Genomic DNA, 116,358 nt, shown 5'->3' on the forward strand with positions numbered 1-116,358 from the left:
TTGCCCACCACTGATGTAAACTTGTGTGAGCTCGTTGACCCCGGAGGCTGGAGGCTCAGCCTCACGTGACTGAGCTGGCAAGGAGCCGGGGAGCTCCAAGGCTCCCTTAGGGGACCAATGTCCGCAGAATTCTGCTGGAGGCTCAATGAAAATTCATTATCAGGACTGAGAGGCTGCTGCAGAACGTTTCCAGGTGTTGGATCTGAGATGTCCAATAAAACAGTACATTTCAGAAGTCCTAGCCCTGCTTCTTTTCTTACACTTAGCCATTTCTGTGGAGAATCACCATGGCTTCTATTCTTTCTTCCATCACGGTCAGCTCCTGAGGGAATGTGAATATTCCTCCAGACTGCAGTATAACTGAACAGTTTTGTTATTTATTAGGTGCCCACTGTGTACTGAAAACTCCTGGTGGCTTCAAAGGATGACACAGATAGGCTTTAAATGAACAATTGCTGAAGACGTGGAATGCACACACAGGGGAAAAAAATCCTCTTAAAATATCTTAAGGTCCTAAGAATGGGCTCAGAATTACTTCTAACAACAAAGTAATAACATCTTTCTGTGGTTTTTATATATCCTCTTAGGTACGATTAAGAAGAATTCCGAATCTTTCCACAAAAATGGTATGGCCCTACGATATTAATTTACAGCTTGCTTTGAACCTGAAATAAGTAATTATTTCAGAATAAGGGAGAAGGGGATGGGTGCTAGCCAAATGTCATGATTAGTGCCCCCTGATCTTTCAGGCTGTTAGAGTTCAATACTGTTTCAAATTCAAATGAGGCAAATTGAAAGAGCCTTAAAGTCTGGTTCAGTGCAACTCTGGACCTGATCTCTGAACTTGGTCTATTTTAAAGGAAAATACTAATGGTTAAGCAATTACTGATTAATATTTTTCTGTTCTGTATTTATTCTGTATTACTTTAATAAACAGATTACAGGATTCGAACTGAGATTTATAGTGTGATTTCACATCTGAATTTTAGTCTGTAATCATTGGGGTATGTTTTCCCTGAAATGCCTGTTTTCATTGAAATGCATGTTTTCCTTCACTGTTGATTAAATAACATTGATACAGACATGCTCTCTTGTTATGAGACTGCACTTGTATCCCACAAGAAACAGTTTTCTTGAAAGAAAAAGCCTTTTGCAGCATGGCGTATGAAGTCTCATGTTACGTCTCTCATGACACATTAGGAAGATTACTGCCAAACTCAGTGAAACTTCCTGTAAGGTAGTAAGTTGCAAATACACTGTTTATCTGAGTTAAGGTAGACACTTGATAATTCATGCAGATTAATTCTGTGGGTCTAAGAGAATTTACATTTGGTCAGTCTTCATCTTAGAAGCGTTAATCTTTTAAAAAATAACTTCTCAGGTGATTTTTTTCCTGCCACTCCATTACTCCTTCAGTGAATCTCTGTGATAATGCTGAAAAAATAATCCATGAAAATATATTCTTATCAAGTGGAATTTACTCTTCAAAGTTGAGCTGCCTTTCTTTAACATGACAGCAGCAGGTCTTGCTGTGGCTGCAAGCCAGAGTGCTTTTGATGTGGACAGTGTAAACACTGTGACAATGCGGATGTAGATGCAGACATCCCAGCACTGCATCTGTATTTTGGACTATTCTTAAGACGTTATTAATGACATCATAGCTACCTTAATTTTCTATGATTAATTTCAGTCAATAGTAAAATTAGTACACACGCACATGGGCGTGAAGATGGGAGCAGAGATTGTCTCCACTCACTTCTACGCCACCCCGGTGGAAGTTGTGTGGCTGCAGCCTCGGCTCACCGCTGCAGTTTCAGCCTGAAATTTAAACTTCATGAACAGGAAAATTCCTTGACCGTGCTGAATGGGGCTGGTGATATGACCTGTGTGCTAGTACCTCACTCTCTTCTTCAAGCAGTGGCTTGCTCCATGAGCCTGGTGCACTTCGCTGGGACTGGCTGACATGGGGCACGCTACGAGCCCACACGTACTACGAGCACGGCGCTCAGCCTCCTGGCAGCACAGGAGACACTCTGCCAAGCCGAGCTTGTACAGCGTTTACTAGGTGTTGACAGAGTTCTCAGTGAGTGAGTAAAAACTCACTCAGTTCAGCTGGCTCCAAGACTTCACGAGTCAATTTTATTGCAAGTTGAGTTTGCGTGGGGAAGCATTTCTTCTACAACCACTTGTGTGATTTGTTTTCCTAGTAAATGTTGTAGAAGTTTTTTCTGAGAGAGTCTAGATTACAAAGAATCCCTGAGTAAATATATCTGTGTGTTTATTGTCCAAAATTAGTGAAAGATTAGGAAGTAAGGTCTTAATTAAGATAAACTCGGCTTTGATCTGGCTATGAAATATTCTCAGGACATTATAAACACAAATGACTGCCACAATTTTATTGTTGATAATAACCTGGTCACCAAAAGAGAGACAAAGGATGACTGAAAATTGAAGGAAGGAACAAGGAAAATGGGACTGGAGATTAGCTAAAATATATGCCTGACAATGAGAGGGCTCTGGATGAGCTCATCTAGCAGTTTGGTAAACTTTATAAAGATAAAAAGTACATAAGAATATTGACAGACAATATATACCTCCAAACTCAAAAGTATTACAAAGTCCAACCTTTACACGTAACTAACCATTAAACAGATGTAATTTTTCACATGTTTTTACATGTGGACATTTATGAAAAACAGATACCATTTTGGAGAATATAGTATTAATGTGAAGTTTTGGGCCAAGGCAGGAGAAGATTTAATAAAGAATTCTAAAAATCTCTACCAAGAAGAGAAAATGGAATTATACTCCTATGGCTTGAATGTGGAGAGCGTATAGTTAATATAAAAGAAACTTGATCAGTAATATGCCACCTGGGGGAAAAAAAAAAGAAGGTATTTCTTTTCCCACAAAGTTAAATGTGATGGAGGAATATTAAATAAATGTAAGGACTTTTAAAGTGTATTAATAAAATGGAAATAAAAATATCTTTTACTGAAAGTAAACTGTTAAAGTTATTAGTAACTATGACATGAAAAACTAAGATTAAGTCTAGGAATGATCAGTTTAGAATAATTATACCATGGAGAAATTTCATGTAGTGACATTGATCAGTTAAAACTTCCTACATATTTTTGACAAACTATCTTTATTCAATTTTGTGTTTCGGCAGAATAAATTTATTACTATTCTTTGCAATGATTTATCCTCTGTGGCTTCCAAGGAAGTGGAAGTTGAACTTTGTTCTGAGTATAAATCAAACATAATAGTTAATGGTTTTGGCTGATTAACATCTTTCCTCAACAATAACACAAGTGATCAAACATCTTAGACAAAAGCCAGCATGGTTGATGACATTAGCATGTCATCAACACACAGACAACATCAATTGCAAAAAGTACAATTATACCACTTCCAATTAGCTGTCATCACCTGAAATAATTAAACAACAAAAACCTCTTAAGGTAGCAAACAATTGATGAAATGATTTAAATATTTTTCCTTCTCATGTTGCTTCTCAACAGACATCATTATGGTATGGTATTGACTCAAATTTTAGCTGATAAAAGACCGTGTAAAATAGATTTTGCTGTCATGAAGGGAAGCCCCCCTGCAAACAAAGTCACATTTTATAGTGCCATTCTAGGCAGACTTTTTTTCTTGTTGCTTTTGCATTGTGTATGAGGCTAAACATAGAATGGTTTGTGTTGGAAAGGACCTTTAGAGATCAACTAGTCCCCCACCCTGCTGTGGTCAGGAACATCTTTCACTAGACCAGGTTCCTCAACCCAACCTTGAATATGTAGTTTTCCAAAAATGAAAACCCCGATCTGGGAGTCAAATTGTGTAATTCATTTAAAAGCAAAATTCCTCCTCCAAAATGACAAAATTCAAAAGCATAGTATGATGCTTAATCAGGTGGTATCTGCTTTTTTGTAGCTCAGATTGTTTGCTGAAAATTTTGCACTATTTTCAGAAATTTTTTTTTTAATTCACTGCCAAGCTTGTGTTTTGTAAGTTTGAGGAACATTATTAGTGCTTCATGAAATGAAGAGGCTTACAAATCTATGTTTATTCTAGCACAGTCTCTATCACCTTGTTATATAAGGAATGTACACATGCCAGTGGGAAGAAGTCTGAAAAGTCTGTGCTAAAAACTCCAGGACAGTATTAGACCATGGTGCATGGCAAAATGATCTGCCCATATAGCCACTCTGCTGCACACACAGACTCGCCCTGGCTTTGGGAGTGTCTCTTCTGGTAAGAAGACTTGTCCATGCAGGTCCACTACGGGTTAAATGCTTTAGTGCACACAGCAGTCTTGGATTCACACAGCACCAACTACATGGGCATCGTGCAACAAGAATAAACATGGAGACCATACTTTAAGGAGGCAAAAATTTGTTAAATTGTGAATTAGGCCTATAAATGATTCAAGGTCGATGTTCTGGTTTTGTGCCAGAGCCACGTGACAGCAGCCTGGAGGATGTGTCTCTTAAAGAATGGTATTATTGCCTGTTCAGTCAGTGAGCAGGATATGCAGGAAGATGGAAAGTTTTTGAAGGCTTGGGTTTTTTCATCACATACTGATAATTGACAAAGGAAGTTTGCTAGAACTTAGGAGCACAGGTATTAGTTGCCCAAAGGCAGAATGACTGTTGTCTTTAAAAGGAGCACATTGGATAACCATGTACAGGAGGCTGAGGCATTCAGTGAAGCCTTTCACTGAGGGTGGAGCAAAACATTGGACAAAGTGGAAGTATAGCATTTCTTTCATCAAGAGGACCATGCTGAGCTCAACAGAGAGGTCCTGGCCAAATAAATAACTTATGCTGTGGAAGGTGAGTGGCAGGTTCCCCAGGCAGGTTTACAGGATGGGTTCCAGTATGGGGAATTGGACTCACCTGGTCAATGTCATGCTCTATGCAGGTAACACTCTCAGCAGAACTTATTTACTATGGGCACAAAATTGCATTGATGAAGCTAAATTGCTTCCAGTTCTGAAGTTTACTTGCTTACAGCTAGTTCAGAGGTGAAAGAGAAGCGTTATCAAGGAGTTGTTTGGGAGAAGCAGACTGATGTAGAGACAGACTTAGTATAATGAGTCTCAAGTAACTGGGCCTTTTTAAGATTTCAGGGTGTGCTTCAGGTATAAGAGACCAATATCCAGGCTCTTTATTGTTTTAAAATCCCATTATTCATTTGTATTTTACATTTCTACAGGAAGTTTATATGTAGTTTACATCTTGGAAATACTACTTTGTGACACTGGCCAGTGATTCCGATGGGAAGACTCACAGAAATAGAGTACCCAGGATGGATAATGAATGTATTGGAGGAGCTCTGTGCTATCTAGTGTCATTAGAAGAGAGGATTCTGCTTCAGAAAGATGGAAGATTATATAGTAATTGCTGAAGTACTTGAACTGATTCAAAGAAAAAGGCTGTAAGTACAGGTCTTCTTCAAAAATCATGGCATTAATGTCCTTCAGGCACAGTGGGTTTCTATTCAAAACTAAAAGGAATGATATAATGTGCTTACAATGAATAGTGAACTTTTTAATCTTTAAAAATTTTGAAGTCAAATCATTGGGTTTTGTTTCTTTTCAGTTTGTTTGCTTTTACACAGTAAGGTGTCTGGAAATGTATTCAACGTGTCAGGTTCTGTCCATTCAGAAATACCACCTGTATGTAGGTATGAAATGTGTTTCTTCTTCTCTCATCCTATGCTGAAAATAGATTTCATCTGGTTTCTGTGAACTGCTTCTCCAAAAGTTGTCAATAATCTCTTCCAAACAGCACTTTTCTATCAGTTCTGTAGTCTAGAAACAGAGATGCAAGGTAAATTGGAAAGAAATAGTGGTTTGTATGGGTTTTTTAACTACCACTCTTCAGCAAATCAGGCCAGGATCATAGGAATACAACACCCAAATTATTTCAGAAGCTTCCGTCCTCAGTCTGGAGATAAAGCTCACATATTGTCCAGAGCCTTGAATCTCATGCTATTAAAATTCCAAAAGGTATTTTTTTTTCCTGCTTGCTCTGCATGTCAGTTTACCTTCTCTTCCATACAAATCTCATTGTCCCTGATAGAATTCTGCTAAGCTTAGAAGAGACTGTTCCTTAGGAGACAGTTTAAAAAAAGACCAATGGAAAATGAAAAAAACACAGTTTAAAAATGCATCAAATCTCATTTCCATAAAGATTTACTAACTTAGTTTTTAGAGCATTTAGAGTTGTTGGAGTAGTTGTCTGTCATCATGTTGGATATGTACTTAGAAATGGGTGCACTTGAGGATGGGATTTCATCCAACACCCTTAAATGCTAAATCTTAGATTTGTTATTACATTTTCCCAACATCTGTTGCTTTGATTCCCTTGTGTTTTCTAGAGAAGCAAATCTTGATCAAGGCCCAGCACTTTCATATCATCGTTTCTCTTCACCACTGCTTCAGTGGGAGACACTGTCTCTGGTGGGACACACCTGTGACTACACACCCAATTCCACCACTGATCCTCAGTCTAATTCTGACTGCTTTCACATCTGTAACAGGGAGAAAGGGAGGGAGGAGAGTTTCATTCTCTTCGAATGTGTTTTCTAGGAATGTAAATAGAATTTTCAGTCCTGAAAGCTGTTACGCTTTTGAGGAAAAATAATGAGCGGTGACAATGGGAACCAGCCAGGCAAAATTTCCTGAGCTGGTTAAAAGCCTTGCAGAATATGCCAGATCTTGGGGAATTAGTGCTTGTGATTTAATTTCCATGTTTTCCGTTTAGTAAACATTTATTCTCAATGTCATCTTTCAAAAGGTGGCAATCAATGTTGGATTCATGCTAAAGATATTTAATTTTTCTCTGGTCATAAAGAAATCCCTTGATCCTAACCACTGGTAAATTAATACACAATTAAATTAGAGATGCTTTCCACTTTTTGCAATGATGAGGAGGGAGTGAAAGCTAATTATTCAATAATAATAATGAAGTTTATAATTCCGATGCAATCTTGTTTATTGATGGGTACATGCTGTAGCCTGTTTGCTTAAGGTCTAAGACCCAAGGAATAGAGAGTTGTTTCTTTGCTCAGTGCTTCAGGTCTCTTGCAGGCATTCTTGACTTCAGATAGCTTCTTAAGATTTCTCTCCTAAACAGGTGGAAGATAGAACACATCTGTCCTAGCACGGACATCTAAAAGTTAGACATCTTGCTCCAACCCATTTGCCTAGGGTTTTTTTGTGGTCAGTGAAGAGAAACATTCATCTTTAGAATCTAATTCACCTCAGCCTGGTATAAGCACCTCCATTAAGCAGGGTGGAAGTACTTATATGTCTCTGTAGAATGCGAAAAAAGGTTAGGTGACCAGTTTAGATATGGATGTGTAAAATTAGAAATTAATCCCACCACGGTGCTTACTCGGGCTATTCTGGAGCTTTCTTGCTCCAGAAGCTTTTCTTGCATGTAGCCCACTACATGTTTTAGAACATGGTAACTTCAGAATTCAAGCTCTCAAGTACTTATATAAGAAACTTAACTTTGTTGATAATACCTCTCAATTTTGTTATCAATAAGTATAATACTGAGAATCATTAATAAAATTTTGTACGAATATAAATCCCTGAAATATCTTCAAGAAGTTGCTTTTATAACATTCCTTTGCTTTGACTGTTCTTCCACTGATGTCTTCCCTTTGGGCAGTACCTTACCCATCTTACAGTTCTTGTAGTTATATATAGGCTTTCTGTTACAGTAATTAGTCACATATTGGTATAACAAATACTTTGCTGCTCTAAAATGTTGCTTATCTTGTTCTATAAAGGTATGCTGCTAATCCCATATGATCAACCTTTGACAAGGAAATACTGATTTATTTATTTTTTTCTCCACATTTCCAAGGATCCTGCCCTGCTGAACAGCGTACTAACATTTTGCATGCTTTTGAATTTCCCAGGAAGTATCACTTAACTAAAGTGTTCCTCTTAGTTTTGTACAGTAACATTATCATTGCATCTGTGATGGTCAAAAGAGAAATGCATGGTAACGTAGAGAGTGGCAATGCAACTTACAAGGCCATTGACAAGGTGTGGTGGCTTGACCCATTTCAGCAGCTAAGCGCCACCCAGCTACTCTTCTGCTCTGTCCCCAACAAGACAGGGGAGAGAATAGGAAGAGCTGAAGTGAGAAAACCTGTGCATTGAGAGTTTAATAAGTGAAGGAAAGTGGAAGATAAAACACAAAATTGACACAAAGGCAATCATTGACCACCTCCAACAAGCAGACTGATGCCCAGCCAGCCTCCAAGCAATGCCTCCCTTCCCAAAACACCTCTTCCCCACAGTTTTTATTGCTGAGCATGATTTTATATGGCACAAAATATCCCTTTGGTCAGTTTGGGTCAGCTGCCTCTGCTGTGTCCCCTCCCAACTTCTTGCACACCCCCAACCTATTCACTGGGAGGGCAGAGTGGGAGTGTCTTGATGCTGTGGAAAGACTGCTCAGCAATAACCAGAACACTGATGTGTTATCTACACTTTAGTCAGAAATCCAAAACATCACAAGATCTAAACCAGCACCTTATGGGCTGCTATGAACAAAATCCATCCATCCCAGCCAAACCCAGTGCAATTTCCACCCCTTATTCCATATCATTTATGTCATTCTCAGGTCTTACAGTATCCAATACATCCCCATTAAGCACCAGCCTCCTTCCTGTCATGTGATATATATATACAGCTATCATTCCCTTCGTCTATGTGCCACCCCCACATTCATAAAGTGCCCGTTGAGCTCATAACTTGGGCTTGATGTGTTACGGTGATTGCTCAGGACAGGAGAGATGGCATATTGTGTAAAATTATTGGCTCAGGTTGGATCACTGCTGTACTTGCCCGGCTTCTTGTGAGGCTCAGGTAATTCTTGATGTAGTACTTCCTATTATATGCAACTGAAATCACATGTTATTTTCCTCCAATGTTTAATCTCCTTGCAGTACACACTAGATTTTGCCATTCTTCCACATTACCCATCAACTGTACCCAGGTAGGCAAAATGCCCTATACGCCTAGCTCCAAAACCCTAGAAGCTGACCTTAGGTTTCTCCAGATGCTCTCTGCAAGAGGCTCCAGTTGAGGTCATGCTCCCTGGCAGTAGCATAGACAACATTTCTCACATCTGGTCCTGTTTGGACTGGCCCATGGGCTACTGCAGGAACTATCTACTGTTTGACCTGTTCAACAACTTGTTGCTCAGGGCCTTAGTCAAAATAATTCTTTTGGGTCCCTCAAAAAGATGACTCGCAAGCTGAATGTAACTTGGAATATGCATTCTCTAGAATCCCATAATGCCTAGAAAAGTTTGAATTTCTTTTTTTGCTAACTTGTGGGGGCATGACTGTTACCTTATTGATCATATCTATTGGGATGTGACGATGCCTATCTTGCCATTTCATTCCCCATAACTGGATGTCTCATGCAAGTCCTTTGATCTTGTTTTGTTTTATGGCAAAATCAGCTTTTGGAAGAATCTGAATTTTACAGCACTTCCCCTGCTGTGTTGCCCCGCACAATGGTGAGTGTCTGAGCACACAAGCCCTTCTTCAAATATGAAAGAGAAATAGTAGTCCTCAACCAAGTTGCAAATACAGCTATCTGGATAAAGCTTCAGCATAAAAGGATCATCCCCACAGGCTTTCCTGAGGCCTGGAAGGATGAACCACAAAATTCTATTCAGCTACTGAGAAAACACACAAGAGTTGTCCACAGTTAACTCAAGACATAACAAAAATAAACAAAGCATTCCAAGTAGGCTAGGGAGTGAGGGATCAATACTGACCCAGGTCAGCTAACACTGGCTGGCATAACGAGAAATATTCTTTCTCCCTACAAACTTCACTTCTTTTCTACTTTTTTTCATTGTTGCAAACACATCCATATTTTTCAAACTGAATTTACCAGTTTTTCCCTAATCATTCAGTAATATGTCAAATCACATTAGAACCCCTTTCCTCTTCACACTCAGAGCTGTATCTTTAAGGTCCTTGTAAGCAGCTTTCCATACCCTTGCTTGTTCCTGGTCCATACCTATAAGGAAAGTTTCGTGCCAAATTCCATGGTCTCTCAGAAAGCCTCCCTCCGCTAAACTTAACTCCACTATAAATTACAGTTGGACTTGATGATCTTAAAGGTCTTTTCCAACCAAAACAATTCTGTGATTCTATGACTTGTTATCTAGCTGAGCATCTATCTGTTGATCCATTCTCAAGTTATCTGTAAAAGCTTGACTTCTCCAGAAACATCTCAGCACAAGTTTGGAAGGAAACCTTTTCCTTGTAGCTTCTAGTTTTGCCCTGGCCATCTCTGGTGGCTGACTACAGATCTGAGACCAGACCCCTGCAGACAGGCTTGAGAATTTCAGTGCTAATTCTGCAGGCTAATTTCTACTGCCTCATCAGAAATAATTTGCTTGCATTAATACTGGAAGTCTCTTTCCCTTTTCTCTTTTGTTCTGAAATGTGTACGCCTATCTCCACACAAGCATTTTGCTATAGCAATGATGGTCTGAGAATGCTGAAAAAATAGCCTTTATGGTCTAATATCAGCTAGAAGGTATTACTATCTTTGTCCTGTCCATTGCTAGTTCATGATTCAAACCACTAATGAAAACATGGGCTAGAAAGTTAATCAGAATAGACCCCTTCAGGACCTCATTTGAAATGTCATCTAAGTATGAATGTGAAACATTTGTAACTGCTCTTCAAGAACAGCTATTTTTACCAGTTGTGCACCTAAACATAATTTCCCCTAGAGCATTTCTTCTGTGCTTACTTCTGAATTGCTCTTAGTTCATCTAAAAAGTGTATTAAAATAAAATAAAATGCATATATTTTATATCTTCGATCACTAAGCTAGTTGCCCCATAAAAGAAGAAAATTAGATTGTGTTCACATGACATATCAGCCATATTTCATTTCCATGTATGCCTGACCAATTCTCTAGGAGCTTGTAATCCTCCACAGTTTTTCAAATATATGGCATATCAGAATATATTCAAATATATTCTAAAATAGTTCTCAGATTACTGCATAAATTCTCACCCATGAATTATGGGTGAATTTCATCTGGAACTGTTGACTTGAATACATATATTAAATCTAAATATTCAGCACTCCCACCAGCACCATGCCCATAGTGCATTCCCCTTTTCCATGTTAAAATTAATTTAGAGAATTGACTGCCATTTACCTTTGAAAAGACTCAAGCAAAGACAGAGTTGAATACTCCAGCACTGTCTGCAGTTTGTCTTCCCTTCTGTTTACTAAATCTCTCTACTCTCCTCTGTTTTCTTCTTACTTCTGACATTTTAACAGAAATTTTCTGACTTCTCCAACTGAAATATATTTCGCATGACAATCTTCCTGAATTTATTCATCTATATTTTTCATGTTCCTTTATAGCAGTCCTCAGGCACATGCCAATTTTTCTAGATCTCAATTCCTTTTTCATTTTGGATGTTTGAAGATTTCCTGATGCAGGCACCATAATGTCCCTCTCTGCTCACTGTCTTTGAACTCTTTAAACCGTGTTTGTCATTATATATTTAGAATAGCCTCTTTCAAAAGCTACCAGTTCACTCGAACTTCTTTATCCCTTACATTATCTTCTCAGGAGGTCTCAGTCTCAGCTCCCTAGGTTGTGTCAAAACTGTTTTCCCAATTCTTTCTGTGCAGTAGCAAAGACTGTTATTTCATTATTACTTTCATCCCCAAAATATTTCCCACCTTTGGGTTTTCAATCAATTCGTTCCTGTCAGTTAGATTTGAAATACTGCTTTCCTACTAAAACCAAAGTCCTACCTTCCTGAAACCAAAAGTTTGTCCAAAACACTGGCAATCTGATCACTTCGTTTGTCTGTACTCTGATACATGGGATCCTTATAATCAAAAAGTTGTATGGATAGTAAAAATCTGCCTTATTACCTGGCCTTTGGATGGTTCTGATGGTAGCTCAAAGATGCCTTCATCTGTCTCCTCTTCCAATTCTCTGCTTCATGTAAGATCCTGAGCATGAAACAGTGTGTTCTTTCTCCTTTTGATCTTCACCCACAGACAGTGTACAAGCCTCTTTCCTACCTTTTCCTCTTCTTTATTTGATGCTATTCTGTTGTATTACAAAGTCTGTACCAAGTTTTCTTTTATTGAAAACAGGAAAATTCAGGCAAAAAGATTTATTTACTTTTCACTTTTGTCTCAAAAACTCTCCTACTCTTAGCCTTCCTCAAAGCTTTATATGATGTACATAGAACACCTTACCCTGTGCCTGCATGAGAAGAGAAAACGAACTATCATACACTCCCTGCCAAGCAAGACAGAAAAAACCCTCTGTTTTTGTCATGTATTTCAAATTCTAGACAGATAGAATCAATAGAAAGACTAAGACTGGAAGGGAACTCTGCGGGTCATCTAGTCCAACCTTTTGCTCAATGCAGAGTAAGGTTCAGAGCTAGGTCAGGTTGCACAGGACCTTGTTCTATCAAGTATTGAATATCTCCACAGATGAAGATGAAAAATTTTCAATTCTGTTCAGTAAAATGATTTTGCATAAGTTTTCACATAATGTCATAATTGGTTTTGAATATATATTCTATGTATATTAGATGTTTTGATTTCCTACTGAAGCCAACAGTGACTGGGAGAGGACTTGAAATTTTGGGTTATCTGGTTGTCTAAAACCTGCTCTAATTACATAAACTTGTTATGAGGAAGGGCATGGAGAGAAAGTCATGAGGAGGCTGACATCTAGCCTTGGTTTATGATGAACACTTATCTTATCAACCTACTGTTAATAAACTCACTAAAACAATAAAGAGCAAGATTTAATTTTAACTTGGTTTACTGGCCTGCTTTAGCAATGGCTAAAGGTGATAGCTTGGAAAAATATTAATCAGAGTCAGCTATTTAAAGTCAGACCTATTTTTTGGCAGTTTCTACAGGAAAGTTCATCTACCAGCCATCAACCATGAAGATTCTTAGCTACCTCCTGGCTTACCGAAGGTTCCTGCTCATTGTTCTCACCCCACTGCTTTTACTTCCACTTCCACTTATCATCAAAACCAAAGTAAGTGACCTGCTTTGAGAGGTAATTATTTTGCACCTGTATGTCAAGCCTGAGATTCCCAGATCTTTTCAGAATCATTGAACCATAGAACAGTTTGGGTTGCAAGGGCCCTTGAATGACTTCATGATGTTTGCATTATCGATTTTCTTTCTTTTTTTTTCTTTCTTTTTTCTTTTTTTTTTCCTTTTTTTTTTTTTTGGTCAACTTAGAGTATTTGCATAGAAATGTAGAGAAGACAACAGCTTTTATGTAAGATTCTGTGCTGGTTGCATGAAGTTCTGAATTATATATTTGGTTTCTTGTTCAGGAAATATTTTTCTCATACAGCATGATCTAGACTGCCTTGAAAATCCTATCTTTACTATTACATTTTGGCCACTTTTAAACAGCTCTGTATGATTGACGATGGAGATTAATTGTCAGGAAGACAGCTGCAATTACCTTTTTATTTAATAATGGATTTTGTTAAGTTCATCATACATTGTGTTGCCTGATAGCAAATGACTGGAATCAAAGATCTGAGAAATTGCCCCTGGTTCCTAAATACAGCAAAGGTTATAGCAGGACACCTTAGTTTTATTTTGAAATAAATTCTTCTGCCATTCAATAATTCTTTTGACAACTCCAGGCTGATGAAACAGCTGTCTAAAAATTTTAGTAGTGATTCTATTTGGTACAGCTCTGATATCAGCAGAATGAAATGGAATTCTCCTGTGATTATCACACATGCATTATACGTATCATGTGTAACAATACATGAAAGTCCAGTTCAGAAGTCCTTGCATCACAGGTAGATAGTGGTGACAGGGCAACATGCTTCACACTGTCTCACATCACAGTTTCAATATTTCAGTTTCCTCTCTGAGAAGAAATTTTTGAGAAATTCTTAATGCAGTAGGACTTAAGTGAGATGAACATTTGCTGGGTGATAGATGAATTGACACTATCAAATTATTTCATACATAACACAAGCTTCCCCACAAAAAAATAAATGCTAACCATAACTGACTGACTTGGATTTAACATTGTTGTTTTCCAGTCAGAGGTTCCCAGGGCCATGTAATTAAGTTATTCCTTTCCCAATACAAACCATCTCTGCTGTTGAGTAGTTTCATGCCCTAACCAGTGGCATTGAAAGATTTAAACCATTTTCCTCAAGAGCATAAATATAAATCAAAACTACACAAAAAAGGTTTCTAGGATTCTAGAAGAAACTAGTTTCACTTAATCTCTTTTTATTTGGCTGTGACTGCATTTTATGGGCAGCACTGAAGTAAATTCTCCTGAAAAAACTCCTGCTTTGCATGAGTTTAAATAAAAGACACTCACTAAAATTACAAGTCTTAGAAACAACAACTATGTTTCTTGCCAGTCTTGCACAACACTTTTTATATTGGATGATATCCTTGCCTTATTGATGCTGACTACAAAGCTTCATTGATTACAGAAGAGACAAAATTTGACCTATTATCAACTGTGAGTACTCCTAGAGGTTTAAAGGTTGCTTGCAGCTGCAGAATGTTTGTGATTTATGTTAATTCATGGTCTGAGAATGCTCCAGAATGATGTTTATGATTAATTGTGCTTGAAAGAAAGGGCAGTTGTCTTTTTTTCTACCTTTCATAAGTGGTAGAATTTAAGTAATTTTACTATCTCTGGGAAAAACAACAACAACAACAACAACAACAACAACAAAAAACCCCCAAACCTGAAACAAAAAATATTTTACAGACTATGTTTCATATCTTAGCAAGGTTATCAATAGCAGACAATAAGTACCCTAAATTGAGGTCCCTTGACTCCTACGTGTTCCAGCTGGGGGGAATCTCTCTACTGACATAGCTGGACTTTTTGCAAATGTGATTTTTTTCCCGGATGATCCACGCATATTTTTGTTGGTGTCTTTTGTATTCTAGGAAGCAGAATGTGCATACACATTGTTTGTAGTTGCCATCTTTTGGCTCACAGAAGCTTTGCCACTGGCTGTTTCAGCTTTGCTCCCTGCCTTTATGTTCCCGTTATTTGGTATAATGGAATCCAAGGAGGTAACCCTTTTTTTCCTCTCTATCTTAGTATGGGTTTAAATGATAAAAACTCCAAAGACAGAACCACATAATGTTGAAAACTGATAGGCTAATCCATGGATTTGCTGAGTGCCAATCACAGTAGGTCTGCCTCAAGACTTCCTTACATGTTTTGTCCTCAGGACTTGCTCATATCTATTTATATTTTTTTTTCTCAATTGTGATGTAGTGCTTGGATGCCAGTCAGTTGGAAAATGTTAGGTAGATATAAAATATCCTTAATGTTACAGAAGCGAGATGGCACACTGTGTTGGGTTTGCGTGGTAAGGTTTTGGTGGCGGGGGGGCTACAGAGGTGGCTTCTGTGAGAAGCTGCTAGAAGCTCCCCCTGCGTCTGATAGAGCCAATGCCAGCCGGCTCTAAGACGGGCCCGCCACTGGCCAAGGCCAAGCCAATCAGTGCCTCTGTGATAACATATTTAAGAAGTAGAAAAACACTTAGAGAGAGAGAGCTTTTGCAGCCGGAGAGAGGAGTGAGAAGATGTAAGAAACTCTGCAGACACCAAGGTCAGTGCAGAAGGAGGGGCAGGAGGTGCTCCAGGCGCCGGAGCAGAGATCCCCCTGCAGCTGGTGGTGAAGACCATGGTGAAGCAGGCTGTCCCCCTGCAGCCCATGGAGGAAGGATGAGGGGGTGTAGAGATTCCACCTGCAGCCCGTGGAGGACCCCACGCCGGAGCAGGTGGAGGCACCTGAAGGAGGCTGTGGCCCATGGGAAGCCCACGCTGGAGCAAGTTCCAGGCCGGACCGGTGGACCCGTGCAGAGGGGAGCCCACGCCAGGGCAGGTTTGCTGGCAGGACTTGTGACCCCGTGGGGGACCCCACGCTGGAGCAGTTTGCTCCTGAAGGTCTGCACCCCGTGAGAGGGACTCCATGCTGGAGCAGGGGAACGATGAGAGGAGTCCTCCCCCTGAGGATGAAGAAGCGGCAGAAACACCGTGAGATGAACTGACCGTAACCCCCATTCCCCGTCCCCCTGTGCCGCTGAGCGGGGGGAAGGTTGAAGCCGGGAGTGAAGTTGAGCCCGGGAAGATGGGAGGGGTGGGGGGAGGTGTTTTAAGAGTTGATTTTATTTTCTCATTCCTCTACTCTGTTTTGCCTAGTAATAAATTAGATGAATTCCCTCTCTAATTTTGGTCTGTTTTGCTCATGACGATAATTAGTGAGTGATCTGTCCCTGTCCTTATCTCGACCCACAAGCATTTCGTTATACCTTTTCTCCCCTGTTTAGTGAATGAGGGGAGTGAGAGAGCGGCTCTGGTGGGCACCTGGCCTTTAGCCAGGGTCAACCCACCACACACACTAAAGACCTCATGTGCAAAATGTCGAGTATACAAGTTCATGTCAAAGAGAGGACACTACAGATGATCATGCTCTATGCTTAAAGTTGTTCTTTTCTCTGTCAGATAGATAGGTGACTAAATTAATAAAAGCAGCATTTCATTGGTGATTTAGTTCATATATGAGATGTGACTGATGATCTTAGGTTGTTCATATCATAAGTCTTATTTTTCATTTTGTTTTAACATTATGCACTTTAGTGCAGTTATGTTTGCATCATTTGATTAAATGAAATTAACAGTTTCAATGAAATCAACAGTCTAAACTTAAGCCAAAAATATTTCTCAATATTTATTTCAATATATGCCCTTACTGATTTTTTTTTTTCATTAAACTGATAATACCAAATACTGTTAGAAAGTTACCATTTAGTTAACAAAATAATTTTTGTTTTCATTTCAGGTAGCATCTGCTTATTTTAAAGACTTTCATCTGCTGCTGATTGGAGTAATTTGTTTGGCAACATCAATAGAAAAATGGAATTTCCATAAAAGAGTGGCTTTAAGAATGGTGATGCTGGTGGGTGTCAACCCTGCATGGTATGTGCTAAACACTATCTTGAAGGACAATAATACTTGTGGAACATTATGTATTACAGAAATAATTGCCTACTGCTTTTTCTGCAGTAGAAATCCAGCCTTTCTTTTCGACTGAAACAAAGTAGATATTTGAAATAATATGATTGATTTGTAGGTGACACTTTATTATTTTGCTGAGATCCTAACTGAAAGTTTCCTGCAGTGATTCTGTTCATAATAAGGATCCTTCTGAACAAAAAACTGATTAATTTGTGAATAATGTAGGGGTCCTGTTTCTTAATGGTGGTTAGTACATTACATGTCTGATGTCTACAACTGAAAACCTGTGCTATGCTTATTATTAATTTGTATTTCAATACTGTTTGCAAAATTCTGGACACTTCCCGAAAACACAAGAAGAATTCAAATACACAGTGAGGAAAAAAAGTCACAAAACTAAAGATGCAGTGGGGCAGGAAAAACACATCAAGCACAATGTCTTTATTTATGTTATTTTCTTTGTCTACCTATGAAGAAAATATCAAAGGAATAGGTACTTCCCCAGCTGGATGAGGTGATGAGGGAAATGAAATCACACACTCCCTACTTACTCACTATCAGCATATATCTTATGAAGTGAAAACTCTTTTCTTCGCTTGCTTTACAAGCTTGCAGAAAAGCTTTAGGCCCACAGATTCATTTGTCAGCACACCAGTAAGGCTGCAGATAAGATCTGTAGAGCAAGTCTGGCTTCCCAGAATACGTGATGCTTATGACTCCTTGTCAGGAAGCAGACAGTGACAGGAAGTAAAAAGTCAGAAAAATAGAAACTCCAGGTGTAAAAAATGAGATGCCTCTTAGGTCATCTAACTAATAACAACTCATGGAATGCTGGATTATTTCTATTTCTCAGTGATTTGTCTGTCCTAATTTCAAATATCACATGTATTTTGATTTTTCCTGCATCTGTTGATAGCTGGTAGCTATCTTTTTTTGACAGCTGATAACTTTCGTTTTTTGACCAAATGGTTCTTATATTCTTGTTCTACTGCATCCCATTATCTTTAGCTATATTCATGAGCTATGTGGGTTTGGTTATTTCAACTTCTCTTTTTTTTCGATCAATCCTAAATCCTCACCTTTTGGCTGAAATTTGGAAAGGGAGACCACAAGTGGATGGCATGCTGTGCTAAGATGAACACTGCTGGGGAATCCACAGCCAGCTGCTGAGGATACCTAGAGCAACTCCACAGACAGCTTTGTAACCCTGAGGAAGCATTATCTTATAACTATCTCAGCTCTATCACATTTCCTGATCATGACAAAAGGATGATAAGTTTATCATAAGATGATCTGTGAAGTAGGGGATCCTCCCACCTACCACCATCTACTGCTCGTTCGCTGTGCCCACTGCAGAGTGATGCATGCTGTTCTCTGTGCATAGCTCTCCTCTGTGCATAGCCCTCCTCCTCCTCCTCTTCCTGGAGTCCCCAGCCAGCCTGTGCACATTGGAGCCTTATATAGCCCAAAGTAGACATATCATTGTAGGAAGTTTCTGCATTAGAGGACATGTGTGATGCTTCAGTGGAAGTAGAATAGCAGGAATCTTCTGGATTCTAGATTCTACAGTCTTCTGGAGAAATTGGGTGGTATCAGAAATAGTGTGGCCAGCAGGACTAGGGAAATAATCGTCCCCCTGTACTCGGCACTGTTGAAGCCACACCTCAAGTACTGTGTTCAGTTTAGGGCCCCTTGCTACAAGAAAGACATTGAGGTGCTGGAGCATGTCCAAAGAAGACCAATGAAGGTGGTGAAGGGTCTAGAGCACAAGTCTTATGAGGAGCGGCTGAGGGAACTGGGGTTGCTTAGCCTGGAGAAAAGGAGGCTGAAGAGAGACTCTGTTGCTCTCTACAACTACCTGAAAGGAGGTTGTAGCCGGGTGGGTGTTGGTCTCTTCTCCCAAGTAACAAGTGATAGGACAAGAGGAAATGGTCTCAAGTTGTGCCAGGGAAGGTTTAGATTGGATATTAGAAAAAAATTTCTTTACCAAAAGGGTTGTGAATCATTGGAACAGGCTGCCCAGGGAAGTAGTTGAGTCACCATTCCTGGAGGTATTTAAAAGATGTGTAGATGTGGCACTTAGGGACATGGTTTAGTGGTGGACTAGGCAGTGCTAGGTTAATGGTTGAACTTGATGATCTTAAAGGTCTTTTCCAACCTAAATGATTCTATGATTCTATGAGTCCCTAAAGGCCTCCCATCATTCAAGCTATGCGGTCTGGTCTGCAGACTAGCAGGGAAAGGTGAATATATCTACGGAACTTACAAGGATTAGAATGAGTAATAAAATATTTATGGTGCATTATGTAGCAAAGAATGACTTTATAGTTGATGAAGTTATCATCCAAGGTTCCATTCAGAATTTTTTTTAACACCACCACAGAGAGAATAATGCAGAAAAACTGGTGCTGAACAGGTTAGGATCTATTTCATTATTTTTAAAATCAGTTTTAGAGTCACTAATTAGAGTACATCACAACATACTAAACGGTCCCTTGACCATCAGTATATCAAATGCTGGAAATTTATGATGAAGAGTTTTGAAACGCATTCATGAATGTCTTGATTTGCTTTGGTTTTAAATCCTCTTGCAAGTTGTACTAAAAATATATTTCTCTACAATGTGAACATTCACAGCTTATGGGTTGGGATTAAAGGGAGGGCAGGGACAGGTGACATTATAGTGGGTGTCTGCTACAGGCCACCCAATCAGGAAGAATGAGCAGATGAGGACCTCTATAGACAGATAGGAGCAGCCTCACATTCGCAAGCCGTGGTCCTCATGGGGGACTTCAACCACCTTGATATCTGTTGGAGGGACAACACAGCAAGGCATAAGCAATCCAGGAGGTTCCTCAAATGCGTTGATGGTGACTTCGTTCTCCACGATAGAAGAGCCAACAAAGAGAAGTGCCATGCTGGACCTTGTTCTCACCAACAAGGAGGGGCTGGTGGGAAATGTGAAGCTCAAGGGCAGCCTCGGCTGCACTGACCATGAAATGGTGGAGTTCAAGATCCTTAGGGCAGCAAGAAGGGCGCACAGCAAGCTCACTACCCTGAAACTCAGGAGAGCAGACTTTGGCGTCTTCAGGGATCTGCTTGGTAGAGTACCATGGGACAAAGCCCTGGAGGGAAGAGGGGCCCAAGAAAGCTGGTTAGTATTCAAGCTCCAAGCTCAGGAGTGATGCATACCAGCAAAGAGGAAGTTGAGAAGTTCTGGAAGTCCAGTGAAGTTCCCACTGGCTGGAAAAGGGAAATATAACCCTCATTTTTAAAAAGGAAAAAAAAAGAAGACTCGGGGAACTACAGGCTGGTCAGTCTCACCTCTGTGCCTGGCAAGAGCATGGAGCATATCCTCCTCAAAACCATGCTGAGGTACATGGAAAATAAGGAGGCGACTGGTGACAGCCAACACGGCTTCACTAAGGGCAAATTGTGCCTGACAAATCTGGTGGCCTTCTACAACAGGGTTACAGCATTGGTGGATAAGGGAAAAGCAACTGACGTCATCTACCTGGACTTGTGCAAAGCATTGGACACTGTCCTGCACAACATCCTTGTCTCTAAATTGGAGAGACATGGATTCGATGGATGGACGACTCGGTGGATAAGGAATTGGCTGGATGGTCAACTCAAAGAGTTGCGGTCAATGGCTCGATATCCAAGTGGAGACCAGTGTCGAGTGACGTTTCTCAGGGGTCGATATTGGGACTGGCACTGTTTAACATCTTTGTTGGCAACATGGACAGTGGGATCGAGTGCACCCTCAGCAAGTTTTCCAATGACACCAAGCTGTGTGATGCAGTTGACATGCTGGAGGGAAGGGATGCCATCCAGAGGGACCTTGACAGGCTTGAGACGTGGGCCCATGTGAACCTCATGAAGTTCCACAAGGCCAAGTGCAAGATCCTGCACATGGGTTGGGACAATGCCAAGCAAAAATACAGGCTGGGCAGAGAAATGATTGAGAGCAACCCTGAGGTGAAGGACTTGGGGGTGTTGGTCAATGAAAAGCTCAGCGTGAGCCGGCAGTGTGCGCTTGCAGCCCGGAAAGCCAACTGTGTCCTGGTCTGCATCAGAAGAAGTGTCACCAGCAGGTCAAGGGAGGTGATTCTCCCCCTCTACTCCACTCTCGTGAGACCCCACCTGGAGTACTGCATCCAGCTCTGGGATCCCCAACATAAGAAGGACATGGAGCTGTTGGAGCGAGTCCAGAGGAGGGCCACGAAGCTGATCAGAGGGCTGGAGCACCTCTCCTATGAAGACAGGCTGAGAGAGTTGAGGTTGTTCAGCCTGGAGAAGAGGAGGCTCCAGGGAGGCCTTACAGCAGCCTTCCAGTACCTAAAGGGGGCCTACAGGAAAGCTGGAGAGGGACTGTTTACAACAGCATGGAGTGATAGGACAAGGGGTAATGGCTTTAAACTGAAAGAGGGTAGATTTGGATTGGATATTAGGAAGAAATTCTTTCCTGTGAGGGTGCTGAGGCACTGGAACAGATTTCCCAGAGAAGCTGTGGATGCCCCCTCCCTGGCAGTGTTCAAGGCCAGGTTGGATGGGGCTTTGGGCAACCTGGTCTAGTGGACGGTGTCCCTGCCCATGGAAGGGGGGTTGGAACTAGATGATCTTTAAGGTCCCTTCCAACCCAAACCATTCTATGATTCTATGATATTCGATGTGCTTAGCCTGACCAGTATTTTCTGCATAAAAATTTCTCCTGAAAATACAATTCTTCCCAAACTTCCATCTGAGGACCTAATCGAAAACTGCATAAAATTAGTGGGTTTTATACTACTGATGACAATTTGTGTTGAATCAGGTCCACTACTTGCAGGTCTGCAGATCATTTAATCATTATGCAATTAAAAGTGCACAGAGAAAAGAAAAGGTGCCCCTATTGAGAAAAAAATCAAGTTTGAAATGTTGTTGCTATTAGCTGAAATGAAAGGCTATGAGAGGCACTTTGAATGGTATTTTAATGTCATAAAATATTGCTTACATTAATTTTGTATAAAATCTTGTCTTGGTGTGCTAAGTAATCCTTATAATTTTTGTGAAGCTTTTGATCAAGGCTAGGCAAAGAGCTTCACAAATTGCACGAATGACTTCTCATAAAATGCTGCACTACAGTCCCTCCACTCACAGTTGTTCTCTTGCTACGGTGACGCACGGCAGGTGTTTAATGACACTGCCAACACCTTGGGAACAGGAAGTCAAGAGGACTACTCTCATTTAAAACTCCAAGAGATGCACTAAAAATGACAGTGTGACCTGTATTCTAAGTTTACTGTCCAACTTGATCAGATATGACATGGAATATTTGATTTATTTAGTGTAAAACTAGAGTTACTCCAGTCACTGATGCAATTAAGTGCATTGCATCAGTGCAATCAGGAATCGCACGGATGAAATTCCTATTTGTAGTAAACTTAGCATAAGCTGTGCCAAAACCAGACTAAGACATTGTAGTGACCTTCACTTTCCCATTTAATATCAAATATGTTTATTGAAGCACAAATAATTCCTACACCTGTCTTGGGGCTCTGATTAAGAACTTAGTTAAGTACCACTTACTGAATTGTTAATATTTCTTCCGGGACTGGTATCTAGAGGACTTACAGCCTAAGTTGTACATCCAGGGGTTTGACCTAGTTTATATAATACAAGATTAATAACATTAGCAGTATAGCCATTTTAACTCATTTGAGCTTGTGAACTTTCTTCAAAGATGATACAAATACAGTATCATTCTGTAAATAAACACTATTGTTTCTATTTCAATTTATAATAGATTGAATCCTTTAACTCTAAACTGCGATAATTTCAGTGTCTTTGAACAAGATAATTTTAATTAATAAACTTCCTCAGAGGTCAATTACAAGCTTTAAATTTTCAGTGTTTCCTACATTCAGGCTTTCTGTTGAAAATTCTTTCCATTTGTATTAAATAGAGTGGTGATAGGAGGTGTTGCTGTAGCAGCCACAGACTCTTCTCTCCTGTTCCAGGCTTACGCTGGGTTTCATGGTTAGCTGTGCTTTCTTGTCAATGTGGCTCAGCAACACCTCTGCTGCTGCCATGGTGATGCCAATTGTAGAGGCTGTAGCTCAGCAGATCATCAGAGCTGAAGGAGAAGCTGATGCGCTGGAGATGTCTTGCTCTAATGGCTCCATCAACCCGGCACTGGAGCTGGACGGTAGGCACGCAGTGCAGTTTCTGTCTTTGCCCACCCTCATTCTGCAGCAGAGTAAACACCACATAAAATAAAGATGAATGGCTAGGGAAGTACTAGCATCATTACATGCTTCATTGTGAGACTTCTCTTGGATTACTGTGTGTGAGGTCTCGCGTGTCCACAAAGACTGATTAGAAGTGAACAGGTGCAGAATACAGCAGTTATATGACAGGAGGGCAGAAGAGAAGAGAAGAGGCTGGCTTGTTGAGCCTAGTAAAACGTCTGAAAAGAAATATGACTACAGGCTATAATTTCACTGGGGGTTAAACATTAGCAAGAGAAAAGAGCTCTTTAAGCTCTAGGGTGATGTTGGGAGAACAAAGGAATCTAAACTGGTTCCATACACAGTTGGATTATAAATTAGAAAGATTCAGACTCTGGGGAATAGGAGTCATGAAGGAGTAGGGTACAACTCAGCTGGTTTTAAGATTGGCACTTGTAAATGTATTCATGGGATGATGGGATCACATGGAATGGGACATGCTGATGGAGACTTTCCAGCTTTGCTCCATTAAATACTTCTCTGTCTTTGCATCCATGTCTTACAGAAAATACAGGAGAATGTGAAAGCAGTGACTGGAAAGAAAAAGAAAAACAAGTTAATGGGTAATAGTTATTCATTTACTAAATTCTGTTCTAAGTATTCATCAAAATAGAATATCTGTTTATTACAATACATACCGTTGTTTTTCCAGATATGACAATGACGTGGGTAGTACTATGTGCACAATCGAAAAGGAAAATGAAAAAGAAAAGGAACAGGTACTTAAGGTGTCTTTTTATTATGCAGCAAATATGTGTAACTTAGTTTTCACCTGAATCTCACTTCTCTGTAATGCCTAACATGGCACAGCTAGCGCTAGCTTTTGCACAAGTTAAAGCAATCTTACCAGAGTACAAACTCTATATATCAGGTGTGTATATATATCAGTATATATAAAGGAAGTTCTTGTGTAAAGACTGGGACAGCTCAAGAAAAGGACTTCAGGATTTGACTCTCCTTCCTTTTCCTTCGCATGAACAATTGTACCATGGTAACAGCAAACCAAACCACCCTGCATGCAGCTATATTGCCAGCAAATTGTCTGACTCTTCTGGGACATCCTTGATTCCTATTTTTGTGCTTGATGATGAGCCCTTCTTATATTTTAATTGGTATATATTCTTTCTAAGCAGAACCTACCACCTGCTGAAACAGAGACAAAAAGCAGAGAGGACAAATACAGTGGGGTTTTCAAAGTGATGTGCTTATGTGTTGCTTATTCTGCCACCATTGGAGGGCTGACTACAATCACAGGAACATCAACTAATCTGATTTTTGCTGAGCACTTCAATACGTAAGAGACTATATTAAATTATTTGTATTCTTCTTAATCCAGAATTTTAACTGTTCTTTCTTGAGCTCTTACATGGCTCCCCTAAAATGCTTTAGAAACCTTACCCTTTGATCTGATGTTGTTTGATTCTATTACTTTATTTTTGTTATTTTTTATTAAAGAGATAAAATGAAATTGCATGGATGTATTTGCCTTACAGTGGGAAAGGCTGTAAGTGATCATCCAACACATGCAACAAGATGACCATTCTTTGGTTAAGTAGTACTTTACTCTTTGAATAGCTGCATGGAAAAAGATCGTATAGAATCACAGAATCGTGTAGGTTGGAAAAGACCTTTAAGATCATCAAGTCCAACCATTAACCTAGCGCTGCCAAGCCCACCACTAAACCATGTCCCTAAGCACCACATCTACACATGTTTTAAATACCTCTGGGATGGTGACTCAACCACTTCCCTGGGCAGCCTGTTCCAGTGTTTGACAACCCTTCCGGTGAAGAAATTTTTCCTAACATCCAGTTTAACCCTCCCTCGGCGCAGCTTGAAGCCTATCTGAGGAGGAAGACACTACTTAGCATGAATATGACAGACACTGTCTGGCCTTAAAGGACTGTTATTCATTTCTAAGTACAGCAGGAGCTAAGTTCAGGTCTGCTTAGCAAAGACCATCAGGAGGCTTTCAGGACACTCTGCTTAGCGCATTGTTGAAATGAGGAATTTAGGTCCTTTAATTGAAGAAAAAGCAAATAATTTCAAACCAATTGGAAACTTCGCATTCAGTGGAATGGTCATGAAAAACATTCTTTAATGTTCCTTTTCTAAGTAGAACTACTTTAAAAAGAAAATTGGCCAATTTCATTCCAAAGCTTTTGAAAAACCAATAGTTCTTGCTGAATTTTTTTTCTTCAGCAAACTACTCATTGCCAGAAATATTCCAACTCTCATTTGAAAATGAAACAAAATAAAATACAATCTTTTTAATGCCCTCTGCCCACTATTCTGCATTGCATATGGCAAAATGGTGAAAGACAAGTTAGTGGTAGATTTCCTTCCAAACTCTGTTCCATGAATGGATAAAATTTGGCTTCGGCATGCTGCTAAAGAGAACTGAAGTGGTACAGTCTGTAAGTCAGCCTGTGCTAAGAGCATAGCAACAGTGGAAACAGTATGGAAATTATGAGTGCCTGTTATTGGGGCCAAAGAACTACACAGGGCAGACTGTGGCATTATAAATCCTTCAGACTTTAACTTTTAGACATATAAGCATTTCTGGTTCAAGCAGGCTTCACACTCAGGAGCCTAGAAGAATCCAAGATTGATTACTAGGCTTAACAACTGTTCTTGATCATTTCCCTGAAGTTGTAGGAAACTTGAAGAAAACTGGCTTGCAGCTGGTTTTTCAGTTTGCCTTAGCTGTTAACAATCTCTTCAAGAATGCATAAGCAGATTGTTGTTCTCTCCCTGGGTCTTCACCCTCTGCTAGGAGCATGGGCTGTACATGGAGTACTGCATGTGTAATCCAGTTTTATACCCCACCAGGCTTTTGTTTAATCTTTACACAACCACTGAGCCTAATCCTTAACTTAAGCTGAATCTACCACCTAACTGTGCAAATATTTTTATCTTTAACTGTCTTGCTCCCCTTCTCCTTAGAGGCCTCGTTTATATTTATGCCCTGTCTCAAGTGGGAATTGACCTGTTAGCATGACTTGGACACATTTGCAGTCTACCTTCGTGTATCCTAAGCTTCTGAAGTAGAATAAATCATCGAAACAGCTGTACATACAGCATATTCTTGGTTTTCCCACTTAGTGACAAAACACTTAAAATGGCACTGCAAAATTCAATGTTCCTCATATCTTTCCAATTTCAGTATTAAATAAGTTGGAAGTAGTGTTTACTTGCTTTCTGCTTCCCTCCTTTTCACTTGTCACATGAAGAGGAAACCAGTATATCTGTGTTAGCATTGGAGCCTGCGTGTTGCTGGGAATCCTCAGCCTGCTGTTGATTTAGGACATGCAATTATGCTGTGTTCCACAGGGCAGACGCAAACAGTAGAAACGTTGATGCAATGCTAAGCGTCCCTGCCAGTGAGACCAACTTCTGTAAGGGCTCCTTTTCAAGATAGATTTATTACTGATCCTCTCAGGGTCACTCCATTCTTTAATTGTATGCAAAGAGACACTACAATATAACATCTATATATCCAACTGAAAAGGGGGAAAAAAAAAAAGGGAAGGAAAAAAAAGAAAAAAGTATTGGTTACCACACCAAGAGGTTGTATAACCAGCTAGTAGGCTAAGCATTAGTCTGCTCACCACTGCCCATAAGAAACCCAGAAGCCTTTACCGGCCAGGGAGGCATCAGTGAGGATGAGATGGTCCTCACTGCTCCCTGGATCAGATCCTCAGTGATGCTGGGTCCCTTTCTTCTGACTCCATAAGTTTTTCCATTGGTATTTTATCTGTTTCTCTTGAAATGTTTATTTTTCCCTCTTGAATCCTTCAGGCTGTTCCAGATCCCCATGTCAGTTATCTCACATCCGCAGTTTTACCTATCTAATCTTACATAGCTCTGCTGTAGAGACTTTCTCACAGATCTTCCCCGCACGAAGCAGTTTCCTCCGCAGTGCAAGCCAAGGTTCGGAGCCGGGCCGTGGATCCTAGGAGCACAGGCAGCTGCACCCCAGGGTGAGGGGAAGGCTGTGGAGAGGTTAGAGAGGGAAAGGGCTACCAGGCAACACTGTGTCAGGGAGAAAACTGAGTCCTCCTGTGCTGGGGGAAGAGTAAATCCTACGATAAAACCTCTGGCTCTCCAGTCGGGCTCACTGACAGGTTACTCAATTTTCTGAATCCTACTCTGGTTACTGACTTTGACCTTCCAACACGAAGAATCAAACTTTGCCAGCATTACATTATTTTCAACTTAAGCAATTTTATAAAAGCCATAAAAGGAATAATCTTATCTGGATTTGTTCTATGAACCAAATTTGTTGACATTTGTAGTGTTCGCCTGGAAAGAGTTTATTGTTATTGGCACAGAATCACTGTAAAATGAGGATTATTAAAATCAATCATACTTTTTCATTTTCCAGAGGAAGTAGATCTAGAAATTAAATAGTTCAGTGTGTCCTGTCCATCCTTGCCTCAGGCAAGACCCATAGTAGATAATCCAACAATAGCAGATAATCCAACCAGCACTATATAATCATTTTTTAAATCATTTAATTTGATCATCCAGTCTACCTGAGGAATATTTGCTCTGGAGATGAATAATACCTACCTTTAATATTAAGATTACTAGAAATACATATATATTCATCCCTGCACAAACTTACTGTGAAATCTGACCACAATAAATTAACATTTTTGTAACAGAATTGACTCTTTAGTACAATGTTTTCAAGAGCTTGTTTTGTTGCTCAGTAAGGAATTATCACACATAATTCAGGAAAGATTATAAACACTTCAGCAAATGATGAAATGCTAAGTCATGGCTATGCTGATGTCAGTTTTTTCCTATCTTGGAATTCGTACATTCAAAAATTGATGTGACTAATCATGTAATAAAAGCTAAATAGCCACATAATAAATTACATATAATAGCACAATGCCTTTTATTGTTCCAGTTTCACTGTCTCACCACTATGTACAGTTACAATTTAGAGCATCACCTCATGAAGTGGGTAGGGCTTTTGGTTCAGTCCCTGCTGGCACTTTAATTGCAATATATGTAAGCATCATAATAAATATATAGCAGTCCTAAAATCTGCACAGTACTTGAGAAAGCATTCATTATAAGCATTTATTGCCTCAAAGACCTATGTAACCATCAGAATTCCTTTTCTTCTAGCAAGGCCCAAAATCCAAAAGATTGGCTAATAATTGGAAATAGTCACTACAGCCTCTGTCTGGACATTGAGAGTTCCCTTCCATCTGATTTTTGCAACAAGGAGGAAGGCTGTTCAAGAAGACTAGAATTTTCTTACTTTTAGCATTAAATGCTCTCTCAGTAGAGCTGGAAATTGGAAAACAGGATTCACTTACCCAGCCTTTTTGCCTATCTGGCATCTATCTCATTCAATGGTAAATTAATTTCTGTCAGAAAACCAAAGCCCATTTCTCCTTTTCTTAAATGCACATGGCAGGGAGAGCTCTGGTTGAATGGCCCACATCTATAAACAGTAGATTAAGACAGCCTCAGAGACACAAGGTGACTGGAGAGACAATCCACCTAACAAATGGACATTCCTGCCTTTCCTGAGAGTTAGTAATAATTTTGGCTTTAATCAGTTTTGAATCCTGTATGGAAACCTTAAACAATGCAAGTCTCAATGTTTTCTCTATTATTGTCTTCTAAGTTCACTGGAGCTTGTTCATTTGAGTATATTTTCTTGTGCTAAAGTGTCCTCTCAAAGAACTGTTTTTCTTCAAGTTCTATTTCTTTGTAGTCCTAATGGTCCTTAACACTGTGAGTGGCCTTTCCTTCCCTCCTGAACTTGGGTTAGACACATGTAGATCGGTGTCACATCCCCAGATCTGTTGCTGACCCAGTGTTCAAATAACTGGCACAGCTAGTTCCCGTAGTGGTCATGATGATCAGGAACCAGATGGGTAGTGGTCATTCATGATGATCAGGAACAGGATGGGAGGGTGAGGGAAGAGGACACCAGCGGCCACCTCAAGCTGAAGTCAGCTGCCAGCCAGAGGCATTCTCTTGCACTTCTCACAAGTCTGGCACTGCTCACAAGTCTTCATTCCTTTGCGAAGCTCAAACTGAACAGTTTTTTTACTTTCATCCAGACGTTACCCAGCTTGCCAGTGCATCAATTTTGGATCCTGGTTTATCCTTTCCATACCCATCACAGTTGTTATTCTGCTGCTCTCCTGGGTCTGGCTCCAGTGGCTTTTCCTTGGGTTTGAGTAAGTAAATGTTGTAATCAATAAAACTAGATTGATGATATAAGAGATACTTTGTTAAAGAGTAAATATTGCATCGAAGTTTAACAGGCTCAACAGGAAGATAATGCAGTGCAGCAAGAGTGATTATGCGTCCTTGATTAGTATGGTTGAGCCTCTGGATGGGACAAGAATTTTCTAAAACAAGGATCCTTGACTACTCAGCCCAGTGTGAAAAGTCCATATCACAAATGATGATACCCATTCCTTTAGAATATACACAGATCATTGTTAAACAGCACATGTGTGCAAGACAGAAGAATACTGAAATTTTATACATTTTAGTCTAAGACTGGAATATTTGTAGTCAGGATGTTGCCCTTCACTGGAGTCAGGGATTGGCTTGAATACTTGAGCAATATCTGTGTTATAAACTGGATGACTATATTTGTAAATATGAAGTAAAAAACTTCCATTTTTCCTAAATTTATATGTGGTGCTATGGTGGTTTGGGTTTTTTCCCTCAGAGCTTGTGCTTTTAAGGTTTTGGAGAGGAAAATACTTCTTTCAGGCTGATTCTTCAGAGCCTTGTTCTCCATGAGTTCACTAACACATGCAGAGATAACAATGGGGACACCTGTCTTCCACAATTACATGGCTACTTTTGGTGCAAGAGATGAAGAGTGAGACTGTCTACTCTTAAACAGACTTAATCCCATGCTTACCACTCTATATGTGAATATTTATTGTTTCAGTTTTCTTGATTGTTTCAATAGCGTTCCTTTTAACATTGTGTAAGGGTCTTATCCAGGAATGAAAACCTAGCTCATAGCAAATAGTCTGCCGATCAGTATGCAGGCTACTCATTCAATACAAACTTTTTCATTACAAAACAAAGTAAAGCAAAGTCATAGATGACTTTCATTAAATAGGCAGGTTATTTATTTGATTGTTTCAATTAGTTCCCATGATTAAAGTTTCATCCTTTCTGTGGCCAAATGACCTAGTCAATAACAGGACACATTTTGTTGCTGCCTCTGTCAATCTCCCGCTGGGCTTTGTTGTCAATTAATTCCAATATGCTCAGTTTGGTGTGCAATAATTAAATGGGAGATACAGCACTGTAAAGTGAAAATTTTGTTTTTGTAAAGTGCTATTGGTAACTGGAAATATTGGAATTTTTTTTTTCTGTATACACTGTTAATTCATCATTCAATATTGCTGATTTACATTTCAGTTTTAAAAACATGTTCAAGTGTGGCAAGAAGAAAACAGCTAGAGAAGAGGCCTCAGCACAGGTGATTCAGAAGGAGTACAAGAAGCTTGGACCAATGAGGTATGTCAAACTATAAATCTGCCAACAAGAGTGAGTAAATCCAAGTGTGAATTCAGGAAAATGTATAACCCGTTCTGTTTCTGCTATAGCTACCCAGAAATTGCTACATTTGTTCTATTCATTCTAATGACCCTGCTGTGGTTCACCAGAGAGCCTGGCTTCATCCCAGGATGGTCTTCACTTTTCCCAAAGTAAGTAATCTTTTTGGTACACCAACAAGAACTGTACTGTGTCTTAACTACATACCTTCTTTTTCTTTTTTTTTTTTAAATAAATTCTTTCAATATTTCAGAAATATTCTGGCCTGAAGTTGTTGAAAACCTTTGTAGTGTATACAGAATAGGGAAACTCCAGCAATTTCATAGATGTATGTGTGCAAATGTGCTAAATCCATTACCCAGGATAAAGTGCCTCCTAAGAGGGTTTATGCCTAGTTTCTAGACTTGATCCAGTGAGGGAGAATGCATAATGATTGATGTATCCTATTTTCTCATCAAATCTGTAATTTCAAGAATAAATCTTTGGTTAGAATTTTTTGATCTACTGCCCTTAGTGACAGCCACACTTGTATGCATACAGGTCAACATCCCCTACTTTGACAGCTCTAATTAATGATATAAATTACTATCTGTTCATACATCATTCTCTCAATGTCACAGTTCAACTAACCACCAAAAAGCCAGGAACAATTCAGGAACTATTACATTTTTTTTCCTTCTGCTGCAGCTTGGTTATGCAGCCCCTTCCCCAGGATCACTTAGACTTTTTCCTCTAAGAAATCGGTCACTCTTGCAAGAATTTATAATACTGTGCTATCTCCTGTTCTCTTGCTGTAATTACTGTAATTTCAGTTCTGTTCTTCTGTGATAAAGGTCTGAGTTTTGCTCTGGGGTATTGGGAAGTAGTTGCAGGATTGGGAGGAGCAGGACTTTGTGCTGTTTAGGTCCTTCTTGATTTAACATTTATTACGGGATTGGTCAAAGGCCAGTGCTGGACTTGGATGGTAATTTTCCATTTTGTTTTCCTGTGTGTCCGTCATAAATGACATGTAAACAAGCTCCATCGTGCCTCCTCTCTTTAAATATATTCCCACCAGTCATACCCTTGCACAGCCTCTCCAGCGCTCTGCCAGAAAGTCTGGTGGGCGTGGTACAAGGAATAATTGTAGCCCTTTGAAGATTTAAAGTGCAAAGCAAAATTATTTTGTGTAAAAATATCATTAAAAAGTGTAGTAAAATCTAAGATTGTTTTAAAATTATTTATTTTTAATTATAAAAAAATGCAAAAGAACACTTTTTCCCTTATAATAACAGCAGAGGTGATCATCATTTCATATGAAACACCGCATTCTTGAAGGGGTTTTGGAGTGTTGACCTAATCAAGCAATCAGCTAGCTAAGCAATCAGACTGGCTTTACTTCTCTTTCTGTTTCACATTAACATTCAGTGCTCATCGAGCACCGTTTAAGGAGGTACATCTGAAACAGAAAAACAGACATTGTAAACAACCTTTCAAATATGGGTCTTATGGCTCAAATGAATTATTTCAGTCCAGAGATCCACATTTTCCTATTTGAAGTTGTCTGGTTACCATTGTCTGAGGATTTTGTTCACTGGCAGGGAAAAGCAGAATATTCTCATAGTAAGTGTGGTTACAGGTTCTGCACAGGGATGTTACTTTGTGGATGCCCTCCAATGTTTTCCTTGGAAGGGAATGCAAGCACGTGTCATGTCACATTAGGCTGAATCATGTTATAATTTGGGTGAGGTAATCTGAAGAGAAACAAAGCCTGTGCTACTCCCTAACAAACCTTTAGGAGGAAAGAAAGCATTTCTTACTATTCAGACCTTACCTATTTCTAGATAGCTTTCATTTATCAATCAATTGCATTAACAGGCATAAAAGCAGGCAATTAGGTTTTTACTTTTCTGAGCAAAGAAAACTTCTCAGCCAAGATACATGAGCGGGGCAAGGAACCAGCACAGGTACAGCCGGGAGTAGTAATAAGGCATCTACTTTAAAGAAAACAAAGCAGCAGGAAAAGTAACTCCAAACCCAGGAACTGTGGTTCTATCAATGGTTACGTTGCACTCATCACCGTGATGTCCTAGAGGCTTCTAGCAGTGCGTGAACTGCATCTTACAGCTCTCACGCACTTGTTCCCTAATGCCTCCGCATACAAAATTGTTCAGTGTTTTGGATTTAAGTATATCGACAGGCATGTGCACAACTGCCTGAAGTTTGTGTTACAGGAAAGAAATGTAAGGAAATATTCTCTGCTCTTAGAAATCTGATTTCTTATCAGAGATCTGATGGAACTTTCCACAGTATCTTATCCCGCAGCCTCAAGCCAGCCTTGGGGAACTTCTGTCACCCACACAGATGAGCTTTGTCCTTACAAAAAGCCCCAATGTCAGAGCTACGAGTAACCTTGAGACCCCCCTGAACCAATGAGAGGGTCCTATGAGGTGGGAATCACACCATTCCCAGGGTCTGAAGCCAGACAGGACCGTCAGTTTATTTATTCTAACATGCTGAAGATCAGAAGAGCTACATTGCTCTCTGTGTTAAGCCCAGTACAGATTTATTTTACTAGAGCGTGAATTCCCAGAAAGCAACCAGGCTTGATTTCAGGGTGGCAAAGCACAGGTTCCTCAGATTTTGGAATTTACGATTCTCCTTGATAGTCTGTCTTTGTAGATAATCATCTCTGTTGTGAAACTAAACAAGATAAACTCACACCTTGTTTTCTGTCTGAATATAGCTTTCAGCCATCTGTTTTCGTCTTTCACTGCTGGATTAAAACCTTTTCTGTGATAGGTGCTTTAAGGATATACGTATCTGGTTTAATTATATCACATTATAAGCTTTGTTTTGACAAACTAAATGGAATGCTCGAAGTTTTGCTTCAAGAAAAAAATTCCCATCAGTCTCAACACTCATGTTTATGTTCTCAGCCCCTTGTGTGCATCCTCACAAGTTACTGAATACCACTTTAAAATACATTGGGGTTTTTTTGAAATCCCAGCAGAAATATTGGTATTTAATGATACCTCCCCACTTTTTGAGGGCTACTTTTTGAAATGTCAGCCAATTTTTAATCCATATTTGTGCTATATAGGTATTGAGTAGAGCTCATTTTTAACCAGCGTTATCAGATGTCTTTCAAATATACGCTACCAGTTATTTTTTTCTTAAGAAAATTTTGCAAATCTGTTAAAGACTAATCCTTTACTGTCTTGCCCTGAGTCCCTGTTACCTCCCTCTGGAGGCAGACAGCAGGATGTTTTAATAAATGTTGTATAACCCTACAGAGAGCAGCGCAGGGTAAAAACGCCTGTTTCTTCCCCATCTGCTGACAGCACAGGATCACACATCATTGCTGCTGCAGCAGCTTCCTTCCATGTCCTGGCCTGATTCCAGGCTGTAGGGTATTAGGTTCAATTAGAGGAGTTTCAAGTTGGCCTTTGGCCAGGACTTTATGAACCTCATAAGAAACAGAAAGTTCAACACTGGGCTGCAGCTGATTACAGCTGATGTATGCAAGGGGGGCTTCCCTCACACATCCTCAGATTATTGCCTGAGTGTATTCTTTCTTTTTTCTGCATGATTTATTCCTTTCTTTATTGCCAATACAAGGACACTATGTAGTCTTGCCCACAGCCCTGTTCTCTACAATGATCTCAGTTGGAGTCATTGTGAGATTTCCTTAATCAATGACTTTTTTGCTTCCTTATAGGACAATCAGATTTGCAGTGTTACAAGCAGGTAGATGCTGTATATGCAATTGTATTGCAACTTGGATAAATGGGCTTTGAAAAATGTTTGTCTCAAAATTTGATAATTATTGTAACGCTTCTGTTTGGAATGGTGCCATCTGTGTCTTCATAATAGTATGACTAACTGTAAGATGTTACGTGTCCCCCAAGCAGGTTTTCTGAGATTAGTGTTTTGCATCAGGAATACTAAGTTTTTGTGAGCAAAAAATTGCACCTCCCTAGTTCAAAAAAGGCAAGTGCAAAGTCCTGCACCTAGGGAGGAACAACCCCAGGCACCTGTACACGCTTGGGGCTACCCAGTTGGAATGCAGCTTGGTGGAAAAGGACCTGATGAACACCAAGTTGAACATGAGCCGCCTTACTGCAAAGAAGCCAAATGGTACCCTGGGCTGTGTTAGGAGTGTTGCCAGCAGATCGAAGGAGGTGATCCTTCCCCTCTGCTCATCACTGGTGAGGCCACACCTGGAGTCTGCATCCAGTTCTGGGCTCTCCAGTACAAGACATGGATATACTGGAGAGAGTCCAACAAAGGGCCACAAAGATGATTAGGGGACTGGAGCATCTCTCTCCTGTGAGGAGGGGATGAGAGAGCTGGGACTGTTTATCCCAGAGAAGGGAAGGCTGCAGGGTCATTTTGTCAATGTTTAAAAATACCTGGGAGGGTGCAAAGAAGACAGAGCCAGGCTTTTCTCAGTGGTGCCCAGTGAGAGTATAGGAGGCAATGGGCACAAAGTGAAACACAAGGGGTTCTTCCTGAACATCAGGAAACACTTTTTACCTGTGAGGGTGACCAAGCACTGGCACAGGTTGTCCAGAGGTTGTGGTGTCTCTATCCTTGAAGATATACAAAAGCTACCTGGACATGGTCCTGGGCAACTGGCTCTGGGTGACCCTGCTTCAGCAGGGGGAGTTGGACCAGGTGACCTGCAGATGTCTCTGCCAACCTCAACCGTTCTATGAAGCAGCAGCTGCCTAGAAGAAAGTGGCAGCGTGAATGGCTTCTTATTCTAAATCTCATCTTCCTTCAAAACTCCTAGCAAGTCTTAAGAGAGTGCAGGATAGGATCCTAGAGGAAGAGCTTTTCTGCTCTTTAGACCCAGTGCATCTGGTCCTAGGCTAAAGGTGATATATAGGCAGAACCCTCTGCCTTAAGAAACCATAACAAAATAATAACTTGTTTTTTAAAGGTGTTTTCTGTGCTAGCGGACAATAGTAAGCAGGAGACAGAATATATTAGAGAACCACTTCGACTTCTGTGACAGCTTCATTTTGTGACAGTGTTAGCTAAAACTGTGCTGGTTGTGGTGACAGTGTGCTATGCATATTAAGTTTTTTTGAATCTCACCTAACACTGTTGTTAAAGCAAAGGGATCTACCAGATTATTCATTTGTAACATATAACTGGGAGATAATTTTTCCCTTTCAATGAAAAGCCCTGGCTTAGTATAAAAACTTAAGCTGCTGGGAAGATCTGCTGGGAAGTTATGCTTTGGCCTACTGTAGCTGCACATGCAGAAAAACAAATGGTATGAAGCTGAGAGGACAAATATATTGGTATATTGGTTCAGGAAAACTTACAGAAGAACTTACAGAATATAGAAAAAAATAATAAAGCTTAAGAAAATGTTGCTTTTAACTTTCTTCAGCAAAATTCTTACTCATTTGAATGGCCATCTTGACTGAAATAAGACAGACTGGGATATGTCACCATCTAACAGTATGTAACAGAATCAGCTGGCTGTGTTAAAATGGCCTTAGAGCTCAGCTTTGCACTTTATCTGATCTTGGGGCTACTCTGCACAAGTGCGAAGGATATTAGATCAGTTTAGGAAGCACTAGTGTGAGCAGTTCTCAGGCACTGGAAATGACCAAAATAAACATAGCCTTCGTGTCTATGACCCTAGTAGTAACAGCCATAGGAGGATGATAAAGCTCTGCTGCCTTCTCTTAGCTATAAAAGCATCATCCTTTGTGGGTATGCACAGTGTTCTTAAGGCCTGTTGGACCGAATCTATTACGGAGCATATTAAAGTTATTAAATTTATCACTGAACTGTGAAAATTAGTTGTTTAAACATCAGCTAGTCCGAAACATTCCCCTCCTCCAGATGATTTCTGTGTGACAAAATAACACATCTTACTCAAGATGCTTATTTATGAATTTAGAGGGCTTGCATCTAATATTTCTGCAGATGTGGTGAACTGACCTTGGTTGGCTGCCAGATGCCCACCCAGCTGCTCTCTCACTCCCCCTCCCTAACAGGACAGGGGAGTGAGGCAAGGTCAAAATCTTGTGGGTCAAGATAAATCATAGAATCACAGAATGGTTTGGGTTGGAAGGGACCTTAAAGATCATCTAGTTCCAACCCCCCTGCCATGGGCAGGGACACCGTCCACTAGACCACGTTGCCCAAAGCCCCATCCAACCTGGCCTTGAACACTTCCAGGGATGGGGCATCCAGACACAGACATCTCTTACCAGTCACCATCATGTGCAAAACAGGCTTGATTTGGGGAAAATTAATTTAATTTAATTGCCAATTAATAATAGAGCGGGATGGTGAGAAACAAAGACAAAAACTAAAACACCTTTCCACCATCCCCTTTCTTTCCAGGCTCAACTTCACTCCTCTAATTCTTTCCACTGCACCAAGTGGTGAGGGGGGTGGGGAATGCAGGGTTGTGGTCAGTCCCTAAGAGCTCCTTTCTGCCACCCCATCCTTCTCCTTGCTCTTTCCCCCTGGTCCTCCTCCCTATATATATTTATGTGGTTTTTTTCTTGTTAACTTCTCCTTAGGTATAAAGGCTATGCTACGGATTCAACAACTGCCTTAGTGATAGGCCTTCTGTTCTTTATTATTCCAGCAAAAACATTATCGAGGACTTCAAATGGAGAAAACAGTTGAGTATATTTTGATGTGGATTTTACTACAAAAAGGTATCTAAGATGCAACCGTAAATAAAACTTATTGCACTTGTTATAGCAATGTTGTTAACTGCTAATGTTACAATCTTAATACAGGATAATATCTTACTGGCATATAAAGCATCCCTGTCCTGGAAGTCAGTGCCAACAATTAAGCAAAGTGAGCAGCAGGACCTGGTGCTGTGCAGGAACCTGCTACCTGCATCCCACCACCACCAATGGAAACCACCTTTCCATTGACTGCAACGGGCGTTGAATGGGACTGCATGGGGCAGGGCTGGGTTTATTTTTTGAAAATGTTACTGCTTCTTTAAGGTACTCTGTAAAATTCAACATGGTAAATGAGTCCATTCTCATTTAATTTTTTCACTTCAAAATGGAATTTACCCTGATTAAAGTATACCTCCAGCTTGTCCTCTTTATGCATTCAATTCTGATGCTGAAATCAGTGAGATCTGGGGGTTCACAGAGAATGCAAAATCAGAACGTAAATGAGTCTAAGTGAAACAGCATTCGCTCAGCAATCCAAAGAGTGTAGTTTTACTGAGGAAATTAAACTCATTGATATCACACAGCTATCTTCCACACAGGGAAGGAGGGGAAGAGTGGCCAGTGCTCCACTGGTGGAAACTGTTGCAGCTCTATTGTCTTCAGGCTGTGGCAGTTTTCACCAGCAAAGGATCTGTCCCAGGAAGTGCAAGTTGTTCACATCACAGACTTTCTTCATGTTATAATGATGAGATTTTGCCTTTGAATATTTCCCAAGTGCTTCCTCGGATTATTTCAAGATGTTTTTCAACATGTTTTTAAATGTTGGGGTTTTAATTTTTTTTTTTTCTCTAGCTGTTTTTGGTTATACTCCACTGATTACTTGGAAGGAATTTCAGTCATGCATGCCCTGGGAAATAGCTATTCTTGTTGGTGGCGGGTTTGCACTGGCAGACGGCTGTGAGGTAATGCAATTTATAGAAGATACTGAACAATTAGCATGACCCTCATCAGGAGCAATTCAGACATGTAGTGAACTCACAGTTATTCTCTTGTTTTAGCAAGTTATTCTGTAGCAATATTGAACATGATAAATGTGACGAATATTCAAGACATTCAGAAAGCAGGGTTACAAAAAAAGGAGTTTATTTTGTCCTCAAAGAGTATGCACAATGATGACCACTGTTTGTTATTTAATTTAAACCTTGGTGGTAGGAGCTGTGCAGACACACTGCAGTCTTAGGGTTAATGTCCCATGTCACTGTGGCACGTCCCACATGGAGTCATGCTGGCTACTCCAGTAAATTGACGTTTGGGCCCAAACTCTGGTTATGAAGCCTGATATATTTTTCTGATTATGACTCCTCTGAATATCTCAGAGGTGCAAATATAAATAAACGGAATGTAGTTTGCATGGATTCCTATAGGACACCATTGAATTAGAAAAATTTGCTTAAAAACATGTGATAGGAATATGAAAAATATTGCCGATGTTTTCTCTTTTACACAAATACTTCACAATTAGCAGATGAGTAAATTCCTGTTCTATACCATTTATTAAATTTTCTTTTCAGTGATTTGTAAAACATAATCATGTTGTCATATTCCTTATGCAGGTTTCAAAACTTTCTGAGTGGGTAGCAAGTAAATTGACCCCTCTAGGATCATTACCCTTGTGGTCGGTTATCCTGATATCATGCCTTATTGTCACTTCAGTAACAGAAGTGGCCAGCAATCCAGCTACCATTACGATATTTTTGCCCATACTATCTCCTTTGGTGAGTATAACACAGGTTGTTTTTAATCAGAATCTGCTCTGTCATCCATGTAATAATACAGCTGCTCCAAGAAGCAGTTTTTTAAAGTCTCCATAAAATACTTGATGCATTTTTTTGCTGTGCTGTGTTATGCATTACATACTTGGTTATTTTGGGGCTTTCTTACAAGAGATGCTGAAAAATCAGTAAAATCAGATAAAAGTTCAACAGTCAAAAATCGATGCTGTTATACCTATTTGCAAATACTCAAAACACTTAAAAAGGACAGGTCTCTTAGTGTTTCTTCAGGACCACATCTTCAGTGAAAATGGTTAACACTGCAACTTTCAAGCTGTCACCAAAGAGAAGAGAGGGCTAGTAGATGTGTTTTATACGTAATTCTAATTTCTTCCCTGCTTAGCTCAGTTGTGTCCTTTCTTATCATCATCTTTATCAAAACACCCAGTTCGTTCTTCTTCAAAACTTACTCATGATCTTCCAGTCTGAAGATCTTCCTCTTGGCCAGCCTAGATACATACTAATGCCCTTTCCCTCTCTTCCAAAGAAACCTTAGTCCGCACTTCATTGAATCCTTCCTATGTATTATATACAAATTTAACTTCATCATCTCTCTTGCAGTGTTTTTGCTTTTAGTGCTTGTGCACTGTGCGCAAGTTTTGCAATAGTCTTATTTTATGAACTTAACTACAATTAGAAAACATCAGGCATGCATTTAAAGTTCAGTAGCTATTCTGTATTAGAATCACCTTTTTCTCCTCTAAAGCATTCCCAGATATAATCTTAAAAATGAGTTAGCAGCAAAGGTTATTTCTCGCTATTTAAACTGGCAGTTCTGTTCACAGTTTACTTGTGTTAATACAATAAGTTTGTGTTTCTGTATTTCATTTGGCAAACGTGTCCCTTGACAGCTGTTCTCTCTCTTTCATTTTACGATAGGCTGAAGCCATTCATGTGAACCCACTTTTCATTCTGATACCTGCTACCTTGTGCACTTCCTTCGCATTCCTGCTTCCTGTAGCAAACCCAGCCAATGCCATTGTATTTTCATACGGTCATTTAACTGTTATGGATATGGTGAGTTTTAAGCAAAACTCCCTAAAGGGGATTTTTAGCATTTTTAAAACTTTCTTCAGTGTCTTGATGTGAATTTCTTTTTTCTTTTTCATCTCCTTTAGGTGAAAGCTGGTTTGGGCATTAACATCATCGGAGTTGCTGTAGTTATGCTGGCAATTATGACATGGATAGTGCCTATATTCGATCTCTATACTTACCCAAGTTGGGCACCAAACATTCCTTCTACAAATAGCACTGGGCTGTAAAAAAAAAAAAAAAAAAATTCCTGGGCATTGGTTTGGATTGGTTTTATTTCTTTTTTTTCCATTAACATGTGGTGAGTCACTTAAAATGCTTTTTGTCACCACAACAGTAGGGATCCACATTGCTATAAATGCCATATTTCACAGTCCCAGAGACTGATGATCCAGTCTGAGAGTCTAATCAGGAAGAACTCTAGACTTTCTAAATATCGTAAAGTTAGATCAAGTTTCTAATCTAGTTCAGCTAGTCTGAATTTTTATATCTTCATGTTATGAAGGAAAAAGTAAATGTGCATAGCCATTATCACTGGCAGTTTGCTCCCGTTCTCAGGGTAGTGGAATAATGAGGTTTAGATTTTATTATTTCAAATACCTTTTCTTACTATTACTTTGGTGATATTTGGGGTTCCTCCAAGAACATACTGGTTTTCTGTTTTCTAGATTCAAACACTGTTTGAAGTGGTGTTGATCACAAACGAAAGATCAGGCAGGGGATTGTCTTGAATGCATAGTTTACAGAGCTGTCAGAAATGCACAGAAAATGGAGAGGAGCAGCACGACCACTTACACAGCACTTTATATGCTAAGCACCTTGTAATTTGGAAGGAGAATAAATACTTAAGCATATGTTTAGTCTACCTCCTTCCAGGACTTCACTGAAACATGACGTTGTTGTTGTCGTCATTTAGTATTTTTCTGGATAGGTCGGAGTTGATCTATATGAATAGATACTAAATTATCATCATACCTCTCTGCCAAAAGTAGAGATATATCCCCTTGATGAACAAAAGCACAAGATAGTGTGCTGAAGATGTGACGCTCAATCCATCAATCAAGACTACAGTGCATCTTGACCAGGAGGCTCGTGATCTCTACAGGACAGGTTGCAGTTTAAGGCTTTAGACTGTGTTAAAGCTGTAAACACAAAACAGTGCAATGTAGTCAGAATGGAAGTTTGGAGTTCAGAGATATCTAAATAATGATGTTTTATATGGTTGTTACATGTTTTTCACTGTAAGGACTACAGCGTTGTTCTTTTCACCTGTTGCGAAGACCTGTGACAATTTGTGAAGAGCGTTTCGTTAATAGTCTGAATCAAAGCTGCAATGTATTTAGCTTGGGCCATCCCCTGGGGCACCTCTGTGATGGCTGTAAACCTTAAGCTGTCTTTTACAGATACTGTAAATTATCCATTTTTCCTAAAAACAACAACAAAAAAGCGCTTTTGTTTTTTGATTAGATGGTTTACATCTATTTTTGATAGTGCATGTTTAGAGTAGAGATGTCAGTCACAACTTCTATAATGACAGACCACAGTGTATAGTATTGTTATATATGTAGTTTGATTCCATTAGCTACTGGTTGCAGATTCAGCTGCAATGAGTTATTAAAGAAGCACTTTTTCTTAATGATGATGTTTTCGTGTAAGTAATTGCTATCTGTACATGCCACCACACTTCTCAGCCTGACCGAGGCTGCTATCTCTTTAGGATGGCTACCTCCCTTTTCTTTTTTTTTTTTTAATTTTTTATACAGTGCTTGGCAAAACAGGGCTATGTCCGTGACTAGGTCAATCAGGAGCTGCCACCATACAAATAATGTTAACTGATCCCACGCAGTAATGATTATGATTACAGAAATACAACACCTGGATAAATGAAGCCTTTAATTCATCAGGTACTACAGGGAAATGCTTATGCAAGTAGCTAATGCAAGACATAGGCCTTGGATTATATCATACGGTGTCTTTCCAGAAGGATGTGCAACACAGAAGCAAGGAGCTCATGGTTTACATAGGTCTTTGGTCCTGCAGGCATAGAGAGGAGAACCAGCTAAGAGAGTGCTCATACTTTAAGGTTCCCAGGTATCACCTTTCCAGTTCTGTCACCAATTTCCAGATTATTCAAGAGCAGTGGAAATAGTGAATCATAGCATAATTCAAATGGAAGGGATCTCAGAAGACCATCTTGTCCAATCTCTTGCTCAAAGCAAGGTTAGTACTGAATTCAGACCAGGTTGCTGAGGGATTTGTCTAGTCACATCTTGAAAATCTCCAAGACGCAGACTGCACAACTTCCCTGAGTAATGTTCTTCAGTGCTTTACCGTCCTTGTAGTGAAATGTTTTGTCTTTAAAGAAATGAACAAATGAACAAAAATATATTGATTTTAGTGGAATAAATTAATTTTTCTTCCTTTTATTTGGGATAGATTTTTTCTATATGTAAAAGAGGTTTTTTATTTTTTAAAGAAACATGAAAAAGAGGACAGTCGTCTTTGTAGCCTTACTTTCACCACTCCCCGTGGATGTGATATTTTCAGTCATCTCCACTGTTCCGCTCCACAAAGAATCACCAGTATTACAACCATGTGGCAACTGTTATTTGGCCAGAGGAAATTTGTTAACCACTTATGAGCTGTCCCCCAGTTTTATTAATGTTCACAATACAGAATTGGCTGTTGTAACCTCAGCCTTGAATATGACATTGAGGTCAACAGAGGTCCGTGAACGCACTGCTCTATGAAATCCAGCTTTGACATCTGCATTCTCTCTTCAAGTTGCGTATCTTCACGGAAGAAAATAATTATTTTGCACCATTTAAGAGAACTCTTGAGAAGTTGTCAACTGTAGTAAGTGATACAGTCTTCAGTGTAAGCTGAAGCTCAGTTTGTGCCAAGTGATTATTCAGCTGTTCATTTCCTTTACTTTTTGGTTTATTCATAGGATCATAGACAATATGATAAGAAAGGCCCATTGTGTCTGAACCCTCACATAATGCAGACCACAAAATTTCCCTAAACTTATTTTTCAGGATAGACAGCATGATAAAGTGTCTTAGTAAAGAAGAAAGAAGATTCAAATTGTTTAATGAAGGATGCACTTTTAAAAACTATTTTCACTACAATCTGTGTATACAGCAAACAATATGCAAAGGGAGAAGGGATGGATTTGTAAAGCAAAGAAAGTTATTCATCTGTTGTATTTATGTTATCAAAATGAAATGGAGAATTATAAATAAACTAACTTTCAGTGACCAGCTTCTTAACTGTCGTAATGTGACAAATTAGTGACAAAAATGAAATGATCAAGCATGAGGTTTTTGAGAGATTGTATCCTGTAAGTAAAATAGTCATGAATAAATGAGTTGGTAGTGGCAAGAATGTAGGGTTTCACTGGGATATTTTCCCTTTGTTTTGCTAAAAGTTTAAGGAACGAGTCAGACACAATCTTTGAGCTGAGTTGTTATTATTGCTAACTTATTTTTAAAGCTTTTAAGAACCTTTTACGTCAAAATGAACAACTCTGCAGTGCAGAGATTAATATTGCCAGAACTTCCTCACCTGAGTTGAAATGGAGGAAAAAGAGAATTTCAAAATGTTGTCTCTCTGGGTACGCCATGGGTGGATTTGGCTCTGACTGCAGGCACAGAGCACCACGCTGCCTGCCAGCAGAAAAAGTGCTCTTCGTATGTGGCTTTTACATTCATTGCTTTGTCCAGAGTTTGTGAGTATTGTGACAAATGATGGAAAAGCATCTGTGATTATTTTGAGTTGATTAATACATGATGACTACCTTCACTATTTGTAAATTGCTTTGTGCATAATTTTCATATAAAATGGTATGTTTTTTCTTTGTCTCAGCTGAGTCTCATCAGCCTACTGGATTAGTACATAAGTAATACTTATTTGTGGTTCCATTCCTGCTGAATTAAATGGCGCCTTTGCCGTGTATTTCATTAGGGGATATGTGCCAAGTCTTTGTTCTCCTTTTCTATGGCCGTGCTATATTTAATATACTTTCACTTTGCTTTCGGAAGATGTGTGTTTAGATTACCAAAACCAACAAAACAAGTGAACCCTGGAAAAAGCTTCTCGACTGTTCTATTGCTACGATCAGACAGTCAGATCACTCTTGCGGTGTAAATCCCCTTATGTACTTTTAAAATGAAATATCTGTGTTTGTTTACTGCAAGAGTCTTGCTTGGTTAAAGTCAACCAGCCTATAGTCTGAGGGCTCGCTGAGGAGCAATGCAGCACAGCAGCTCAGGAAGAAAAGTAGTGAAAAAAAAATCCTTACAACTTTTTGACTAGGTGTAGACACCAAGCCAGTTTGCATATTAATTAGAACCATCAAAAGACTGTTGTATGTTATGTGCAGTTACTGGCAGGACTGGAAGGCTTCTAGTGACCCCTTAGATGCACAGAAGTCTGTTCCTGCCCCGTCTCCTGCCCTGCTGTTGGCAGCCCACGGGAGGATGCTGCCCTGACGGTGATACCCTGCCGCCCCAGAGCTCCCAAAGCTGAGGATATTCCCCAGGGATCAGATCCGCACAGATTTCAGATTGCTTTGCAGCTATTAGTGATTAACGTTAACTTCAGTTACTGGCTTAGTTCTCTGTCTCTGCAAAGTTGATTTGATGATTTCTGGTTTTTAACAATTACTGAACACTTTGTCAGTGTTCCTTAATGCTTTTGCCTTGTGTTTTCGGAAGCTGTTGTATGTCACTTTACCTGCACAATGTTCAATTTCTGTACAACTTTCCTTTACAATACTGATCTACTATCTTTAAAATAAATATTTCCCAAATGCTGTACAGTCCAACATGTATTTAGTGATAAATTAACAAGAGCTAGAATTGTGATCTGTTGTGGTGGGTTGACAATGGCTGGAGGCCAGGTGCCCCCCAAAGCTGCTCTGTCACTGCCCTCCTCAGCCGGGCAGGGGAGAGAAAATACAACGAAAGGCTCGTGGGATGAGATAAGGGCAGGGAGAGATCACTCAGGAGTTACCGTCACAGGCAAAACAGACTTGACTTGGGGAAAATTAATTTAATTTATAGTCAATCAAATCAGAGTAGGGTAATGAGAAATAAAACCAAATCTTAAAACACCTTCCTCCCCCACCCCTCCCATCTTCCCGGGCCGAACTTCACTCCCGATTTCTCTACCTCCTCCACGCCCAGCAGCACAGGGGGACAAGGAATGGAGGTTGTGGTCAGTTCATCACACGTTGTTTCTGCCGCTCCTTCCTCCTCAGGGGGAGGACTCCTCACACTCTTGCCCCACTCCAGTGTGGGGTCCCTCCCACAGGAGACAGTCGTCCACCAACTTCTCCAAAATGAGTCCTTCCCAGGCACTACAGTTCTTCATGAACTGCTCCAGCGTGGGTCTCTCCCACAGGGTGCAGACCTTCAGGAGCAGACTGCTCCAGCATGGGTCCCCCAGCTGGTCCTGCCAGCAAACCTGCTCTGGCGTGGGCTCCTCTCTCCACGGATCCACAGGTCCTGCCAGGAGCCTGCTCCAGCGCGGGCTTCCCATGGTGTCACAGCCTCCTTTGGGCATCCACTTGCTCCAGCGTGGGGTCCTCAATGGGCTGCAGGTGGATATCTGCTCCACCATCAACGTCCATGGGCTGCAGGGGGACAGCTTGCCTCACCATGGTCTCCTCCATGGGCTGCAGGGGAATCTCTGCTCCAGCGCCTGGAGCACCTCCTGCCCCTCCTTCTTCACTGACCTTGGTGTCTGCAGGGTTGTTTCTCAGACATTGTCACTCCTCTCTCTGGCTACAATTGCCCTTGTTGGGTTCCCCCCCCGCCTCTTAACTCTGTTATCCCAGAGGTGCTACCACCATCACTGATGGGCTTGGCCTTGGCCAGCAGCAGGTCTGTCTTGGAGCCGGCTGGCATTGGCTCTGTCGGACATAGGGGAAGCTTCTAGCAGCTTCTCACAGAAGCCACCCCTGTAGCCTCCCTGCTACCAAAACCTTGCCACGCAAACCCAATACATCTGTGAAGAAAGGTTATCCTTCAATAGAAGTGCCTGAGATTTCTTAAACCTTTTTTATTGTTATAATATCTCAACACTTGGTATACATGGCAGAGAAGAATACCTGCTGAGAGGAATTTAAACTTACCAGATAACAAAAAAGTCCACTTTTAAAGGAATTCAAAAAGGAGAAAGGCCTTTAAATACTTTATAAAGCTGTGAAAGTAAAAATTCTGCTCTTTGCTACGTTCATCTACAAATAGAATAAATATATCAGAGCCTCTAACTGCTTAGTGCTTCATTAGAAAATCAGGAACCAATGCATGTACCTGTGCAAAATAGTCCCTGAGTGCCTGGTACTTGATTCAGTACCCCTTGAAGTCAGGAAGAATCATTTTAGGTCAGAGTGCTAGAGCAGACCCACAAGGATGACTGGAAGAGTTGCTTCCAAGCATTTCATTTGGCCATCCTTTGATGAAGGGACTCAGGTTCTGCTGCATTCAGTTGCAGCAAATGTGGAAACTTGGGTGTCAGGCTTCAAGAGTGGGCTTCAGATTGCTGTCCTAAATTCTCAAAACTCCTGTACAAGATATGGGGAAAAAATAGTTACCGCATGAAGGCTGAAGATCCAGAAAGCTGATACACCCAAACCATCCAAAATAAAATGCTAATGAAAAGCACGTGCCTGAAACTCTGTTCTCAGGCATCGATCCAAGAATGCTGCAGGGCGTTTTTGTGCAACCTGCTTCCTTCACTTAGAGATTTCCATTTCCATCCTTCAATGCCCTCTAACAACACAGGAAGCATGAAAACTTCTTTTGTGATCCCTTCTCAAATGCTGAGCGATTTAATACACAGCTTTTACATCCCAAAAGACAGCCCAATGTTACCAGGCTAGAAAATGCATTCTCCTCCTGACCAGCTGTGTAGCCAACAGAGAAAAGTTCATGAGCCCCTAAAGGATAGCTAGAAGCCCATAGCACAGGCAATCAGCTGTGAGAGGAAGGTCTGGGTCTGGCAGGTGGGACCACACTCACACTTTTGCCCTCTCCCACTGGTACCCCTCTAAGGAGCAGGGAGAGATCTTCACCCTGGGCAGCTGAGGGTGAGAATGTCTTGCTGTAGCTGGATCGTGGTCCCACACCCCACAGAGAGGCACAGGCACAGTGACAGAGAAGTCTGATGTAGGAATCAATGTGAACGGTTTGAGAGAGTAATTTAATATTTCCAGGACTAAGCAGGCAGTCAGATTTGTGGATTTTTCTTTGGGTATAGGCCTTCGGGTAAGCAAGCATGGATAAAAAGGAAGTTTGAAGCCTATGTTAAAATACAAAAGTTGGACCTTCAGGTCTGGAGATTTTCTTTAACTAAAAATAAAACAAAATCTTTTTATTATAAGTGGATTTTAACACAAGATTCGCTAGGATTTATCAGGCTAAGGAGCTCAGCCTTTACAGTACACAGAGCATCACTGAGATAAGCTGTTTTTCACCTCGAACATTGTAATTCATGCTATATGATGTGCATCTTCATCTGTGCACATCACAGTGTAGCTAGCAAAGCAAACATAAAGTGGCAAGCATATGCACCAAAGCTACATAACATAAGCATTTCAGGCATGTGTAACTAAGCCACAAACATTTGATAAGTTTTACTACTTGGCTCAGCAGAAGTGAACAGAATAAAAGCTCCGTTGTTTATTGTAGCCCTTGCTTGAGTGCATAATGAATGGCAAAAGCATTTTCTGCTCTCCTAGATGATTTCTCTAAAGAACTGCCCTTTATCAGACTTTTATGTTGTCTTGAAAACTCTGCTTCTTATTGTAAAGAAATAAAAGGAAGAAAAGAAAAAGGAAAAGAAATGAGAAGGGCAAAGGAGGAGGGGAGAAGGAAAGGAAGAAATAGAGGCAGAGAGAGAGAAGCTAACCTACAATTCTGAGTCTCACCTTTCAAAACTGGTAATGATCCATATAAAAGACTGACAGCTTTTGCTGACATCCTTCATGGATTTGAAAAGTTCAGTTTGCATAATATAGAAACTCATGTGCTGGCTAGTTCTTTAGATGCTATTATAATGCATCAGAGGAGAAGGAAATGGATGGCATAGATAGTACCATAATTTTCCCTGTTCACACTGTGAAAGCAGATGGAGTTTTGCACCCATAAAGAACAATTCTTCAATTCCAACAAGCCATTAACCCTTTCCTGGTCACACTGCATATTTTCAGTGTAGCAAATCTAGAATTCATGGCTTAGGCAATATCTCATGAGTGATATTTTTGAACACAACTCTTGAAATTCTTAGGTGTGGAGCACCCTTCGTGTAATAGTGGATTATGACTAAAGCCTTATAATCAGAGCCAAACTTCCAGCGTCCTCCTGCAGCCACTTACTCCCTCACTCTCAAATTGTATTGCACTTCCAGGATGGTTTTATGGACCACACGGATAAAATAGATTGTGTTACACACGATGCTGACAAGGTCAATGAAGGCTAGTATACGAAGTTGCCAGGAGCATGATTTCCTTCTTCTGCTACAGCCATGATGGGACTAAATCACAGGAAATCTAAACCTCCTCCTAGCTAATGGGAGATGGAAACTCCCATCTGCTTTGGTTCCCCTTCAAAGCTAGCAAAGCATGGGAGTGGACAGCAGATCTTGGTTCAGCCAAACATGCCTTTTGTCATAATGCTCCCTCAAACCGTGTCACAACCAAAGTTAGCTAAATGTTACCTGGACCCTAGCCCAGCCTCTCGCCATGGTCTTTACCTCGCTCTGTCACCTGGGGGCACAGCTCTCAGGAGAGCTCTGGAGATGGTCTTCTGACAGTGGATGCCACTACAAGCAGCTTGCAGTCCAAAGAGGCATCCTCAACCTGATTCAGCTTCTGCAACAAGCTCCAGAATGAGTATCCCCTAAGCTCATCTTGGGTCTTCGTCATTGTCTGCATCTGAGAAATGTCAAGCTATCTCTGATTTGAAAGCACTGTGGTGTTTCCCTGACAAGTAGATAATGTTAGCAGAAAAGTAAAAAATACTAAGAAAACAATACCACTAATTACTGCTAGCTACTCTGTTGTGTAGGGCCTTAGCAAAATTGTGAGGGTGTTTTAGGTTAGCAAAGAAAATGAAAGTAAAAAATCTTCTGAGAAACTGGTGACAGACAACATCAATGGAAGTTTTGAGCTATTTAGCAATGGATCAGAGCTATAGAAAATCCCACTCATTTTACTCATAAGAGTAGTTGTAAGCCCTTTCAGTGTGATTACCCAAGGTTCTGAGCCACAACCTGCTGAAATCCATTTGTAAATAAAATTCACACACTTTTCCTACGTAAATAAAATCACATCACTTGATTATGGTTGCAAATTAAATAGAACTGTTTCCCAAAATATGTGCTCCCCTAGGATAAAATGATGAATCTCAGCAGGACCAAGCAATTCATTGCCAGCATTATATCGGCTTCTTTCTTAATTGTGAAAATTGCTAAAGATTGACTGGAATGAGGAATTTGTTTGGGCTTTTTTCATGTTTTTATCCTGTGGCTACTAAGACCTCAAAGCATAGAAATAGCAAAATGGTTTTGTAGCTACTTATTACTACAAATTCAAAGGGGAAATATTTCTTTGTAATTTTAATTATAGCCAAGACAGTAATGAAATTGTATTAACAATACCTGTAAATGCAAAAAGTGTGGTAAAATAATTAAACGGTTTGAATTTGGTTAACATATTAGCATTCACAGGTGATAATACTGCTATTAACTTCAGGAGGTACCACTCCAGCTAGAAATTAATAGCTAATGAGAAAAGAGATCTGCATTCAGGTAAATGCCATGTTCATCTACTGAATCATTCAACAAAGTAGACTTTGGATAGCACATTCCAGAAAGTTGTATAATACAGATTCTAATCCCTGATGCATAATCTAAATTTTTCTCACATAAATTAATCACATCGCAGCTAGCACCAGAGGATGTGGTGACCAACTGATCATTGTTCCCCATAAAGAAATTTTTTTTTTCCTGTTTTTAACACCCAGAGCTGCCATTCTGTCCCTTACTCAGACTTCCGCTTTCTAGCCTGAACAGCTAATATGTTTCCATGTGTTCTTGGGCATGATGCCAATGGCCAGTCATGGGTAGAGAAAACAAGCATGTGCAAAGAGACAATCTATACCTCACTCAGTGTGTGTCTGGTTAGCTATACTGCTCATGTCATTATCTGTGTATGGCAGCCACAGCTCCTTTTTGAAATTCAGTAGCCTGAGGTCTTGGGTACCCAGAAAAATAGACACAGAAGTATGGGAAAAGCCGTGTATGTTTTAAGCAAGGTCTAAGTATTTAACAGATAGAGGAAATCTTTCAGTAGGATGTCTGACTGGTGGGGTTTTCAACATTTGACCATTTTGCATTGCTAAATCACCTCAGTTCTTTTCCACTTTGTAATCATGGTTTTCTAAACATGTTATCATTTTTTTGTCCACTTCTGGACACTGTGCAGTATAGTCACATCTGTCCTGAACATGGGGGTGCCCACAGAGGTAGGGTTCCCTGTGGTTCCAATAATATAGGCAGATATACCTGATAACTCTAGATAAGGCCCTATCAGTTCTGAGTGCAATGCAATAAATATTTTAAATCTCACACCTCTGTTCATACATCCCAAAATGAAGATTTGTTTTTTATTATTATTCTTTTTGGAGAAGAGTAGGATAGGATAGGATAGGATAGGATAGGACAGGACAGGACAGAACAGAACAGAATAGACAATTTAAGTTGGATGGGACCTACAACGATCATCTAGTCCAACTGCCTGACCAATTCAGGGCTGACCAAAAGTGACAGCATGTCATTAAGGACATGGTCCAAATGCCTCTTAAACACTGACAGGCTTGGGGCATCAACCACCTCCCTAGGAAGCCTGTTCCAGTGTTTGACCACCCTCTCGGTAAAGAAATGCTTCCTAATGTCCAGTCTAAACCTCTCCTGTCCTGGCACATCTAGCCCTGTTTGTGATCCACTACAGATTTTGGACTTCTTCTGTCCTACTGCTGCCCAGTTAAGAAGCCCTTAACTTCGTGAAGGATTTAATGAAGTCTTTAACCTCATGAAGTTCCACAAGGCCAAGTGCAAGGTCCTGCACCTGGGTTGGGGCAGTCCCCAGTATCAATACAGAGTGGGGGATGAATGTATTGAGAGCAGCTCTGAGGAGAAGGACTTTGAAATACTAGTGGATGAATATTCGGACATGAGCTGGCAATGTGCACTTGCAGCCCAGAAAATGAATCATATCCCGGGCTGCATAAAAAGAAGCATGGCCAGGAGGCTGAGGCCAGTGATTCACCCTCTTTATTCTGCTTTTGTGAGACCCCACCTGGAGTACTGCATCCAACTCTGAGGTCCCCAGTATAAGAAGGACATGGAGCTGTTAGAGCGGGTTCAGAGGAGGGCCACAAAGCTGATCAGAGGGCTGGAGCACCTCTCCTATGAGGACAGGCTGAGAGAGTTGGGGTTGTTCAGCCTGGAGAAGAGAAGGCTCCAGGAAGACCTTATAGCAGCCTTTCAGTATATAAAGGGGGCTTAGAAGAAAGATGGAGAGAAACTATTTACCAAGGCCTGCAGTAATAGGACAAGGGGTAATGGCTTTAAACTGAAACAGGGTAGATTTAGATTGGATATAAAGAAGAAATTCTTTACGATGAGGGTGGTGAGGCACTGGAACAGGTTGCCCAGCGAAGTTGTTGCTTCCCCTTCCCTGGAAGTGTTCAAGGTCCAGTTAGATGCGGCTTTGAGCAACCTGACCTACTGAAAGATGTGTCTGCCCATGGCAGGGGGGTTGGACTAGGTGATCTTTAAGGTCCCTTCCAACCCAAACCATTCTATGATTCTAAGTCCCCAATTTTTATCTTTACAGGTGATGTTGCCTTGCTAAACACAGCTTTCTGCACTTAACTAAATTAATAGGTTTTTTTAATTATTTCAGTTCATTTACCCAATTTAGCAATACAATTTTGTATTCTAAACCTGTCTCCAAAGAGTTCACAACCCATAAGACATTTCTGTTACCTGCAGATTTTATTGTACAATACCCTCACACATGATCTAAATCACAGATTATACTAACATTACTGAAACCCTGGAACCACAATATTCTCCAGGGTAACCTATTGGATATATGGCTCCACTTTTTTGGCAAGTGCCCATTGTTTTTTGCATGCAGATTCCGAATAGAGATGTATGCCCACACTATACACTTTTCTTGTAGATTATATCACCCTAATTTGCTTAGGAGAATGTAATGGAACAAAAGCCTTTCTAAAACCAAGATACATTACTTTTATTGCTTCTTCATCTACTCGACCAAAGTCACTAGGTAGTCAGAGAAGGAATTGCTTTCTTTGACATGACTTGTCCTGACAAATTAGTGTTGGCTGTTTCGTATCAAGTTATTATCCTCTTAATATTTAAAACTATTTAATTACTTGTTTCAGTAGCTTTCTGGATATCAGAGTGAGTTTGACACATTTAGCTGATCTTTCTTTACTCCTGGCAGACCTCACCATCTGCTATGAGGTCTCACAAACAAGCGCTAATTATTCAGAAGTTGTTTCATGTTAATTCCTTAAGTACTCAAGAGGGCAAATTTGATCAGTTAACCCTGGTCTGAGTACATTGTACCTATGCAAATGTTCTTTCACCTGTTCTTTTCCTGTTCTGGCTTGCTTCCTACACCCCTAATAATTTCCATGTATTGAGCATCTGATCACAACTGACCTTTTGTATCAAAATTAAAACAAAAGTTCAACATCTGTTCAACATCTTTGTCGGTGACATGGACAGTGGGATCGAGTGCACCCTCAGCAAGTTTGCCGACAACACCAAGCTGTGTGGTGCAGTCGACACAGTGGAGGGAAGGGATGCCATCCAGAGGGACCTTGACAGGCTGGAGAGGTGGGCCTGTGCGAACTGCATGAAGTTCAACAAGGCCAAATGCAAGGTCCTGCATGTGGGTCGGCGCAATCCCAAGCACGACTATAGGCTGGGCGAGGAATGGATTGAAAGCAGCCCAGAGGAGAAGGACTTGGGGGTATTGATTGATGAGAAGCTCCACATGAGCCGGCAGCGTGCGCTTGCAGCCCAGAAAGCCAACCGTGTCCTGGGCTGCATCAAAAGAGGTGTGACCAGCAGGTCGAGGGAGGTGATCCTGCCCCTCTACTCTGCTCTTGTGAGACCCCACCTGGAGTACTGCATCCAGCTCTGGGGACCCCAGTACAGGAGAGACATGGAGCTGTTGGAGCGAGTCCAGAGGAGGGCCACGAAGCTGATCAGAGGGCTGGAGCACCTCTCCTATGAGGACAGGCTGAGAGAGTTGGGGTTGTTCAGCCTGGAGAAGAGAAGGCTCCAGGGAGATCTAATTGTGGCTTACCAGTACCTGAAGGGGCCTACAGGAAAGATGGTGAGGGACTGTTTATCAGGGAATGTAGTGACAGGACAAGGGGTAATGGGTTTAAGCTGAAGGAGGGTCGATTTAGATTAGATGTTAGGAAGAAATTCTTTACTGTGAGGGTGGTGAGGTACTGGAACAGATTGCCCAAAAAGGTTGTGGATGCCCCATCCCTGGCAGTGTTTAAGACCAGGTTGGATGAGGCTTTAGGCAGTGTGGTCTAGTGGAGGGTGTCCCTGCCCACAGCAGGGGGGTTGGAACTAGATGATCTTTAAGGTCCCTTCCAACCCAAACCATTCTATGATTCTATGATTCTATGAAAAGTACAAGTACGGAAGATTTTGTCTTCTCGGTGACATCATTAATTGCTCCTCTTCCCTGTAAGTTATTGCCTACACTTTATATCCCTTCTCATTAATTTGTTAAGCATTTTTTGGTCTTATCTTTTATGTCCTTTGCTATTTGTAATGCATTTTCAATATTGGCTGGGGAGTATTCTGAAAAGGCGGGACCCAGGAAGTAGCTATCAGTAAGGAGTTCTAGTTCATGGATTCTGCTCAGCTTGGTGTCTTCATGCACGTCAGACAGCAGAAATGTGGGCACTATCGGATATCTAGACTTGAGGACCCTGTCATTGCAAAAGCCATGGGAACCCAGAAAGTACCCTTGATGAGTCTGTTCCTCAAATGTACACAAAAGTGTGATTCGTCACTAATTTTTTATGGGAGACAGGAGGTACTTATTTTAATACAGTTTAATTACAAGTTCAATATTTTACATTAAGTTCTATGGTTTTGTTTTTACTTCACATATGGCCACCATGTGGTTTAAGCTATGGCTTTTCTTTACCTGATTTCTTTCTCTTTGGGCTATATATGCTAAAGGAATTTTGCTAAAATGAAAATAGAAGAAACATTCTCAGTGTGAAGAGACACATAAATGGGCTTTTTGTCACTTCATGTTTTTCTGCTTCAGGATGCACCTCGTTATTGAACTAAATATTCAGAGGCATGTTGGAAGTTCTTTAAACAGCTGAGCAGAAACTTAAAGGTGTCTACCTAGGATGTAATGGAGCAACAATTTTGTCTATTTTATTTCTGAGGAGTGTTCATATTTATCCATGCTTTGCTGGCTTCACAGAACCTTGATGAAGTGCCTCCAAGAAGCAAGCAATGGCATCTAAATTATTTAAGGAAACATTCACAGCACTATAATGACTACTAACCCATCTCAAGAATAAAGATCAGTAAATCTGTTAGGGTCCTTGAGCTTTGCCTTGCTGATATTTCCGATTCCTCTACTCATTTCCTTCTTATTTTTAAGAAAGGTAATATAACTTGACCTCAAATTTATTGATGGCCTGTGCCACTAATTGGACTGCAGGTAGCAGTTAGAAAAATATAAGATGAAACTAAATCATCAACACACTTATAGTTTCAGTTTTAATTGGCATTGCTCAGCTAATCACAGTGAAGTGAATATGCAACATTACATACTCAGCTATAAATATATTTGTATCAGAAGCTGTTTAATGGATCTGTGACCAAATAATAAATTATATTCACGTAGCAACACGGTACTCACCACTCGACTCTCATTACAAGAGTTCTTGTACAGAAGTTCAGTGTAGTGGCTAAAAGAGGACTCTGAGGTGGGAGACATGGACCTCTCTTCTATGTTTTGCTTTTGCTTCATGCTAACCAGTAGCTCAAATGTCCTGTGACTTTTTTTTTTTTTTCTGTACCAACACTATCAAAGATGATGGAAAAAAAATCCCTCCTTCTCACTTTCTTCTAGGAGATCGCTGACATTCAAAAAAAGTTGCTCAATATTATTAGAGTTAGAATTAATATTTTCATTGGAACAAGGAGAAAAGCCAGATAAAAATCAGTATTTATGAACGTCATAAGAAGGTGCATAATGTGTTGAAACTTTCACTGTATTCTTTTGTTAAATCTAGACATAAAATAAAAATTCTCCCCTGTAGAGATAATATAACTCAGTACACGTACCACTTTCCAGCTTTAGCAAAATGCAGCCAGCTTCAGGATGAAATGTGGAAGCTCTTCAGTAGTAAAGGGGGAAACACTTATTTCTTAACCTGGTCAGAAGGACTCAATACCTAGAAAAAATGCAAAACCAGGTATTATTGAGAAGTATGGCATGGTTCAAATAGACAGAAAAATTAGGAAAAAATAATGCAGCACTATCCAGCTGTAGCTCAAAATGTTACAACTTTACTCCGCATAAGCAGACCACCACAATTAATCACTCACACCTGCATAACGCATCAGCAACAAATACTAATGGTCAGTTCAGGATTTGTCTGCTATAGACAAATTGTTCAGTCATTTCAACGGGCTTTAGATGATCTGATCATAAGACTGATTTATATGAAGTTGCTTACCCAACCCCTACGTACACTGTGACATGAATGTGGCTGTAAAGAAATATAGTATACCAACTGCTGATAACGGAGTAGTGTACCAATTATCATCCTGCTCAGAAAAAAAAAAAAAAAAAAGAAATGGTGCTTGCATTGTCTTGAAGTAACTTAGATGAGACTTATGTTGAGGACGATGTAGTATTATTGTATATTATCCAGGTCTAGCAATAATGAAGTCAACTGAGGTTAACTGTTCCCCAGACTGAAAACTACCCGTAGGTGAGATGATAGCCTTCTCTTGAGACAGTAGAGCCCAACAGGACCAGGCATGACCCCTAGACCTCATGTTTTGAAGCTTATTGTGGTAGGTTGACCCTGGCTGGGGGCCAGGTGCCCACCAGAGCCACTCTGTCACTCCCCTCCTTCACTAGACAGGGGAGAAAAAGTACAACGAAATGCTTGTGGGTCGAGATAAGGACAGGGAGAGATCACTCAACTAATTATCGTCACGGGCAAAACAGACTGAGCTTAGAGAGGGAATTCATCTAATTTATTACCAAGGAAAACAGCGTAGAGCAATGAGAAATAAAATCAAATCTTAAAACACCTCCCCCCACCCCTCCCATCTTCCCAGGCTCAACTTCACTCCCGGCTTCAACCTCCTCACCCCTCAGCGGCACAGGGGGATGGGGAATGGGGGTTACGGTCAGTTCAGCACACGGTGTTTCTGCCGCTTCTTCATCCTCAGGGGGAGGACTCCTCTCATCGTTCCCCTGCTCCAGCATGGAGTCCCTCTCACGGGAGACAGTCCTTCATGAACTTCTCCAATGTGAGTCTCTCCCACGGGCTACAGTCCTTCACAAACTGATCCAGCGTGGGTCTGTCCCACGGGGTGCAGACCTTCAGGAGCAGACTGCTCCAGCATGGGGTCCCCCACGAGGTCACAAGTCCTGCCAGCAAACCTGCTCCAGTGTGGGGTTCTTCTCTCCACAGGTCCACAGGTCCTGCCAGGAGACTGCTCCAGCACGGGCTTCCCACGGGCCACAGCCTCCTTCAGGTGCCTCCACCTGCTCCGGCGTGGGGTCCTCCACGGGCTGCAGGTGGAATCTCTACACCCCCTCATCCTTCCTCCATGGGCTGCAGGGGGACAGCCTGCTTCACCATGGTCTTCACCACGGGCTGCAGGGGGATCTCTGCTCCGGCACCTGGAGTACCTCCTGCCCCTCCTTCTGCACTGACCTTGGTGTCTGCAGAGTTTCTTACATCTTCTCACTCCTCTCTCCGGCTGCAAAAGCTCTCCCTAACTGGTTTTTTCCTTCTTAAATATGTTATCACAGAGGCGCTGATTGGCTTGGCCTAGGCCAGGGGTGGGCCCGTCTTGGAGCCGGCTGGCATTGGCTCTATCAGACACAGGGGAAGCTTCTAGCAGCTTCTCACAGAAGCCACCCCTGTAGCCCCCCTGCTACCAAAACCTTGCCACGCAAACCCAACACACTTATAGGTAAAGAAAACCTCAAATCCCTTTTAGCACCTAAACCAAGGAATGTTCTAAGCTTCCCTACTGGCTGGCTGACTTTCCTAGCTAGTTCAGTTTCCAGCTACTCTTTATAAAAAAAAATTCTCTCCTCTGTATTGTCACACTCTGTTTATCCTGAAATAAATGTTCAAGCACATGGACAAAAGAGGAGGTAATTGTCTAGAGATCCCTCAGGAGACTGGATTAGGGTTTGGTTGGTCTTGTTCAAATGCCCACAAAACAGTAGGAATGCTTCGCTTTACAAAAATGCCATACAGTCAATAAATCCCAAATTTCCCTACTGTTTGTTCGGTCATTATTGTTTTTCCTTTGATGTGACCCACAACAATGCCAGCTGGTATCAGGGCAAATCTCCCACACAGGTGGGAGTGCTAGCATGTGGAGATCAAAAGAAAGAGTTATGACTTATTTAAGACACCGTCTTCTTGAAACATCTCTTCAAGACATTGTACCAAGAGAAGTTGGCAAATGTAAAAATAACCATCTGAAAGGGTCTCACAGGTGGCCAGCTAAGACTGAGTTTTGTGAATAAATACAGTTTATTCACAGAATATGGTTTAAATGAATAGTCCCATTCTGTGACAGATCAGTGTCTTTGTACTATAGGAAGAATTACTGATCTCCGAGAATTTAAGATTGTGCTGTGTGGTCAGCTATTGAATGGAAATACTATTAATGCGACTTACAGAACTTAAAGCCCAAAGGTGACTTCTGGTCAAACATTCTGTCTTGTTTTCTCTTAAAGATTCTGGAGATAGGAGTTTACCCTTTAATATATGTAGCACTAACAACCCTTATCATCCATGGGTTGGATGGTGGTTGGAAAGAGCATGGCTGTTTCATTGTTTTGTGTTCACCTAAAGGAAGATATTCTAAATTGTGAGTTTTACTGGAAATAAATTAAAATGCTGTGGCAGGGTGTATGTTTGTTGTTATTCTAGTCATTTGGGTTGAAGCTGGATGAGAAAAGTATCGTTTTACTTCAAAAAAAGTGTGTGGAGGGGAGAAAAAGCAACTGCTGGCATTTATGGTAAGCAAATGACAGATGTGAAAATCTAATAACATTCATAACAAGGTGGAAGAACTAAGCATATATTCACAGACAGAATCTCCAGGAATCCTAATCTGACAAGCTATGGCTATATTTCATCAACAGCAGCAATGAAATATTGACATAACAGAAATGCACATTAGCACTCCCTTTTATTCTGTTCTCTTTATCAAATACAGATTCAAAAGAAGTGAATTATTATTTATCTGGATGTTAGACTGCAGAGAGAGCAACGATTCTGCTAACTGTGTTTAGCACTGAAAAAAAAGGAAAAAAAGAATAATCGATGTGATTCTTCAATAAATTTCAGTAAAATAGCATTTTTGAATCAACTACATACAGGTGTCTTTAAGAAGCAGCAGGTCAGTATTTGTTACAGGGCTTGTCAAACTGCTTATCACTGGTTTGTTCCAATATGCTGCCGGGTAGTCTGGCTTGAAACCAGGGCATCGTGTCCTTAAAACTGAGCAATGTGTAAGTGCTTTACTGGATAGCAGCCAATGATACCAGGCAAGTTAAAGCCCATTGAGCTTTTAATGTTGCAGTTGTCTAGTTAAAATTTACAGATAACATAAATTGGATATACCCAAGAGTATCTTAATCTGTTCATCATATTTGGGAACCTATCCAAGTGTTTTCCTTTCTATTTATTATGAATAAATTTACTCTGAAGACTGTATTTGTTCCTTTAAATTCCACCTGTTCTGTAGAGGATCCAGCTGCCTGACAGGATGAATGCTTTAAAAAACCAAGCCTAAGTACCTGTAATAAGAGATATTCTCTTTCAGTAGCAGTGAGGACATTTTTAAGCTCCAAGACCATCTCACTCAGTTGTTTTTACTTTCCTCACAGTTACAGAGACTGTAGCTACGTAAGTAAGGTGGAAAATGAGCTAGTATTTTTTTCAAAACTTATTTAATCTAAAAACTGTAAAATGATGGCCAGAGGCAATTATTCTCCTGTTTTCCCATTTCTTTGACTCCCTGTTCCTCATGTGTGTTTTGATTTTGTTTCTGTTCTTGGCCAGCCTCTGGGCTGCTTACACACTTTGTACAAACAATGCACTAGAACAAAAATAACCTGAATTAATATTTAAATATTTAATGACCTAGGTCCAGAGGCAGATATGAGTTGCTGCTATATACCCCAGAAATAGTATGTTTCATGGTAGGGAGTTTAGGAAGCAATTTGAAATAAGCAGGAGAGTTTGTGTAATATCATGGAATATCCTTGGAAAGGGATTCTAGCAGACTGAAATTGGTGATAAGGGTGATACCAGATTTGGAAGAGGAACAAATAGTTCTTGCACGTTCACTTGAAATTTTATACATTTAAAAGTCCAAATTGCTTTTCCATTAGAAAAGTGCAAAAGAATGCTAGTGTTCGACAAGGAGTATTTTCCTTACAATTTCATGAATATTGTGAATATGCCTTAGAGAAAAAATCAATATATACAGACTGTTGGGAACTCTTCAAGCCCTGCTGGACATCCATCACCAATGATGCATTTAATCAGGCACTCTTCCTGCTCCCAGGCTCCCGCAGACTCCTAACGTCGACTTGGAGAGAGCACTCAGCTTTTGTTTCATGGACTTCCTAGCCTCCAAATTTTCTTTTCTTTCTCATCCACCTCTCTCCATCCCTGGTATCACAAGACCTGATCTCTTTTCCCTTTTCCAGCTTGTCTCCCCTATGCACGCTCTGTGTGCAGTGCAGGGGAGGAGCACTTGGGAGCTGAGAGGGGCCGGGACCTCTTCTCTGCCCCATCATGGCCTGAGAAGGCCTGGGTTTCTTCCTGCAGCCCTCAGCAGGAGGAAGCATTGTCCATGAGCTGCTATCAATTAAATGCAATAAATGACCATGTATGTGAGCATGTGTTCAGGCAATCACAGTGCAACCATGCTCTGATGCCTACAGAGGTCTACCTGAGCTTTCTATCACAAAGAAATTAATCAAGAACAGCTCATCCATATAAAAATATTATGCCTGCCATGCAGCCAGGAAACACGCTGTCTGCAATATCATGATCAGTTGAATCGGTTCTTCCATTGCAAATTAAAACTGCCTGAAGGCAGCTTTATTTCATCTAAAAAACTTTTTCATGTCTTCATATAAAATGATAGAGAGACTATAGGCTTTTAAATAAGTTTATTAAAAGCAGTTTTGTAGCCTCTTTTGGTCATTGTCCCCTTCTTTACATGTACAAGATAAATAATTCACCTTTAAAGCCTCGGCTGTTGTTCAAAGGAAATCAAAATCTGAGGTTCACCAAGCAAAAGTACAGGCTGAAGTAGGAGCTGAGATATATAAAAGTCCGGTATTGAAATGTAGTGATATTTTTCTCTGCATGAAATTCTTCTCACTATGTTTCATTTTAGCCATCTCAAGTATAGGTGTTTCAATTAATTCACTTGCCTGGAGTCCCTTTCTGGTTGAGATGGAGAGAGAGAAACCCCCAGAAGAAGATTCGTTTGACTTAGCAACTGTCCTACAGAGTACAGCTTCGGCACTCTGAAATGGCTCCTTCCGGAGGCAAGGGAGAGAGACTGGCAAGAGGATGCCACAGCTAGGATGTTTAACAGTAAAATGGCTAAAAGTTTAGCCTGCTTCAAAATAGTGCCTCAAGCTATTTATCACAAAGAGCCAAGAAATATCAGTTGGTTAAACCTGGTGGCAGATGTCATCAACTCCAAGTTCCCTGCAGGTGCCGGCAGGTTGCAGAGGATGGCCGGGCTGTGCAGACCCTGACCTGCCAATACTAACAGGCACAGCTGTGGTCTGGGAGCAAAACTTAGTAGCCCTAGAGCTACCAGTTATTGCCTTCTCCATTTTTTTTTTTTTTTTTTGGCTACAAAGACTCTCCTGGGAATACCGCAATGATACAGAACTTATTACTGGGTCTTTATTCATCCCTTCCTACAATTCCTTTAGGGCATTTTGTAGCTTAAGACTGGTAGGAGAAGCAACTGACAGTCAGTAAATGATGGCAATTTTCAGGGAGCCTGTGGCTCCTGAAGTGATCATTGTCAGTTGGTTTAAATTACAGAAATCTTCAGGCTATTCTATCAGTGTCTGGATTTCTCAGGGTTATGAGAAAAGAAAAAGTCAAGGATACTTTCTCCTCTGCTCAGTAAAAGGAAAAGAAAATTTCTCCCTGTAGGTTAGCTTAAGACAAAAAGAAAAGGAAAAAAACCCAAATCCTTTCTCATGAATTTTGTTCATATGAGCAAGACATCAAAATCTTAAGTAATGACATTAGAATCTTCTTGATATGGTCTCCGGGGCTGCAGAGAAACAGAACAGGCAGAGATGTGTACAGCCTCACACAACTCACACCGTGGTCCCAGCTTGCTCCGAACACTGTCCCATCAATCCTGATTCATAAAGGCAGTTCAACAGGAGTGAGAAAGTCATTACTGATTGTTTAGTGTTTCATCCCAAGTTACATTCTCTCAGAAATAATTTTTACCCATAATGAGCCAATTAAATGGCACTTATAAAAAACACGAAAAAAGTTTGAAAGATTTTTTGATTCTGTCCTGACTTCATTGCACTTCTCTAACATTCACCCAGCAATTTATTTAACCATAAGCTCAAATTATATACCTGCTAGCCGAAGAGCTCTTACTAAGTGAAAGTGACAGAAAGACAGAAAGACTGAGATTAGCTGACCAGTTCTTTTCTCCACAGAACCCATAGCTCTAATTTTAAGTCATATCATATTAATTTGCTTTTCCTGCACAAATTATTTTTAGTTCCAGCCCTTTCAGACTGATGTGTATAGATATAAAACAAGGCAGGTGCATGAGCTCCCTCCTCTTTATTCCTCAGTGTTACATTTGAATATTTACCAGAAGAGAAAGTAAAAGCCAACGAGATTTCAACACAGGATTTCACAGTACCTCTTTGGAAAGATATCTGTACGATTAATAATGGTTGTTGCAAGTACAGGATACGAATCAGCCTCTATGTCCTGATGATTGGCTCTGTGAGAAGAAGAAATCATCATACCAAGGGAAAAAAATGTATTTATGAAAAATTACTGGAAGTGATTTAAAGCAATGTACTTGCTGACTTACTTAGCTAGGTAATCACTACAGCTATGGTCTAAGGAAAGAAAGATTTCTGGTGTGGCTTCGGTTTAAAAATATGAATTGATAACTCAGAACATGACTCCTAAACAGGTCATTTCTGCTTCTTATGCACTGGGCAGTTTAACTGCTTGGTGAAAGGCCTAATTGCTGTGAATATAATGTCTCTAGTGTAAAAAGAAAGACAAAACCTTATTGCACAGATCTGAAAACTGGTGCAAATGCAGACCTACCTGGGGGGGGGCGGGGAAGATGCTATCTTTGAATTATCTTTGATCAATAGTGAATCTCTGACTATACACTGCAAAATAGATATTCCCGTGCATTCTGTGATCCAGCAAATTGTGCTTACTTTTCCTTTGGTAATAGGTCTTATCTAGAGAAAAGTAGGGATGAACATATTCAATTAGCTTCCTGAAATACAGTGTCATTGTTTCTTTCTCCTACCTTTTTATCCATGGACATTTTCCCAGTCATTTTTAGTTACTGCCTCCTGTGGGCTTGTGTAGCAGACATGCTGACTCCTTAATTAAAATTGCATGCCAGGAAGTAAGTAACTGCCAGCTGAATGCTTGCCTCCTACTGTTGCATTCTGTCAGCTCGGGGATGGTTTTCTTTCTCCTCCCCCTTATTATTTTTTTTTAAGGAAATGTCAGTGGCTGTTTCTGAAAGTAAATTTGGGAAACTCTGGAAAATGCACTTAATCTGGTGATTAAATCTAGAAAATGTCATAATTTTTTTTGTGTGGAAGAAAAACACAAGCACATTAAAAGTATTAAGTCAGTTTTCTGGGTCTGACTAACCCAAAGACAATGCAAATGAATACTGGGATAAAACCATTGATCAACAAACCAGAGTGGCTTATGCAGCAGGTCGTTACCCATCTGGGGACATATCTGTGGAACACTCCTGGAGGTAAGCAAGAACATCCCATGCATATGTCCCACACCCTAGATATTTCTCTGTTTTCCTGGAGGTACAGTCCTGCTCAAGGAGTAAGAAGTGTGGACGCCTGCCTGAAGCTTCGCAGGCTTTGAGAAGAGATGCAGGGCAGCAGTTGGTCTTCAAGTACACCCAGGTGAGGCGTACGCACCTCTGCAGAGCAAGCAGGCTTGCACGCTAGTGGTGCCTCTGCGGGCTCTTGCCAAAAGGGCCGTGGCTGGGAGGCAGCAGAAGGCTGGCTGCCCCATGCTAGTGCCCTTCTGCAGGCTGCTGCTGCTTGTTCACTGTGCCTGTGCACTGAGCTTCATCTAGGATTTTTCACTTTGAAAAAAAAAAAATCACACTACCTTTGCTCTGAACCAAGGTGGAGTGCAGAATTAAAAGCCATTTCTAAAGTGGGAAGGTTGAAGACACAATCATTAGGGCCCGAATTAGGCTCTTGAATGCCTCGGGTAGAGGCCAAGACATCCACTCTTGTCAGCCTACACCAACATCTGTGGATTTTCACCATTGCTTCCCATGTTGTCAGGCTCAGGCAGCTGTCCTTTCTGCTTATAGTAAATTGAGTAAGAACAGAAACCTTCTCCCAAAGAGAGAGAAATAAATGTTTGGCCAAAGATCCTCCTGTACTTCTAGTTCTACGTTTTTTATATTCCTCATCCTGTGACTATAACCTTACTGTTTCAAAGCTTTCCAGATATCTACACGGGTTTGAAACAGGCTGGTTTGTTTGCCATGGCAAGTGGAATCCACTTCTGTGTTGGCTGCCTGAGAATCTGAAATTTCACCTTCACCCTAGTTAGAAAAATATATTCCAGCACAGACCAAGACTGAGGATGTATACCAAAGTGCTCAAGAAATTGCGCTTCTTGGCTTCCAGTATTTCTTCAGGCTCGCCTCCCTGCTATGAGCAGAAATAGATGCATTACAAGCACAGCAAAAATTCCAAAATAAGCACCCATTTCACTACATCAGTACGTTTGCAGTGCCTTGTACCATACTGCATTCACAATGGTTGCTGAACACCATTGATGTTAAAAAGTACAAGCAACGAGAACTGCTGACTTCCGGGTAACTTCTGCTCTACCAGCTCCCAAGAACGGAGCTCCTGGGCAGCCAGAGGCCTTGGCAGTTTGCAGCTCATGTGCGTGCTGTGCTCCACAGCTTCCAGGGAGAAACAAGAGCTCAGCAGCTGGGATAGCTGGCTACTTTAGCATTTCATATCTTCAGGTTATGAGCTTTTTTACAATTGCCTTTGTTTTTTTCACTTACAGAGTAAAATTTTGACCCTGGGAGACTCAATAGGAAGGTTCCTATTGATTTTAGCTAAGCTAGGATGTCAACTTAATATGGTAAAATGGGAAGCAAAGCAAAGGTTTTAGAGACAAGTAACATCTTTTATTATAGTAACTGACATACTTCGAAAAAACAGGTAAGCCTTTGGGCACACAGGCTTTATAGTTCATATTGCACTAGGTTAAATATTCTTCTGAAGATAAAATATACAAAAACGTAAGCTAAATACAGCAGGACTAATATTGTAACTGATCTCCAAATTAATCACACTTTTCAGAATTAATTTTGAAAATACCACTCATTTCAGGCTTCCATTTTTAGGTTGAAACTGATAAAGTACCAAGCTCCACCACAACCAAAACACTGAAAAGGAAAACAAATAAAACAAAGACTAAAAATACCCTTGTGATTTGCTCTAGGTTATTTTCTCTGCCTAAGCCATTACAGTGCAAACTGAAAAACAGCTAAGTATAGATCCTCATGTAGATGGATGGGGGCTGGAAGTATGTGATCTTTAAGGTCCCTTCCAACCCAAACCATTCCATGATTCTATGGTTCTATGATTCTACATGAGATAGCAATGGCTCTCTTGCTCTGGTTTGTATTTTAGTTCTGATTTTCCATGTCTATTGCAAGCAGGTAGGAGCAAAGATTGTGAGTTCAGATATCTGGCTGCATTCAAACTTTCTTGAATTTGAATTCCAGTGAGAAGCAAAGGAGCAGAGAAAAACATGGATAAATACATGATAAAATTTGAAACAAAACTTTTAAAAACTAATCATGGTTGCTAAGTAACAAAAACATACTTAACCTTTGCTAATGATTAACAAACCTCAGAATTCGCATAAGCCAGGAAACAAGTAGCAAAGGAGTTTTGCAGACGTTCTTTTGTTTTGGGAGTTTTCCAGGTTGCTTACAGTTTTTGCTCTTCGAAAATTTGTAAGGAGAGAAGAGGAAGGAAATTATCCAGATTACTGAACTAAAGAAGGCGTTGTTCCCCTGTGAAAAACTGGCAAGTGATATTTGTATTCTGAAGATTTTTTTTTTTTCCCCTGAATGATCCTCACCCTGAAATGAGATCTGAGCCTGAATATACCTAGGTAGCTTTAGGGTAGAGGCCTATTTTTGCAAGGTGCAAAACCTTAACATTGACTGTTAAGAGTCAATTGATGATAAGAGTCTTCACCTAATATATTCTTTGTCAGGTCTTTATCCTTTTTCTCTCGGCATAGGTAATCACAGGTATTGCTTAAACACTATTATTTCTGCCCTTGAGAATGCCGTATTGCATCTGCTAAAGTTAAACCCAGTCTATCTCATCTACATAATCTCTAATTTCATTTATAAAGCCTTTATCACTATGTTTTGACAAATTTCTTGCAAACTTCCCAGAGAGTAGTATATAAGGGATCAACTCCATTTATCTTTAAGGTCAAGCTGTTAGATAACCTAAGGTTGTACAGTGAGGTACAAGCATCAGGCCATGAAAAATGCATTCCAGATATCCATGAGACCACGGTTCAATCCACAGCTATCAATGCCTCAAATGCATGTTACTTCCCAAGCAGTTTTGCCTATAAAAATCTCAGGAAATCAGAGACTTCATAAGACAATCTGTCTCCTTGCCTATCTAATGAAGCCTAGCTAGATTAGATTTATCCTTTATTTATGGCTCCTCTAGGTCTGTTGTGTGTATCTGCCTATTTGAGAATGGGAGAAGCAACAACCTGTGGTTATGAAAGTAAAGATTTTGTGTCTGATTGTAAGATCCTTGATCTCTGCGCATTTCTGCTGTGCCATTCCATTTCTGCATCTAGCGAGATCTGTTATTGTTATTTTCTACTCTAGTTTCCCTCTCTGCCTTTCATTAGCAGGCAGTACATCCTCACAGGGTACATTGACATCACGTAAAGAGTCACTGTCTGTTACTATCACACAGCCTTTGTTTGGACCGTCAAAGACAGGGGAGTAGGACAGAGCTTTTTTATTCTTTCCAGCTAAGAATAGGATGTCACACACCTGTGTACTGGAAAACAAGATAGTAAAAGAAGTTGGGTATTGTGGGGATGATATGCTTTGTTCTCAGAAAAATAGCATTTTATTGAAATTGAGACATTGAAAAGGAGCAGTATTGACATTTTCTGATCCAATTTCTTCTACAAAAATACAAAGTCCAGTTTCCTGGTTTGAAATTATGTTTAGCTTCATAATTTAAGCTAACAAGAGAGATGTTAAAAATGAACCAATATCTAAAAACCATTCAGAGTCAGCTGGAACGGTATGTTTTGATTGACACAAACAAACAAACAAATACAAATATGATTATCATTGTGCCAAAAAATTTCAAGATATCAACTGTTTATCCTGAGCTTGTAAAAGAAATTCTTTTGATGTCACAAAAACATTCTTGGAATTAAAAAGTTTACTTCCTGGAAAAGTTGAAAGAAAAGTTTGGCAGTATTTTTTCTCAAAAATAAGCCAAAGGACAAACAGACTAATAATAGGAATGCCAGACAGATCAGTAATACCTTTGCAATGTAAGTCTTTATCAGTTCTAAATTTAAAAACTTATACTTTAGTAGATGGTGATTTAAACACTCGTCGACCAAGATACTAAAGATGAACTCCCCCTCTGACCTTCAGAAGACCCTTTGAAGATATAGATTTGGAGGATGTATCAGAGACCCAGATGTAAAAAGCAGTTTTCATAAATCCGTTCAGTAAAGATAACATTTATTTTATTTTATTTTATTTTTATTTTATTTTATTTTATTTTATTTTATTTTTATTATTTTATTTAAAGTTTATTTGTGACATCTCTAAGTTAGACACCTAAGCCTCAGCTGGTATTGTGCTCTGTTTCTAACTGAAAGATAAAAAGAGGCACCTCCTGTTGATGGTTTATTTGGCTTATCCTAGAGATGTAGCTTTGACTGCTGCTTGCATATTTGCGTGTCTAGATGGTTAAGGCAGCCTAGGATCAATTAGCTTAGTGTGGTGGGCTGACCCTGGCTGGGGGCCAGGTGCCCATCAGAGCCACTCTCTCACTCCCCTCATTCACTAGACAGGGGAGAAAAGGCATAACGAAAAGCTTGTGGGTCGATACAAGGACAGGGAGAGATCACTCACTAATTATCGTCACGAGCAAAACAGACCGAACTTAGAGAGGAAATTCGTCTAATTTATTACGAAGGAAAACAGAGTAGAGCAATGAGAAATAAAACCAAATCTTAAAACACCTCCCCCCACCCCTCCCATCTTCCCGGGCTCAACTTCACTCCCGGCTTCAACCTCCTCCCCCCTCAGAGGCACAGGGGGACGGGGAATGGGGGTTACGGTTGCGCGTTGTTTCTGCCGCTTCTTCATCCTCAGGGGGAGGACTCCTCTCATCCTTCCCCTGCTCCAGCATGGAGTCCCTCTCACGGGAGACAGTCCTTCATGAGCTGCTCCAATGTGAGTCTCTCCCATGGGCTACAGTCCTTCACAAACTGCTCCAGCATGGGTCTGTCCCATGGGGTGCAGACCTTCAGGAGCAAACTGCTCCAGCGTGGGGTCCCCCACGGGGTCACAAGTCCTGCCAGCAAACCTGCCCTGGCGTGGGCTCCCCTCTTCACGGGTCCACCGGTCCGGCCAGGAACTTGCTCCAGCGTGGGCTTCCCACGGGCCGCAGCCTCCTTCAGGTGCCTCCACCTGCTCCGGCGTGGGGTCCTCCATGGGCTGCAGGTGGAATCTCTACACCCCCTCATCCTTCCTCCATGGGCTGCAGGGGGACAGCCTGCTTCACCATGGTCTTCACCACGGGCTGCAGGGGGATCTTTGCTCCGGCGCCTGGAGCACCTCCTGCCCCTCCTTCTGCACTGACCTTGGTGTCTGCAGAGTTTCTTACATCTTCTCACTCCTCTCTCCAGCTGCAAAAGCTCTCTCTAACTGTTTTTTTCCCCTTCTTAAATATGTTGTCACAGAGGCGCTGATGGGCTTGGCCTTGGCCAGCGGCGGGCCCGTCTTGGAGCCGGCTGGCATTGGCTCTATCAGACACAGGGGAAGCTTCTAGCAGCTTCTCACAGAAGCCACCCCTGTAGCCCCCCCGCTACCAAAACCTTGCCATGCAAACCCAACACACTTAGAATTAAAGGTCTAAGGTTTGGGTACCTAAGTAAAAAACCAGTTGATTTCTCAAGCCTGTTTATGTTATTTTGAGAATATATATGACCAAGATGATGTCTTTTTCAAATTGTCATGATGGTTCGAAATATCTCTTCCTCATGTACATGCTTTACCCATGGAACTGGTTAAACATAACTGTGTATACTACTTACTCATCTCTGGAGAAATTATTAGATCTTCATGTAGCTCCAGGTATGATAAATCACAAATGCAAGAGTTTTATTAGAACTTCCAATGTACTAAAATACTTCCAACGTAAGCAAACTGAAATTGCCCCAGGATTATGGATTTTATCATAATAGCTTTGAACTTATTGCCTTGTTTCATAATAATGCTCTTTTTAAAAGCATGAAACATCAAATTGATTTTAAATGCCAAGATTTGAAATCAAGAAGAGTTATAACATACATTGATTTTAAATAAATTTTTTTACTTTTAGAATTTTAGAGCAAAACTGAACTAGCTAAACACTCTCCTCACTGATGTTTACAGTTAAGAGCTCATATGAAACAGGAGAAAAAATTGGCTGCATCCTGATTGGATTAATAAGGTAGACAGAATTATCAAGGCTGATGAAATTAGGTAACAGACTCTGCTACAAACAATAAAAACATTTTTAATGGGTTTTCCTTTTACTGTGAAAAGTTACATGAAACTAGCTGATACACTGGAAAATGAAGGCACTGGTCGGCTGGAGGAAGCACAATGCATCAGTCGCTAGATATTCCAGACATAATACTTTGTGTATTTGCAAGCTTTAAGGAGACAGAACTGAAAAAAAATTTCAGGCAGCTAAAAATTCGTGCAAGATAAGTCACTGGGCTGAAAGGCTTCCTGCAAAAAGTTTCTGTAGAAAATTACAAGTGCCATTGCTGAGATACCTAGCTTTGTGCTATCCAAAGATTAATCCTATAAATTTCTAAATAAAGCATGGCTTCTTGTAGATGATAGTCTACAAGAAATGCATAGAAATGCTTACTGGTCTATTTTTTTTTAAAACAAAAAGTTTTGTAGTTAAAGTATAGTTACTTATGTTTCCAACAGATATATGCCAAGTAAACTGAGATGATGGGAGACTAACGTGACACTGGAAATGTACTGGAGCTCCCCTGCACTCTTTCCCTGGCACACTCAAAATTTTTGAGCTTTTATGTCTTTTATACTAGAAGTCTTAAAACTGTTATAGAGCTGGAGAAATTTTTGTGGGTTTGCAGTGGGAAAGGAGAGGGGAAAATGACAGGGGAGAGTCAGACTCATTAGTCTAATTGGTGCCCTCCAGACCTACATTTCTGAGTATGAATTATACCTCGTTGCTCCCTTTCTGCCTGCCTCCTACTCATATACACTCACACACACACGTCTTGTTGCCGATCATTTCTAAACTTATAGCAACTGCCGTAAATTAATTTACATTTTCAAGGGGCAATTACTCTTAACATTGAAAGGGACTAGAGACTTAGTTTTTCAAACAAGCTCCTTCTTTCCTCTTGCAGCATCTTCACAGGAGGGGGGATTCCCTGTTCTGGCACAATTCAAATTCCAGTGCTGCAGTTATGCTCGGAATTTAAATGGTCTCACATGGCACTCCATAGGTGAAATTCACTTGTATTCTTATGAACAGTTTAATTATCAATATTCTGTTTGAAATTTTGTATCAGCTACCTATGTTCCTCATTAAAAGATGAATTTGTTTTCAAGGACTGTTTCCAGAACTCCGTGCATTACATAAAAGCAAGGAAAGCCTCTTAGAAAGCAGTAGAAAAGGTTTACTGTCCTGACGAAATACGGCTTTTGAGCCAAAATCCTGGATCACACTGGACTGCATATCTGATGTACACTGGGAAATACATGTTCACAGACCTGACAAAGACAAGGCAGAGAGATATTTTCATGCCTGACAGAAAATAAACAACACTTTATTTACAGAAGTTTAACTCTTTTATCACAGAAGGCTTAATCAGCCTCCTACTTTGCTACATGTAGTACTCCAGAGCCAATTCTTTATTCTGTATAAAGATTCACATGTGTGTCTGCACAAAGGAAAGCTCCCCCATGATCAGATGTCTCCTCTAAAACCTGATTTCATTGCCAAAGCATCATGGCCACTGGACAGCTCAAATAGAGGCAGAAAAGGGATAGACAGGCTGATTTAATCGTTTCTCTGTCAGAATAGAAAATGAGTTCTTAGTTCTAGTGCCATTAGCATTTCAAAGAGAGTGTGACAGGCATATGTAGTTTTAAAAAGTAATAATTCTGTTTCTTCCCAGATGCAGAATCCAGCTGTTTGAAACTAGCACCAACAGAAAAGCGGAGTGCATTGCATATAATCCAAATGGGCTGACACCCCTGATCTCCACTTAAAGGCTGGATAAGACAAAAATGTTTGAAATTCTATTTGATTTTTGGAGCTATTAATTATTTCAGCAACAGTAACACTTCAAGAGAATCTGACAAAGCAGTAACAAAACCACAGAGGTTAAGTATGAGATACCAAAAACCCTACCCCTGCAGGACAGTGTTTAAAATGGCCGTAAAGCATAATCCAGTACCTAAGATCAAATGATCCCAAGTGAGCTGCTACAAAATCTGAAATTCACCAGGTGCTTTTATTTTGGCTCTGAAAGTTCTCTTGCCTTTGGCACCTGACTTTAGTCTCATGAGGCATCCTCACCACTGACAGCAGCAAGTCCTACGAAAGGGACAGCTGTTGTCTCTCAGACTCACAGCAACCGGAGACGTGGCAGCGATTTGTGCAGTTGGATCCTGCCAAGCGCTACCATCCAGGGAAGCAAGATCAGGGTTTAATTCCCTCCCTAATTTGATGGGATTCAAAGCCATATCCCCCCACAAGAATGCTTCAACCATCAGGCTACAAAATACGACCAAGTGGATGGAAACGTCCTCTGAGCAGACCCAATTCATGCTTTTGCTAAGGAGAAAGAGGAATTCAGATACTGCCTGTGCTCATTCCTCTATTGATTATCTCTGAGCAGCTGCCTTGCAAAGGGAGTTTCTGTAGACCATTCTAAGACAGACAGATGCCTCAAGTCACTCATCACTGAATCATCTTTATAAGGGAACTTAACTCTTTTCCCTGACTACATTACAAGGAATATAGTGGCCCTAGTTTGACCTTCCAAGTTACCCTAACAGGGTTAGTGCCTAATTTTATGGTGTTGCAATATTTGATTTGTCAGGGTTTAAATGGCTTCTTGTCTTCTCAACCTTACTGCACAAGGCCCTCAAGAGATTCCTGTAGAGTGGAGATAAAAATCATAGAATCATAGAATCATAGAATGGTTTGGGTTGGAAGGGACCTTAAAGATCATCGAGTTCCAACCCCCCTGCTGTGGGCAGGGACACCCTCCACTAGACCATGTTGCCCAAAGCCTCATCCAACCTGGTCTTAAACACTGCCAGGGATGGGGCATCCACAACCTTTTTCGGCAACCTGTTCCAGTGCCTCACCACTCTCACAGTAAAGAATTTCTTCCTAACATCTAATCTAAATCGACTCTCCTTCAGCTTAAACCCATTACCCCTTGTCCTGTCACTACACTCCCTGATAAACAGTCCCTCACCAGCTTTCCTGTAGGCCCCTTCAGTTACTGGAAGGCCACAATTAGATCTCCCCGGAGCCTTCTCTTCTCCAGGCTGAACAATCCCAACTCTCTCAGCCTGTCCTCATAGGAGAGGTGCTCCAGCCATCTGATCAGCTTCGTGGCCCTCCTCTGGACTCTCTCCAACATGTATTCTCTGTGGCTATATGGGAGTTTAGATTTGTTTGTTTATTTATTTATTTATTTATTTATTTTCTGTAAATATGTCCTTTGGCTTTATGAATGCCTCCACAGGACAGGATTTTGTATGAATTACCCTGCATCAAAATCAAAAGGGATTCCAAAGAAAAAATTCTCATTTCTAACCTGAATGCATGAAAAATGAGTTCCTTCATTGACTGAAAGGCTACTTACTGTGGGATCTAAGCTTGTTGTTTACTTCTGTAATTGCTATATCATTAATTACTAATTATCTTATCCTATGTCATATCTGTGGATGCTTAGTGGATACCCTTAATATTTATGCAGAGGTACAGATTCTTTCATCTTGGGAGAGTGGCTGTTTACACTCTTACATTGATGAACATTTTCTTTCACAGAAAGAATTTCTTGCACAGATTAAGTGCAATTATTACAGGTTTAGAAACCAAATGCCTCTGCACTGCTGGTATTTTCAGAACCTGGATACAGATCAAATTCCTGCCAAATAATTCCAGGCAACACATTTGTGTTCCATTTATTTTCTGCCACTGCAGCATATGATCTCCACTGCGCACTAAGGCTGACATCTATTTTTTCATGTTGATGAGACTTTTGCTGCACATCAACATGTAAGACAGCTGACAGTTAGCAAGACTGGCCAGCTTTCTACAAATCTCCCCTTCTTGCTCAGACCTGCTCACTCTGTTCCTGTTATCTTGTCAATTTTCTATTGACGAATTTTGTCCTCATTCATACCAAAATAGGTCAATGGAGTTTATTACTTTTATGGGAGAGTGTAGTATTATCCTAAATCCTCAGTGAGTATTTAGGAGTTACTACCCTAATACACTATTGGAAGTTTGCATGTTTGGATTTTACAGCATGTCCTTTGGTGTCATGGATGGAGTGAAAGATTCAAGCTCCATTTCCATGTTGTTAATGGTGTGACTGCAGCAGGGTAGGGACATCAAATTAGCCCAGGTATATCTACATATGTCAGATATCAAAACCAAAGGACTCACAGAGGGAGAAAATGAAGCCTATAGCTTAGGCAAGAAATCAAAGCAGTTGCCCAGAGTTTGGATACATCAGAGCTGCTAGTTCAGATGTGTGTAACACATCTCCCATTGTACAGAAGTAGCCAGAGAGCAAGGCTGAATGCAGCATCTGTCTGGCAGGAGAGCATGTCACATCTCATGTAACTTTTGCTGGATCGCTCAAAACAGCTGCTTGCAAGCACTTTAGTTCTTTCTGTTAATTCAAGCCCGATTAACCTGAGAAGAGTTGGGTTTTATTCCTGTTTCTGCAATGTGACTTTGGGGAAATCAGCTTTGCTTCCCCAGGTCTCTCTTTCCCTTGCTGTAAAATGGAATAATAAGAGCTGTGTAAAGTATTCCAAGACCTAAGAAGGGAAGGAAGTACAGAAAGCAAAGCACTGTTATTACTTCACCTTATCTACACTATATCTCTTCCTCCAAACAGTGTTTTATTCTAAACAAAAGAAATTCATCAGAAGTTCAGCATTATCCTTGGCCCATCATGTTTCTATGGTTACTGAGCCTGTGTTTTTCATCTGTAGAAACTAGCAAGAATTTTCCCATTTTAAAAGACTGCCGTGCCCTGTCTCTCTGACCCTCCCTTATCAGGGACTGGTTATTCTCATTTTGCCAGCCTCATCAAGCCCTGCACTGAAAGCATCTCTGAATCAGATTGCAGGACAAAGCATTTGTGTTGGGTTTGCATGGCAGGGTTTTGGTAGCGGGGGGGCTACAGGGGTGGCTTCTGTGAGAAGCTGCTAGAAGCTCCCCCTGTGTCTGATAGAGCCAATGCCAGCCGGCTCTAAGACGGGCCCGCCGCTGGCCAAGGCCAAGCCAATCAGCGCCTCTGTGATAACATATTTAAGAAGAAGAAAAACACTTAGAGAGAGAGCTTTTGCAGCCGGAGAGAGGAGTGAGAAGATGTAAGAAACTCTGCAGACACCAAGGTCAGTGCAGATGGAGGGGGAGGAGGAGCTCCAGGCGCCGGAGCAGAGATCCCCCTGCAGCCCGTGGTGAAGGCCATGGTGAAGCAGGCTGTCCCCCTGCAGCCCATGGAGGAAGGATGAGGGGGTGTAGCGATTCCACCTGCAGCCCGTGGAGGACCCCACGCCGGAGCAGGTGGAGACACCTGAAGGAGGCTGCGGCCCGTGGGAAGCCCACGCTGGAGCAAGTTCCAGGCCGGACCGGTGGACCCGTGAAGAGGGGAGCCCACGCCAGGGCAGGTTTGCTGGCAGGACTTGTGACCCCGTGGGGGACCCCACGCTGGAGCAGTTTGCTCCTGAAGGTCTGCACCCCGTGAGAGGGACTCCATGCTGGAGCAGGGGAACGATGAGAGGAGTCCTCCCCCTGAGGATGAAGAAGCGGCAGAAACACCGTGAGATGAACTGACCGTAACCCCCATTCCCCGTCCCCCTGTGCCGCTGAGGGGGGGAAGGTTGAAGCCGGGAGTGAAGTTGAGCCCGGGAAGATGGGAGGGGTGGGGGGAAGTGTTTTAAGAGTTGATTTTATTTTCTCATTCCTCTACTCTGTTTTGCCTAGTAATAAATTAGATGAATTCCCTCTCTAAGTTTGGTCTGTTTTGCTCGTGACAACAATTAGTGAGTGATCTCTCCCTGTCCTTATCTCGACCTACAAGCATTTCATTATGCCTTTTCTCCCCTGTTTAGTGAATAAGGGGAGTGAGAGAGCGGCTCTGGTGGGCACCTGGCCCCCAGCCAGGGTCAACCCACCACAGTCTTTTTTGGCGCCCAACGTGGGGCACAAGAAAATCGAGATAAGGACAGTAATTGGAAGAGGTAACGAGCAAAACATTGACTGAACGTAGATTGAGAGTGAAATAGCGGTGAAGGGACGAGAGGTGGATTCTGTGTGTATTGTCTACTCTTGTTTAGTGTTGTGATAGTGTTGCTTTGATTCTGGTGGGGGGAATTCTTTTTCCTTGTAGATGTGATTAGTGTGTGTGTAGTTTTTCTGTTGAATATGTTTTAATAATTCTTAAATATGTGATTCACAGAGGCGAGGGGTGGAATGTGTTGGGTTTGCGTGGCAGGGTTTTGGTAGCGGGGGGGCTACAGGGGTGGCTTCTGTGAGAAGCTGCTAGAAGCTCCCCCTGTGTCTGATAGAGCCAATGCCAGCCGGCTCCAAGACGGGCCCGCCGCTGGCCAAGGCCAAGCCAATCAGCACCTCTGTGATAACATATTTAAGAAGAAGAAAAACACTTAGAGAGAGAGCTTTTGCAGCCGGAGAGAGGAGTGAGAAGATGTAAGAAAGTCTGCAGACACCAAGGTCAGTGCAGATGGAGGGGGAGGAGGAGCTCCAGGCGCCGGAGCAGAGATCCCCCTGCAGCCCGTGGTGAAGGCCATGGTGAAGCAGGCTGTCCCCCTGCAGCCCATGGAGGAAGGATGAGGGGGTGTAGCGATTCCACCTGCAGCCCGTGGAGGACCCCACGCCGGAGCAGGTGGAGACACCTGAAGGAAGCTGCGGCCCGTGGGAAGCCCACGCTGGAGCAAGTTCCAGGCCGGACCGGTGGACCCATGAAGAGGGGAGCCCACGCCAGGGCAGGTTTGCTGGCAGGACTTGTGACCCCGTGGGGGACCCCACACTGGAGCAGTTTGCTCCTGAAGGTCTGCACCCCGTGAGAGGGACTCCATGCTGGAGCAGGGGAACGATGAGAGGAGTCCTCCCCCTGAGGATGAAGAAGCGGCAGAAACACCGTGAGATGAACTGACCATAACCCCCATTCCCCGTCCCCCTGTGCTGCTGAAGGGGGGAAGGTTGAAGCCGGGAGTGAAGTTGAGCCCGGGAAGATGGGAGGGGTGGGGGGAAGTGTTTTAAGAGTTGATTTTATTTTCTCATTCCTCTACTCTGTTTTGTCTAGTAATAAATTAGATGAATTCCCTCTCTAAGTTTGGTCTGTTTTGCTCGTGACGATAATTAGTGAGTGATCTCTCCCTGTCCTTATCTCGACCTACAAGCATGTCGTTATGCCTTTTCTCCCCTGTTTAGTGAATGAGGGGAGTGAGAGAGCGGCTCTGGTGGGCACCTGGCCTCCAGCCAGGCTCAACCCACCACAGTTATTAAACACTTCCCTACAGCTAGGACAGCTGACCCAAACTGACCAAAGAGATATTCCATACCATATGACGTCTGCTCAGCAATAAGAAACTGAGAATAGGGGGAGGAACAGGGCGGGGGCATTCGTTGTTTTTTTTTACAATGTTTGTCTTCCGGAGTAAGGGGTACGCATACTGAAGCCCTACTTCCCAGGAAGTGGCCGAACATCGCCTGCTGATGGGAAGTAGAGAATAATCTTTTGCTTTTTGCTTTGCTTCCGCGCGCAGCTTTTTTGCTTTAGCTACATTAAACTGCCTTTATCTCGAAAAAAAAAAAAAAAAAAAAAAAAAAAAAAAAAAAAAAAAAAAAAAGACTGTGGTGGGTTGACCCTGGCTGGGGGCCAGGTGCCCACCAGAGCCGCTCTCTCACTCCCCTTATTCACTAAACAGGGGAGAAAAGGCATAATGAAATGCTTGTAGGTCGAGATAAGGACAGGGAGAGATCACTCACTAATTGTTGTCACGAGCAAAACAGACCAAACTTAGAGAGGGAATTCATCTAATTTATTACTAGGCAAAACAGAGTAGAGGAATGAGAAAATAAAATCAACTCTTAAAACACTTCCCCCCACCCCTCCCATCTTCCCGGGCTCAACTTCACTCCCGGCTTCAACCTTCCCCCCCTCAGCGGCACAGGGGGACGGGGAATGGGGGTTACGGTCAGTTCATCTCACGGTGTTTCTGCCGCTTCTTCATCCTCAGGGGGAGGACTCCTCTCATCGTTCCCCTGCTCCAGCATGGAGTCCCTCTCACGGGGTGCAGACCTTCAGGAGCAAACTGCTCCAGCGTGGGGTCCCCCACGGGGTCACAAGTCCTGCCAGCAAACCTGCCCTGGCGTGGGCTCCCCTCTTCACGGGTCCACCGGTCCGGCCTGGAACTTGCTCCAGCGTGGGCTTCCCACGGGCCGCAGCCTCCTTCAGGTGTCTCCACCTGCTCCGGCGTGGGGTCCTCCACGGGCTGCAGGTGGAATCGCTACACCCCCTCATCCTTCCTCCATGGGCTGCAGGGGGACAGCCTGCTTCACCATGGCCTTCACCACGGGCTGCAGGGGGATCTCTGCTCCGGCGCCTGGAGCTCCTCCTCCCCCTCCATCTGCACTGACCTTGGTGTCTGCAGAGTTTCTTACATCTTCTCACTCCTCTCTCCGGCTGCAAAAGCTCTCTCTCTAAGTGTTTTTCTTCTTCTTAAATATGTTATCACAGAGGCGCTGATTGGCTTGGCCTTGGCCAGCGGCGGGCCCGTCTTAGAGCCGGCTGGCATTGGCTCTATCAGACACAGGGGGAGCTTCTAGCAGCTTCTCACAGAAGCCACCCCTGTAGCCCCCCCGCTACCAAAACCCTGCCATGCAAACCCAACACAGCATTTCAATACAAAGTAAGCAGCATTTGCAGTAATACCCAGAAATGTCATCACAAAAAATAGAAATGTAGGAAGGGATGTTAAACTTTATCCCTGAAGGCTTATCCAGTCTCTATTTTGCAGCAGACTGGGCAAGCCTTTACATGGTGGAGGGAACACAATCCTCTCCCTGCCAACGGCTGCATGCCTTGGCCTTTCTTTCAAACCTGTTGCATTGCTCATGTCAGAGACAAGTCACCAAGCTTCATCTCTAATCCAGTCCATCTTGGATATTTTCTCATACCATTTGATTTTCTATATGAAGTGCAATACAATGCATATACAAGCATCTATCTATCCAGCTATCTATCTATCTGCATATACAGTCACAGTAGATAAGCAATAAATGTAAATACACAAACACACACAAGCCCCTCTACTGCATGAACCACCATGAGGCAGTACAGATCCCTTTTCTCACCCTCGACTATTCCTTTCTATGATAAAGCATGCTGATGGATTAAACTTAAGCTTCCCTTAAGCACAAGCTTGCAATTCCCTTAACATCCTCTTAAAATACTACTTCTTTTCTCTTCTCTACCTCCCCTATGAAGAAAAGCAACTCTCCCTTCTCAGAAAAGAAGCAAAGCCCATCCCTTCTCAGGGTAATGTCAGAATCTGGCTGCTTCTGAGCCCGCTCCCTCTTTATTCCCCCTCCTGACCAGTGTATTCCTCATTTGCATTCCTCTCCTTCAGACATCTGCAGGATTTTATCTGTTGCTGTAACATTAGTGCAAATTACCACATAAAAACTCAAAGTTAGTTTGGTGCAGTGATCTACCATGACTTCTTCACAGCATGCTTAATGGAGGGGTTTGTGATGACATCGAGAATAACCTGCACCAGTACTGTTCAAGATGTTCAGTGTGCTCTTTAAAGGCTGATACTGATGCTGGAGGATGTATCCATCTCTCTCTCATTTGAGGGGAAAACATGCAACTCCCTCTAGGCCAATCATGACTACCAAGCTGCAGCTTGCAAGCTTTGCTGTACGTTCGTCCATCTGGAGTTGTCTGAATGTAAGCTTTGTCTCCATGACCACATCCCTCTAACAGAAACCTCTGCAGGTGCTTTGTCCAAGATTTTTTGGTTTAGGGGGTTTTTTAGGTGTTTGTTGCGTTGGGTTTTTTTCCCCAGAATTCTTTGGGAGCTTCCATCCTCCTTGTAAAAAAAGCCCTTTACCAAAATATTATTTTGAATATCATTCCCAGTCTTATTCCTTATTTTTTGCTAACTCTGCAGAGAATGACCAGGTCTTAAGGAACCTGCAAGAGTGCCTGAAAGCAGAAGCCTAGGAAAAAGTACAAAGCAGAATAAGCAAATATCCTCCCAAGCTTCATTAGAGTTGCCTTCACTAAAGGCAACTTCTCTACGTTTAATAACTCTTACTTTACTTTTCTTCCATGAACCAACACAGGCTCACCTTGAACCCATGTCAAGCTTCCACAATATTCCAGAGCAAGCAGTTCTGGTCTAACTAGGCATGGGGTGAAGCACCTCTTCCTTTTGCTTGGCTTTGTACAAATCTCTACCATGCAATTTCAAAGTGTATTTCTTTGGACTATATCTTCAGTGCTAGTTTGTGTAAATTCAGAGTGAAGCAAAGAGGAGTGATAAATCAATAGCCGGCATGCTGTTCCAAATGATTGGCACAAAGGTTCACCTGAACAGAGGCTGGCACAACCAAGATGTCATTAATTTAAGAGATAGATCAACTAAAACTCACAGAAGAATAAGCTGTTGTTCACTTTTTCTTCTAGAACACAGAGTTTAGAAATAGCCTAAATATTTAACTGTGAAAGAAGGTTTACCAGGGTGACATTTGCCACAAAAGGAGTAGGAGGATGAGAGTGGGGGTGCCTTGGAGAGAGACATGTCACAGCCTGTGTCTCAAAAGCTGCTGGTTCAGCACAATAACTAAGCCCAAACGTTCTACTACGGCTTTACCTTGTGCCCCCAAATCCTTAGAAATACTATCAAAGCCAGGCAGCTGCTCAGCATAGCTCAGAAAGAAGCCCGGACAGAACCTGCTGCATAGGGACTTTTGAGGGGATGGAAAAGGACTCTTCTACAGACTTTCCAAGATGGGGAAAGCTCTATTCCATGGTGCTCCAAAGTACCATTAGAATTTTTACTACACCCTTCTACATGTTTGTGAAGCAGGACAACCAATCACTTTATTTTTTTCACCAAAAATGCAGCCACATAAAATTTATAATACTACATAAAACTTTAGAAATTAGTATTTTTCAAAACTGTATCAACACTCAAATTCATTGGCATAATTATAGTCATTATCATTAATAATTAATGATTTTGTTCTAGATTGTTTTCCCCTCTTAAATGCATTTTGTTAAACAGTCTGCAGATTAGAGCTAAACTAAAGATGTCTATCAATTTTAGATTGTAAGAATTTAAATATAAATATTTCTGTAAAATTTGAATGAACTGCAGCACCAAGGCCAAAGCATATTTTAAGGGTCAATTTTTACTCCTTTGGAGTCTTTGAGGAAGGATGTAATTTTCTGGAAAGTTCTCAGAAAGATCAATGAATCCCATTTTCAGCTGATTGATGTAAATCAGCAGAGAAAGGCTACCTTCTGTTGACAGCTGTTTACACCTGCCCTAAACTGAGGGCCATAGCTTTAGGTTTGGTTATGGTTAAGAATTATTTTTATGCCTCATCAAAAGCTTAAATGCAGTTTTAATTAAAAACAAAAAATAGTTTGATGATGAAGTGGTTGCCAATTCCTCCTTAATTATCACATTCACCAAAAACTAGAGCTGGCTTGTCAGCATTTTGAATTTTCTAAGTGGAAGGAAGAAGAGGAAATAGATAAGATGTCAATTACAGCAAACTGCAATTAAGATTATTGGCAGATGAAGACCCTCAGGGAACTAGAGTCCCACATAGCAGTAAGCTTGATAATCAGATGGTCCAACCTTGCACTAAAGAAGTGAATGAGTCATGTTATACAAGATAAATTAATCATTTTAAAGAAAGGTTTAAAAGAAAAATAGGCTAGAGAAATACACACACAAAATCCTCTCAGTTTTTCTTGTCTTCTATGGGACAAACACATTTCTCATCTGATCACAGGTTTCTTGACTACATGCAGAGCAGGGAACCCAGGAGCTCCTGCCACTCACCAGCCATGTCCCAGCTCCGTACCGGATACCTGGGTCTGCTCCTGCCTGAAAAACGTCCCAGCAGGGAGCCTGCGTGTGCCGTCCCTGACGGATGAACTGCTCCCCACCTCAGTTCTTGGGGGAGGATCTGCTGGGCAGCCAGCTGACCTCCTGTGTAGATTATCATAACAAAAGAGACATTTAAGGACTGATACTGAAGACAATATCAGAAAGTAGGGAACCTTCCTGGATTACTACCTTCTGTGGCAAATTAATTCAAAAATTACTGTGGTGAGAGAGAAAAACCCCTACCCTCTGATACTGAAGACAAGTAACGGTTGTTTAAAGATGGCGACAGTCTTTCCACCAGCCAGCGACCTTGTGCAACAGCCCTTGTGTCAAGTGAGAAGCATGAAAACAAGATTATTTCAGTTCATATTTCCTTGCACCACATCTCATCTCAAACAATAATGAGGCTGGGGAGAAAGGAAGTTATAGTAGTCTTAACAGCTGTAATAAAACATTCACACCAGCAGATACCATGAGGTTAAATTAGATGAGATAACTCAATACTGCAAACCGTTTTTCTGTCCTTAACTGTGCAACCACCACCGAGGCTTTGCCATGAGAGAGATGCTGCACTGCCTGTGCATTTCTTATTCTGAAAGGGGTGCACGAAAGGGAGCTCTACCCATTTTCCTCCCTATTAGCACTGCCTAAGGGGTCGTATAACTCAGAAATACTCGTATGACAACCACATTCTCCGTCTCCTTTCAGCTTGGAGCTCCATCAAGCTGTGCTGTAATACCTTTTTATTCACTGAAGTCTCTTTTAAATCTAAGTTATACGTTCCTTTAAGTATTCAGAGTCCCATCTGCTTACTCAAGGGACAGGAGAAAATTGTGATTCCTTTAGTCAGCAATAAAGCACCAGCACATTTCAGAGAACATCAGTGGAGTTTTATCGTGACTTCTGCATTATCCTATGTTAGCTAAGTTCCCAATAGTAAAAGAAGTTCTGCCCTCAATTTTTCTACTGACAGCACTGTGGTGACAGGGACCATACAAGCAAATAGCTTTTATAGACAGCCTGATAGACCCTATAGATAAACTAGAAGACATATAGGTTCACATTGTCTCATGCATCACTAAAATTTGTCACTGAATTCAACTAGCAGAAAATATATTTTTAGTGAAACCTATGCTGGAAAGAATCGAGCTTGAGTTCCAGAACTAAGATGGACTGGGCATAGAAATTACTGTTTTGGTTCACAGAGGCAAGACATTGCCACCATGTCATCTCTTCAGTGGTTACTTGAAAGAATAGGGACCTTAGCACCCTGTGCATAGAAAGAATGAGAAAACTTGGCAATTATTCCTAAGAGTTGTCAAAGACGACAGCTGCTTTTTTGCATACCTGGCACATTGTGACTTCCAGCCTCCACAGCAGATAATGGGATTTTGCAGGTGACATCCACACCCCAGTGACTGGTCTTGAACACGTGCTTAGAGGGTAACCAGGGCCCACGGTGGCACTTATGCTGTAGTTTTATACTCGGCTGAAAAACACCGGTTCACCTGGTACAGGAGGAGACAACACCCTTCCTCATCCCAGCTACAGTGGTGGGATGCGCTCCAGTGTTAGGGCACAACGGGAGTGCAGGCTCAGCGCTCAGGCTGCTCCGGGCAACATCTACGGCTTTGAAAGAGTTTTTAATTTTGAGAGAATTGTTATAGGTCTATACAATTAATTAATATTGGCCCCAAACTCTCGAGTAACTTCTCCTTTATTTTTGTTCTTTTTACTAAAACTTAAGACACTACTCCATCTTGGGAACTGACATGTCTGCTCGCCTCATGCTGGTGATTTCTTACAATAATACAGTGTAGGAGGGACAGGTTCACTTAAATAGCATCAGAATTAAATGGACTAGCAATGGTTGGCAAATGATTTGGATTATATACTATATATGTGGAGTTTTTTAAGTAAGCCTAACTTTGGAAATACAATACTCACAATCAACTGAAAGGAAATGCAGATTTTCCCCAGTAATCATTAAATTGTACTTTCTGAGGGACAAGCCACATTCCATTTTAGAAAATAAAAAATCACTGTGGTGCTAAAGACTTTCTGTTTAACCAATGATACAGCACATGAATGGATTGTAGTGGGTTTTCCTTTATTCAAAATCTTTACATCAGAATTATCTTTCCAAAAGACACACTGTAGCTTAAATGGAAAATAATTGATTCAGTGCAAAAATTACTGGCTGAATTTGTAAATTTTTATATGCTCTACTAAGTCAAGTGGTTAGATTACTTGATCACTGTGTCTCTCTACAATACAAAATATATAAATTGCTGAATAAAGTGGACTAAGCTTAGTAGAGTTAGTGATACACATAGACAACAGACAAAAGTGTTGCAAATTATCAGGACAGCTATTTCACTAATGTCCAATCCTACTTTGTAAGTACTCTGATATTCCAGCCCAGATCTCATCTTTTCATTAAATAAAAACATAGCAATAGACTTAGGAAATAGAGAACTGTTTATTTTGGTGAAAGCAAAATGAATTAAGTGATGCGGACAACAGAAAAGGAGTTAGTGGTAATATTTAAAGATTTTACTCATTTTAGTTTTGATCAAAAGTTTTCAAGTCCTAAATTGCATTATGCTTCCAGTTATTTTTCATATAACTCCTATTGTGCACATGACATGACTAAAAACCTGCCTGTAAACTGTAAATTATGAGCATCAAAATTAATACTATAGTTGAAAGTTTGCTCCATAAGTATTCATAGAATTTTGCATTCAGCTACAAGTCAGGGAATCATCAGGGTAGAGCATTTACAGAACCAAACTTAGATTTAGGTTAACTAATTAGGTTAACCAACTAATTTACAGCCTTATTTAGAGATTTGCATTGCCCTCTGGAGTTCTCTGCTGTTTTCTCTTGGTGAGACACCTAGACTACCAACTTGTAATTTACATCCCCAAATTAAGCTTTCGTGTTGCCATCATGTTGAGAAGATGAAAAAAGAATACCCTCTGAAAGAGACTTGGGAAGGAAGGGAGGGAGAGGAAGATTAAAAAAGTCTTGAGGTAAGCTGGAAAAGAGGTTTTCTGCAGTGTTTCAGAAAAGCAGGATCCAATTTTGTACTTAACCTCAGGGAGGAAAAACAAACAAATTTTAAAGAGACAATAGGTGTGTTTGAATGGAGCTATAGAGGTTTTGATTGCAAAAGTCCTTTTAAAGGTATATATATGCAATTAATTATTTAACAATCTAACAAAATCTCAGGACTGAATGTAGAATACTGATAGCCTCTCTAAAGTTAATATTGAATATAGCATTTCTATATGCTTCTGGTATTGAATACAGCTTTCAACTTCATCCCTTTTCTTCTTCCAAATTCTATCAAAAGTGAGAAAATATTATGCAATTTACACATAATATCTCATCACAGACTAGACAAGTTTGGAAAAAATTTAAAAGAAATTATGATACAGTATTTCTGTTTATTTTTTTAGCATTTTTTTTGAACTTTGTTTTCAAATTTTCTGCAAATGGCAATGGGAAATAACATCATGGGGAAATTTATTTAAATTATTTAATTAAATGGATACAATTCATCATGAACTCCGTATCTTTCTGAAATTATATGACTGGAAATGATATTAGGAAAGTAGGTCCTAGGAAATCAAAACTAGGAGCTGGTTATTACCCTAAAAATAGCTCAAAGTAAAAGCCATCTTTTGACTTAATGGATATTGATAATTTCAACACAGTCATGAACTAGCCTCCCAGTCACTGGTTTAACTCCTTTGGTCACTCTAAAAAAGTCCAAAGCAGGTACCCGCACCTGCTTACACGTTCCTCTCCAAAACAGGATGGACATTGTCCTCCCAGTGACGCATGGCAGTCCAGATAGTGGGCAGCACAAAAGCTGCAGGCACAGCACACGAGCCTTGCTATTCCATCCCACCATTTCTCAAAAAAATGTGTCTATTTTCTTTGCCACCAGCTACCACTCCTGAAATCTCCTTCTTCAGGGAGTTCATTCTTCTCTTCAGTCCCTCAAGACACATTTCTGCAACTGAGAACTAGACAGTGTCTAAAACCTCCTTGTATCTCCTCCTTTCTGATGGAAGAAAGAGGGAGAAGATCTCACTTACTGTACTGTGCCTTTTTACTAGTCCTTGCTGAGCCACTTTGTGATATGATTGACCAGATTCTCCATGAAAAAATACCTCTCCTCTTCCTTGTATCAGTCCAATTAAGCCTTCTAACCTCTCTGAGGCAGGAAGACCATCCTTTCCCTGGCTGGAGGGTTAAAACCAGAAACCGTGTGTGGCAGCCTCCCTCCTGTGTGTTTATCCCACGTACGTGGGGCAGCCTGTGGGGCTGGCAGCCTCCCCCAGTGCTCTGTCTGCAATAACTGCAGTGTCCAAACGGCTCCCGAGATTTATGCTGAGGGTGTCTGCTGCCCTGAGATTTGACCGATATATTCTGCAGGGCTATCACGGCTTCAGAGCAGGCATGACTCACAGCTGTGATGGTAGAAAGCCAGTTATGCTAATAAATGCAATATGGAGGAAGCTTGTAGTGCTGCTGTTGAAACGCTGTACTCTATGAAGTGTACTCCATCCACATCCTTATCTTAATGGATCTCAGATAAAATTGAATGCCTCTCAAACTAACTCTTTCCATCCCTCTCTCTTCATACTCATGCTTTCTTCTTTAGTCATGCTTGTCAGATCCATGTTAAGTGGATAGTCACAGTTTACTGATAACAACCTTGCCTTTTTTTACCTTTTTTTCCCCAGAATACGATGACACCCAAGTTGGCCTGTCTTATGTATATAAGTGTACAATACAGTTTTACAGTTTTATGCATAGTTGAACTTTGTTGTCCTGCGCCTGCCATTAAACAGTGTTTGTACAATTCTGCTACTTCAAACAAAAATATAAAAGAACATATTTAAAAGAGTAGTTATGCAAAATTTAATAAAATATGCTAGAAAATGTTTATTTATATCTGAGCTGTAATGAAAACACATAGCAGAGGTTATCTTGAAAAAATGGATAAACATGTATTTATATTATACTATTTTTAAGATAGTTGTAAATAACATTGAAAACTGATAATAATAAACACTTTAGGAGTACTTTAATAATAGTCACTAATAACCATTATATAATTAAAAGATTTTGTTGTCTGTGCATATATTTACACATTCATCAATGATTAGTGGTTTAAATCACTGTACTTGTACATTCACCCTTCACGCAACCTTGTCTTTTTTTTCAAACCATTTATATATGCAACACATACTTTATATAATTTATGACAAACTTTTCCCCTACACTTTTCAGCTACTTCTCTGGACCATTCAAATCTTTTTAATTCGGTTTTCTCTAGGTCAGACATTGAAAGACCTGATTCAGAGAAACCAAAATCAAGTCGAATATAATCAATGGACCCCAAGGAGGCCAGCAGCATCCCACTCCCATGAAAAGCATTCCCTTCTGGCTCCTGTTTGAATCTTGGTACTTCTGAAAACCATTCACCAGTCTGGAAAGGGAAGAGACAGAGAGGAACAATACAGAGAACTGAGAGTTTTGCAAAAGCCCGGGGCAGTGGGCAACCCGCTGGCAGAAATGTGGGTGCAGCTCCTGGAGGAAAGCAACCTTCATGCCTGGCAGGGCTGGTGTGACCTGATGCTGCTGCTGGGGGGCACGCATCGAGCACTCCCACAAGCCACATCAGCTTAAGGCACCCTCACCACCACTGGAGAAGCAAGGCTTAATTCAATCTCTTATCTACCCTCAGTGAATACAACTGGAAGTGCTGGTTTTCTTCATGTTTTCCCTTTGACATGTAGCACTAAGGATTTCTGTTTGGCCTTCAGTTTGTGTCATCCCTTTTCAGCAAACCCATCCTCTTCTTCCCTTTCTCTCCCTTTTTTTTTTTTTTTAACTAATTTTTCATTTTGTGTTTTAGTAGCGAAGCAGAAGCCACCCTCAGCAATTCCTCCATGGGTTCTTCTTTCAAGCAGGATTTGCAAAGCCTTTTCCTCCCGCTCCAACAAAACCTCTACTGAACAGCACTGCTTCCCTGTGTCACAGCACTGTCCTTACAGGAACCAGGGACATGTGGAAAGATAAAGAGTTTAGCACTGGGACTTGTATGAATATTCAACTTAACTATCTATCCCAAGCTCTCACTGCCATAATTAGAAAAGGCTTCCAAATATCATAATGAAAAAGAAATGTATATGGCTTTCTGGGAAATGTCTAGCAATCTCACTTCTAGTATTATAATTTCTTTCTTACACTTTTCAGTGTTGTTGTTGCTTGTAGCAGATGGCTAGTTTATATCTTTTGCCCTTTCGCAGGAATTTTTGTTGTTATTGTTGTTTGATGAAATAACTGGCTTTCAACAGGTTTTTTTTAATTTAACTGACGTACTTTTTGGGACATGAGTGAAACTTAAAAATGTTTGTTGAAGCAAAGCGTCTGGTCACAGACACACATATTTAGAATGAGGAACATGTACAAGGCAATTTGGGTAGGATGTTCAGAACAACGGATTGAAAAAAGCTGCTGTTTATAAATGGCTATTTACATAATCTGCCATTTCTGTTATCTGCAACATTCTACACAACAAAATTACTGCGAGCAAATGAAATTTAAATGTCACTATATGAACTAATCTTAGCCAAAGCATAAGAAATTTAAATTAGCTCATAGTTAAAGCAGCTTGCATGACACACTTAGAAGATGAAGTAATCTTTTCAGCAGGACAAGGATGGTGGCTTAGCCCTGATCTTTGCTCAGTTGGTAATTTGGCCATCCCCCAGTATTTTGAAGGTGAGAGGTGTCATTCTTCGAAGGAGGCACACCAGCCTGCCAAAATAACACACTTCTCACATGGGGCACCCACCGGCAGGTCACCTTATGCTTCAGTTTGTACTATTGAACAAAGAGGATGTTCTCCTTTAACTGCACAATAATTGATATTGTCACATCTGGGGCAACTAACCAACAGTGAAAAAACCCTGAGCATTATGGGTTCAGCAAGTGTCTTCTGGCCCTGATTCAGCAAAGCAATTACAGCTATGCTAAATGGGAAGCATGTGAGTAGTCCCACCGAAATTCAAAAGTACCTTGTGCTCTTTCTTTAAAATAAGCACATGCTTACAGTTTCTGATGGAGACTCGAGAATGAGCACAAGTTTGTGGGAGCGAGCCTGCGTTTTGCCCTGTTGATAACAAGGTGCTTGTTCAGCACTGTGGGTCCCATCATGCTTTCTGAATGAACTCACACAGTATCTATACCACTAACAACAGTATTCGGGGAGCTGACATACATAGACAAAGGAACACAAAGTAAGGTATGTGCTCTGACCAGCCATCAGCAGTCTTTGCAGCAGAAGTGATTTTTAATGAAAAATGGTGGGGAGCCCTCTTATGAATAAATCATAACCTCCCACCTATGGGGGTTGTCTGGGGCAGAGAGAAATAAGATGTTGCTGGATAGTTCTCCCCATCTTATAAATGCATGTCTTCTGGCTGTCAAGGGCAGTCCACTACATCAACTGATGTCCCTAGTACAGCCTGTGCACCCCCAGGATCTCTGCTTCCTGTCTTTTTTCATCTCCAATATCATTACCCACATAAAGACACTCTGTGAATCCCTGCTGCTGCACTGCACCGGAGATGTGCACTTGCTCACCAATCCTTGGGGCTGCTGCAGGTAAGAAAGTCCCTTCCTTACATCCACTGTGGCCTTAATCACTGAGGAACTTAAGATGAAGACCTGGCTCTTAGGCTACAACATCTGCTTGTGGACACTCAGCGCTCATTGTAGAAGCTTATGGACCATATGGAGGTTCAAGCACAGCCTTCCTCTCAAAGATCTCATGCAGATCAGCACAGCATGGGAAATTATGTTCAGTTGCAGCCAAGAGCCACACCGGTATGCACGTGTCCATCATCTCCTTAATTCTGGATCCACACTGAGATTTAGTTTGTACAAAGACAGCTCAATTCAGGTGACCCAGTGCAGTTTCACAGTAGGACAGAGGAAGGGTGCGAGAAAGAGGAGCTTTCTAATCCCCAGTACAAACACCACTTCTGCAGATGTTGACCATAGTTCCTTGTTCCTCCTATACAGGTCCTTAAATATGCACGTCGTACCATCCCGTAGACACCTTTTTGCAGTGGGATCCGTATATGACTCAATGATAATGACCCAATCATGGAGATAAATAACAAGGTTACGAAGTCTGTTGCTGACACTAAGGTAGCATAGACAGCTGCCACTGTAAAGAGGGGCAGAGACACCTTATGGTCCCAGGTGACAGGATGAAAAAATGGCAGAGGAAATTCAGTGTAGATAACCTAAGAGAGGTGCATGAAAATAAGCACTCCTAACTATATATATAAAAAGGATGAGCTTCGAAACAACTATTTCCAAGCAACAAAATTTGGTGTTATACTAGATAGCTTTATGAAAAGTACGATATCCCAGTCTTTAGAGGACCACTTCCCCAGAGAGGAATAAATTTATTTGTTATTATATGTAGTCTTAAGGAGCACTTTATAAAATAATTTGTTATAAGAGTATTATAATCGTACTTTAATAGTTTTGTATTTAAATTGATATTGTGAGATAAAACATGCAGATTGGTTTATTGGATTATTTCCCACACTTTTTCAATTCCTTGCGAGGTTGCTTGTAAAGACTACGGAAAAATCCTGAGGGTACCATAATTATGTTTCATAATACAGTAATTATACGTGCATAACTCTAAAAAGGAGAAATCTTTAGGGATATCTTACTTTTATAGACTACAGTATTATCACAATCATCTAGTCCTCTAGAAATTTAAATAATTAAATGTCTGAATTTGCTCCTGTTATTAACTTTTTCCACTAACCATGTCACCGTGATTTGTTAGTATATATTTTTAAACCCACATATACAGAGCCTTCAGAGAAAACCTACTTACAAATTATTAGTATTTTGGATTAAAATGACAGAATTAAAATCAATCTTTCCCTTTAAATAATAACTCTTTGAAATACTTTTTTATATTATTATAACTCAGGACAGCTACAGGTACTAGATCAGCACAACCAAAATGAGTTTGGCTTTTCTGCAACTGCGTTACAGGACTAGCTGAGCTCCCGAATCCCTGCCAACCTGAGTTACTCACTGGCTCTGTGATGGTTTCCTGAGCGTGAGCCTGTGGCTAACTATAACCGTCAGACCCTTTCCTCCCCTGCCAGTATTCCCCCAGTAGTTAAATGTACTCTTTGCTGGACGAAAAAGACCTGGCCAACATTTTTAATTTCCACTCTTCTTTGTGAGGAAGTGAAGAGCCATGGTCTAATCCCAGCTTTATAACCAGAGTCTAAAACAGGTCTGAGTCTTATATCAGTGTAACTCCATTTACTTTGGCTGCCTTTTACAGTGGCATGAGTGTGAAATGAATCATGCCCTCTACTTTTTATCACCATGCCTACAGCCAAAGTAGTCAAGCCACACCTTAAAGAGCAAACTGCTAAGTTACTTCCATACCCTGCTCCTAAACTGGAAATGGAACATTTTAAGACTAAGATGAATACCAGGAATGGTGAGAATCATAAGGGTTCTGGCAGAGTAGGATCCCTGAGCAATGCATGTTGTCTGCTCTCTGGGCCTTCTCAAGTCCTGCAATAGAAAATTGTCATACTACTTCCTGTTACAGAAAGGAGTGGTAAAAATCAGTGGAAGAGGAATTACAGCCTTCCTTCGACTGCAGTTTTATTCCATTTAATTGAACTACTGCACAAAATCAAAATAATAATGTTATTAGCCAGTTAAGTGATCAAAGGCTTTATTTACATAATAATGTTTATAAGGCTTTAGCATAACAAAACTCAATCAACACGGAGTTTGTCCTGCTTAACATAAACTCTATTAGGAAACACTTAACTACGTACCAATTCATTTGACCTGCTTCACCATGAGAAATGGAGACCCATGACAGTCCATGTGTAATGAATCTCTGCAGCAAAGGCCTTCGTACAATGAAAATTTGTAACGGTGGGTGTCATTACATTAAACAGTATTAAAACTAAAGGAGAAAAAGCAACACAACCGGTCTTAGAAGACTGTATGGTGATTGTTTACAGATTTATACTAGAGTATTGAGTTTTGATATGTGAGCACACACAGGCATAAGGAATTCAAATGCATAAAATAGATGTGTCCTAGAGCACTAGATTAATGGGCAAGTAAAGGCTAAACATTCATTTCCAGAAAAGTGAATCAACAGGTAGCAGAAGATAAAGCGCTCTCTCTCCAAGAAGAACCTGATCCATGAAGAAATGAAATGTGAGCTAAATAGAAAGCCCTCTGGTAAAGAAGAGTACAGACATCCATTTACTGGACTACTTAAAAAATTTAGAGACTGAAGACTATTTTCTAATTTTACTTTTATCAGTGTAAACTCAAAGAAACTCCCTTGATTTCAGAGGACTTGGTCCAAACTTTTAGTACTTTTAATGATAAGTCTGTCCTTGAACTCTCCATTCATCAGAAAGATTAATCTTTTTTCCTAAACCCTGAGTACTATTGTCTGGTTTTCAATGCTGTAGGAGTTTTGAATAAGATCAGTATTTTATCTCTCGATGTTCTTTTTAATATTCCAGGCTACCAGATAGTTTCTGTAATGTTCTGTGTGGATGCCTCCATAAACTGTCCCAACAGGTGTTACTTCTATACACCTGCAGATGGTAAGGCTGCCAGAAAGGACATCGAAGCGAAGCTAAATAGCACTTCTGATAATATAATGCCGATTCCTCATTCAGCGTACAGCTAACATGAGTAACTTCAAAATGGGCAGGCTCCAAATGCTAAAGTGGACTTAGATGGAGTAGCGGAGATACAGAGTTAGGAGGAATAGTCCAGGAAGTCTCACACTTTCTACAGAAATATATGCTTTTGTTTTATATACAGGAAGGAATACTTACCAGACCGTCACAAAACAAACAAACAAACAAACAAACAAACTTTCCAGAAACATTACTTTTATATAAAAAGATGTTTTTAATTTTGGTAGCAGAATTGCTTGGGGATTTCCTTTATTATTTCATTGCTATGTTTTGTATTTATTGAGTTATAATATAAAAGAAAAAATCAGAATTATTCTCTTCAATATGGTTTGAGGGAAGCAAGACAAAGCTGTGACTTGAGAGGAAAAGGACTTTGTTGCTTTGATTTATTGGCTGCCTGGCTGAAGGTGTCTCCCCAGCACTGGTTCTTTTCATGCTTCTGATAATCACCATTTTTGACTAGGCAGTATCTTAACTTGCTCCCCCTCACAAACAATTGCACAGAGCTGCCGTGACACAACCCCGTTACCTTGGCCTAGTGCCTTTTTGCATCAAGAGGGATGTGAGCTTCTTGTAGTGTCTTAGAGATGACCTTGCATCCTCTGTCTCCTCCCCACCACAGTTGTGCTGTTGGAGGCACCAGCAGTTCAGGGAGGTTACTTGTACTGCAGGAAACCAAAAACAGCTGTAGCTAAACCTATACTGGCAGGTTTCAGGGACTGGCTAAGTTTCTAAATGGGACGAAGAATAGGACAGAGGGTGTGATTTTCACAGCGAAATACAATAAAATGTTATGTTGATCTGAAGCAAATGTAACTGCAGTTCTATTGCATGTCAAACCACAAGACGCAGTCTGCACTTTGGATTTAGAGAATATTTAACAATATTTACAGTACACAGTAAGCATTTTGAACTAAGTTATACTAGCAGCCTCCTTGACAATAGGTGCTACTTGATATGTGCCAAACAAAGCAGGTAGACATTAACAAAGCCTTCAAACATGTAAGCAAATAAAATTGTAAAAATATAATACATAAATCTTAAGGGCAAGATATGCAGAAGATCAACAGTTATTGATTTAATTTCTTAGGCTCAAGTGCTGAGAAACTTGGACATTTTTAGTTTTAGAATATGCCACCAACAGATCAGGTCCATGCACAATAAAGTCATAAAATACTATTTTTTACGGACCAATATTTCTCCAGTCCTAACCATAGGAAAACATTTCATTGCTTTAATGATCAGATCTAACTAGCACCTTTTCACTGCAAAATAGAACTACAGTATTAACAAGGTGGTAAGGTTACACAGCCCTGCTTCTCTCCCACTACTTGGCAAAAGGCAATGACACAGCTGATAGATGTCATTTTCCCTACTGGCAACACTTCTGCGTCAGAGATCAATCCCTCTATCTACAGCCAAGTCCAAACCAGAACACAGCATTGGTTTATGTACAAATGAACATCTACATGGCTGTTGGGGACTGAAGCACATAAAGTCATAGCCACTGAGACTACAGGGAGACTTTGGGGAGACAATACATGTATTTACTCAAATTTGGGTTAGATGATAAAAATCTTCACTTCTCATGTGTTTTGTAAAGAGATGTAAATAACTACTTCATTCCTCAACACAGTCACATTATCAGCCTTGGATCCAAATGTATTTCTATTCATTAACTAATAGTGATCATTTTAATGAGCTTTTCATCAACGTTGGCCCTCCATAACTGTTTTACTCCTCCTGAATGACTCAGCATTCTAAGGCTTCATGGCGAAAATCATGAAGTGCATTCTGGCCATTCACAGCAGGTACAGTTTGTCATGAAAACACCAGTTAAAAATTCCCAGTTGGTTGTTAGTTACATTAATATGTTATTAACTAAGAGTTTCCAGGGAAGCAGAAAGAAAATAACCTCTTGATTTCCAAAGTTACTGACTCCCTCGTATAATGCACTGGAGGTATATGGTGAAACGAACCTTCCTCATTACTTGATAATGAACATTAAATAAAGAAAAAGCTACCTTAATTCTGATTGAACTATCAGGTCCTGAGAACTGATGCGTTATTTATCAAGTCCAGTTGGAAACAACTCTAGATCAGTACCCAGACCCGAATATACCTGCAACCAGCTGAACAGGCAGACAGATTGTACAAGCACTCACATTCGAGGCCAATTTACATTTATGAGCAAGTCCTGAAAATGCATGGTTATGAAGTCTTGGAAAGGGAGTTCGGTATTCATGTGCTTGTTTATTTAATACACAAATGCAACACCAGCTACATTAAGCAAGAAAGCATAATATTTTATTAGGCAAGAATAAGAGCATACAAAGGGAAAGGAAGCATTATTATCCCAATTTTACAGAGCATGAAATAACGAACAAAGAGCTTAGTAGCTTATCTTGGGTTACATAGGAAGTCTGTGGCAAAGGCAGGAAATGAAACCAGGTCTACCTGCTTCACCTTCAAGCCTGCATACCTGAAATCAAAGGCATACGCATTCTTTCACACTAAATCAGGGAAGGTTTGTACAGCTCTTTTCTTTCAAGTAGTAAACCTTTAACTTAATCTATAATTGAAGAGGCAGCATTTCCAGGAGGCAAGCCCATGCCAGGGCACTGGTTTAGTACAGAACATGGCTACTGATGAAATTTTTAGTACTTTTTCTAGTATTGCCTCTGTGGTCCTTAAAGTTTTCCATTTGAACTCACTGTATCTAGTGAGATCATGACCATAACTAATAGGGCAGCAAGAAAACGAAGCAATACAGGATATCGCAGAAATAGTCTGACCAACAGACCACTAGCTTTTGCAGAGCAGAACAAGAAGTATTGCCTAATTAGACCTAAGGCCACAGGTTTGTAAAATGAAGCATTGTTGGCAGGTTATTGGGCAATGTAAACTCTTGCTGAACATGTCTCCACCATGAGCTGTACACCCACACACGTCCCTGTTACACAGGTCCCTAGATGCCAAGACCGAGGGACCCGCTGGAGAGCCCCACCTGGCCACTCTCTTTCCTTTCCAAAAAAACCAAGGTGCACAGAAGAGTGATGCAGATCAGGTTTGCCCTGATGTAAAGTCTGCAGGTGGCCAGACTAGACGTAGCTACCACACTACAGCCTTACAGTATGCACACAGCTGCTATGGCTCAGAACTTTCACCAAGCCTCCTGACTTTTGATTATGCTTGGCCCATCTCAGCACTAAGAATTTTTTTAACCTTTAGCTGCCACTAAATCTTTGTGAGAAATATTTTCACCATCTACAAAGAAAACATACCAGGAAAAATAACTGTATAGCTGAAAAAAACATTTTTTAATAGTTTTTCCCCCAGTGTAAGACACCCAAGGTAAAATAAATGATCTTCTGTCTAAATGCAAAACAAAATTATGAATGTAACATATATGTGTTATTACGGCTTCGAATATCTCTGTGAACTACTGTTGCTAACAAAACATACTTTGAGATCACACAATATAATGGATTACAGAGCAAATAGCACTGAGTTAAAGAGTTCGTGCTACAGAAGTATTTTATGAATGGAGAATCCACACAGGTAGTTTCCATTAATATCAGTAACTTATCAGTGCCATCCTTTACTTGTTTCCCTGCTAAGAAGAATAGATTCTTCACCTTAAAATGAGCAATAAAAAACCTAAGCACAAGCGTCATACGCTCTGCATGTAATTATCTGTTGCTTGATGGATGCTAATAGAATTGCACTAGCTGATGAGTGGGTCCCTTATAAGCATAGGGCTGCATAATCTCAAGATTCATATATTATACATAGCTGGATAGATATATGTGTACAACTAGTCTACCCATACTTTATCATTACTACTACTATTATTATTGTCTGGTTCCCTGTCATGCACAGGAGAGACATAGTTCTTCAGTTATCATGTGGTCTTTATAAAGACTAAGGCAGATTTTTATTTCTTTTTAACCTTTCCACTTAATCTTAAAGAAGCTCTCACCTTCTGGAGACATGCAGGAAAAAACAACTTCTGGGAAATTTGCATTTTCACAGCCCACAAAGCTTTTTGGCCAAGAAAGCTCTGGTGCAGTCAATGGCTTTTATCCACCCATCAATCCTGCACAGGGTGCAGGGCCGCAATTCTGTTTGCTTCTGTATCCGAGACCTTCAGAGAGCAGCTTCATGTACATATGGACAGCGTTTCAGTCTCTCTGGAGTTTAAGTGGAAACTTCTTTTAAAATCCTTTCCATTCTTTCTGCTGTAGCATCTCTACTTGAGCAGAAATATCGGAGTGGTCCCACCCACCTAGATGCTGCACTTCCAGGGCCTTCTGCATCCCATGGTTAAGTGCTCTGCCCTACCTGCCTGCCAACTATTAGCTGATACCTGAGGCCCTTCCCGTGAAGTCTTCCAGACCATTAGAAGGAATACCATAGATCGACAGCTAGTTCAGTGAAGTTCTCCCTGTTTTAATTAAGGACCAGTCTACATCCCTCTCTGAACTTCAGGAGCTTACCACAGTCTTGATAATGTTTTGCACCCCCTTTAAAAATCTAACAAATTCACCCTGAGTGATTACAGGGCTTTCTATTGCTTATTTGATGCCTCCATGCTCATTGCTTTACCCTCAGCTCCTCGCTCAGCCCACAGCTCTGATTACAATTTTCCCAGCTGCCACAGGAGCCACACAGCTGCTTTCGTTCTCAGGAAGTGCTGCTCCGCTCTGACCTCCTCATTACCGGATTCTTCTCCGTCTCCCACATCTTCTCGACGTGGCTGCCAGTCCTGGGCTCATCAGCTTTTTCTGCTCCACCTCTCTGCGGCTTTAAATCTGTGAGCCTTAATGACTTCTCATCAGCTCTCGATCCTCTCCCACTTTGTCTGCCCTTTAGTTTGTTAATGTGATAGTTGGTCCTGTCTATGTTTATGTCTCTTCCACCTTTGGTCATCACCATGGAAACCGCCTCCATCTTGCCTGTCAGTCAAGCCCATAGCACAGCCAGCACCTTTGGCAAGAACTCTGAAACACCAACAGTTTTTCTAAATAATATTTCTAAATTATGATCTTTCTTACTATCTTGCAGCTAAATACTTGGCCAGATTTTTATGATATCAATATCTGATTGCTGTGACATATTTTTTGCTGATTTTGACATGTGTCTTCTTGCCCAATTGTACCTATCAAAATTTTTATTCAAGGGGCACCTTCCTGGCTTGTGGCTACAGCAGTGTCACCTTTCTCTCTGACTCTCCATGGACTCTCCTTTTGCTGCTCTCCAGCTACACACCACGTGTCTTGAATTCCTCCAAGCCTCTGTCTATTCCACCTGAACCTCTTATTCAGTGCCAGGAGTTAATCTGCAGCTTCAGTTTCCTGTAACACCATCTTCCACCATGCACTTGCTAAATTTTCAAGGAGGCACCTTTGGGTCATCTCCCCTCAAGGCTTGCATGAAGCTCCTGATGGACATCTCCAGCAACAGTGGTCAGCACTGGCTGTTGCCACTGCCCTGCCTTGTGTCAATTCTGCTGTTTCTTATGCCATACCTTTGATGTGCTCTGTTGGGATAAACAGGTCTGAACCAGGGCTTCCGGCTCCTGGGCACTGTGGTGATGGAAGTAATATATATGATTCAAGATCTGAGTCTTAATTCCTTGGCTGCTGAATGTAATGGTCCCAGTAGCCTCTCTGAACTTAAACCAGATCAAAGGAGAGCAGGAATCAGTCTGTGCATTGTAGGTTTCATTTTAATCTGCATAACATGGGTCCAATCTGAACATGGTTTTACAGTATGTGAGGACCATTTATTTCCTACCATGTACACCTGTAGCTGAGGAAAAATAAAGTGTTATCACTTAGTCACAGGATCCCTTCCTCACCACAAATTATATACAAAGTCCTGTTATGATGTATTACACCTTCTAAAAATAAAAAATAAATATCTGCACTCATGTGTCAACATGAGTGATTCCAGCTTTTGGGCTTTTTCACAGGTACCTCTACTCCAACCTTTTAGTTACCAGTTTAGATTCACTTAATACTCTATAAAACTCACCCAGGAAAGGTCCATTAAAATATTCATCAAATTCAATATTGGATGACTTAATTAAATCTACAAGATAAAGAAATAAGATAGAGTAAGCAAATGAAACTGAAAAGCAGTTATGTCACACAGCAGGAGAACTGCCTTAGTCCTAAGGCTTTCCTAAGGAATGGATTCTTGATTTCTGTACCAGGATAATACATTGTTTTGTGTGGGACTGCTCTCTCCTAACTAAAGAAATGCAATTTATTCAACAAGATAAGGAAAAAAATGAAGATTTTATATAAGCTTACAGGAGCAAATTTACTTTGTGTCATCAGGGTGGCACATCTATGATGATGCTTGATTATAACCACAATCACCCATGTAGAACTCTGTGAATAGTTTTTCAGCTCTATTTCTTTTGTGGTCAGGGTGTTCACCAAACAATGCGAAGAAATCTTAGTCTGAAGCAACCTCATTATTGCTGATATAACAGCAGGTTAAGAGAAATCCTCCATAAAACCAAGTCATAACAGCAGTGAACTGACCTTGTGGGGAACTACAGGTCACACAACTGGACCAGGAATCGCTGCCTCGCAGGCGACTAGATGGCACTGTTCTGCTGAGCATCGCTGCAAATAGAGCTACCTTTGCTTGTCTAGTGAAACACCACGAGTCCTGGCTGAAGTCACTTTCAGCAGCAGCATGAACACGAAAGAAAGAAAAGCCAAGCTTAGTATATTTTTATATGAATGAAATATGGTTTATTCTTTTCTTGAAGAATTTTGAAGTCCTTATTTAGTGTAAGGCTACTTAAAGGAAACTATGCATTAAAAATATATAATCAGGCAGACAGACTTTAGGTATGAAGAGGTATTACCTACAGGTCAGTACACTCAAATGCAGACTGGTATAAAATCCAAGCAGAATAATGCTTTGTAATAAAGTAAAGCTTTAAATGGACGAAGTAATTCTACATCATATTTACTAGTCTGGTAATCTTGGATATGCTCTCATTAGGTAAATGCTTTAATTAATTATAGAGTCCAAGTTAAAAATCAAGCTGTAGTAAACAATGACAGTTATATTAAAAATATATTTTTCATGTAAGTGTCAATGGTTTTAAGATGAGCTAATTTAAATATGACTGATGGTCTAAGAGGAAGGCAATATTCCCTGTCATTCAGAGGGAGATCAAAAACTAGTTATATATATGAAAAGTAATTGTTTGTATGAAACAGAGGAACTCACGGGACAGACCCAAAGGACAAAAATGCTAAGTTAGATGATGACCTTTCTCAATGCAGTGTTTGAACCAAGATAACGATCTCTGATTAACAAAATCAGGGGTTAACTCTGCTTTGCTAATGACCTGGGGTGAATCTGTGGACTGCACCTTAAAGCCCAGAGCTGACCTGCCCCTGCAGAGCCAGCTGGAGCCGCAGACCTGCACGGATGCACCAGCTGGAGCTCATGGGTTTTCCAGCTCTGGTGGAATAGGAGGTGAATTGCTCGTCATCCAGTTCAGGTAGAATCAGCCAAATTAACTCAGATCACCTCCTTAGCTGCTGCAAAGAGAATGCTTGTGTGATCCCATCTGTTCAACAGAAGAGCTTAGAAAGCAAATATCCCCAGAAGAGAGGCTGCAAGAAATGCTTATGGGTTAATAACTTCTTAAATCATTGCAACTTTTTGCAAAGCTAATGTCTGTGCTTGACATCTTTTTTTCCTTTATAGGATTTGTCTGTCCAGGGGGTGGAGAAGACTTAATAGAAGTCAGATTGCATAGGGGGAGGACAGAAAATCTTTATAATTAACATAGTCTTTCCTCTTATGCTTCTGTCACTATATGCAATAATCTTGTACATCCATCACCTGCAACTCAGACTTGGCTTTTCTTTTCTGCCAAAGATGTGAGGAAATTTTTACAGAGAGCTTCATATGTTTATGTTTGGCAAGGGCAGAATCTGCCACATGCCAAATACAAAACTTTCAGGATCTCATTCTAGCACTTCAGTCTTTTAATCTGGAATAGAAAAGCCAGAACAGTGGGTGAGGACTTCTTATCTTATATTTTTTCAGACTTCTGAAGTATCTTTTTCTACTACATGAAAGAATGCTGCAGACTGTTATGTGACAAAGGATTTGTCTGGTTCATCAAATCTTTTTGCCTGGGGACTTTTGTGCGTCCAGTATTTACAATGAGGCACCTTCAATTTCTAGTAGCTACATTATTCTTTAACAAACCTTTGCCCTACTATTACTATAGTCCTAATGTAAACTATTCAGCTATGCCCACAATTAACCGCAGAATGAATTGCCTTGCAGCACAGAGAAAGAAATTATGACTCGAAGACCTTTAAAATCAATTCAGTAAGATTGATAGAACGCTCCCAGCACTTTGCCTGGGAGCAAAGCATTTCTCAGCAGGCCCATCAGGTCTGACACGGGGAAACCATACGCCCCGCTCACGCTGCCTCCCGGCTGGGGCTGAACCACACACATTTACGCAGAGACTTTTCCAGTCTCTGATCCCACATGTCAGACCCAGTTAGATGATGGGTCACTCCTGGGTGTTCAGAGGAACAGTCAGTTATTGCTTTTTTGTGGGAGGGGGAGTTTCATTGCAATTCTGTTAGACAGACATAGGCATTATCATTATTATTGTTTAAGAAGGCTGTGAGGATGGTTTGTAAAAACTATAAGCTTTCTGGAACCATTAAACTATATTAAAACAAGCTTATCTGGCTTTTTTATTATGATTTTTCTGTACTTTTTGTGTGTGCGTATTTTGCCCCACTTCAGATCCTAAGTCCTTTGTTGTACAGCTGACAGGAGGCTGACAGTACAAGAGAACTAATGTCATGAGGATAAGAAGAAGCGGGCATGGGAAACAGTGGCAGGGATAGCTTTTCCTATGGCAGCGAAGGGTTATTCTGGTTTGACGTTATAGAAAAATTGTTGTAGCCTTTTACTTAGCACAAGAGAGGCTGTTGACCCAGCTCCTCCTGAAGCACAGGATGGTCAGGTGTTTCTCTCCTGGCAGAGGTGGGGAGTCTAAGGTCAGAAATGCAAAACAGCACAACGGTGGTGAGCACTCTATGTCTCACCAGAAGGGTAATGCCGCAGAGTGCTCCATTTTTGCCCAGGTTTTCAAAGTTCATGAGTTAACCATCAAGACTGTGAGAGTATTTAAAAAAGTAAGGTAGGAAGGTGTTGTTTACTAATACCTACAGCTGGCATATCTTTCAAATCTCCTTTTTTTTTTTTAATCTAGAAACTTCTTAAATAAATTAAAACCTATTTTTCCTTAGCCTAGAAAATCAGGAGTCAAGACAAATGCCACTACTGCCAGCTTAGGACAAAATTCTGCAAACTGGCAATCTCGGGTGTGTGAGATGCTACCATCTGAATTGCCAATTCATTTTGTGGGGGTTTTTTTCCTGCCTTATTTCCAGAGTAAATCTATCTTGCTGCCTCACCAGCCCTGCTCTGCTTTGCTTATGAGCTCTGACAAGATCACAGCTTGAGGTAGGGTGGTTGCATACAATAGGCAGAGCAGGGTTGTGATCATAGTAATCAGCTGAGACATCCAGGCCTGTAATTGCTTAATAATAACCATATCTGGTCTTTTTTTTGCACAGCAATACTGTGTTAAAGTTGTCTCTGACTGCTTAGCTAACGAAGAACTGTGGTGCACAAAGTAGAGCTGCATGCAAATGGTGCGACAAACATAGAAACCATCAGATGTGTAACATACTTCAACTCAGGGGTAAAAGACAGCCAATACAGACGTTTCTGCTGTGGAAAAACAAGGCTTGAGAAGCCCTTGGTTTCCTCAAATAATGTAGTTCTTAGCACTTCTTAGAAATTATAGTTCTATATTTCAAATTATTGTTCAATACAGCATCCTGCCAGAGAGATTTCATAGAAAGGCATTTTGCCATTGTTGATTTGTGGCCACTTTTTAATTTTTTGTAGTTCTTTTCCTGCAAATTGATCTGACGGTAAATCCCCACTCCTGATCACGATTACTTTATTCTCTCAATGCTATTCATTAAAGAATGCCATCTGGGTGGGGGTTAGCAAGAGACAGTCTTGGAAAAAATACTTTTGTGGTATGCCTTCTATATTAAAATAATTTAAGGGCTGTGATTGATTGGCATGTATTTTTGTGGACCAACCACTATTCACATTAATTTTAGCAAGAGCAAGTCCTGAGGATATTCAGATGACACTTTTTTTAATGCAGAAGGATTTAATGTTCAGGACAGGTTGTCAAGTAGCAGTTGTATCTGTCACCATCACTTTGTGTGTGTGTGATACATGAATTGGACAACTGTGTAGAACAAAATGACAGTCCAGATGGGAAAGTTAGCCAGAAGGATATACAGACTTAGGTAAGTCACCTATCTGCCTTTTCTGATGAAATTTTACTATTTTGAATTATATCCCAAGACAATAAGCATGGCAATTATATGAATAAAAATGGAGTCTAGATATTTTATTTAATATTTTAATAATGAGTTTCTCCATATATGCTTTTTTGAGCACTGAGGAGTATCATTACAATGTAGAGAATGCTACTGAGAAGAAACTAAGAGGAATAAAAAGGGGACCAGCAGCAATCACTACAAGGGCAGGACATCTGGTAGAGGCAAAACAAATGAGTTAAAAGACATGCCATAGGTTTATAGGTTTATTAACTACTTAAAACTTATAAAGGTGGCTCACAGAATCACAGAACAGTAGGAGTTGGAAGGGACCTCTGCAGATCATCTAGTCCAAGCCCCCTGCTAAAGCAGGATCACCTACAGCAGGTTGCACAGGATTGTGTCCAGGTGGGTTTTGAATATCTCCAGAGAAGGAGACTGCACAACCTCTCTGGGCAGCCTGTGCCAGTGCTCCGTCACCCTCGGAGTGAAGAAGTTTTTCCTCATATTCAGATGGAACTTCCTGTGTTCCAGTTTGTGCCTGTTGCCCCTTGTCCTGTCACTGGGCACCACTGAAAAGAGCCTGGCCCCATCCTCTTGACATCCACCCTTTAGATATTTATAAGTAATCATCAAATGTCCTGACACCCCACCACTTAGTCAGCTGATTGCTCAAAGGTACTTCAGAAAAAACAGATGTTTGCTTCAAAACTGGGTGAAGTTGATTCCTGGTAGCAGAGTTAGATGATTATGGGTTTCCACATGTAAATCAAAATAGTTATGCACAGAGGGGGTGGCATTAATATGGAATGCAACAACTCCTCAGCTCTGGTGATGATGGGAATGGTGGCTGGTGGCATAGGATTTAAGGGACAGATTGAGTAGACACTGTAGCAGAGGACTGGACTCTGCAGAAAGCAGGTTATACCTGGCATCAGATTCTCCAAGTACTTTTCTGCTTCTGTGGTAATACCAGCTGTGCAAAATGACGTTTATGTGCTTAAATCAAAGTGGTCTATTAATTTATACTTTTGCCCATGGTATGTTGCTATGGACATAAATAACTGTGCAAGGTGTGCGTTACAAGAGTCCAGAGACACACAGCTGCAGCTACAGGAAAGAAAGGAGGAATAAGTCAAACACAACTAGCTGGCTTGAGGGTGCACCTAGCTGTTAGACTTCATGGTGTTCTCAGACAGGCTTCTCAGTCTGCTTAACAGCATTGTATTTTACAAACTTACTAATAGATGAGGCTAAGGCAAACAGCCCTAAATCTGTAGCAGCTGATTTCATTCTCTGAGGAAGCTTTCTAATCCTCAAGTCCAATCTTTAAAGGCTTTTTGGCCATTGTAACATTAAAAAAAAAAAAATTCTTCCTGCAAATTTCAAGCAGGAATAGAAAAAGGAATTGCTAGTTTGATCAATCTTATACTGCATGAGCTTTCCATACTCAATTTTTACCTCTTAGATGAAAAGATTGAATTCTTCCAGGCTGCACTGAAGTTCTTTAATTTCTTAGAAATAAAAAGGCAGTAATATCACAGAAAAAACATGTTGTTAATATCTGAATAGATTTGGTGGCTCATGTAATTACATTTTTTTTAAAAAATTAAAAAATCTGAGTTCCCATGTAAAGCAAACGGCTTATCAACCTTTCAGAAGTTTTACATATAGAAAAGTATCTATCTTCTGCATTAAAATCTGTAAAACCTCAATTTTAAATTGCGTGTAAACAAATAAATTCCTATTTTGTAACTGAAAGCTTGTTCATGCTGGAAACTCTGAGGATTCTGCAGTTTTAAAGAAATCTAAGTCATGCAATGTTTCAAGGAGTTTGTAAACCTAATTCATGGACAGACTCAAATTATTAAAGGGATTACGAGGTCTCTCAAGTCTAGGTGCCTACCATGGGTTCAGTTACTGGACTTTAGTGGGAATAAATCTAAGGCCACGATTCAGGAAAATATACACACTTAAGCATTTTTTTGTACAAATGCAAAGACATGAACTCATACAGCTCCTTAGGCCAGTGCTTTTTAACTAGATGTATCTGAGTTGTCTTTCTTAGGAATATTTTCCCAAATCAAAGCCTGAAATGATATACCTGCTGCAGAATGTGTAAGTATACCTGGTGAGTGTGGAGGATGTTTTTGCGTCCTTCTACTCCTGGCATTTTGCTACACAATGAAACTGCCATGGATGATATTTTCAAGGACAGTTAATCACACTGCACTTTAACGAACAACAATATTCAACTACAGAGTGTTGGAAAATCCAAGGTTATGAAAACAGCATAACACTTTAAAGGAGCAGAGTAACCATTTTGTAGATTCAAGCTCATTGGCAAAGTTAGGGAGCTTAAAACATAGAGACACTGGCACTTTATGACCCAAAGACCGTTCACACATAAACATATATTAAAATAAAAAGAAAAAAATCCAAAACTGGCTGTGTGCAAGCTACTATTGTGTGGCAAAGCATGCTCTTTTCTTTGCAATATACATAATGAAATACAATCCCTCACCAGTTCATCACTCAAAGAGCTAAATCTGATTTTACAGTGAAAATGCAATTTCATCTCATCAGGTTCCATAGTGCTGAAATACTAAACTTAACAATAGAAACTGATGTGATACGTTTCAAATTAAATTGAACCACTGCAAACAATGGGTTTCTTCAGAGGCTGGCCTTGACTGAATATGTTTTTCCACTTCATTTTGCAAAGAAATCATCAAGTCTAATGGCTTCAAGCAATCTAAGTGATGTGCAGGTTGAACGAAAAAAATAAGCAATATGTCACTAAAAAAATGCCACACACAAACAAAGAGAAATTATCACACACTGCACTGAAGACCTTATCACTTCCCCAGTTCATCTCAGGAGCTTCTAATCAAAGCAAGGAGCCCAGCCTGAAACCAGTGAAGTCAGTAAAAAAGATTTTGATTTCTTTAATCCCCGGATAAGGCCTGACATCTGAAGAACGTTGTGTGAAGTTAGTGTATGACCTGAAGAGGTGGATACAGAGGCATGAGTTTGAATTTTTTATTAAATTTCAGATGTTCTATCAAGAACCGTCAAGAGGAAAGCAGAGGAGCAAGCTCTCAGGAGATGCACCTCAGAGCCACCCACCATCCATGGACAGCATGGGCCATGAGCTGAGTGGAGGACACTGATCACAAAACAGCCCTTCCCTGAGGAGGCATAAGGCGAATAAAGGCCGGAGCTAGGCATCCTGACAATATCTGAGCAGTGAGTAACACTGATCAAGACACTCCAGATACTGGGGTGGGCAGGATTAGGGCTGTGTTGCCCATGACTGCACAGTCAGTCCCTTCTGGATTGACTCATTCCACACAGAAGAGTTGAGCATTTTCCCCTAAAGGGGGAGAGTCTTACAGAGATTTTCATCCACTTTCCCTGAGAGAAGGGGACAGTAAAGGCCTGAGAGCATGACACTGATATATAATTAAAAAAGGCTGGTTTAAGTTATAAACAGTCATAACAAAAAATTACAAGTAAACAAGGAGGCATCTCAGTCTGAATTTAGTCTTCGGTGGACTTTTGCTTCCTTGCAGATACTATGAGAGACAGGTTTCTTCAATATAGTCAAAATAAACTGATTTTTTTTTTTAATTCTGTGCCTACAAATAAAAAATAAAAGGTGGGGGGGAAATACCCAGAATTGTTTGTTTCTTTTAGAGCTGAACTGCCAGCCAATTCCTCCTTTCAAAGCCAGATGGCTGTGAGCTAATTCCAGTACCAACTGTCCAATTCCTAGATGCCTGTTTGACAATATTGTTCTTCTTTATTTGTTTACTTTAGGAATAGGTCTACAGGGAGGTTTACGGTCTCTATCATCCTCACTTAGGGGAAAGCCTATGTGAGCAAAGAAAGGGTTAGGAAAACAAAACCCGCGAGGTTTCCTGGGGAAGGTTTTCTCCTTCTCTCCTAATCCTTCCAGGAGAATAATGAGCTGAGTGGCTTGTTGAAAGCAAAAGCACTCAATTGCCAAACTGCTCCCGTCCTCACATGATATGGACATCTGAGCCTTCCCTGCAGGACACTGAGTACTGTCCATAGCAGTGTTCTCACTTCAGAACTGAGCTCCACTGCCGTCTTGTCAGCCTTCAAAGGTTTTTGCTGAGTGACATGCTTCAGAGGGATCACCTCAAAAGCTACAATCACTTCCAAAGAAGTTCTAGGGGAAAAATGTACATTCCCAAAAACCAGCTCAGCACCCCACATGGGAATCCTGCAACACGCAGGCAGTGGGTTAACATCATTGCTGCAGCTGGTACAACGGGAACCCAGTATTTACTTAAAATAACAATTAAATCTAGGTTCATCTTTTCAAAGACTTGCCATAGTCTTTTTCTTGGGGTATTTCAGCAATGCTGACACATCAAGCTTGTGAAATCTATTAACCTGTCTAATCAACTAATCCAAGCGACAGTCAGCAATTCAGCTGATAGTTTGTCTAATTGATTTTAGATATGAAAATGGACCTACAAGAGTTTGTTTCTTACCCTTTATAAAAGTATTTGTAATGCATCAACCACTTATCTGATCAAACTACTCTCATTTTCCACAATTGTACTCAGGGCTGTAGAAAACTGAAATGAAAGGGCTTGACTGGTTGCACATACTCCAAGAGATGTTTCACCAACTTCAGAACAGTGGCTGTGAAGGCTCTAGACGTCTCTACATGGCTTATAGGTAGTGTTTAGCTCATAATTTCAACAGATATATCAGAACAGTGCTAATAATAACAAAATTTTGCCTTCCTTCTACATTCATCTTCTTGCTCTGGGTAAGTTATACAACTAGGGTGAAAAAAAAAGCAGACTTGCTATACTCAGTGAGCTAAATTCATTTCTGCCAGTTGAGAATCTGACAGATGATATATCGAGAATACCATGTGGGTCAAACTAAGAGATTTTTACATTTACATTTACATTTACATTTACAAATATAAAGAGACTTTATATTTCACCATTTCCTACCACTCTTACATTAAAAATTAGGCGAGCTTTTTTTATCTTTCCATGCATAACACTTCGGAAAAGTTGACAAGCCAGTTGTTATCCCTGGCAGCACAGAATTTTCACTATTTATTTTTTATACAGTTACATTAAAAGCAAAGTCTACTGAAATAATAATGACTTAGTTCTCCTGTGGTATGACTGTCTTCTTATTTCTAGGAAATGAAAGAAGTCTAATGCAGTCTGGAAGAATGGAGTCTATTGATCAAACAGGTAAAAATTAAGCATCGAAAGCTCATAGAGCTAACTACCTCTTTATACATCACTTTATCCTGGTGAAAATAATTTTGGAAAATGACAGCATCTCAGCAACTTCTACATCAAATGTTCCTTTACAATGAAACAGACAAATTTTCAAATGGCCACCTCTGGAAAGGCAACCTGTTAACTGGGAATCACACCATGATCCTTTTGATTTCTTCCAGCCGTGTTGCTTGGTGGCAATGTTTCTGCAGGTCAGAGTCTGCTTTGCTTATGTCTGTGTGGCTGCGGTGTTTTGAAAGAGTGTCGGGAGCAGAAAAGGCAAAAGAGAAAACTGAGATAGTAGCTTGTGCTCTCTTTGGATAAAATTTATGTAAGCCTTCAAAGGGAAGGTTCGGTTTCATATAAGAGGAAAGATAGTAATTTAGGAATTATGTGACTAGAGAGCCTGGAGATAGAGATGAATTTTGGAGCACCCTTCTGGTCATGCTGATGTGAACAGAGAGTATTAGGGTGATGGACTAAGTTGCCTTGGGCAGTAACTTTAATGGTGAGGGAGAGCAGAATTTGGAATGTTAATCAGGAAAAAGCAACACAAATTTTGAAAGCAGGTTGATCTGGAGAAAATAGAGACAGTCATTAGGGAATATGACCCCAATTACATATATTACCTTAGGAATATTTGTACTTAACTCAGACATTATATATTGAATGTGTCATTCTTTATCACCCCTTTCTGTTATATTAGAAGGGCCATACAAATAGTCTCTTGAAGTTAACCTGAAAATTCCCTTTTTCTTTTTTTTTTTTTTTTTGCAATCAAAGACTTTCTAAAGGCTGTTGAACAAAAGTAATTGGCTTTCACACAGTAAGTAGCAGGGTTTCATTCTGATTTGATAGGGGATTCGAGTTTTCAATGCCTTCTTTCTTAAAACGATACAAGTATATATATTTTCTCCATTCTTATGTTCATGCAATCTAATTAACGCTAAAAGGATTAAGCTTTTTCTTCAAAGTTGATAAATGTGAGGTTAGTGAGCAGTGGAAGGAGCAATCTGAACCGTGCAGCCACACTGTGTGGTTCTAAATTAGCTGTAACCATTCAGGAAATGGACTTAGGAATCGCTGTGGACAGTGCAATACAAATCTTGGATCTGTCTGTGAGACCAGTTAAGAAGCAAACAAATTGCTAGAATTTAGAAGGAGAGGGAGCGAAAGTAATAACAAAAGTATAATAATGCAGTTCTCTGAATTGACAGAGTGATGAATCTGGGTCTAGTCTCCCTATTCCCCAAAAAGGCATGGGATAAAACTAAAGAGCTCAGAGGTAGGTGAAGAGAATAATTAGATATAGGAAAGAGAGATGGGAGAGAATGGTACCATTTTAGAGAATTGATACAGATATGCACAATACTGGATCAAAAATTTCTTAAAAAAAAAAAAAATTGCATGTTTTCCCTCTTTCTAAAGCATCTATATTATGGTGTAACCAGTCCTGACAGTGCCGATACTATACATACTTCAGATCAGTCTCATCTACTCCCTAGCTGATAATACTAGCACTGAGAAATCTATATTAAAGATTTTCTTTAAGCCATCCCTGTGGGCACCTTCCTATCTAATGTCTCCTACATTTGCCTGTGACCTGTCTCCTATCCCTAATGAGGCCAATTGATGCTGTTGAAAACAATGCTCATTGGGAAGCCAAATCAGCACATACACGCTAGCAGCAGGTGAGCCAATGACACAGATGTGCATGCTAGTGCTGTGCAGAGGGCACACAGCTCTAGCTATCCTTCAGAATGTTTGATCATGTCAGTGTCAGTAAATTGCCTGGTCCTTAGGCATATTCTCTCCTGCGGAAGGACGAGCAGGCTGACTCTGAGTCCAGGGGAGGCAGGACAACGTTAGCAGGTAGATGAAATCACTTTGAAGAATTTTCTGTGCAGCCATCTGTGGTTAGAGGTACATAGTCATTACGGCCAATTGAGCCTGTTGCTAAGGCATGCTCGCTCATTTCTCGGTGTCACTAAACTCTCACAGCCAGCATCTCCGACCGGCTTCAGTTGCCTGGGAGACCCCACTCCATCCGGGCGAGCAGCAGCCGGCCTCCCTTGCGCACACCTTCACGGAGTCGTGCCTGGGCTACGGCAGCCTGCCTCTGCACAAAGCACTCGGGTCAGCAGCACACCCCAAGCCGTACAAAGTGCACTCGCCCATCCCTCCAACAACCTGGGCAACTGCGGAACACCGCCATTGCGTGCACCTGCAGCGCTGATTTCCGACAGAGTATCATTCAAGTTCACAGGAGCCATACTTTTCTTAACAATGGGCCACGGTATGGGTCAAAGCCAGCTGGAAAGTCCAGGATGAATATCATGGCTTATACATCAGGGACAAAATAATTTTATTCCTAAATTATTACGGAGAACTCATAATTTTCAGGTGTATGAAAATGTGATATGAATTCCCATAGGGAGTAAGGTCAGCCACAAACTTCACCTTGTTGCTTCAACTGCAAAGAAAATATCTTCAAAATTACCTTCTTTTAAAGTAAACAGCAGATTATGTAATAAAAATTAAATAAATAAATAAATAAATAAATAAATACATGACCTTAAACTGTAATCCCATCAAAGCAAAGCACTGTGTTTCACACATTTCTCTCCTTGGAGAACAGATGAAGAAGAGAATGAACCACGTGTCATTTTGGCCAGTTGGGTCATTTAAAGAACTATTGCCAAAAAACTGGGAGAGATTGGCTGTGACTCACATTTTTCTACTGAAATATCATAATGAAAAACACATATTTGTGACAGACTTGGGCTCCTCAATAATAGAACATCACATAATTGCTTGAATCTTTGTGCCTTTCTTATTTCTAACCCAAATTTCTTCAAGCTTATAGCTTCTAGGGAGCATTATGGCTATTTTTCTGAAAAACCTCATTTGCATGAGGCTTTTCAAGAAAAAAACCCAAACCCTTGAAAATACACAAAATATATCTTTTGCTATCACAACACAAAATCTTCAAATAACCTAGATCAGTGTTCTTTACATGTGAATAAAGTTATCTGGTACATTTTGGAGCATTTTTTAAACTTACTTAGATCCTGTTGAACATTAGATATGTGAAGAATACAGATGAGATACCAGTTTACACCTCCACTTTATCAGAATTCATTGAAATTCAGTTAGGCTTTCAAAATACCCATACAGATATATTTCCTTCAAATAAGCTTTTTTTTTTTTGGTGAGGGTTTTTTGGTTGTTTTTTGTTGTTTTTAAAAAAGTGTCCCTTTAAACCTCAATTGTAATCAGGCTTCAGACAAAATTTCCAGATGGTAGTTTCATTCTAGACAATCTGCTCTCTCGAGTGCCTCTCTTGGTAAAGCCCAATGAGCATCAAGTGCATTTATTACATTCTGATGCAACTCCTAGTGCAAGATAAGTTTACTTTTCATCTAATAGCATATCAAATATTTTACATTGTAATAATTGATGCAGCGATTGCAAAATTGCTGTTCAGCAGAGGAATAAAATGCCATTACAGAACACAGCCAAGCACCCTGACAGCATGACGTGAACCCTAATGAATTAGCTGACAAATGAGCACAATAAGTTCTACTCAAGTGTGGTCTCTAAGCGGCAATTCAGCAAATCTGCTTTTCACTGTATTTTTCCCTTGTAAGGCTAAAGTCCATGCAAATTAGTTCTCAGCTGGTGCGTCAGGTGAAATGTATTGAAAACATACAAAGAGCAGCTTCCAGCCCCCCTCCCAGCTCGGCATTATGCTCAGCACTTCCTTTCCGTACACTGAAGATCTCCGAGCCTCTCAGCACTAGCCACTACAATAAATCTGCTAAAGACATTTTGAAATTCTCTACCGCGATCAGAGCGCAAAGTCTGCCCACCAAGTGCTCTGCAAATCTTGTGCTCACAGATTTTGGCTCAGGAGCAGGATGCAGCCCTTATCTCAGCAGAGGATTGTGCTTTATTGCAGATAACGTGGTACGGGAATCAAGCTACATTTGTTCCCCCACCTCCTTAAGGGTCCATACAGGCTTTGAAAATCACCGTTGTAATATTTTTAATATTAAGCACGTTTTTCACAACTGATTCAGCACCTGCATTTCGTCCACTCTCTCACAGTATTGGGTAGCCTGGATGGTTGTTGTTTGTTCTTTATGAATTCATGATAGTTTTCACCACTCTCAGCGAGTCTTCTGTCCACATAGAGACAGGACAATTTTCCACCAGACCACCAACCCACAGCTTTTCAGAAACCAAGGTCCCTCTTCTGAACCATCAGGAAAGACTAGCAATATGAAACTGTAACCATAGGATCCAGTGGCTTTGGGATGGGATGACTCTTCATGGCACTGTCCTCTACATAGCCTGAAGATCTCACATGACAATGGACATCTCTGCAGGATGGTCTTAACTCACAGTGGAAGGAGTTTAGCTCAAAGCTGCATCCATATTTGTAGCTGCCCCTCAGTTATCGTCCGAAATCTAAATTCCCTCATCATCCTCACTATCTAGCCAGAGGAGTGACTGACAAAAACACCAGGAGTACTCAGGCACAAAAGCAGGAGGGAGAGAAGGCTCAGGGCTGCTCAGCACTCAGGAGCCCTCTGCCCAAAGTGCCCCTTGGAGATGACAGTGATTTTCCATCCGCCTGGAAGGAGTGTCCTGGGAAGGCAGTTTCAGGAAACTGAACCTCAACTGTCACATAGGAGACCTTGTAGGGAGAGGACTGCGATTGGGTGTGATGGTAGGTAAATGGTAGTCAAAAATGGTAGTGAAAAAACTCTGGAAAAGGCCCATGGTCAGAACACAGACAGCAATTCTCCATTGCAGAGTTCCGCTTGCAGAGAATGCAAATGGACCTCAGAAATGACCTTTCCCAGAAAGACTGTGACAGAGAGGTCATAAATGTGCATGGAAAAGATGCTGTGAAGGATGCCCAAACTTCGGCCCCCAGTCCACTTCCAAAGAGGACAGGAGTCCAACATCATACACCTTTACACAGCTACAAGTGTCTGCTTTCTACAAGCAACCCACTAAGGATGTCAAACAGGCAGCAACAAGCATCCCGGTGACCTCCACCAGCACCAAAACACTGGTGCCTACAGAAGAAAGGGCATAGTTGGAGGAGCTTGAGCAACAAGCACGATGAATAACAAACTTGTACAAGGAACCTGGCTGGGGAAAAGAAGTGGCAGTGTGTGAAAGGTGTGTTATGTACCAGTCAGATGCACGTACATTGTGTGCATCTCAGTTATGAGGCTGTCCCACCTCTCCTGGACACTTGCCCTCTTTGTGTCTCAGGGCACCCGCCAGAGCTGTGGTCTGGATCAAGGAGAGCAGGGCCATAGTGACGAACCTGCAGGAATGGGCCCTGCTCCATCCCTGTCACATATGCAGATGCAGTCTTTCTTCAAGGCAGGGCCAAGCAGAGACACAACACTGCGGTCCGGGACAGGAATGGTGTAAGTGACGGGACGCCATGGAAATGCCATGGGATGTCCCCCAGCTGTGGTCATGGTGGATACCTGGGGAATTACTGAGGCACTGCAAGAGTGTGTAAAACAGATGCAGGCTGTACCCCAGCCTGGCATGTCCTCAAGAATCCCTACATCAGGAACAGAGCATAATACCTAAATATTCTTAATGGTATGGGACACAATTGCTTCATTTGTTACCACCCTTTTATGGTTTGTCACAGAACCTGAGTTCAGAGGAGTGATTTGCTTCTGCTGTTGCTGTTGCATGGGACTTGATAGTGTATGTCTCTCCAGAGGGGACCTTTGCTCAGGGAACCTATTCCTCATGTGACACTCTGATGTCTTCGCTTGTCAGAAAGACCATTAACTGCAAGCATCTATGGCTTTTATGGCATATCTTAGAATTCATTTTAGAAGTTACTTCTGTTTGTATGTCATTTATATACCTACTGAAAACACAGCATTTAGTCATCAGCTCTCCTGGAGATAGCTGCTTTATTAAACAATAAAATAAATACATTCCAGAAACACTTTTTTTTATTTTCTTATTTTGATGATGGTATATATATATATATATATAAAAACAAACCAAGAATTCTGTCATGTTAAGATCATAATGGATAAGTTCATGAGTTCATCTTTTTTAATAGGTCTTCTTGGTTTTGAATTATCTAACAAGTTTCATGAAGTGAAAAAAACAAAGCCAAGGGGCATTTTGGCACTGCTTCATATATATAGCTTTTACCCTGAATTCATGCTTGCCACTGAAACATTCCATCTTTGGAGAAACGATGTGAGTGCTTTGTTGATGTATTACACTACCTAATGTATCAAATGAATGAGGTATCAGGTGGCATTATAATAACACAGCACATCAGCAGAGTTAGCTGTCTCTATAATCAGGTCTTGCATCATTACACCAGAAAGCAATCAGAATGCTGCTTGAAAGATGGCACTATAGGAAGGAAGGAAAAGTCCTGAAGTGTGTTTAACAAGAATTCACAGGATTAAAGTAAGCCCAAATATATTGCAGCATCTGTTCCATGATGGAAGGTAGAAGTTCTAGCCTTACATTAGCATGTAGCCTCTTGAAACTGATCCTATAGCATCTCACAAATAATCTAGCATACACTACATGTGCTTTATATATGTATATTTTAGCCTCCAATTTATATTAGCTCCATTAAAGCAGCTTATGCTTCCCTCTTTTCCTCCTTGATCATCTGAACTCGTTCATGAAATGGTTTGCCTGAACAGAGCTGTTATCATATGATCATGTACTATTAAGAATGATATTTCAGTTTTTGCTTAACAGCTAAATAGCAAGGAGAAAAATGAAAATATCTTTCAGATTTGATCTTTATCTTTCACCAAAAGTAGTCATTTTTTTTTTTTTCCCAATCTAGGGACCCAAGTTAGGCGTATAAGCACACAGGTTTTTCTTCATAACATTTACCAGTGAATGAAATTCATTAGCCAGCTGGAAAAGAGTTTCTATCCTTCTAATGAGGTAATCGGAGTTTCACTGGGTCTGGAATGAACACAGTCACAGGTTTATCCAAAACGGCAAAGGAGGATGATATCAGCAGAGAATATCATCCCAGTCCCTCAAACACAGAGGAAAGATGTTATGAGTCTCTTACTGGCGTATTCCATGTGCTGGTCCAGCCTGATCAGCTCAGGTGCACTGCTGACACTAAGTGCTCTCCCTCTCCCTTGACCATGGGCAATTCATTCACCATTTCCTTTTTTCTTTACTGCCTACAGCATGATGCTGCACGGAACCCATCTTTCCTTCTTCCTCTCCTCCCGCATTAGCCATTTTGCATACTGTGTCTTCCCTGACTCTTGTTTTCAAGGAGAAAAACTGACTCAGACTATGTACAAATAACTCCAGAGGTAAATGCATAACTGAAATAAATTATGTTGAGAATGAGAGATTTATCAGCTGATCACTTGCTCCTGTCATCTCACCCCTTCAGAGACACAAGCAGGGAGAAAAACGCATGGGCAAACCTGTATGATTCATGCAGGCACAATTCCCAGTGCAACAAGATCTTTGGAGGAATGCAGCCTTCTAGCTGACACACGCATGGAATCGCTGGGACCTCGGCAGATGTGACAGCCTTTTCCCTCTTGGCAATCTCTTTTCCCTCCTGTCAGCAATTTGGCTGGCTGGTGCTGGGAGCCACGGTACCACTGGCAGCTCAGCCCTGGCTCTGCTTTACTCCAGCCACGAGATGTGGGGGAAGGTGATTACTGAGCTATAATCTACTGCCCAGGCTGCAGCAGGATAATGCTGTAATTGGTTGCTCTCCAGCCAGTCCTCCATTTGACACCATTGTTATCACCAAAATCCTGCAATACTATGTGTTGGCTGCACATGAAATTTCTGCTCTCGCTGCCTGTGTGGGTGGTTATAATGTCTCAGATTCATTTCTCCCACAGTCTTTTCATTTGCTGGCCAGATTTG

General features: G+C 40.8%; 1 protein-coding gene across 3 annotated transcripts; it reads left to right on the forward strand.

Moving 5' to 3' along the window:
• Positions 1 to 12,979: 12,979 nt before the first annotated feature.
• Positions 12,980 to 45,256, forward strand: SLC13A1 (solute carrier family 13 member 1). Of its 3 annotated transcripts, none has more exons than XM_054813190.1 (15): positions 12,980 to 13,105; positions 15,022 to 15,150; positions 16,928 to 17,064; positions 23,106 to 23,293; positions 23,881 to 23,938; positions 24,028 to 24,094; positions 24,509 to 24,669; positions 29,471 to 29,590; positions 30,804 to 30,902; positions 30,992 to 31,093; positions 37,478 to 37,581; positions 38,450 to 38,559; positions 39,211 to 39,372; positions 40,309 to 40,446; positions 40,548 to 45,256. In XM_054813190.1, the coding sequence occupies exons 1-15, from the start codon at positions 13,007 to 13,009 to the stop codon at positions 40,689 to 40,691; spliced, it is 1,818 nt and encodes a 605-aa protein (XP_054669165.1). In that variant the 5' UTR covers positions 12,980 to 13,006; the 3' UTR covers positions 40,692 to 45,256. The 3 variants fall into 3 exon arrangements, with proteins under 3 accessions (XP_054669165.1, XP_054669163.1, XP_054669164.1); XM_054813188.1 differs by having other exon boundaries at positions 12,998 to 13,105; positions 24,506 to 24,669; XM_054813189.1 differs by lacking the exon at positions 15,022 to 15,150 and having other exon boundaries at positions 12,998 to 13,105; positions 24,506 to 24,669.
• Positions 45,257 to 116,358: the final 71,102 nt, after the last annotated feature.

Source organism: Grus americana, chromosome 1, assembly GCF_028858705.1.
Source record: "Grus americana isolate bGruAme1 chromosome 1, bGruAme1.mat, whole genome shotgun sequence".
NCBI lineage: Eukaryota > Metazoa > Chordata > Aves > Gruiformes > Gruidae > Grus > Grus americana.

Bases quoted from the DNA above. Each gene is read 5' to 3' on its own strand.
- SLC13A1 (XM_054813188.1), top strand. From the start codon at position 13,007: ATGAAGATTCTTAGCTACCTCCTGGCTTACCGAAGGTTCCTGCTCATT. The intron at 24,670-29,470 runs GTAAGAGACTAT...ACTTTCATCCAG, and splicing joins TTTGCTGAGCACTTCAATAC to ACGTTACCCAGCTTGCCAGT. The intron at 30,903-30,991 runs GTATGTCAAACT...TTTCTGCTATAG, and splicing joins AAGAAGCTTGGACCAATGAG to CTACCCAGAAATTGCTACAT.